Raw genomic sequence first — 140167 nt, forward strand, 5'->3', positions numbered from 1 at the left:
AGCCGTATGACCCAGATGCATGCAGGTAAATGCAGCTCTACGATTTTCGAATCAAAAATTTAAGTGCTGTGTTAGTTATGAGTAGTTCATTGGAAAGCATTGGACGTTGTGTCGACACTCGACAAAGTGATATAAAATTAAATTTAAATTTAAAAAGAAGAAAAAACTGTAAAAGAGATCGAAGAAACAAATAGCTCACTTGCAGATAGTGGGTTGTGTGGGTGCAGTGTGTTCTGTATTGTTATGTTTCAACAGAAAGCCAAAACACTTTTAACGGTAAAATGTTTTTGCCCGGCTTTAAAAACATAAAAACTAAACAATGTTTTCTAACTCCCTAAAATAGAATTTGATGGACTATAGCCGTTATTTTACCGTTCAGAATTCCATCGAATTTTATCACGGTCTTCTACATAAAACAAAATCCAGATCAAAACTTAATTGTCTTTTTATGACGCGGCAATTAGAAAAGCTGTTCACGGAGAGAAATTTCGTAATTTTGTTGATAATTTGCAGATTTTTTTTGACACACACACAGTTGTGACGTTACTCAGCACATTCGATATAGACACCACGAATCTCGATACCAACTCAATTAAATCATATAAATTTTCCTTTAGAAGCTTGATTAAACTATTGCCTCTCTGAGGTGTGGTTTTCAAAAATCACTTACATAACAAGGCTCAAAACAGTGTGGGTAACAGGAGAATGTTCTTGTTAAAAAAAACTGCATTTACGACCCTAGGGTTGTAATAGAATGTTTGGAATTTATATTCCTCATTCGAGATGCTTTGAATACTTTTATTCGAACATGTGTAACGATGCAGTTTCGATGAAATAGAAACCAAACTATACTTTGATTTTGCCTTAGCGAGATGGAAACGTTGCTCGAGATGGAGAGGCTGCACGAGATGCAAAGGTTGCTCGAGATGGAAAGGCTGCACGAGATGGAAAGGTTGCTCTTAGAGCTGAAGCAGAAGGATCATAAAAAATCTGTAAACTTCAAACACTTCATTTTATATGCAAGTGCAATGAGGTACTCCATTCGAAAAACATACGAAATTTGTCTCTGTGTAGTGTGCCTTCGACGAACGAATTCCTTTGGTTTGAAGCTATAAATTTGTTATGATAAGACTTAAGCGACGCATTGATACACTCTCTCTCTCAGATTGTAAAATGATTTTTCCATGGTGCTATTTACATGAATATGGTACCCAGCGAAAAGAAGAAACAAAAAAAAAAGAAACGAAATATTTTTGTCACCAAAATAAACTCCGATTATATTTGTTCACATCAACACATAATGTAAGAAAAATGAAACCGGCGCCTTAAGTCGTGAATATATTTACAATAAAAGAGCACGATCTCTGGCTGAACATCGGGATTAACGGAAAAATGCACCAAGAAAAGTGAATTTACACCAAAATCAACAAAATATTTCTGTTTTGTGTGTCGTGTATACATTTTATTGATGATCACAAGTTTTAGGAAGTGTTATAAAATGATGTTTAGTTTTGTGTAACAGGGGCTTAAGAGCCTTTGCTTTGTCCAAAAATATTTCATTTCAGTTTCTTTGAAGTGATGGAGTTAAACCTATTTATCATTTTGCAAAAGTGACGAGACTTTAACTCTGTTTACAAAATCTAATTCGCTTTTGATGACATGAAATATTTTTGATAGACACAGGAACGGCGACGACACATTTCTGATTTGAATCTAATTTCGATTGAGAATTTCGGTTTTACGATTTCAATAAATTTCGACAGAACGATAAAAATTCAGTCGATTAAGTCACAATTAAAGTTACTCCTGTTCCATTAGAAAATGTAAACTTTTCCGAACCAAATATGTTGAACATGGAACGAAAGAAACAAATTGACTGCAATGCAGAGGATTTTCGCATGATTCATTTAAATTACCTCTGTAAACTATCCAGAGTTCAATTTTAAATGAACTTCCTCGAACGGTAAAATGTTGAAATGGTTTTTGCAATTTAATTTCCGCTCACTAGAATGAAATTAAATTGAGAAACGAGAAAATGGAATGGAAAATAATGTCAATGGAGGATGTAACTTTTCATAGAGAAAACAGGTAGACTTAATTGTCGTTCGGTTTATTTATTTAATCTATTTATTAAGCGTATATGGCTGTGATACTAGTAAATTTCCTTTAATACATTTATATATACAAATCGATGTAAATTTACATAATACACAAGCTAATGTTGACGTAAATCAATTAAATATTTCGGCTCAAATTTTGTCCTACAAGAAGAAACCCCATCGATCGGCATAAAGTGTTGCATAATGTAATTTCGTAACTGTCAAACAATTACTTTTGATTGTCTGTATACTTTAAGTAAAATTCGTATTCTAGTTTCAACCGTTTATAATGGTTACGTAAGTTTTTATATTGGAAAATTCTCTATTGAATGTTAAATTATACGAGCAAGAAACAAAACAAAAAACTTTATTGTAAGCCTCGGCATATTGTTAAGAATAATTTTTGTAATATTGGCATTAATGGTAGCTACTAGAGACTTTTAGAACTGAAAATAAAAATAATTGAAAATAAAATGAACACAAAGGATATTTCTTTTCAATGCTAGTGAAGGAACTGCTTCCGGGTATAATCATTTTCACTATAACAACGTAAGTAATCTGTGAAACAAATCAATCAGGTAAAAGAAACAGCCAAAAACAATCATAACATCATAGCTGGAGTGCTGTGGGGTAGTGATGGTCCATTGGGACTGGCAAAGCAATTACTTTTAGAGGGCACGTAGACCTAACATTTAAAAAGTCACTGCGACTTTTCGGATTCATTTACCCATGGCACTGAATTTGCAGATCGAAACATACATAATACAGCGCTAAAAATACTTTGTTCTCAGCTAAACATTTTTCTTTTTCAATTTCGTTTCCTCTGATAATCAATGGAAAGTTTCCTAAGAAAAAAGAAATTATTAAGCCAAGGGACAGTGAATAAAGAAACATCAACAAAATCGTGGCAAAGACCTTTGTACTGTACATGTGGTCGGTCTCTACATTACGCATCTAAGCATACAAAAAATTTGGTTTTCTACGAGCGTGAACGTGCTGAGCCGAAGGCTCTGCAGTGGTATCTACCATACAGGGAACGTCAGCTATATTCAGACATGGATTTCTCATACAACCAAAGTATTTTCACTTGCACGCAGATGGTAGTCGTAAAATTGTATAAAGACTTATAATCAGTGTTGTTTGAATGAGTGGATCAGCTGAAAAATTCATGTTTAAGTTGACTGATAAAAGGATGTGAAAATCTGATTGTCATCTGTTATCGACAACGACGACAATAGTAAACAATGTATGTCTGGTTATTGCGGTTTTTTATGGTAAAGTGTATGTTAAAACTAATGAAGTAGCAGATTTTGAGAAAACGGCAAATGAATCACGGTGGGGCTGACACCACCGTGTTCTTATTGAGTGACTTGAGTACTATAATGAACCACATTCAGTTCGCGGATCCATCCAGCCGTGTTGGAGAAGCGGCACTCATGGCCGTGTGGGACCGACGAGTCAATTTGAATACAGATTGTTATCGCAACGGATAGAGGGACTAATTCTAAGCTAATTAGTGTCAAAATGGCTTCCCTCGACAACCTGACCACGTAGCGACAGCCAGCTGAAGTCGAAATTTCGACATTTTCAAATCGTGATATGTCCAAGATAAAGAGAGTTTGAAACTCTTTGAATGAGGATATTGGTAGAGAATTCCATGCTCTATTAAACGCCGAGAATGGATTTTACAAAGTTTGTCTGAATTGTACAATATTTGAAAAATTTTATTTTCACCCTCCTCGGCAAAACTTGGACTTCTCTGTAATAAAGGTTGACCCTGTCTGCAACAAAAAACAATAATGCCTGATCAGCGTGCAGTCTAAGCTTTACAACGATACCACACTTGCCATACCAGCCTGACAACAAGTATCTGTTACGACATTTTGTTTGCAGCAAGGTCACTCTACTACGAAATTTTCAATTTATCATCTATCTTCAAGTGCCTGTTCCTCTAGGATTAGTGAAATTGTTTTCCATTCTTCATAAATAAGTGATTTAAGATATTTAAAGCAAGTCTTACATTAATTACGTGTATCAGGAGTCGGTTAAAGCTGATTTTCACATATTTTTAGGGTATATTTCCACTAACTTTCGTACACTAAATCAATTAGAAAGACGAATTCTTTGCCTGCCAATTTAAGTCACGGAAGATCTAGCGTTAACGATAAGGATTCGGCGTGTAATTTGTTTGCACGATTCTTCGATTCAGTCTACCAGGATAGTGGAGATACTAGCGACATTTTTGACGATTTGTCGATTGACCGCCTACGTTTGAATGATGTCACAATCAGTGAATCGGATGTGAATTCTATTTTGAGCAGTTTCGATTGTAATAAGATGAGTAGTCCTGATAACATTCCGATAATTTTCTATGTTCGACTCAAAGATTCGCTGTCATTACCATTGTCAATTATTTTTAATAAATCGCTTTCTGAGGGTGTCTTTCCAGGTCTGTGGAAACTCAGCTTTATTTCACCAATCTACAAATCCGGAAAAAAATGTGACGTCACTAATTACCGTCCCGTTAGCATCATTTGCGCTAGCGCTAAGATTTTTGAGAAATTGGTCTTCCGTATGGTATTTGACTTCGTGAAATCATCAATCAGTTCATGTCAACATGGGTTCTTCTATGGGCGTTCAGTGCAGACTAATTTGGTACATCACATGACGTTTCTATGCCATAATGTTATGAATGGTGGGCAGGTAGACACGATATACACGGACTTCTCTAAGGCATTCGATATGGTGGACCATAGGCTATTGATCATGAAATTGCGCTCGTTTGGCATTGGTGGTACATTATTGGAATGGTTTAAGTCCTACTTGTCAAATCGCTCTCAATATGTGGTACTGGGTGACTCGAGATCTTTTCTAATGCGTCCGAAATCAGGAGTGCCGCAGGGATCAGTTTTGGGCCCGTTGCTGTTTTTGATTTTCGTCAATGACTTAGTGGAACAACTGAAAAGTAGCAGCCTTCAGTTAGCGGACGATCTGAAGATTTCCCGTAAAATCGAGTCCATTGAGGACTGCATTGCGCTTCAGGAAGACATCAATGCGTTGTGCCGCTGGTGCTGTTTCAACAAAATTCATTTGAACGTGAAAAAATGCTCAGTTCTTACGATGACTTTCAAACCGGTAAAAATGATCTACGATTATGTTGTCTCTGGCGATGTGTTGGAAAGAGTCTCAGTGAAGAAAGACTTGGGCGTCACCTTTGACGAGAAATTGAATTTCAACGAACACATTGACAGAGTTACAAGGAAAGCGTATCAGATGTTGGGATTCATCTTCCGTTCTTGCAAACGGTTCCGTAAACCTGAGAGTATCATTACTTTGTACAAGGCATATGTTCGTAGTCAGGTGGAGTATTGCACCGTGGTATGGTCACCGATTTACCAGAATTCCATTGAGAAAATCGAGAGAGTTCAGAGAAAGTTTACGCGAATGCTTTATCGAAAGTTCAATTGGAATTACGTCGATTATCCACAACGACTTGCGCGACTCAAGCTTCCAATGCTTGAATCCAGGCGGTTCATTTCTGACGAAATTTTTCTCTACAAAGTGGTCAATGGTCGTTTTACAGTTGCCTTGGATAATGATGTGGTCTTGTACAATTCACGTCGTCCGAGTAGACACGAAGCTCCAACATTTTATCCGGCAACGTATGTATCGAACATCGAGAGTAATGCGCCGATTATAAGAATGCAATCTAATCACAATGGTCTTTTTAATAGCTTAGACATTTTTCATACGTCGCTTAGTTCGTTCAAGGCTAAAGTTAAGAATAAGTATGTCATGTGACCCATTCTCGGTTGTTGTTTTTTTTTCTTGTTGTCGAACTTGTATGTTACCATTGATTCTGATTTCCTTTTGATTATGTTCTTGTTATTTGTAATTTCTTTTTTAATGTTAATTCTGTTATTGGCTGTAACAGGCTGTTGAATTGATTCAATAAATAAATAAATAAATAAATAAATAACGGCTAGCGAAATCAGCTTTAACCGAGGACATTAAAGGGTCGTTGAAATAATGGTTGTACTGAGCTGTTGTAATTAAATTTATTTTTTATGGTACACTAGATTCAAAGAGTTCTACTTCGTGAGAACGATGTTTTTTATTTGAGATTATTGTCGAAATAATCTCCGATTTATCATGTATTTTTATGGTTCATAGATAATGCGACAGAAATCACCTTACATCTCCAAATCTCCAATAAAATTAATTGTTACGTTTTTCATCGTGCATACTCTCAACTAAATTATCTTGTATACATAGTAATTACACCAAAAATATTTGGTTGGTATGTATCAGGTTACCTGAATTATTAGGTGAGCCATTATTTTGTTCATCAGCGACTTTTCCCTATCAAGCGATTATAAATCTGAACAAGCTTTGAGTGTACTGAAAGACAAGTTTGTACAACAGTAGACGAAACAGTGATTTGATGTACATACATTCCTGTGTATAACACTAAAATATTTGCCAATAAACAGATTTGCATATCTACACACAGTTTAAAATCGATAATTTCCACAACATTGATTTCATGACTTCTTTAATAGTTCTTCTTTTGATACGAGTAAACGCTTTCCAAACGAGTAAACGCTTTCCAAACGAGTAAACGCTTTCCAAACGAGTAAACGCTTTACAAACTAGAAAACGCTTCCCAAACGAGCAACGCTTTTAACCTTTTGTAGACAACAGACACCACGCCTATCACCATCAATGAAAGTCTAGAACAGGTATGGTCGATCGGCGAATTCGTCTTAAACGCACTCACATTTTATGTCAAAATAATAAGAAAATTAGTGCGTTTAAGTACGAAAATCAAATTTTTATGTCCTCCGGGCGGACAATAGACCATACCTGTTTTACACTTTCATTGATCACCATCGAGTTTTGATCCAAATTATTTCAACAGATCGACTTAAAATCTTTTACTTCAATAGTTTTGTCGTTTATTTTGCAATATAAGGTTACATTAATCGGAACTTACGGTCTATTTTTGTTGGAGCTGTCGATAACAGATGACATATCCGTCCTTATAAGATAATCCGTTTCATTCGCGTTGTTCAATTTAATGTGGATGATTGTTCACATACAAAAACTGGAATTGCAAACGCCAGTGTAAATATATTCTCAATAATAAATTTATTTTTACATTTTGGAGAGCACACATAATGACTATTCGAATTCTTAAGCCACCTAATCCCTTCCTAATATGTCTCAACTTGAACATTTCAATAAACATTCTTAATCCAACCGAAGCTAGAAAAGCATCTCTCTATTAAAATCATTTTAAATAAAAAATAATTTTGTAAAAAACACATAAATTCTTCGAAATTACGAAACAATTTCGGATCAATGCTCAAGCAGCTTAGCAATTCAAGGAATTTGATCGTTTCATTGAAAAATAATTCGTTATTTTTTACCCACTTCGAAGAACAAAACCGTAAAGAAATTAAGTGAAATTCTTGATTCAAATGTCGCCAATCCATTGAATGTCACCGAATTAACAAAATTCCCGAAAACACCAAAAACCAAAAATCAACAATCTTTTATTGGCGCCGGTTCCGCCTTCATTACAATTCGATGTGACGAAATTGTAACAATCTAAAACTCTACGTAGACCACGACTCGGATGAAAAGAAATAATCGTCAGAGGAAAGTGTCTCCAGCGCTTTTTTTGTCGTCGTAGTTGTTGTGTTGTGTCGCTATTAAGACAACAAAGTCAACACAGTGTAAGTGGACGACACATTATTTATAAACTCGAAAAACGTTAAATAATAAATCTAAAATTATAAATTATTTTTTTTTACATTTTAATTGCGTATTATTTGATAAGTTAATAATATCCCGGTTGATGGTATTTTTGGCGCCCGGCTATTTTTAACATTTCTGAAGTGACAAAAAAATTATTTGCTGAATGGGATGCTACACAACATTTTTGTTAGTGGTTTTTGATTTCGAGTAAGAGCTGACTCCAACGCAATGCACTTAAAAATGGGTGGGGTTAAAGATCGTAGACGAACTTTAAATGAATTTTATGCGGATCACTTTGGATGCTCTAAGAAGAAGGACAGAAGAAACCCCTACCAAATTGGTACTACGAGTATACCCAAAGCACCTAGCAGGGCAATAGAGGTTTTACCACGTTAAATACGTAATTTTACGGTTACGAAAATTCATAGGGATTTGGGTAAAAATGTAACTTCTTCAGATTTTCGTGGGCGTAAAATGGATCTCAAAATTTGGTAGAAAATGTATTTGGAGTCTACTAATCACATACAATATCACGGTGGGGTTGAACAAACCTTAAATAGACTCTCGACACCACCTCTGATTTTTTTTATGTTCTTAGTGATGGATTTGTTGCAAAAAGAGTCTACCTGGGTATTACAGAGGAGTTCAAGTTTCGCCGAGGATGATAAAAATAGACTTTTTCAAATATTGTACAATTCAGACAAATCCATTCTCGGTTAATAGAGCATGAAATCCTCTACCAATATTGCCATTCAAAGAGTTTCAAACTCTCTTCATCTTGGACATATCACCATTTAAAAATGTCGAATTTTCGACTTTAGCTGGCTGTAGCTATGTGGTCAGGTTGTCGAGGGTCGCCATTTTAACACAAATTAGCTTAGAATTAGTCCCTCTATCCGTTGTGATAACAATCTGTATTCAAATTGACTCGTCGGTCCCGCACGGCCATGAGTGCCAGTTCTCTGAAACCGCTGGATGGATCGATTGCGGTTCCTTATAGTACTCGAGTCCCTCACTAAGAACATGAAAAAAAAATCAGAGGTTGTGTCGCGACTAGGCCTGTTCATTTTAGAGAAATAGTCTCAAATTCATCTGGCATGGTTTTTATCTGGTCCGGAAGGCTAAAATATTGGACTCGTATTTTTTTTGGAATTTTAAAAAATAGTTTAGATCTGGGGAGCGAAGCATTTGTTCAAATGTACGAATGCGTTGGTTAGAAGAGTAAAAAAGATATACACCATCATTCTCCTCTCTTCTAACAGCCATCGCAGTAGAGAATATTTAGCATTAAAACACCATGCTGGTCATTGCGGGCTGCGATAATTTTATAATAGGCAAATGTTTGTTAAAAATAATGAGGTAGAGGACCTTCAACATTCCAATGAGATTATTTCAGTAGAAATAAATGGTTTGATAATTACACTGGTGATATGCTTGTCCGTTAAAGGTCAAAAGAGACGAGATTTCTGGCTTCCATTTCACATAATCTTGTTACGCCAAACGATAAGCTCGCCAAAAATCCTTCATTCATTTTCATATAACGTAACACTCGACATTTTGGTAATCCAATATGCTAAATCGACGGAAACCTCTCATATACGTTGTACATACACACTCCGCTTATATAGATAATTAGCTTATAAGAACGTTTCACAGCGGTAGTTTCGGTGAATTCCATATTCCACAGACGCGTGAATGTGTGTCATATGAAACGTATTTTCCAGTGGCAATAAAATGATAAAAGAGTACATCGGTAATGATGATAAAAGCGTATGTACGACAATATTCATGTCATATTCACAATTTGCAGTGGATATTGGATATACAAACAACACGATTTCAATTGCCAATTAACGAAGGCACGTGAAATAGTATAGACCTTTTTTTGTGTGTTCAAAATATATTGTCGCATATATACAATTTTATGAATACACGAGGCATTATAATTGATTTAGTTGATGAATTTGTGGCATAGAAGGATTATTAGTCAATTAAAGTGTATCAGTTGCACATGAAAACTATTTGTGATTGTTTTATGAACGTGAAATCACAAGCCAGAGCTCATTTTTTCACAACACAAGCGAGAAAATAGTCGTTTTCTCACTTCAGTGGAACTTCAGGATCCTTTGTTGGAAAAAAAGTTCTGTTGACCTCAGGAAAAAATAGTAGTCGCTGCTATCTGGCAACAAAATACATGCTCGAAATGAAATTCCCAACTATTTTTTCCCCTTGGTGTACAAATAACTAATTCATCCGTACGGCGTGAATGACCATATTTTCTCCATTCAAATACAGTGAGAATCAGTTCCTGATTATCAAATGGGCAAAGTGGACCGGGCTCAGACGCTGGAGAAGTATAGCGCACTCTCTGTACATATGGGTCTATCTAAACCTATCTCGCCCGTTTCTCTTCTATATACTCATTGAAGAGTATACATGAAGTGAATCATAACTCACCAATCAACACAACAATCGCCTTTTCTTCCACATAGTGCACAGATGGGCACAGGATCACGTGAGTCATTGTTTCATTCTATAGCCTTTTCAGCGTCGGATTTCACAAAGCTCAACGTTGTTTGGAAATTCGCTTTACTTGCAAACATCGTTCCACAGATTCTGACACATTCCCAGCATTTTAAACGTTAGACACTTCTAACTTCTGACTCATATGATCCTGTGCCCATCTAAGCCCCTATGTTGTAGAAAAGACGACAATTGTGTTGATTGACGAGTTATGATTCACTTGAGGTATACTCTTCATCTTCAATAAGTGTATAGAAGAGAAACGGGCGAGATAGGCTTAGTCCCATATGTACCAAAATCAGGTCAAGTCAAGGAAATCACAAAACGTAACACAGCCTGAGAAGATGGCGTTTTGTTAGCTTTCTCTCTCTCTCTGTGTCTCTCTCTATCTATCTCTCTGTCTCTCTCTCTGTCTCTATCTCTGTCTCTCTCTCTCCAAGAGGAGAAAATAGAAAATTCCACCAATAGCGAAAGTTTGACGCCAGAGCGAAGCGATGGCTGCAATTCGCTCTAGTTGGAATTTCCTATTTCTCCCCGAGGTGAATACAACGTTTTTTATGGCAGCGTTTTGCGAAAATTCTAATCAGAATACGATTTTCTATGTTTATCCGCTCATCAGTTCTAACTGCACTTTCATGTAATTTTATACAATCTTTTACTTCTTCTGAATGGAATGGTTGCAGGACATGGACGTAGAATCTATTACTTCATTGGCTTTAAAATTACACATTTGCTACATTCCTAAATTGGCCAGAGTGTATCACTTCCTTGTATCACTTTGTGTCACAGACGGCAAGCATATTAACAGTTTTACAATCTGATGTATTACTTCATTGATCGCAGATTTTCAAAGACTGATTTAGGGAATCTTTTACTTCATTTGTTTTGACCACACTTTTTCCTTAAAATATTTCATTTGTCGGAGCTTGTCGTTTATTAATGCTGTCGTTGTCGATAGCAGATGACAGCCGATGACAGGTTAAAGTTTTGAGTTTTAGTAAATATTGACACGAAACATTGCTGTGAAGAACTCAAGAAGAAGATGGTGTCCTTAACAAACATAAAATTGTTTGATAAAAACAATTTAGGGAACTTTATCAGCAACAACCACCTCAGTTTATAATCATTTCGTTGGGCGTGCAATCAGTCCGACACACTTCTTCAATAAATAAGTTGGCAAATGAGAGTTAATCAAAAAAAATGATTATCTTAATATTATGATGAAAAAAAATCCCACATAACCGTACATCATACATAAAACATCTAGTCGTCGACACGCTCACAACATGCAAATGATTTCCTTAAGCACGATCTTTTTGTTATTTTTAGACATTTTCATTCGATTTATTTATCAATCAAATCCCATCTATAAGTTACCATCAAGTTGTGCATGCTCAATTCATACCGAATACCAATTTTCCAACCATATTTTCACCAAGGCTATTCATAGATCCAATTTATGTCCCGTGTAGATTGTTTGTTGTGTGTAACTTATAGTAAATTCAATGTGATTTCGAGCATGTGAATCAAGAAATTATACGGTATATGCATGGGAAGAATGCTGGGTCGTGGATAAGAAAAAAAAGAAGTTTTTCTATGGAAAAGAAGAAAATATTATAATCCACGTGCCGACACTAATGTGTTTCTTTTTTACATTCTTGCATTCGCGTGGAAAAAATAGAAACAAGCAACAAGGAGAACGTGCCGCAGAAGGCAGATTTTTTTTTTGATGTTTTGGGAATAATTACAATTTACTGAGGAGTGTTACGACACTTAAGGGAATTTACGAATTCATTTACGAGGTACGCCGTAATTTTTGAGACAATGTTCATTAGCGAATCAGCGTTATGAGAATGTTCAGTGATTTCGCTCAATATTTGATAAAGATATATTCTGTAGCGGCAGTAAGGTCTACTTATATTTAGAGAAAACGGATAGGAAACGTACACGAGTTGACGTCTTTCGCCAGTGTGCTGATAGGAGTTGATCTTTGCGAATTGAGTGTTGGCAGGTCATTCTTTGCAAATAGAGTTTCAACGATACGTTTTTGCTATGAATTTCATTTAAGATTTACTGGCTGCTTTGTGTAAGAGGCTAGTGGAAACAACTGAAGATAGTCAGTCCACTCAGCCTTTTGGATCGCCGGTAGTTCTAGAGGTCGAAACAGCCTTCTTTTCCTCAAATTATTCACTTAACGTGAACCATGAGCAAGGGAAGAGTGATTAAACTCTGTTTGTTCCTATTTTTATTTGATTTTGAGTTTCATTTTAATAGGCATGTCAAGTGTGGTTATACTCTTCACTGAGTATATGGAAGTAAAAACGGACAAATTAGGTTTACTACTGTTCTTACAAATCTCTTCTATTTCTATTTAACCCTTCCTCCTAGATTACTTAGTATCTCGGTCCATTGAGTAACATTTTACGAGCTTACGGCGATCCATCTGGACATCGACAAAGATGACGATATTAAATGCAAATCTTTAGCTAATTCTGCCTAATATAGCCAAATGTGTGAAAAGACAAACTAAGGAAAAGCTTTTGTTTCAATCGTTAGATTAGATGATATACCTTCAACAAAAGAAGCAACATCGCACTTCAGAGCTAAAAATGAATTTGAAAAGAATGTCCTTAACCTCATCTCTATGCTCAAATGTAATCCAACTGCTCATGATAGGTTTATTGACTCTTACACTCTTCAATATCCGAATCAAAATTGTATTAATAAACAAAGTTATTGATGGAAAACTTAAACTTGCAAAATCGATGATATTGAATCGAATGTTTCGTTGAGGCCATCAAAGTAAAAACATTTCATGGTCGTGTGTCGTCGCTCTAATTAGTCAATCAACACATAAGGTTTTATGCGTTTGGTAAACATTATACCCGTTTTCATATTGCCAAACCAATCATGGAAAATGTTCAATTTAAAACAAATTGCTTGGGTCGGACGGACAGAAAACGATGCGATCCATCTCCGGAACTGTAATTTTTCTCGACGGATTTTCTTTGAAGGTTGAGTTTATTTATTTTGATTTACTTTTTATTTATTGACTGTTGAATAATGAATTTATTAGCATACCGGCGAACGGATGCACTTTTTCTGGAATTTATGATTGAAAGCGCATACATTCGATGCATTAAATAAGTGCTTCTTGGGAAAATGTTCTCTTTTTTATTGTTTTGCAGGGAAAAAAAGTCCTTGTCCTTTTTTGGCGATTATTCATGGAACATCATGTAGAACACATAATCTAATCAGTGTAGATAAGTTAAGGGCCCTGGCGCAAGGTAATATTACACAAAATTGGGAAATTTATACGGATTGCCCCTTAAAAAATCTGGAATTAACCGAATAGGGTAACATTGCAGTTCGTTTCTCTATTGAAACTTGAAGTTTGAACTTAGATTGCAATGCAAGGGACAAATATTTGTAAATTTAGTTGATAACGGATTTTCAAAAAGACCTAAACCATTTTATTGTAAGTCCTAGAATCATTTTCTATTTACGAAATGGAAGTTTCAATTTGTTGTATGAAAAGCCTACCAATTTTTGATTGAAACTTCACTGTAATGTTGTGTTTTACTACATTTATTTAGTATCTGTGGAACCTAGTCATGATTTTTATCGTAATAAAAAGTTAAAAAGTAATTATTAAATGCAAAGCATCGAAAGATACTCATAACATGTCACAGATCGAAACAGTGGTGCAGACCCTTCGCTATTAAAAAGTAATTTTCGTAAAACTTACCGTTGTCTGTTATCAGGAAAACTGTTTAATATAAGGAAGCATCTACAACATTTTACTCCTTTCCACACATCAGCAGTCATTTTTAAAGTGGGTTTTGTATTTGCGAAATATCATCAACTTGCTTCCATGAGGGAAAATTGGGTTAACATAGTGCATGAAGAAGTACCTGTTGTCTACTATCACAGAAACCCATAAAAAAATCGACACGAACATTATCATAGTCGAATCACCCGGTTGTTGCGTATGGACCGTCATTTTAACATTTACACTTGGACTAGCTTAGTGAGAAAAAATTCGAAGAAACTGTTAGCAACAACTGGAACTGAAAGTGGTGGTTGCCGTAAATTGATCGAACTACTATTAAATTATCGTGCAGGAGAAGTGCGATATAATTAGAGTTCAACTGCAATCAGATGAACGAATTGTGTAACTGATGGTGTTCGGAGTACTTTCGGAATTTTTTAGACCCGTACGAAGTACTGGGGTCTTATAGGTTTACGCATACGTTTGTAACACGTCGAATTGGACTCCCTGAGTAAGGGGAAACCTATTGTGGTTGTCTAGAGATGCCAAATCAGTGAAAAAAAAATGTCCGTCTGTCCGTCTGTCTGTCTGCACGATAACTTGAGTAAAACGCATCCGATTTTGAAAATTCTTTTAAGTTCGAAGATGAGTGATTTTGGATCGACCCCTCCCGAGCTGTGGCCCAATAAGTGCTTTACGGTTTTTCAAAGATATCTCCGGACATTTAAACGTTAAACTTGTAAGTGATACGTCAAATAAAAGGTATTTACAATACCGATCGACAAAAAAAAAGTTTATGGAAATCGGATGACCGACTCGTGAGTTAGACCCCTTGGTGTGAAACAGGCACAGGGCTGCAAGCAGTTTTTGCTTGTAGGTCGGCCACATTTGAACATATTTCGTCTGTTTTAGCTTTATTAGATAGGTATTGACCGTGCCAATCAGGGAAAAAAAAGGTTTTGAAATTATGTTCTCCGGAGCGTGAGCTAGGTTTCTTGGAGTGAGCTCTTATCTGGCTACTCGACCGTACAGTGAACGTGGAGTATTTTGTCAATATCTCGAGTACATTTTGACCGAATTTCATGATTTTTTTTTGTTTGAAAGGTATTAACGAATGTAAAGCGTCGGTAAAATTTCTGGTCTCCTAACAAAATGGCTGCCGGTGGCCTTATTGGATTTTAATAAAAGTGATATATCTTGGGAAAAATGGTACTTAGAGAGTTTCTGTTAACATGGAAATAATTTGTTATGTGTGTTGGGTGTTTCAGGCATTCCATATATGGACATCTATATATATCTATATTCACCTATATTGAGCTATATACAGGCATATAGAGCTATATAATAGCATATTCATCTGTGAATTGTTTATTTATAGAAAAATATAGGTAAAAATAGCGGTATATAGTTGTTTAAATAGGAATTTATGAAAGTTGACTTCGTATGGGGCTGTCTATATTGCCTCCGGCAATTTATTTGTATATGCTAACAAGGCAAAGAAAGATAATGTAAGTCATTTTAAAGGGCGAATAGCTTTTCAGTAGAGAATGAAGTAAAAGAAATGAAGAGTTTCACAGTAATGGCTTTTGATACGAATAGGTGTTTCGTACGGGTCGGCGTTAGCTATGTTTTTACCTAAGTCCTTGTTACGAAAAATTTTGAGCTGTTTGTGCGATCCCTCAAAATTTCCTAGAGGCTTTCATTTCGTTTTAAGATATCAATTTTTCTTTTTTGCAAAATAACAAAAGATATTTCTTCGTAACTCTTAAATGTCGCCGATGGTATCAGCAATAAATCTAGATTGTGTCCAATACGAATTGAGTTTCACGATTTTTGGCCTTTGAAAAATATATTTTTTTAACTCAACTCAAAATAAGTCTTTACTTTTCGTGGGTTTTGTTTGCTTCCATCGTTTTAATCGTACCACATAACAATAGCGCCTCTCTTTTCATTTCTTCCATTCTACATGTACGAGTGAGTGCAACTATTCTCTTTCCGTTTCTCTTGATGAAAGCATAGAAAACGATGTGGAAACAATAAAATTGCAGAATGATAAGCACGTAAAAACTTCAGCTTCGTTAAGTCTACTTCAATTTCAATTCAAACTTTTAATTCAATCTTTTCAAAATTTCATACTGTCCAGGTCCACTGCCGACCTGGTCGTAACCATATTCTAGGCCACCATATGAAATGTAGCAACGACCGCTATCGTATTTACCAGGAATATCATATGCTACTGGATATACTTGGCCAGGATTTGTGACATGAAAAACACTGCAAATATAGATATCACTTCCAGACGCTGTTTTTCCACCAGGTATCCATAAATTTTGATTGTTTTTGTTACCTTCCCATACGTAGTTGGTATGGCGCAGTATCTAGATTTCATTTTGAAAAAAATGTCAATTCCCGCTGGATTTACATTGAAAATAAATTCTATTTTACCTCGAAACTAGCAAAGCCACCATGCTCGTAACCGCCATAAGGAATCCAGGCTCCCTTGACTTCGGGCGAATACTTTCCAACAATCAGCCCGTTATTGTTAAATTGCACTCTCATCACATACAATCCACCGCAATAAACTGCATTATCAGGTCTCGATCCTCTTTTATCGTCCCAGCTGGTCCAGATACCATTCGAACGTAAAGTATTTGAACCGGAACAGGAACATACTGACGAGACGTCGTAGTTGAATGATGTCAAAAACGAATTGGATGGGTTTAGTCTGGGAGCAATTATGTGTGCCGAAGCATTGAATGGAATGGAATTCACTTTGGTTGTTATCAATAGAACCGAGACAAAAATCAAAATGTGAAACATTTCGTGCTCAACCACCAAACGATTAAACTACTGACTGAGAAATAATTCGTTGTCGCGACGTCGCTCAAACTTAAATATGGGTCCGTTTTCACCTAAAATAACGTGAACATTCAAGGGCATTGCAGATTTATTACGATCTGTTTGCGATTTGCGCAAAAAATTTTGAGAAAAGATTAACTTTATTAACGAACAAATTTGCTTCGTTAGGTTATTGCATTACATTCCGCAGGCTTAATAAACTTTTCGCCTAATTCTAATTTTGGTTTTCTTCGAATTGAAGATGTTATCAATAAACCACCTTGTGGAATAGGCAATAAACGATCTCTTCTGTTTGAACAATTTCGTATATAAAACTGCATCACGATTCCGTACACATTTTCAGTTTCACATTTCGCTTGGTCGGATCCGAAAATGAAAATTTTAATTTTCTCTCTGTCCACTTTCATTCTGTCGACGGTGTCACTGGATAACAATGTAACAGTTTCATTGCGTGCATTATCCACGTCTTGTGATGCAACGGTACTGAATAACTACTGTTACGGATCATTGAATCTTAACGCTGAAGGAATTTGGGTGAGTTGGGATACTTCAAAGACATCGCCACCAGAGAATGCAGTCGAAGGTGGTGCCGATACTGGTGGAACATATTACGTGAGTAGATCGCAATATGGTAGCAATGGCATTATACCTGGTAAATATTCACCGAGTCGAAAGTATGCATGGTTCTCGTACGGTGGCGTTGAACTGGGCTCGACCCAGTTTGATGTTCTTCGTCACACCAATGTCTGGTGGGGTGAAATGACTGACGATGCTACGAAGTGGATACCAGCCGGTATTGATGCAGCGGGAAACGTGATTTACATATGCCAGGCGCAAGTGCCAGCTTCAATCAATGCGAATCAGTATACGGTACCCGGAAAGTATCACCTGGGACGGTGTTACATTCCATTCAATGGACAAGAGATTGGCCTCAACAGCGGGTTTAAAGTTTTAAGACAATCTCTTCGATAAAAATTTATGATTCGAAAATTGAAAGAATAAAAGTTTTGAAAACGTTCGTTCTTTATATTACATGCATCACATTCGATAGTAAAACAGCTGAGCGACTCATAGGTCATATAATCATCAAGCCAAACCCTTGACACAGAAACAAATTTTACAATAACTCAAATTCCAGTGAATGAGCAGATTAGGTCTCTGAACAGACACTGAACTCAGAACCCACAGAAATTCTGGGCTAGAACAAGTCCGTCCTATTGATCATTCCGATAGTTTTGGACTTGATCTATTCACTAGAATGAATGAACTGAATATTCTGTATCCAGAATCGATATCTCTACACCTACATTCAATATGCAAATTCAAGGAGCGGTTACTCTGTTACAGCACACAAGTTTGTAGTTTTCTTTGACACGCTTGTAAATCACTTGTGAGAATGTTAGAATGGATACATGGAGTCTGATCTGATCTAGTTTTCGCCCAAAATACACTGAAAGTGTTTACTGATCTAGTGTTCGCCCAAAGTACACTGAAAGTGTTCACTGATCTAGTTTTCGCCCAAAAATACACTGAAAGTGTTTACTGATCTAGTGTTCGCCCAAAGTACACTGAAAGTGTTTACTGATCTAGTGTTCGCCCAAAGTCAGGCCCGGACTGGCCATATGGTGAATTCGGACGATTCCCGATGGGCCTTTTGTCCTGATCGGGCAACGTCCCGAATGGGCCTTTTGGGTCTTTCAAACATTTGTAGTCAAACCGTTCATTATGAAACCCCTAAAGCATTATAGCAAGGCCCACGTATAAGTAGTTTTAGTAATAATTAAATATACTTAATCAATTTTCTGAAAAAGTTTTAACTCAAAATTGAGAAAAATTCTTGCATTTTTTTTCGCTCGCTCCGCTCGCGTTTTAACATAGGCGTCATTCAAAAAAGACGTCCGCTTTTTTTCGTCTTTTTTCACAGTGGGTGGGTCCATAGTCACAAACTGTCCGTTTTTCTCGTTTTAGGGTCCGTCCCTGGACGTCCGAGCAAAAAGAAAACAAATTTAATTAAAATATCGAAAAATATATTCATTTCATCAACGACATTGATTTTGAGAGAAAAATTTCAAAAATGTTCTTACCAAGAAATTTGAAAAGTTTTTGCAGGCCAAATATGGGTCAAATATGGGTCCCTACGGACGTCTTTTTTGAATGATCCCATACAAAATCCACAATTTTAGAGTAAGCCTTAGTTCTTGAATTGTTGCCGAATAACAGTACAAACTGAGCTAATTTTTTAAATCATTAGGGCCTTCAGCTCCAATTGATAAAGAAAATTAGATGTTGACGGTATCTTTAGTGAGAGTGTCGAGAATGTGAGAATTCAAGTTCATTGAATTATTACCGTTGGGTAGCGGGAATTGTCAATGACATGAAAGTAAGAAAAAGTGTAAACTTTAACGCCTTTGGGAATTGTAGCTCAGCGAGATGCATAGGTCAGGGGTAAGCATAAATCAGTGTAGCTTATCAGGAAGTATGACTCAGTGAATGCTTGGCTTATCAAAAAGTATCCAATATACTTGCTTTTCTTCGAGGTGTAAAACCCTCTGGCTGATCGAATACGTCCCCGTATATCTTGCCGCGAAACGCATCTCAAAGTTAAGTACAATTTAAAGGGAAGTGTAGAAAGATTGTGAAATACAATTTGGCAAGAAGCATGTTTCAAAAACGTGATGGTATGTTTCCCGGGTAATCATTAGAATTTTAAAAATCTGTTTAAACTAAAAGCTTCGAGAATGGGAACATAGTTCCCGAAACTCGGTTAGCTAAATAAAATAAATTTGGTACAAATTAAAAGCGCGTTTTTACTCAGAAAAGTTGTTTTCCTCGTCTTGTGAAAGAACCTAATGACTTAGAAATTTCTGTTAACCGTAAGTTTTTTTTTTCTATATATAAGAAAACGATAACGAGTTAAATAGTAGGTTTAAAAAAAATTGTGGAGCAAGCGCTTCCACTACTCTTAAATTCTGAAATTAAAGATATTGGTGGTAAATATTATAAAGCGAAGCTACTACTCGAAGAAAGTTTGCTCCGCTCGCGTTATATCGCGTTTTATAATAAATAAAATAATTCTGTTTTGTGTTAAAGTCTTTTCTTGGACTTAGCGGCGATGAAAGCATATCTATTCTCTGTTTCACATTGACCAATTACTTTCAACATAATTTGATTAAAAATTTCTCTTTGATTCCTTTTTTTATTGGGGATAAAGAACTTTTCAATTTAGGATCTAGAAAATTAGAAAATTAAAAGATTAAAAAGTTATGCTAAGATGAAACCGCACACGGAATGTGCACACGTTGAAAACAAATTAAATTTTTCTCATACACACCTAAAATAAATATTTCCACACTACAGCAGAGTACACCTCGTGTCATAATTGCATATCTAGGGCATAATGAAGCATTATTTACACAAGGAAACGTGAAACGATCTGACAATAGCATGGGTTGAAACAACTTATCAGTCAATCTAACTGTTTTCATTGAGCTGCTAAAAGAATTCCGAAATTTATGCCCAATGAATGATAAGAATATTAACAATCTTACTGCTCTTCTCTTTTTCCTTTTCTTAATATCCTTTATTTTGGCAATATACTTTCAAAAATATTCATGGTATCACCTGCAACACATAATATCCATTCATTCTAAAACACATATTTGTGATGCAACCATTGTATGACACGGAAATATTCTACTATATTGATTAATCAAAATGAAAATCGTTTTTATTTAACAAATAAAAATGTTGCTCTCTGTGACCCATTAAACTGCATTCTCGTTTTGTTTGTTTTATTTATCTTAATTCGAAAAGAACATTCTGTTCCATCGTTTATCATCACTGAATCAACAATAATAATTGATGCAATATGGAACGATAGACATTGTTGCAGTGTTGTAATGACACCAAATGACCCAAAACAAAGTGGAATGATAAAATGAATCAGGTGTCGCATCTGAAACCATTAGGCGAAAAAAAAACATTTTTCCTAAACAAAAATCGGAATGAAAAATTTGTTTGAGTGATGTTCATCTGTGCATTTAAATAAACCGTTGATGCACCAATATATCGGATAGAAGGAAAATATTTGTCAGCCAAATTTTGTGTATAGGGTATGAGCCAAAAGAATGCGCCAGCCAAAACAGTCATCATTTCGACGTTTCTGTAACATATTAACAGATATTCGGAATAAATAATTCGAAATAAAATTTTATTTTGTTGTTTCTATGAGGAGGAGAGTGTTAAGTTAAGAGTTTTGACATCCATTTTAACACTTCGGATTTATAGCCCATCATATTATTTAAGCTACAATAACTCTGGAATAGCAGAAAATTTGTATATACAATGGCGGTGACCCAAATTTATGGCAATTCAATTTTTTGGACAAAAATATGTAAACAATAAAACGAGCGAGAGAAAAACATAAACAAATAAATGCAGTTTTTAAAACCCATATTGCTCAATCCGCTTCGTCCGACACGCATTTTCATTTTTTTAAACAATTATTTTTTTTCGTTAAAAATTTTATTGACAAAATAATAAACGAAAATTTTTGGTTAAGTGTTGTGCAATAAAGTCGGTTAATTTATATATCGAAGGAGTCGGAATTCAGTTAAAATGCGTGCTATAAAAATGCATTTTAATCTCGATTTTAATTAAATTTTCGTGTTCGGAAAATTCAATAAAAGAACAACAATGTTTGCGAAAGAACAGAACGATTCAACAGTGGATTTGAATTCGAATTCGTGAAAAATAGTCTCGAGCATAGCATACAACATTTGAAACGAAGAGAGTCCTGAAACTATAAATTCGTCAAACCAATCCGGGATAATGCAATCACGGGGTAAGATTTCAAATTCCTCTGAATTCGGGTCGTTATGAAATTCCTGTATACGGGCAAAGTGATCCAGTATACAGTACAAATTGGAACAAAAGTTATACGATTACAAACTAGCTTTAATTCCACATTTCGTAGAACAAATTTTTGTTAAAAAGACTTATCAACCAACTTTTACTAACAAATTTGTTTTAGATGTTGTGTTGCTGGCACTATGTAGATATTACGTTTCTACAAGACAACTTTTACAAGAAATTTACTAACAATGGCTTTCGTTTTGAGCTATTTTTCCGGAGAGATTAGAATATTGAGCTGTTTGTCCAAGAGTCAAAATAGAGGAGTCGCATTTCTTCTTAAAAATTAAAAATAAAAATGTTTGGGTCAGGAACGCGTTGGTTAGTTAAATCGGTAAAAAAGATATGCACCATATATCCGAGTTGCACTCTAAGAGTAATTATACCTCGAGAGGAAACGAAATGTGGTCCCGACATCAGTTTGTATAAGATGCACATTTCGCTTTTGATAGTACAATTCCCCCTCTAAATTAAGAGGGCAAACACATACCAATAAACATTTCGTATTTAATGTTGGGACCCTCTATTTTACGTAATTTTACATGCTACATGCGTCGAAAACCGTACTTTTCATGTTTTAAGCACTTCTTTCGACGCCCTCAGCATGTAAAATCCATTACATAACTCGGGATAAAAATGAAAAGTCTCGTTTTGGTGTGTTTGTTGACATCGGCTTCGCCTCGGATCAACAAAATTCACACGAAAACTCTACTTTTCATCTTTTTATCCCTAGTCATGTAAAATACTATTGTTCAAAATTTCCTCTCTAGGTATGATTACTCTTAGGTTGCACTAACCAATTTCATTTTACATTTCATTTATTTTCGAAAAAATTAAGTTTTACACATTTGTATGTACCGTGAAGCAGTTTTTTTTAACAATTCGCAAGGATAAAATTTGCAACAACTCTAAGAAAAAGTATGAGTCCGCTATTTTGACCATATAAACAACTTTTTCGCAACGAGTGACGAAAAGTGGAACTGTCCGTTGCCTTTATTGCGAAAAACTCGATGATAAATGCTTTTTTAGGCACACGATGTGTATTGTCACATTCTACGGCCTATGGCCTCGGGTGACAATCTTCACATCTAGTGCCTAAAAAAGCACTAGTCACTCGGTTGTACAAATAGGTATCTCAGCTCAATATCCTACTCTTCCCGGGAAATGAATATACCTGACGTACATATCACTGATATGATATGAGTTTATTAAACGATTTCGAAAAATGTTGGTTCTGACACGAATTGTTCAGAAAATTAAGACTTTTTGTAGAAATGTCACCTCTGCATGAGGTGAAGTCGTGGATGAAGTTCACATTTCAGAATCATTTGTTATCGACTGAAGCGAAAGAAGTAGACGATGACCTACGGGTAATGTGGCCTCATATAGAAACATTATTGTTAAAACAAATGAAGTACAGGATTCTTCATCAAAAACAAGGTAATACTTTCACCGAAAGAAGTAACAGAGTCAATTATAGAGGAATTATGGCGGAGTCAATATTATTCCACGAAACGCTTTCCGTTTCTGTAAGGTTTAAGATGTGCATTTGCGTTCTGAACGATTAAAAATCCTCGAAAACGTAGGAACGATAAATAAAAGGACGTCAATTCAGCACAATTTGAGTACTTGAACAATGTGCATTCAATTAAAACACTTGTAATGCTTTAACGCATCTCACAAGTGTTTGCAGCATTTTCACACTTCATCAACCACTTAAAAAATTTCTAACGATCACAATCGTTCGACGAACAATTCGTTTTGTAGGTAAATTTGAATTTTTGGAACTGGAGCGATTTATTGTTCAGGTTTCTAATAATTTCTGTGTTCAGACCAATTTACTCGGAAAAACATTTTGCTTCAGCTGTCGTGTGTTATACAATTATCGGTTAAAAAAGAAAAGTGTAAGAGAAAAGAAAGGAAAAGTACACGGGCAAGCGAACTGTTTGTAGTAAAAATGTAAGAAATTCATTCATGTTTATTTGGTCTGGTGTCATAAATATTAATGAAATTCAAATATAAATAAATTCTGGCAGCTTTTCCACATTATTAATTCTGAATTTCTTGGTACAATATGTCATTAATGCGAATTTTGATGTGAGAGTGGAAACGATTAAAAATTGGCTGGAAAATTGATTTAATAATTAGAATTCGTTCCATTTGGATCTAGTCATTTTTGCATGAATTTAGCGATATTTTTGCTGATTCAGATCAGATCTTCATTTAAGTGAATATTTCTACTGGATTTTACTGTAGTATGGTGCAAGGCCTAATAATTCCGGCTTATTCTATTGAAAATCTACAGAAATTCTAAAATTATTTCTAGAATTTTTTGAACATTTTTCTATAAAATAGGCCCTGCCTGGTATAGTGAATCAAATTGAAAATGCATCTAAGTTCTTTGGTCTCATTTCTGAATATTTTTTGAAGGACAGTAGTTAAAATTACAACGCTTAAACAAAACTAAAATTTCCAAGAATCTGTTACTTCTTTTGCTCAAAGTATCTCCGAGTGTTTGAAACATAATCTTGTACTTCATTTGTTTTAACATTTATGTTTCCATTTTCTATATGAAATTGCAAGACAATTGAATCACTACGGTTCGATGTTCTGTTTCTGTTAATGCGGACCGCAGATGGTCATTGTTTCAAACTCAAAATCAAAGTATTGAAATCGTAGAATACTTCGACTTGTCCTTGTTCCCTCTGTGTCTAAACTCCGAACGAGATTACGTGTTGAATATAGAACAAAGAAACAGATTCGGTTACTATTAATGACATTATTGCCGTTGGTAAGAGGTTATCGGCTTCAACTGAAAATCAAATTAGCAAAACTTTATTGCAAACGGACATTGCATTTAATGCAAACGGAACACTTTGTATGCAGGGTTAAAGAAATCATATAAAATGCTAACCATTCTCATGTGACCACAAATCACGTCACGATGGAGCTATTTTCAATTCGGCGAACTTGTCTGAGACATTTCAGTTCAACGGAATTTTTTTCTCTCTCTGACCGTAATCTTCGAAATATATCCAAACATTTATGTTACAGCAAAGCCCACCGATATCAAAAATTTCTGCTCAGGTATTTAGATCAATGAAACGTCCCCAAACACATGAACTTGTACACATTAGCGAGACTACGAAATAGTGACAGTGAAATAAATGTGTTAACGTAAACGGCGCCCATTAAACATTTTCCACTAACGAAAAAAGAATCTTTAGCAGAAATAAAATTTTATTAATTTTTTATAGGCGAAAATATTGTTGATCTCCAATTTCTCGTATACATCCATACACTATATGGTTCGTTTATACATATCATAATGCCATACAGCGATATCTTGTTTTATTGTCGCAAGTCGCAAGCTTATAATTATTTATTAAGCGAATAAATTTATAATAAAATGTACAGCACACTCGTCTGGTTATTAATAATGAATTCATTTAAATTAAAAGAAAAATAAAAAATCTTGGCATAAGTTTCGCCTTCATAATTACTGTGCCGAAAGATAAGAATACATTTTACAATAATTATTATTATGTGTAGATCACCAGCCGGTTGAGTGACAATTTAATTATTTTATAGAAATGTAGGTAGAAGGTGTTCGCAGTTCTGTATTACGCTTACACATTTTATTGAACAATCACAACAACGGCATGTACACAATTTGTACGGTAGGCAGTATATGACTTATAAAAAAAGGGTTCTGGAATTTCAAATGTAAACATTCAGGACACAATATTTCAAACAAATGCAGTAATAATTCAGCATTCTTGTTCATGTGTGGATTTGGATGATGATTTTATTTATACTGACAACAAATAAATAAATAAATAAACAAAGTTTCGCGTTGCGACTGGTTGACTTATTTATACTGCCTATTCTTATCTGGGTTGGTATGCAAAGAATGCAATTCGACGGAATTATTACAATTATCTGAATAAATCTTGTTGACACGGTATGTATAGAATAAGTACATATTGAAATTGAAATGGGGAATCCCTGGTTGATTTATTCAATAATTTCCATCGAAATCATTTCCCATATTGTGAAAGTCTTAGATTAGGAGCTGGTACCCAATGATATCAATCAAATTTAGGCAACAATGAAACCTATGGAATGTACACCAATAATGGCACAGTTCGTTGGATGGGTCTGAGCACTAACCAAGCATCGGTTGGTCCCAATGACGTCTGTTGTTCCGCTTCAAGCGCTTCACAAAAAAATTTAAAAAATAATGGGAATGGGACAGTTATTGGTGAAGCAGGTATCCAGAGTACCGAGAGTTGAAATAGACCAATCCATAGGGTCTCCTAGACATGTATGAATAATTTTCCAATAACTGTCCCATTTCCTTTTAGATTTTTGTGTGAAGTGGCTGAAGTGAAACCCAAGGCGAAACCACAGATGTCATTGGAACCAACAGATGCGTGTTTCGTACTCGGGAGCCGAGTACCCACATCCGGAATGACTGTTTGTTGATTGAATAAATTGAAGGAGATTTCTGTCCCGTTTGTATCTCATGATATGATAATAGGGAACGTCTTATTGTCGAACTTATCCTTGCTCTTTTCGTTTCCGTTTTTGTTTGGATTTTCTGTTTAGAAAATCTGACGTTTCCTAATTTTATTAATAGTCATTAATTCTATATATAGTGAGAATCTGATGCTTTGGGATTCCGATCACAAATTTCTAAGGCTAAAGCCACTTCGGATATGGAAAAGTTGAGAAAAGAGATGACTTTGGCACTGTGTCGTTTGACTTAATAGTTTCTTTAGTTCCTTCAGACCGACGCTTTTGATTGAAGTGTTTTCTAATGTTAGACATGTCCCAACTCTTTTTGTAATTTACCACATACGGTTTCTTACAAAGAGGACACATAAACTGACACGAATATAGATGGCCATCAACAGAAGAACGGTCGAAACCAATTATATTTTGTTCGCCGATGTCATTATCTTCTACTTTCACGCCTGTCTCCCGTGCACATCTCTTCACTTTGCTTATTAAGACCACTTTTAACGAATGGATTGTTGTCGTACCTACACATTTGCTTCCCCCTGATATTTTTTCACCAAAGGAAATCTTCTTTTTTTCTAGAGCCGAAGACGATTTCACCGGATTCAATCCACGAGAGGAAACTTTCTTTTTCTTTGGAGCCGAAGACGATTTCACCAGGCTCGATTCATGTGAGGAAGTCCTCTTTTTCTTTGGAGCCGAAGACGATTTCGACGACAACTTATCCATCTCCTCTTTCAAGTCTTCGCAAATTCCAGGAATGGACAGAATAATATCTCTATGAGCCGGCTTGAACTTGAAGGAATCTTGTTTGACTTTGTATTTGTCGCAGTATCTTTGCGTAGCTCTTGGATTATTACTCAAATCCTGTTCCATTGGACGTATTGATCCACTGACAATGTTGAATAACGATTGGAATGAATCGTAAGCACATTCTGTTAACAAGTCCTTCAGATATAGCGAGAATATTTCGCCATACGTAGATTCCAATTTTGCCCAAACTGAAGATATCGGCACAGATTCGTACAACGACTATATGGAGTGAATTACACATAATTGCGGGATTTAGTAACACTTTAAAATGAACTAAGTTCTTACCATTGTTTTTTCCAGAGAAAATTTGAGCAAAGTTTTGACGAACTTGTCACTCTTGAACGTAAATTTTGAATACTTGTGATCGATTTAATATTCGTATCAGAATGAAGTCACTTCCACAAAAGATAAAACTTATCTGAGAAAATTAGAGGTGTGCGGGTCGTCGATGTTTTAAATGCCTTTGGCGGTTTGATCTGTTTAAAGGTGGACGTTTTAAAAAGCCAACCTAACCTAATCTCTGTGAAGAGTGAACTCGACTCAACTCAAAAAAAAAACTTCTAAAAACCAGACGCAACCTAGTTAAACATCTTGACTGTGTTAAATCTACTTTAGAATGTCCACAAATAACGCTTGTTTCTTTCGTCCCTCCTCCACGTGAATACTATCATCTGTCTTTAAAACAGAATAAAAAAAGCTGAACCCAGTCCGGGCGGTCAGGGTGTTTTTTTATTGACCTGCACATCTCTACAGCCAATCAAAATGGTCGATTGTTAATGCGAAAATTCTTTATCTGCTAGCACACCTCTGGAGCTAATCAAAATGTTCGATTATATATATACAGAAATCGTTATCTGCTAGCCTGATTTCCGTTTTGGTTAATTGGTTAGTTTCGTACTTGGTTGACGATGAATTGAGATTAACCTATCACATACGACTATTCATCTGTTATCGATAACGACGACGAAAATAATAGCAAGCTCTGGGTAACATGGTCCTTCATAAAGTAAAATGCATGTTAAAAACATTGAAGTACAAGATTTGAAATCAACAGATTGAAAATACTTTGATCGATTGAAGTAATAGACCAGAAAATAATAATGGTCATATGCTTGCCGTCTGTAACAGGTTAACGGTTTAAGACTTATAGCCGTCAAATCAAATAATGTTTTTCAGAAACGGCTAATCATCTGTTATCGATAACAATGATACAAGTAAGTAATGGCCTCTGAGTGATTTGGCTTTATGTAGTGAAATTAGTGGTACAACAAATGAAGAGTAAAAGATTTCGTATCAAACACGATACTGATTGAAATTTTAAAGAAAGGCTAGACGTTACACTCAGAAAGGTCTGGTCACCTTACGACCATTCCAAATTTACATACAACCTGAAAATACTAAGAGAACATTTTGTTTTTTTTAAATTTCAAAATAGTCAAAATTGGGAATCAGCAATACCACAGCACTGCTCCTAGCATGAACACTGAGTTGAGTCAAATTTGGAGGCTTTAGTGATAAGAGCTACCGCTTCTGATTGATTGTATTGTATAGTATGTTTTAACTGATTTCGATGAAAACAAATTCATCTATCTTTACAAAAGAAACGCAGTGTGTACTGTGATTTCATCAGTCTCCAAAAAATTTCTTTGTTCATGCTAGAAGCAGTGCTGTGGTACTACTGATGTGCTATTTCACCTAAATATTCTATTCATTTATCTTGGCTGGTTTGATGAAGAAATTAAAAAAAAAGAAAGAAATCTTATGTTTGGAGCATCATCCGAGTATGACTCACTCCCCAATCCACTGAAAATGATTTTATAAAATTTTCATTATTTCCCGTATACTACAGAATTTAAGCTAAAATACATCCGAATTCTGAATATTTATTTAGTAGCGCTGTCCTGGAAGCGTTCACATAACACGTTAGCAAGCATACACAAAAAATAGCAATAGCAAAAGCCAAGCGAGTTCTCAAGTTCTTATGTAATAAGTGAACGATGCTTGGTGACTTATAATAATCTCGACATCTACACCAGTGTATGATGGTTTTATTAACACACAAGATTTCCATCGTGATATTTGGGTATACAGAGAATTCGGGGAATGTCGGAGATTGATTGACGTGAGGAGTTTGAGAGAGAGATTTTTTATCCCACCACGGGGTCCTCTATCTTAGACCACAAGATCATTTAAAAACTCATCAGTCACTAAATTTTCGACATTCCACTGGATACAGATCTCCATCGAATGAATTCAATATTTGAGCTAAGAAAAATTCGAATCCGAATCATATTGCAGCGTTTCAGTAATTTTTCGACAATCGATTAATAAATTATTATTGTTAAACACTACTAATCTAACCGATAACTGGTCAGATAAAAAATTATTTAATGAAATACTTCACTCTATCGCTAAAGCTCTAAATCGCTAATTGATAATTCGGAAAAATTGATTCCATATTCTTGCTACAAATAACGATTATGAAGCTCAATTGTTTATTACTGTTGCGCCGGCCATGGAGCAGGTTTCCAAGCAATCATTTGAGGATATAAATTTGGGAGAATTAGGAGTTAATCAGGCCTTTCTAAATATAACCTCGTATCATTCCGCTAAATTATGGATGTACACGTTGTCAGAAGATTGTGTGCGAGTAAGTTACCGGATTTTCGATAAGAAATTCGTCTGAGATCAATGGATATTGAGTCAAATTGTGTTTAGTGTCCATTTACAAAATTTCGAGAAATCGCAGCGTCGAGTCAAGAGTTAGTGAAATTTGGTGCCTCTCGTTCTTTGGAGTGGAAATTCCTTGATGAGGACCATGGACGGTATGCATTTGGTAATGAGTAAGTGTTTCCTAAAAGAGACTTCGTAATTAGACTAAAGGCAATATTAGAGGGTGCTTTGTCAGCGATCGAACTTTACAAAAATGTTTTTCTTAAATACATTTTTGCAGAACAATATTTTGTGCAATAAAACCGACAAATATTGGACCACGTGGAGTTTACAATATAGACATACATGCAGGCCATTGCAGTTATGACGTCAGGCTGAATCCCGTAAACTATAATTTGTGTAATGCCTCAAATCACTTGGAGGCTGTGCCTAATTTTTATCATTTTTGTTTCGTTCATGTTTTCAGCTGTTCTCTACGCATTGTTAATCCTAGCTGCTGTACTTGCTGCTGTATACACTAGCAATTACATTTACAGGCGATACAAACGGACAAGACAATCGGTATTGACTGAATCAGATGAATCGGAAAAGCCTAAACCGACGAAGGCTCGAGTTCGTAGTTTAGATGTCTTCAGAGGGTAAACGGATTAGAAAATTAGGTTTTGATCTTTGGTTAAAAGTTGTTTTTTACAATAGGGTAGCCATCGTAGTAATGATCTTTGTTAACAGTGGCGGCGGATCGGTCTGGTGGATGGAGGTATGATATAAGACGAGGAGCAGATAAAAAAACAAAATCCTTTTGCACTCAAAAGGAAATCCTCTGCGCCTCGATTAAGAGAATAATTCTTTTCGGGAACGAGAAGTGTATCCGTGACTAGATTGAGGGCACATAGGGCAGTAATATTTATTTTGAGAGCGTAAATAATTATTTTATGAAGTAATGACAGAAAAAGATAGATAAAACGTTAATCCCTCGCTTCGCTCGTTTGAAAACTTCACATCTAGTGACAATAAACAACATCGTTTCGCAACTTGATGCATAAATAACTACTACGCGATAGGTCTAATGGGTCTAAAACCTATTACGATAATTCTCTCTATGTGAGAAGAGATAGAAATCGTCATATAATTGAACTTTTCTAATCATAGACTCTAAACTTAAAATTAACTGCGATGCCACTCTCCGAATTATTTTGGAAAGAAATGTTAAAATAAGATTAGCAAAATGTTATCACGCAACGTTATCAACATAAACAAGGATGTTTTAATAAACTGAACGCCGAAAACAGTAATGTAGTGATAAAGCATGAAACAGCAATTAAGGTAGATGAAATGATATCTTCGATTTTGTTCTCTTCTAATGACGATAGACCTTTCAATCTTTTACATACTGTAACCGTATCACCATCTAATTATTGAATATGTTGTACCTGAAGGTATTTTTTCGCACTAGATGTCGATTGTCGACCCGAGGCGAAGCCGAGGTCGACAAGACGTCGTGTGCGAAAAAATACCGGCATACCTACCGTGGTAGATACAACGTTTTTCGCAATTTCGGGCCATAATCACCTTTCCAATGCAAAACATGTCCTACATTTTTTTCTAAAATTATTGTGTATACAGAAATTCATTTGAACGATCAAGAAGGCTGCATTATAATACACATTGCAATATGATGTAAAGAGACGCGTAGAATGAAATCGAGTAGTCAATGCTTAGTATATACGCTTCAACAATACGTTCGGTATAATTGTGTGACTCTATAGCCGAATGGCTAAAGTCGCTGCTTTGTGCTCAAAAGCCTTTTGGTGTCGGGGGTTCGATTTCTGGTCAATGCAAGATTTTTATTTATAAAAATTTAGCCTTCGTTGCAGGTAATAGGTTCATTAGCGTGCGAAAAAAAAGTTGATAACGCACTGCGTGCGAAAAAAAAGTTTATATTGCGCTGTGTCCGGGAATACAGTGAAATAAATACCTTCAAAACGACATTAAATGGATGCATGGAAAGGTGATGATTATGGACCAGAATTGCGAAAAAAATCTATTACTTCATTGCATTCAACATATAATTTTTTACATAAGAAAACCTCGAAGAGAACATTAGTAGCTTGTCGCTTATTTATTGTCTTTATTTTTGACGACGGATGATTATAAATAGCCAAATGAGGTGAGGGTTACTCACTGAAGAATTAGGTATTTACAGCCCATACTTTGCTAATGACAATGGCAACACAGCGGTTTAGTTATTTGACTCTCAATTTCACCATATTTTCTTATTTCACTTTAAGCACGCCACATGGAATGGGTTATATGTTGCTGATTTGGTATTCCCGTGGTTCTTATGGATAATGGGCGTGTGTATTCCCATTTCGATTAAGTCACAGATGTCTCGAAAAACGAGTAAAGCAAGAATTTTGTACACCATACTGATTGTACGTACTCTGTGTTTATTTTACGAACAATTTCTGTCTAAACTTTACATTATTACAGAGATCCATAAAATTGTTCTTTATCGGATTTTGTTTGAACACTAGAGGTGGTTCGTTTGAGGAAGTCCGGATAATGGGAGTGCTTCAGCGTTTCGGAATTTCTTATTTCATTGTGGCTTCGATACATGTTTTAGTATATGTTGAACCGAAGGATATTTTACCCGAAGTACGATCTCTGCATATCCTTTATCAACCATCAAAAATTCAACTCATGATCTTCGTTTTCTCAATTTTTAGGGAAAATTGAAACGAGCCCTGTATGACATTCAGATATTGGCATTCCAATGGTTCTTAATATTATGCATAACTGCAATGCATGTAGTAATAACGTTTGGTTTAATAGTACCTGACTGTCCTCGGTAGGATGAGATCCTCTTCTTAGATTAAAAGCTTACTAACCGTTCGCTTAATAGGGGTTATCTCGGACCGGGTGGCAAGCAAGACAATGCAACAAATCCAAATTGCATAGGCGGTGCAACCGGATATGTGGATGAGCTAATATTGGGTCCAAAACACATATACAGATGGCCAACAGCTGGATCTGTGTACGATGCATCAGCATTCGATCCCGAGGGTATGGTTGGCTGTTTAACGACATTTCTTCAAGTTTTCATCGGACTTCAATGCGGAGTCACTCTGTTGGTGTACACCGGTTGGAAAGATCGCGTAGCAAGATTACTAATTTGGGGCATAGTTTTGGGAATAATTGGTGGCGCACTTTGTCTGTTCTCACAAGACGGCGGTGTTATTCCAATCAATAAGAATCTGTGGTCCTTGTCGTTTGTATTTGTGACATGTGCTCTGGCCTACCTACTACTGACTTTGTTCTACGTGCTAGTCGATGTGCTGAACTGGTGGTCAGGTACGCCTCTGGTATATGCTGGCATGAATGCGATTCTTCTCTATGTGGGGCATTCGGTAATTGGTTCGATGTTTCCATGGCGATGGAGCATCGGACCTATGAATACGCATCTGGTTTTGTTGGTCGAAAATATGTGGCACGCCGGAATGTGGGTCGTTGTCTCTTATTATTTTTATTGTAAAAAGGTTTTCATCAGTGTCTAATAAAATGGATTTTTGAAGTCCTCGGCGAGTTTTACCCGCTTTACAACTCAAATGATAAAAAGTTACCCAGGGCCTGTAACTGTTACAATCCAAAGGTAAAAACATTTCACGTTAGGTTTCAACGATAAAGGTTTTGCAGACAGATATGTCTTTTGTTGTCGACAACGATGAAGAAAATAAAAGATGAGCTGCTACTGAAGAGATCGTATGTTGCAACATCAATATACAAATTAATGAAGTAATAGATTTTGAATATCTTGAATCTCTTGAAAATGCTTCCAGAAATAAAATTATTTGAGGAGAATGCCCGTCATCAATATTTTAGATGAAGGACTTACTTGGTCAGACCATAATGAGCCGTTTATAAAGTGCGCCCGCAAAAAATGACGAAATTAAAACCTCTGCGTGCGATAGAACTTTTTTAAAAAATTTCGAAAATGTATGAAGCGTACGCCTTTGTCTGACATGCAATTTGTCACATTTCTCTTATAATTACAAGTTGACGTAGAACTTAAAAGTGTCCCTACACACTTTGCATGTGAAGACGTTACCTGTAACTTTCCTTTTTATTTAGGTCCACCTTTTGCGTGGATCAGGTTCATTGACTGACTGATTTTCTCAATAGATTTTTGTAATTGTAACAAAAATATCATAAAATGGTCTTGCTCAAGGCAGCTCTTTGCCTTGTCATAAATTGTTCATTCAATTTGGCGAGACAAAAATTCTTTTGGGAATATCTCCAAGATACCCGTCCGTTATAGCTCATCTTCGACCTAACATCAGGAATTTGATTTTCCATCGAATAAAAAAAAAATTGGAAATCCGTTGAGGATTACACAAGTTATCGTGTTATCAAAGAATGAACGAAGTTTGACAAACATTTTCTGTATTTAAGGTTTTTGGTCAAACATTTTAGTGTTGATCATCCGTAAAACCCATGACTTTCAGGCAAGGGAATTAACCAAACTTTACACAAAACAACAAATTTCCTCACGGAGAACTCGCCCGTATATCAATAACATTTGTGGTAAAATACGATATCACTTTCTTATCGTCGACTTCCTCTAAAGTTTTCGGAATCCAATTCGGCTTGTGCGTTTTATCGATTATCGCCGATCGCACTCCCTCGCTAAAATCGTTGCTATCAGTGTCGCCGTAAAAATTTTTGTACAACGAAAAGTCAGCCGAAAGCGCTTCATTTTTGCTGTACTGTTTCAGTTGAAACTCCCGGATTATGTGAAAGGCCAGTTTAAGTGCCGTTGGCGATACATTTGATAATGTTTTCAGGATTTTCGACGAGAACTCCGTTCTATCTTCTTTCAAATTTTCCACAATCTCCTCCACAGAACTGCCATTGAACAGCTGTTTCACTTTTTCGGGTTCGATCGACCATTTATCACTTTTCTGTTGGAATTGAGCGATTGTCTGCGAAACGGTTTCGAAATCCGTCTTTTTGAGATTGATGAGCTCATCCTCGAGTCTATCCAGGTCTGTAGAATTCACATAATTTTTCGATAGGCCCAGATTGACGATATCCGATCCAATAAACCTTGTACCTGTTAAACCGATCCACATGCCAAAGTTGTTTGGAAGTCGCGCCAAGCGATAACTTGATCCAACGTTATAAAGTCCGACAAAAACTTCTGGCATAGTGAAAAGTGTACGCTCCGTGACAATTGGATGGCTCGATAAGAATGTTACAGCTGCTCCTTGACCAATACACAGTTTATCTGCCAGTACAATCACAGGCTTCTTATATTCAGCTAACCGTAACAATCCACGGTAAAATCCGATGCCGCAATCGAAGAAGAACTTCTTATCAGACTTTATGATTTGGGTGAATTGAACGACATCACCGCCAGCGCAGAAGCCCGCTTCATTTCCCTTTATTATCACCGCAGACACACCCGTATCATTTTCGAAGTCACGTAACAGCGTATTAAGTGTACATTGCATTTCAATCGTCAAAGCGTTCCGCTTTTCGGGACGGTTAAATTGAATGACGGCTTTGTCTTTGCGTCGAGACACAGTAATACACTCATTACTCAAAGACGAATAGGCTCTTCGACTAAAGTTGTAAAGCTGGAGGTACCGGTTTATTCTCATTGTCACACTTAAGCACTGCCTGAATGAACTGGCTTTGTCGTTTCTACTACTTAATGTCTGCAACAATTGAGGTTGTCACATTTACGCAACGTCTTGAAACCGTGTTTTGCTTTTATTATCAGACATTTTTCGAGAATAGTTTAATGAACCGACTAAAGTTGAGTGTAAAAGTAGATTCGACTTTTACTAAAGATTTTCTCAATTTTCGTACTTCTAATTGCCCTTTCCCCCCTATAAAACTCCCTACAAAAATACATCATCCGGTAATCATCACCGGGCAATCCACTCGCAACCATTGAGTGTACAATAGACAATACAAATTGCTCGCAACACCTTTCACACAAATGGTGAACCGACGTTAGGCAATCATTTTTTGTCCGCGGAGGGTCTATAGATAAACACCAAACTTTTGACAGTTGTTTCAGTTCAGAAAACATCAAGTCAGTGTACAAAGTGCGAGAATGATATTAAAGCGGTGCCACCAACTAGTCAATCTTAGCCGAAGAGCCTATTCGTCTTTGGGGGATGAATGGATCAATGTGTCTCGACGGAATGGCAAAGTCATTATTCAATTTGATCGTCCCAAAAAGCTGAACGCGATGACGATCGAAATGCAGTACAGATTTGGTGTGTTGATGCGTGACTTCGAAAGTGATTCGAGTGTGTCAGCTGTAATAATAAAGGGGAATGAAGCTGGCTTTAGCGCTGGAGGCGATGTTGTCCAATTCGTGCTATCACTGCAGAATGATAAGAAGTTCTTCTACGAATGCGGAATTGGATTTTACCGCGGACTGTTACGGTTATCCGAATATAAGAAACCTGTGATTTCACTCGCAGATAAATTATGTATGGGTGGAGGAGCAGCAGTAACATTCTTATCGAGCCACCCGGTTGTCACTGAGCGTACAATGTTCGCTATGCCGGAAGTCTTCATCGGATTTTTTCCAAACGTCGGAGCAAATTATTTTCTGATGCAACTGCCGAACAACTTCGGAATGTGGGTCGGTTTAACAGGTGCAAGGTTTATTGGATCGGATATTATCAATCTCGGTCTGTCGAAAAATTATGTGAGATCGACCGACATGGATACACTAGAGGATGCACTCATCAATCTCGAACAGGCGAATTTCGAAACCGTCTCGCAGACAATCGCTCAATTCCAACAGAAATGTGATAAATGGTCGATCGAACCCAATAACGTGAAGCAGCTGTTCGGTGGCAGTTCTGTGGAGGAGATTGTGGAAAATTTGAAAGGAGATGGCACCGAGTTCTCGTCGAAAATTCTGAAAACATTTTCAAATCTATCGCCAACTGCACTCAAATTCACATTTAATTTGTTACGGGAATCACATCTAAGACAGTACAGCAAGAATGAGGCGTTTTCTGCTGACTTTTCCTTGTACAAAAATTTTTACGGCGACACGGATGGCAACGATTTCAGCGAAGGAGTACGGTCGGTGTTAATCGATAAAAAGCATAAACCGAATTGGATTCCGAAAACGTTGGAGGAGGTCGACGACAAAAAACTGATATCGTATTTTACCACAAATGTTATTGATATTCGGGCGAGTAGTCCATGAGCTTTAGGAAATTTCTTCTTCATTTTGTTAACTTTTTTTTATTGTTAATAAAAACAGGAAGTTATGTAACTCACTCTGCAATTTTCAGATACTTGACAATTTTGGTAAACAACAAAAAACAAAACAGAAGTCGCTTGACAATATCAAGTTACCATTTGCACTGACGTTTTTCTGGTAAGGTCTCAAATCGTAGCTTGGGTAACCTCAAGATTTTTCTTAACTCAAGATTCTTCTTCCTTCTACCTTCTCTCTCTATTTACTGAGAGGAAGTTACTGTCAGCGATACCTACGATATTAAAAACCCACTAAATTCTCAAAAATAATATCTTCGGTCGGTTGTGATAAGATCAATAAAATTGCAGCCGATACTCCAACCCAACTCTTTGAGTGCCTTAGTTCCCATCCTTTTGTGATGCATATCGACTCCTTCCTTCAACATTGATTCTATTGAGCTATTCCTTTGCTCAACGGCAGACGAATGGAAAAGAAGACAGTTTTTGTTGCGGATGAGGGCTCTTTAATTTTAATTAGGAGAAGATGGCCTAAGACTATGAATTCCTCTTAACTCCGTACCATGAAACATTTTTTTACACTGCATAAATGTTTGTCCTGAGACGTAGGAGTGCTAACCTATGTAGACAATGTGTATTAGACATATTGTATATCTCAGTCAGGTGACACTATGGAAAAGTTCAATCGTTGTCAAAGTTAATGTGTTGTCACGACATTAGAAATAAAATTTTTCTGATTTTTCTTGTTACCGACTGAACAGGCACGTCTGACCTATAAATACAAATTTTATTTTAAAATTTCATTCTTCATATGGTACTTAAACTATCACTTTGGTTTCCCAACCCAGAGCCGAATTATGGTTTTCAGCGCTAATAGTAAACTATCTATAGTGTCGCTGTTGACTGTTTCCAGACTACTACACGAAGCAAATATTGGTCCAATTAAAAAACAGATTACTTTTCCGGAGTCCTGAGATCATGAACTTTACACTTTATTTAAATAAAATCCGACGATACAAATTTTCCCCTTGATATTAGTAACAGTGGATCTGTTGTAACGATATATTCGCTACATAGCGAAGCGTCTTTCTGTTGATGAGGTAAAAGAACAGTAGACGATAAAAAATCACTGCCGTTTAGAACCGTTCCAGACGCTGTTCAGAACTGTTCCAGTCTCCAGAAAGAAGAAAAAAATCTGCATTTTGGCATCAACTTTCCAAGACTTCTGTTGCCTTGCAACACAAAAGTACTGGGTTCATTTATATGTGAAACGATAGTGGGTGAGACCAGCTACAACGCCGCACACTCAGTTCCGCGGAACATCCATGTTGCAGAGAAGGCGGACTCTCCAAACATTTGCTATAGTTTCGGTCATATCTCTCGTGGATGTACTCGCACCAGCCAGTGCCTGTAGGTCTTTCCAAAGCCTTTACAATAATTTAAAAAAGTTATTTAAGTTATTGCCGAAAACCTGTTTTCGGGGCCATCACTTTTGAATGCTTTTCACCGAAAATAAAAAATCTTTTGAAAAAATGAAAGATACGTGTTCGCTAGAATTGAAAGACGAATCTAACGAGCTATTACTTATTAAAATTGGAGACCGCTTTTTCCCCCTTTCACCTGAGGTTTTGGCGATATGACTCTTAACATTTGTCAGTCATATGTTGTGGGTCCTTATCCTAATCCTTATCCTTTTAAGAAACAATATACCTTGACGCGCCGGTGAAACAAGTTCATTGTAAGCGAAATATTGATAGGAACCACTGTAACGGTTCATTGCTGATTTTTGTCCAGTACCAGAGGACTCAAGTTTAAAATTATTAAACAATTTTCGTTGTTTAATTCTCAGTGGAATTTTAATTATGTACAAACTTCCGTTACATACAAACAGTTTTCTGTGAATACACAATAATTACATCGAAAATTTTAATTTAAATCTCAAAAAAAAAAGAAACAGCAAAACAAAATTGAATTAATTTTCTCTCCCTCATCTAAATCTTCCACTTCTACTTAAAGTGTCTTTCAATTTTCTCCGGAATTCGTTTGCCAGTCTTTTCAAAATTTCTATCGAATTTAAATATTTTTTTTTTGCTTGTTTGTTTGTTTGTTGACACTAAATTGTTATAATTAGAAAAAAAATCCAAAATTTGGGCACACTAATTCATAAATCGATTTTTTTTTGCTCATTTTGCTCTCGGTTTATATAAAGAAAAATTAAATTAGAAAAAAATGATCGAAAATGTGTGCTTCAAATTTATCACAAACTTTTTGTTGTTGTTGTTGTTAGTTTCTCATCAATTAATTTATTTCCAGGATTTTCTCTATAATTTAATTTGACTTTCTCCTCTTTCTATAATATAATTTGTGTACCAAACACTTTTCCGACTAATAAAAAACAATTGAAAAAAAATGAGAATGTTTCGCGAGAATGTATTAAATTTGTCTGACGATGGCAAATGGACTGAAGATTTTTTTTTTTAAATTTTTGTTTGTTTCCGTCGGTAAAATTTATCATTGAATTTTCGCGTACGCATCGACCTTTTTATGGAACCAACTATAATATTCAGCAGCAGCGATTTGCGTTTGATTTAGAGCTTTGCTTAGGTTTTCCGGCGATAGATTACCTCTGAAAGATCAAAAAATTCAATTAATTGCCAGTTAATTACACAACCGTTTGACGAGCAACTTACACAAAGACTTTCGTTTTAAAGAAATCACAGCTGCTATGGTAGACGTACGCAGATGAACTGCACAGACCTTTCCAGAGAGATATGGAAAATTCTTGAATTTTCAATGGAAAACCGGGAGCGTACTGATCAATCTGTAAAGGAAATATTGATTTAAATGCGCACATGATTACTGTTCGAAACATTATAACGGATGGATGGATGAGTGCAGGCGGATAGGTTTCCATATAAATCGCGAAACCGATAGAAACAACATACACGCTGTGAACTCCACTGACAGAATTAACTACTGTCAGAACCATGGCAACTAGCCTCTGATCCGCTGGTGGAAAAAATTGTTTTTCAATATGAAAAATACTATTCGTACCATGGACTAAAAGACTTTTTTAGCGTATTCGATGTTCGGTGTCTGGAAACTTTTCACACGCTAAAAAAGACTTTTTGTCCTATGTACGAAATGTACTATTCTTCCCGGAAGCAAAAAAAGTGAAAAATTTCCCATTTTGCAAGTAAAAACTTCCGAGTTTTGAGTCATCAAATAAATCGACAACAGTGAGGGCTTCCCGGGAGTGTCACTCCCGTGATCCCACACGTTTTCCACCAGCGTCTGATCCTGTTAAAAAGTGATGTGAGCAAGAAATGACCTTCCACGCATCAATTCTTCCAACAAGTTCAAACTTCGACACCGACGTTTAACAACGTCTTTGTTGCATTTCCACGGACGATCCGAGGCTTTCTGTAATAACCGACCACACCAAAGTGTCCACTCGCATCGTTTGGTCAGTTATTCTATTCAGTTTAGTCCGTAGCGTATGTGCTGTGTGCTAATATCCATCACAAAAGTTCGAGTACTTCAAGGCCTCGACAAAAGTTTCAGTTGAATGTATTGTCACATTCAACTACGTCTTAAGCTCAACCGCTCAACCCAACCCATATATTCCCATCAACAATCTATCGATTTATCAAGAAACTTACAAAGTTGACCACGATTGGTGTCTTCTCCAAAACAACTAATTTGACCGCCTCGCATCGATCCAGTACGAAATTCCATCCGACAATGCCAGCATCGCGTAAAAATGCTGTGTACGGTTGCACGGCCGTACACGTCTGATTCACATAAACGGGAACATTCTTTTCCGCCCATTGATAGCCACGTGCACTCGTCGACATAGTTTTCGTCCAGGCAACCTCAACGTACGGCAGTGTGCCAGTTTGTTGTAGGAATTTTCCGGTAGCCGATTTGGCGAACACACCGCCGTGAATGTGAGTGTCGTATGCCAGCAACGAGGAAATGATGCCAATCAAAAGAAACGATCCGAATAACCATGGACATATCGACGATGAGGATTTGGTTTTCTTTTGCGATTTTTCCTGTAAACCCTGTGGAAATGTGGGAGAGAAAATTAGATTAGAAAAATCGTCATAGCTGGGTGGACTCTCAAGTTGATTTATTGGTTCAGGTAGTTGACGGTCATTATTACCTTTGGCTTCGCTTGAGCTTTATTTTGTTTTGGTTTGCCCATTTTTTTTGTCTACTCTGTGAGATGAGTTGTATGTGAAAGCTAAAGGAACCGTTTCGATTAATCGTTTTAGAAAATCGTGAATGTCTAGTGTCAATCGCAGAAAAAAAATCGTTTTTCAAATACAACAAAGAGCAGAGCAATCGCAGTCAATTTATCTGATGAGGTGGACACTTTCAATGTGAGAGGTTAATCATTTTCGCGATATTAGCGAATTAATCAACTCAACTGTTGAAAATATCCACGTCAGGCGTGTCGACGATTTAAAGAGAGTTACATCATCGCAGTAACGTTTTTCCCACACGCCGCGTGAATTTTCTTTGTCTGATTTCAATTGAAAAGAAAACTATTTAATTCAAGGCCGCAAGAAATTCCACTGACCTCACATCAGCTGTTACTTTATAGCTTTATACAGTCAATGCTGTCGACGAATTTATTTATTCATTTTGAAAGTCAAGGATTTTCTTATCATTCAGTATCGGTATTAGTACAGACAGTGATGTGTGTCGTGTATAGAGTCTATGTGGCATAAATTATAGCACACTTAACGAACAATCGAATGTATTGATTGAATAATATGAGATACCACGAATGCAGATGCATAGCAGTGCATAGATGTCTGATGGTTTAGTAACAGTTTTCATTAGTTTCTGTTTTTTTCTGTTGAAATATTATTCTATACCAAGACCGGTTGGATCTACCTACGACGATGACGACTAATGCAGCATAAAAATGCATTCAGATTGCAATGGATATAATATTCCAAAAAGAAGGAATTATGGTTGGAACTGTTGGGCGGTTACCCGATTTTATTTATATATTTTTTGTAGTTCGTTGAACTAAAAAACGTGTGGTATTGGCACAGAGTGATTATACAAATTACAAAAAAAAGCAGTCGAAACTAAAATCGAATTCTACGAATTATCGCGGTCCGAGTTGCATAATTGAGTTTGAACTTTATTACTGAAAAAGTCATAAACCGAACGAAAGTTTATCAAATCAAATTTGGAATGAGAAAGTGTTTCTCAAACGAAATTTTTTTTTTGGGAGCACACACCGAAAAATGTCCACGTCAAATTGTTGTGGAAGATTGATTTTTTTTTTGTGTGTAAGACACCGCGTCATCAACAATTTCATACGGTCGTACGGAAAAGCATTTTTTCGTCGATGCTCCGTTATCTTAGTCGTTAAATTTAACACATCAACCAGTTAATTATTGTTCAATTTTAACACGTACAAATTGCATTTCATTTTGCGGTTTATGTTGGCATATTCCATTTGTACAGCGAAAAATCAATAGAATCGGCGTTACTTTATACAGAGAGCAGGGCTTGGAAACGGATTTTTTTTTGCGATTTCAACTATTCCATTCATTTCCACTTCACTTACTAATTCCAAACGTTTTCCTTTTAAAGAATTATTTTGTCAAAACTGGCCTAAATTTATTTGTTTAGTCAGACAAACTAAAAAACTCAATTTAAGTTATGTGCAACGACACACCACAGTGAATTTGGTGGAATCAAATTTTAATTAAATTTTCTACTGAGAATGAAACGAACACGACTTCAATTCGATATGTTTCTACATTAAAATATGCGTTCTGCGAGAGAGTGAGAGCGTAGTGGTTACACACATTTGCGTGTGGGTATGTGTGCATGGAATGAAATGGTTAAGATGCATGTACATACTCTCTCTTTTGACTTTGCAAGTTGGTTATACTGCAGTGATATGTGACATGTGTTGCGTTTTGGAGGTTTTCAAGTGATTCGGAATATGTTCAAATGTTAGCTATTCAAACAAGAGCGCACGAAACCTCGTACTGTTTACGCGAACTAAGCTTGAGTCATTAGATCAAAAATGTTTTCCGGTTGTTTATGAAGCAAAAAATTAAGAACGCGAAGCCAAAACAAACGATTTTTAGACCACGTAAAAAGAGAACTCGCACACAGTTTCTACTTTCAATCGATATTTTTCATATAAATTTTACTACACAGAAAATTCTTTTTTAAGTGAGGGTGTCATTGACTTCGTAACCTTCATAACCTTTGAATTTCATATAAGCTGGACAAAGTTTTTGTGAAATGACTCTGAACGATGAGTAAGAAAAAATTCTAGGAGACTAGGTATTCTCTATTCACCCCATAACACTTTGTAAAGTTTTGCTGTACACATCAGATTTTTGGGCCCTAGAATCTGAAAAATTGGGCCTGACTGAAAACCAGCTACACCGAAAAAAATCCTTATTTTAGTCCCTGGCTCAGACCATTTTTTTACTATTTCAAGCGTAAAAACGGAGTTACTTCGAGGAATTTTTTGTTGCAAATGACTTCTTCCTTCCTCCCCTGAATCAATTGCTGTATACATTCAAAAATCACTGATGGCTTCTTTTTAAGTTGTTCGAAGTTTTCGCAAATTGAGTGGCATAATTAGAGATTTTGTTTGAAATAATTGAAATGTTAACCTTTTACAAACGGTGAGTGAATCGCCATATAATCTTTAAATCTGTTACTTCATTTGTTTAAAAAATTCGGCTTGACGGTTAGCACTAGATAATTCTGTATAAAGGAGTACTAAGCAGGAGGACAACGCTTATGTACGTTTCTAGAAGATTTGTCTTGTACCTTTACAGGTTGTGGAATTCCAATTGTTTCGGAAGTAGTTCGATATTGGAGGTGAAAACTGTTGAAAACTTTTAAAACGCTAAGGAATCGAAGAGTCACCGATATAGGATCGGGCTTATATGAAAATTTGTTCAAATTGTTCAAGCGGATTGACACAAGGGCCTGGACATGTGAGTTTCGTTATATTAGTCGGTTAGTCCCATACAAAATAGAGTTTAATGTGTCAATTGTAACACTTGGAATCCCGAATGGGGAGTGAGGGTAAATCGTTAATTATATCAATATCTAACGATCTAACAAATCCACTGAGAATGAAAGGTCTTGGCGATGCCAATACTTTTGGATAGTTATAAGAAACCGGCATATGCGTCGCACTTGGCTTACGTATGCACAACGATGTGCTATAATCTCAACTAGCTTTGTTCACCAATGTCATATTAGAACTCCAATAGTATGATCCTTTAATGGGGCACATCTGTCGAACTTATGAACTGAGAAATAAAGGAATATTTTCCCCTTGAAACCATCGAATGTCGAAGATAAATTCGCCAATTTTCTCAAAACAAATAAATTTGCAAAATAAACTTACTTGAATACTCTGAACTGACTCAATGATTTCCTCATGAACTTGCTGGTCTTGAGGTTTAAACGAACCGTTTTGTAATTGAATGTAGCCTAAGAAGTCTTTTAAATTAGGATTTTGCTTGATCGACGACGGTAGATTCGTCCAATTTCTGCCTGAAAAGTAAAACGACGACTGTAAGTGACATGACTATCGAAAAAACTCTTTCTTGTTGTACCTAGGTAAGACAATAGTTGCTTGCTTTCGACAATATTCTTCCTATAATGCATTTTCCACACCTTAAAGCATTCACTCTCTTCCACTAAACATTCGATCAGTGCTGGCTCCAGTGCTATCGTTTTCGGAGCATTCAGTCTTTTAAACAATGTCAAGAAGACATTATGCAGTTTCGAGGCGCTCTTTATGTACTTCGACTGAAACAATCCGGAAAATAAATGTGTAACGAGACAAGACAAAGAAACAAAATTTGGGTCTCACCAGAAACACACTAGCACTGCTGGTCAACAACTTTTGGCAGTCTTTCGGTAAACCATTCCGTTGCAACAGCAATTCATCGAAAATGGTAAAGAATTCACTTTGCACCAGATTGATAGAATCATTGGCCGCATTCAGCATTCGATAAACATACTCGCACACCCATTTGCTGTACGATTTCATCTCGAGCACAGGCACCATAATATTTTGCCAGACGCGACAGCCAACCGTTGCGTCCTTGTATCCACCTTGTCCCAGCGCCCACAACAAACTCAGTCCGATGGAACTGCGATTCTGGTACGAGTTGCGTAGGATCGCATTCTTAGCCAAATTCTGAACGCAAACCGTTGGCCATTCGTGGGCGATCAATTGCAGCAGAATGCTATGACCGATACAGTTCACATTGTTGGACAGATCCATAGCCAACGAAGTCAGCGTTTGATCGAAAAAGTATTGAACGTTTGCGTGTCCAGCCTCATTCAAGAGATTGTAGATTATTGCTTTTACGTTTTCAGGTACAATGTTACTGGGATAATTGGCTGGCTTATCGGTCAGTGACGGCTGGTTCTTTACGTTCAGCTTCGAGTTCAAGTAAGCGCATAACTGAAATATCAGTTAATGTAGTTAACAGACAACACTCAACACGAATTGAAAGAGAAACTTACGCCCTTCAGCCAAACCAAATGATTATTCGGAAAGTTCGCTTTCATCACTTCAATATCAGCATCCAGGTCGGCGGTGTTAAATTGCTCGAAAGCAGCCTCAATGTTTGCTGGCTTACGAGGTACCGAAACACCTTTGACTTTCGCCGGCTGCGGTTGATTGACCTTTTCTACCTTCTTGGCGCTTTTGACCGTACCATTGTTGGGCTTTTTATTTTCCTTGTTGACGTTGTCGATACGAATGTTTTTCAGAGCGTACTTTGGGACTGCAATGGACACGCTATCATTAAACGAAATCGCTCAAAAAGCTTTCATCGAGTAAATTTGCTTACGAATTTCTTCATAAGTCGGCTTTTTGCCCAAACCGCTTGAGCCTTTCTTATCCGGACTGTCTTTCATTGCCACTGATGATTTGGATTTTTTGGCTTTGCCAACTATTTCCCATTTTTCGGACATTTTATTTACAAAAATCGACAAAGCAAAGAATAAATAAAAACGGCGGAAAGCGAGCTATTCTGTTGATGGAAAGAATTTTTAAAAAAATCACAAAATAAACGGTGAGTTGATTAATGCGGTGTCACAGAAAAAATATGTAAAACAACAACAAAAAAGCGCAAGTGACACGTTTAGCATTTTGACATTTCTGACACAAAAGAAATAAAAATGAGGACATGAGAGAGACACCGGCAAAGAGAATGCGTTCTTTCGTTTCAGCGCGAAAGTAAATCTTTTAAGTTTTAGATTTTAAATCGTACTACGTGAACGTATGTCTCTTGCGATTGATTTTAAACAATTTCTTGAATGAGCGAAGTGAGTGAAATCCCGAGTAAAATTCCGAAATTCACCCCAAGGCATTGATCATTGTCAATGTCGTTTGATATGCCTCAATTATTAATGTATCTGTGGTGTGGATGGTAGACTTTACGCAATTTAACGAGTTGTAGCCCGAACGAGGTGATGGCGACAAGTGAAAGGGCCTAAAGCCAACAAGGTGCCAAAGCCTTGTTCCACTTGCCAAGGGTCTACATTACAAGAAGATTCTGAAATTTAAGCCCAAGACATGAAAAATTATTTGTCAATTTCACCCAGCTCCAGTTAATGCTTGGTTTCCATTTACCAAAAAGTACTCCGTGTAAGAGACAAAATCGAATTTTTCAATTTTTGCTTTGTTTACTTGACAGCTTGCTCTCTCACGGAGTACTTTTTGTTGAGTGGAAATCATACTTAAGTTCATTTTTGTCTCTCACACGGAGTACCTTTTTGGTAAGAGGAAATTAAGCATTAACATTGAGGCTAGTCAAAACCCTATCAGAGAGTGGATATTGACTAAACTCAATGTTTGAAAAATTTATGTGAAACTTTACATTTTTTGAGGTTAGCTCGATAAATTTGACAACTAATTTAAGAAACTACTATTGCCAATGATCTATTCAAAATTTAGTTAAGATAATCCAGCCTTCCGTCCTATTGCTTAGCGCCACCATGTCACCTCTCGAGTAGAACTCTATGGTTCCACGTTCCACATGAATGAACAATGTAATCTATCTGTGAAATTTACTCATTCGCTACTCAGATTCAGACTTATCAACTCGCGCTGGAGGCTAGGTCCAATCCACGTCAAAACACTCTGAGGGATTCTTTTGAATTTCGATTGACCGAAATCGGCGCTATTTATTCCGGGACTTTTTTATACATGCCTAGTTAGGCCTTGGTGCCTAGGCCCCAAAACCAGTCTCAGATAATTTTGATCTTCCACACCTGGCTGGTGGTCAACGGTGCGAAGTCGAAAAATGGGGTTTCGTAATCCGGATTTCATTTCCGTAAGGTTTCGAGGACACTGGCGTGTATGGGTTCGTTGGAAAGCTGAGGTCGAGTACTCCTGGATAAACGGCCGAAAATATGACTTCCGGAAAATTTCTGAAAATCGATGTAACCTCGGTGAACTTTGGTTAGTGCTGTTACCTAACTAATGCAATTATTTGATTAAATTATTACTTATTATGAATGTGTAGGACCTCAGCTTTACAGCGATACGCATATTTAGTAGTTTGGCGGAGTGAAACACACAGTTTTCATCTGTTACGTAGTCGCGTGCCAAACTACTAAATATGGGTATCGCTGTAAAGCTGAGGTCCTACACATTCATAATAAGTAATAATTTAATAAAATAATTGCATTAGTGAGGTCACAGCACTCATCAAAGTTCACCGAGGTTACATCGATTTTCAGAAATTTTCCGGAAGTCATATTTTCGGCCGTTTATCATCAAATTCTATGAAGTTATTATTTGCCCCAGGAGTACTCGACCTCAGCTTTCCAACGAACCCATACACGCCAGTGTCCTCGAAACCTTACGGAAATGAAATCCGGATTAAGAAACCCCATTTTTCGACTTCGCACCGTTGACCACCAGCCAGGTGTGGAAGATAAAAATTATCTGAGACTGATTTTGGGGCCTAGGCACCAAGGCCTAACTAGGCATATATAAAAAAGTCCCGGAATAAATAGCGCCGATTTCGGTCAGTCGAAATTCAAAAGAATCCCTCTCTATGTGATATGTTCGAAAGTCCATTGCGCTATCCAGTTAGACTTTGGTTATCCCATCGCGCTTTCAGATCTCCTATGAGTTCACTCGCACATAAGACCTGAGAGTCATGGGCAAGAAGGGCATGGCGGTCACTTAGTATTCTTCACTTTCCACATGAAATATAGTTTCTCACTAAAATCTCTGCTCCTAACATTAAAGGCCTGATGAGAGGTCCTTATGGTATTACGATGATGAGTTTGGAATATTTATCGTCATCAATGAATAAAACAAATTTGTTCAGCCACTTAACGGTTTAATTCAAAAAGTCATACAAATTATCATTAGCATGTCCCGTGTCGATAAAGCCCACTTTCAATTGTTGAAATGAGGAATGTCATCAAACTTCTGATCACAAATATTTAAAAATGCACAAACTATCACTTTCATATAAAATGCTCCCGGAATGAACATTATCCATCCCAAAATAAATGCTGGCCAGGCTCTGTCATCATATTTTGAGTCCCAATAGCCAGTAAAGATAACAAAGCTAATGACAAGGCAACACTAGAAAGAGTTAAATGTTACCGCAACAATCCGAAAGATTTTTATCTTCAATCGTACCGTTCCGCCCAAAAAGAAAAAGAAGACGAAACAAATGGTTGCCCACGGAATGCTCTGGGGCTTTGTTTGAAATCGCAAGTCTTCGACGTTGTCTGTTTCCACTTTGCCTTCATCTTGCGGTATTGTTGTGTAATCACGATGATGAACATTTCTTCGCTGCATTATGGCTTCGTTGAAACTGTAAACACAGAATTCGTGTTACTGTTAAAATGTCCCAAACGACTGTTAATAACTCGCTCCTGACATATAAGTAATTGATTTAATTTTACTTTGATAGAAATACGATACTAGCTCTAGCTAATGTAGTCTTGAAGCAAACACATGTTAAAACTAATGAATAGAAGTACAAGATTCAGATCAAAAGAATTATGTAGAATTGATGATTATACAGATGGCTTATTTGCTAAATCACAGGACTTCTACTGAAGCTGTGCTGTGGATAAATACTTAATCAGTCAAAAAACCCTTAAATGTGACGCAAGTCCTTTATCTTACTTACAAAATAACTGATATAGCTGAGGGTGACGCATTGTGCGTTGTACGCAAAAGTTTTATCAACAAAAAATTGGCTTAAAAAATTTGTGAAAGAAAATTTTATAACAAGAAAGCGTCACAAGTGGCAGATGATTCGGTTTTCTTTCGTTTAAATTCTTTCATTACATTTTCCAACCATTTTCCTAACAATACGTTCCTCAACTTCTGGAAGTTAGGAAGTGTTAGAGGAATCATCGGTCATCCCAAAATTTAGGAACCAACCTTGGAACACCTTACTCATGTCGAAAATAACCCAGATCCATCAAAAAATCCGATGGTAGTTAGGTAGTGCCGGAGGAAACATCTGTCATCCCAAAATTTAGGAACCAACCTTGGAACATCTCACTCATGTCGAAAATAACCCAAATCCATCAAAAAATCCGATGGAAGTTAGGAAGTGCCAGAGGAATCATCTGTCATCCCAAAATTTGGGAACCAACCTTGGAACATCTCACTCATGTCGAAAATAACCTAAATCCATCAAAAAATCCGATGTAAGTTAGGAAGTGCCAGAGGAATCATCTGTCATCCCAAAATTTAGGAACCAACCTTGGAACACCTCGCTCATGTCGAAAATAATCCAAATCCATCAAAAAATCCGATGGAAGTTAGTTACGTTATCCCAAAATTTAGGAACCGACCTAGTGGAAGTTAATACTTAATGATCTCAACGATTCCCTACAAGAAATACATCACAAAACAACACACACCAATCACCACATTACCATCCATATCATGCAACAAAATATACAACTCACACAAACATACAAATTGGATTTTTTTTTGCATTTGTATGGAGACTTTGTGGAGCTCCAGCTCCAGCAACTTTTGAAAATTCCATTCTGATTTTTGGGCCAATATTAGCCTATGACCAAAATTTCAGGAAAATCTACAAAAACGTTTAGGAGTTGCTGGATCCACTTTTCCATAGGAACTTACTAACTAACTAACTAACCAACTAACGTGGGCGATTTCAGTTATCTGAAAAAACGAAATTTTGCTCATTTTCATACAAACTTCAATATTTCGAAGTTCAATATCTCATCTCGGCCAATTTTGAAGCTGCAGTAACGTGTGATAGCTCGTTAAACTCGTATGGATTCCTAGATTCCAGATATCCTAGTTTGGGGGTCATTGGAGTTAAGGGGGAGAAGTCAAAAAGTTGCTATAAATATGCTCCGCCGTCCTCAAAAATGTTTTGTTAAAACATTTGTGGCAGTGGACTTTCGTCACGCCCGCTTACTAACGTGCGGGCATGATCTACAGGAAAAGAATTTCAGCGAAGTAGACCAATCGTGGAATTCGTGTTAGAGCTCAGTCACAATTGTAAGCAAGACAATTCGAAAAATTTGGAATTTCGTGAAATATTCGGACTTATCGGTACAAATTCTGGCTAATACCCCTCCTTTTGAACTATTTTCGAATGACGTTAAAAAGTTTCCAATGAAAAGCTACTTAACAAGCCGATAGCTTTAATAAAACACTGTTTGCGTGACATCGTCGTAATTATGTATCGTCTACGTATTTTAACATTGCTACAGTGTCATGAAAAATGAAATTTTCTATTAAATGAACAACAGGAAACCGTGTAAGGATTTATGAAAATATTGCCATTAGTTTGTATATGATTTATGGCTGAGCCTATAATGTCGTTTTTATTGTGTAAAAAAAGTGCTAATTATATCTATTCATGCTTCAGTTGCGACTATTAAATATATTCCCATTTATTAGTAGAAACTGTGCATGACTGACTCTTAGTCATGACTCACGAGAGACTTGTGTGTGTTGAAAAGCTACAGTAAAAAACATCGTTGATAAAGTCAGTGTTTTATGCAAATGCATAAGCTCGTACAAAGTATGATGAATGTGCTCACTTATGTTACTGGAACTTTTTAACACCTAACAAGGTGAGTCTCAAAGTCACGCTCTTTATTTTGTTGTATGGGATGAAAGGCGACTATCTTCTGTTAAATGGTAAAGGTCGTGGAAGACATAACTTGGGTGCGTTGCTAATTCGATGCAGTGACCTTACTCCCGATTTCCCTTATTTTTACGAAATCATAAATTTCAATGGGTCACAATTATCCAGAATAGTTAACGTAACAACGAGAAAGAAGGAAAGTAAATTCATTGTCAACCGGTAATTTCAGAACGATTAAACCGAAAACAGAAAACTATTCTATGCCACGAAAATGTAATTTATTCGTAATATTTAAGGAGAAAATGAAAGTCAAATTTACTGTACATGTAACTTTGACACGAACGTTGCTAACTAGAAAACAAATCCATAAATATTTACACTTTAATCCAAAGCTTTTAATCGACGACGTTTTGAACTGCAGGCCTAAACACATTATGAAGAGTTACCAAAGAGTTGATTGCGGCACTAACCTTATATAGTTGCTGTATATATAAATAATAAAATTGCACTGACAAAACAGATGATGTTCAGAATCTGCAACGAGTTGATAGTCCAACAAATATAAGAGAGAATGGTATATATAACAAAGAGTATGCGCGAAAATCGGGACTGGGTAAATATACCTTACCAGAAGTTCAGGAAAAGCACTTTCTGCATGTGGTTGTGTTTTTCGATGGTATGCGAAGTATTTTTGAAATTTTCTTTGTTTGTTTCGAATGTAGATTTTTGCGCCGTTGTCAAGTTGCAAATCAACAAAAAAATGGATTTACCGAATGGGGCCAGTCGATAACTGACGCTAGAATCGAAATAGCAGCGAATAGACTTTGCTTTAGCGAAAGTGAGGCTAATATGAACCGGAGTATATGGGAGTTAGAACCGAAAAGCGACTTCTTTCTTTTGCGTTTTTCGTTACGAACTGTCTTGGACGGAGGAGGGTCATACGAAAACGTGCGCTTCACACACATTTTTTAAATTTTTCCTGTGTTTTTTTAGCGTGTTTAAGGGAGGGATCTAAAAATCGTCCTTTTTAGCGTGCGCACTATTTGAATGACTCCTTACAACATACTAATCTTAATGTAACACGAAAATGTTTCTGCGTTGTAGCGAAGCGTTTTTTTGCTGTAACGTTACCTACAAAGTTAGATGGCAAAATTCTGCTGTTCGGATTTCTTGATTTTATAGAGCTTTTCACCGTAAAGACATGTTAACGCATCGTTTTTTGAGTCGTTTAGGATCGCAGCGGAACATCTGCGGTCGAAAATATTTGAACCTTTTTGGCGAGAATAATATTGCTTGAACTTGAACCTTAATTCAGAATTAGGCTGGGAGCCAGTCTGATCATCCAAAACTAAATATCAACCTGTTTCTCCCTCAATTTTCAATTTTTTTGTAAATATTTCTGTACCGGTAAGTCTGAAGGGTACGACTTGACGGGTTTTGTTTCAAAATTAGGGAGGTTCAGGACTGCAAGAACTTTCTAGTGTATTAAAAATATGCTCTAAGACCAAAAGACTAACGAAAAACTTATATGAACGCAGTACTACGGTACGTACAAATTGAATGATCGTTTTGAACTTGAAGCGCATTCACTGTCCTAATTGTCTTTCATAATTCACTCCTATTACTAATTGTTTGCTGCAATGTAGTCACGAATATACTCTACAAGAATATTGCATAGTTTAATTTACTTAAGTTCGTGTCTAACATTCAGCTCAAATGGTGTAAAAAGCAACGACCATTGATTAAAGTAAGTTTTCCACGCAACAATGTTTTATTGAATTAAAACTTGAATGCAGCAATGGTTGTCAGCAGGACATTGCGGATTTTTATTTAAAAAAAACGTGTAAATAGTTAAACAATGATATTCTATAATTAAATTGCCCAAATAACTGGCCTTGAATATTATAACTACACAAATAAAAATTCGTTCTGCACATATATCGTTTGCAAGGATATATTCGATATTAACACTCATACATGTGCCGCTCTTTGGTTCCGAATTCACAAAACCTCCTCTAAAGTTGTATAGTTTCTGAAATTTGAATGTATGAACATAAATAGTACGAGTACACGTTACAAGAGTACACAGGCTGGTCTGATGGTTATTAAATAGTTGGGGAATCGAGTGTAAAGGTGGACGTTAAGCTCAAAACACACGAGTTATCGAAAACGGGTTTCGACCAAAATTTTCTTTGTTCTTTGATGCTCAATGAAAGAAATGAAACAAAGAGAATTTTGATCAAAACAAGTTTTCTATGCTTTCACTTTAAATAATTTTAAAAATGCTTATCGACTGAGTCTTTAACATTTTTACAGGCAAGTTTGTCTCCCCACAATCATTGAATCTATACCTTCTTTTGTTCAAACTATAGCTATGTTTGATACCAGATCTTTTACTTCATTCGTTTTAACAAGTGATATATTATAAAAGAACCCAATGGTGGATGATTAACAGTCAAAGCTCCAATTTCCAACAGTATCATTTTACTGTTTATTACAAATTAAATCTTTTTTACATATTTTTTAGCCACAAAGTTGCAAATTATTTAAACCTACGTAATTGACTCGCTTGAAACTTGCTAGCATAAAGGCATCGCTGTGAAAATAACCACAAAACATATGCTCAGGTCTCAAAAGCAACAGATTTTCAGAAACTTTTATAAATACTAAACATGATAGATATCTGTTATCGACAACGATGATGCAAATGAACGCTGAACTCTGACTATCGTTGTCTTATGTAAAAATATCTGTTACAACTGTGAAGTAATAGATTTTGTGTCAAACGTGAGTTTTCTTTAAACAAACGAAGTACCAGATTTATTGCTTTTATTGTGTTTGTTAATGGCTAAGCAAGGAACTCAGTGGTAACGAACTGTCCTTCCACCAAGAAGATCCGGGTTCAATATCTCGATGAGGGTAAATTCTGTATAGGATTTTTCTTCAATGTTAAAGTAACGTTCCTAAGTGGACCAAAGCTTCATAATGTGGTTAGTTGAGGTGTTTGGTGCTCTCAACGAAATGTACATAGAAGAATGACATGAATGACGTAACCCATTCACAATGAACTCTGTGTACAAATATCTGAAGTTTAACTTTAGGCGCAGATATAATCAGCACCAGACGAAAAATCCTAAAAGCTTTGCTAACCTAAAGGCGTGGGTCGGAATTCACATAGTCCACACTCACCAACCTACACTGGCTCGTGTGGTATTTCATGGGTAAATAATCCTCATTGGGAGGCTTACATCCAGTAGTGAATAATAAAGGCTACAAATATGTAAGCATGAACGGAGTGTAATCTTAACACATATATGCATGATTAGATCAAGTTGGACCGAGCAATTCGGTGGGTGGTGAGATCATCAGGTTCTTATTTAAATCAAAATCTAGTTTACCCGTGTAGGAAAACTAAAGAAGGTTACGATTTAAATTGAGAATTCCATCCTTCCCTAACTACAAACTAGTTAACCAGTTGTATTACATACTCAATTCACAGACACATATTGCCGTAATTGAGCCTAAAAAGCAAAGAAAACATTTTCCCATTGTATACACCGCTCATGCACATGTGTATACCATATTCACAAAAAATTTTCCATCCGCTGGCGAAAATCGTTTCGAATAACCCTTATTTTCCGTTCAAACAAACGTGACAACATAGCATCGATTTAGTCTTGGCGGCGACGACGCACCACCCGTGCAAATTTCTCACCCTCCGATGCAGTAATCTCAAAAAAGAGCACGTATGTACATATAGCATAGAAGACGGTTGTTTAGTACGAAACCAGTCGTACACACACTGACACTGGGTTGAATGTTTATTATACAATTTTTCCCCCCTATAAAGCAAAATATACATTCATTCTGCTCAGTCCACGCTAGTCAACGAGTCAGTCAATACCGTACAGAACGAAATAGTTTGCCACCGCCCAACCAGCATTATTTAGTTGTGTATATTTTTGCCAATATAGTGTAAAAGTGTGGAAATAAAGTTAGTTAAAAGAAACGGGCTCTTGATATCGACAAGCAAAAAAATTTAAAATCAAAAAAATTAGAAAAACGCGAAAATTCGGAGATTACTCACAAATTTTCAATCCAATTTCCCGTGACTCCAAGTTCGTCTTCGCCTTCGTGTAATTTAATTTAACAAAAAAAAATCACTTTTAATTACTAACATCTCAGACACCTCTATGTGGGGGTTAATGCAATAAAAAAAATTGTCAATTGAAGTTTGTCGAAACTGATTTTCCATTAAATTAATTGAAAGTTAAACGGAAACCATACCGAACATTTCCATCTCGACTGGGTCGAGATTTGTGCCGGAATAGTTATCAAATTAATTAACCAGAAATAATTGGCTGGGGACGGGCCTGTGGAGGCATTGGGAGGCATATAGCACCTTGATCTTGGAAGAGTAGCGTGTAGCAGCCTCCCGTCTCCTCCGAAAGGCCTATACCCTGTGCGATTGAGACGATAACGAATTATTGTGTTGTAGAACGTTCTTCTTGCAAGAATAGTAACGAGAGAAAAAAGTGGTGCTGTGATCTATAGTTGTTTTTCTGCTTCGTTTTCGGTTTATTTTTTTCTTCGTTTAATCAAAGGTTCGAGTGTGCGACAAATTCATCTACGATTTAAGTAAGTTTTTACTACGTAAGGTATAATAATTTTGAGCGAGAGTTTCTTCAGCCCCACAAAGCTATTTCGGGTGAATGTGTGCGTGTTTGTGTGGGTGGTCCATTCCATCCATTCATAATTGCATGTGGCTGGCTTCTATCATTTGTTAGTTTAGTAAAATTTCAACCGAAGAAAGAGGAAAATTTTGTATTTTCAAGCAATCGTCTATTCAGTTTCCATATTAGCATAAAATTTCATTAACAATTAAGCAAGTTGCGAAAAAAACAAATCACAAAATGAAAGGGGTTGGAGTACGAATTAGACAAAGAAATTTATTTTTTTTAAATGTTTTTCTGTCCATAAGAGAAACGAGAACTTTTAATTGATTCCAGTTAATTAGTTTTATGTTTTTCGGGTTACACCGAAGCACAGCCAATATCGTACGAAATCTCTTTGCAGGCAGACAATCGTAGCCAACCTTTATGTATGTATATTACATACATATCATCTGCATGTATCGATTTTGTTGCAACAGATTTTGATAGCTCTGCAAACTTGGTACGTCATTCAGGAGTTACTTTAGAATATTTTTTTTGTGTATGCCAACATTTTATTCACACAATTACACAAAAGAGTGAAATGACTGCAAAGTTCAATTTTTTTTCTATTATAAGGTCGACGTAGCTTGAACAAAGGGGTCTTCTGTAAAAAGAAGGGAACAAATAGGAATAAGGTGAAACGATTTTTATATATTTCAGTGTTGATAGCTGCAGCTTATGTATTGATCTCGAAAATATAATATTTTATGCGAAGGTTCGGTCACCAAAGATGTCAAGAGAGAGAAAGATTTTGAGCGACCCAATAGATCAGACTAATACGTCCGAAAAGGAATCTAACAAGGATATCTCAATCTCACGTGTCCCTCATTGCTTATACCTTGTTGTAAAGTCAAACTTTCTGAATCGATCGGCTCACAGTAATTCAACTAAGCAAAGTGGGTCGCTGCTTGAAAATGATGTGCGAAACGTGACTGTCTTTGTAGATAAATTAACAAATTTGCTGACGGCAAAAATGACGCTTTTAGGTTTCTTTTTTAGTTTCGGGTTACGACAATTGGATCTGTAATTGTTTTTCGTTAATCTTAGAATGTGATAAACCGTCTGATTTGAATTGATTTTTTTAGCTGTTTTCTATTCTATCGAGTATCAGATTTCAATATTTTGAGATTATATATAAAACAGTGGACAAATACAAATACAGAACATAAAACCGACTATGACTATACAATCTCAGCAAAATATAATCTTCTGAATTATAATCAAGAACTGAAAAATTCGTCTTCCAATCGAGACAGACAAACAAACAAGACTGGGCTATGGTGTGTTAACACGAAGAGACTCATCAATAAAGACATCATTCATATAATTGAACAGCATGTCAAATTTTAGAAGGAATGACAGATTCTCTTTTGCCACAGTCATCAATTTTTAAAATGGGAAGAAATTATTCATCGTGTGTGATAGGATAGGCTGCATCAACCATAATTCATTTTGCATATATCATTTAGAGAAAACATGTTTGCACAGACCACCGAATATGTCAGTGGTTGCATTTATTGTATGGAGAGAAACATCGATTTCCATAATTGTGCATCGACAGTTGCGTTTAATTGAGCATTAACACATGTGGTGAATTCACTTGAATATAAACATGATTTAAGAAAAGAACCATCGTTCGTCCTATACTTTGGAAAAAGAACTTTAAATACGAAGAAACGTCAAGAAAATCCATTTAAATTCAGGAAGCTTTTCTTAGGATAATCCATTGGGTTCCATTTCATCAAAAATTATAGAAAATTCTCTAACTTCATTTTTAGCCAATTCTTTACCAGAAACATTCGTTGATGAGAATATCATGCAGAAACAGGAACTGTTAATGCTTAACATGCACAACTCTAGTGAATCATAAACTAATTGATTTATGTGTGACGCGATTCTCTCAGTCATAAAATTTTGCTGACGAACAGAAGTTCAACCTTGTGGTGTAAATAACTATTTTCGGGCCCTCTATCAATATTACACAATTTCTCTTATCTTTTATCGTTATTCATATCATACTCAGAGCCCACATAAATTTATCTTTCGATATCTCAATAATGAAATGGGATATTAAATAATATTAAGCACCACAACAATACTTAATTGCATTTCAAATCAGTGCAACGAAGAGCTACGAAAAACACATTAAATTCAAGTGTAATCACGTTCACTTCATTATGTATTTTTATGTCGTTAATCAAACGGATCCCAGGTACCTCAATATGGTCGATTTTTATTTAAAAAAAAACATTTAAATTTAGGATACGAATCTTTTCCTTTTTTCTCTATCCGTTTTTTTCTACGAAGGATTATTAGTATTGCGTGATGGAATGGTTCGTACAAGAAAACACAATGCCAAATGCTGATGTTACCTATATTATAATAGCAGAATGTTCGTTTTTATCGGGAAAAATGTAGCCAGCTGCCGCTACCACTTATATGCAAACCGTATACCCAATCTTGGATATTTATTTTTCTTAGGTAATATTGTACCTTTTACAATAGCAACAATAATTATACATTTATACACCCCTAACGGATGTGTTCCCTAATGTTTTTCGTTCTGCCTGCACTCTTCTGAAATATATATATTTGCAGCATGCGAAACTCTGGCATTCAATGAAGTAGAATAATGTATTCGACACGGAAGAAGGGGGTTGGTTATTTTATGCATTGGCGTTACTTCCAGGAATTTCATAATTCTCGAGCGAATAAATGTACGTGTGATGGCTTAAAGCATAGAGGCTTAAAGTCGTACAGAGTACTGGAGGTTATACAATTTTTGAGTTGATGTTCATCTGCGTGTTAGATTAAACAATTTGGAGAATTGAATAGATTTCAGAAAATCGTTTTTTGTCATTGCTTTAAGCGAGTATACTGCCAGTTAAACACAATAGAATTATCTGGAAAGATTATCAAAATCAGTGCAACAAGTAATTGCGTTTTGCATTTCTGAATGTCTGTCATAATGTTTCCAAAAACGTTTTAGAATATTTAATGCACCAGCCAGACGGAAAAACTTAGCTACAGCGAAAGTAATTCATTACATGAGGTAACATTTTTGTGAAAAAAGCAAGCTCGCAAGTGAGTTTTCGAATAAAAAGCTTCGGTAACTGTCTTTTCGACAATTATAGAGTTTGTACATCCGAGCCGAAGGCGACAACAACTACACTTGTCGAAAAACAGTTACCGAAGCAAGTCGGTCAAAAACACAAGAGTGAGTTTGTGAGTGGTCCCAAAGTGGTTTCCGAAGTAATGAATTACATGGCAGCATCCAAAGTATTCTGATTTACTTCCTGTCACATGCGAAAGTTGATTTCCACATAAGAAAATGAAAAAATTAACCGAAGCTAGTCCACATGTAATGGTTCCTTTTCGCAGGGGTAACTTGCTATGTAATGGTCAACTTTCGCATGGGGAAGGTAGTAAAATAACTTCTAATTTTTGGTTGTAAACCATAATTTTCAGTTGATTTTCTGGCTTAACTCGAATTTCATGCAGCTTGTCTGCTGCACATCTGGCCTGATTACAATGATGTTAAAAATTAATTACATGCTCAATGTTTTACATTTGTGATCGACAAATTGAGTAATTTTATCTACAAATTACATTATGAAAGTTTGTTGATTGTAACTATCAGAGTTAAACAACTATATCTGATAAGATAGAACCAATAGTCAATTGAAAGGCTCCTCAGCTTTCAATTTTTGCGTTCATGTTTAACTTTTCACAGACGGCAAGCATATTAACGATATGTGTGTGCCAGTGTCTCTAGTCACTAGCTAAATCTTCTGGTTTGTATGTCGAAAGAAGTCACTGCTTTTGGTTTTATTTGGGGTTCAGATTCAGATTTATTTCGATACGCCATCGACAAAACACTTTCACATCCTGAATCATAATCATTTTTTCATTATTCCATCACTGGGATGATTATTATGCCACATTACAACATTAATGTTGCGGACGTAAACGTCTAATGATATCGATAATTTTTATAGAAAAATAATTCATAAACTCCGAAATTTGCCGTTTATTGTATGCGCCCAAAGATAGAATTCAAATTTATGCAAATGTGATTGATGTCGGGCACGCGAAATTTCATTCCCATATTATAGGAAATTTATCGATTTTTTAGTCATTTTGACGAAGGTAAAATGTTTATATCTGAAAAAAAAAACTATCTTATGATAATGTGATGTTACTCACATGGTAGCGTGCATGCTTAACGCTCTATATGCCATATCTACATTTATACGTATCAAATTTCGATTGAGGGCTTACCGAGTCGAATGTGCTAGGGAAATATTATGTTCTGTTGCTATGTTGTTTCACCGATATTAATGTGTCCTGTCCTAGATAGGTTTCCCACTTTAAGGAAAATTGTAGGAGAAACGTTTACCAGGGACCTCTTAAGGAAAGCAAGTAAAATTTTGGGTGGAAGCTATTTCAAACAACTGATTTTCATTAGGATAGGTCGTCAGCTTCTTCAAGGTACTACTGACAGCTTCAATAAGATTGCAGTGGTGATGTTACACGTGATTAAGAGCCTATCACGATTTGAGGACTTCAGATGTAGTTTTTACGCTATATCTGATCTGTTTCTAGGTTTGGTTGTCAAGTCGATGAAAGTTTCACGTCTTCTTTTGGGTGGTTCTAATGGTCGGAGATTACAAATTAAGACTTCTGACAAAAATGGGCTGGATCTTATGTTTTTTTTTCGGTAATTATACCATTGTATATCACAAACAGTGTATTTGATATTCATTAATCAAGTTTGGATACGCAGAGGGCTACGGAAAATCTTTCAAAGACAAAATAATACCATAGAGGATTCTTCTGTTCTGTGAAGGCTTTGAGCTTTGAGATTTTGAGTTTTAGGACTTTAAGTTTAGAACTTTGAGCTTCGAGACTTTGAGTTTTAGGACCTTAAGTTTAGGACTTTGGGCTTTAGGACTTTGAGCTTTAGGACTTTGAGCTTAGGACTTTGAGCTTTAGGATTTTTGGCTTAATGACTTCGAGCTTTTTGACTTTGAGCTTTAGGATTTTTGGCTTTAGGGCTTTGAGCTTTAGGACTTTAAACTTAAGTACTTTGAGACTTACAACTTTGATCTTTACGACTTTGGGTTTTAGGACTTTGAGACTTAGGACTCATTACCTACAAAATACATTATTTGTCCATGACTCTGTCGATGCAAATTAGTGGTCAGTTCGCAACAAATTCCAATTAATCATGGAGAAATGGTGATGATTGTATTATGAGACTTTTCCTATTTTTTGATAGATGTTTGACATGGTGTTTGAACTGACATGCTACTATGCTAAGATAGGTACATTTTAATATGCGTCAAATGTAATTACAGCATACAACTAAAGTGGCTTTTAAACTTTGTAGCTGAAGGGTGTAATACAAATGTGTGGAAATGGCTTTTGACATGGGTACACGAGCAACGATTCTGCATGAATGTATAATAACGATATTTGATATAAAAGTGATGGTAAATGATTGAAATTGTGTGAAAGAGTTTCTGTTGCAAAGAATTTATTTCTGAAATTTTGCTGGTTTAATGTAAATATTGATTTATTGATGGATGATGGTGAAGGGAAAATGCTTTTCACGATTCATTTTTCTTTCATGAATATTTATCTCATATACGCGGTTCATACACTGTATAGTATAGCGTATTTCTTTAACAGGAAAGAAACGAATAAAAAAAACAGGAACATGATATGTGAAACACCAAAGGTATATACATCGATACCGACATAGTAAATTACAATTTAGGAATAATAATATCCCAGAGTTACTGTGATTTATTAGAGGATTTCCGAATGTCACGTTGCCGTATTTCTCAATAAGACAATTTTTTTTCTGCTGTGTATTTCATTGATTTTCCGGTGTAATTTAATTAAGACCGTTCGACAAATAAATGAAAATCACTTTCATGGAATGAGCATCAACACCCCCAAACATTGATTATATAATGTTATCATTTGTATACCACCTATATGTACCGTTTTGATGTGCTACATTTGCCAATGGAAAACGATCATGTGAAATTGATGTCTGTCTATTTAAATTAATTATTTCATTAAAATTACATAACTTACTAAGGATTCATTTCACTAAATGGATAAAAGACATTGCCCTGTGTGTCGACATTACGGATCGCTTCCGATTTTAAATGGTATCTATCTTGTGCAGAACTGCTTTATTGCTTCAGAGTTAATGGAGTTGATGTAAATAAAGGAAATTGACACAGAAAGACTATATTGCATTTGAAATGCAATTTGAATTTGTTTATCTTCAAGTTTAGTTTATAGAAAAGAAAATTTCGTTTTAAATTTGCCTTTCTGTTCGGTTTGTTTTTGTGAAGATGATATAGCTATATGTTTATTCAACACACTGCGGAGATGATTTTGTAAAGTTTGCAAAAGTAAAATTTTTGATTTGACTGAATTATTGATAATCCAATGATAGCTCACACTTTTAAAAATTGAACTCCGAGTACATAGCGTAAGCCAAGTCAAAGACGAGACCTGCAACTAGAACAGGAAATACAATTACAGAAAGTTTTCCATGAGTTTCACATTACCTTTATTAATGGAACTGTTGATGGAAAGAAATACATTTTTTTTCTTCTCAAATTCAATCAGTAAATTAATACTTTTCCTCACAAATATATTAGTGATGTGGGTATAAGATACAGCCAATCAAGGAGATATGTATTACCTAGATGAATGTGGTTCCTCATTCGTTGTTCATTATGAAACACGAAATTTAGGCAAAGTCTAAGAAAATTAAGTAAAAGTGAAGGAAAAGGCGCTCCAATAAAAAGGAGCTAAATTTATGTAAATTTAAAGGACACACATTTCAGTCAGAAGAGGCTCACCAATGCAGTTATCTTAGGTAAAAATAATGATTCCCTCAGCAAAAATTAGCAATGAGGTCAGTTATCTAACGTAATCGACGTTAGACGTTATTGATGTTATAGATGTAAATTGAGTTTTGGACAGCTGAGGTGAGGAATTTTTGATTTTCTACCATTGAAAATTTGCATTTTTTTCAACAATGGATGGGGTTGAAAATCCATTAATTTAACGAAATTGGTTTTCTATTCTTCTAATCTTTCTTAAAGGAAAAACGAAAAATTATTATCTAAACATTCCTAAATCAATAAGGCACGTCAGTCCATCCACTCTTCCTTACATTAGGGTAAAATACCTTTTGATGATGAAACCGACTGAAACGACGCGTGCAAGAACAATTTTATCCCAATGTAAATACTTATTCACAGCAGAGAAAGGGATTTTTTTGTTATTATTGTTGAACATGCTGGAGAACATTCTCCTCCACGAATTTTGTAACTTAATAATCAACCTTGACCATAAATTTGTATACACACACACGTTTACCCATATAGCCCATAGCCCATATACACACAACGAAACTAAATATTTCATTCTTTTGTTTCAGAAATGGAAATCATTCCCGAGGGTAAACATTTTAGATTGGTGCAAGACAATGAGCTTCCAGAAATATTGAAGTATTTGGAACGATATTTGCCAGAAGCGTTAAAGGTTTGTGAATTATAATTTTTTTGGGTGTTGGGTTGTACTCGATATAAAAATTGTGCCATATACGGAACGGGTTCGTGAATTACGTGCTTTACTGACTCATCTATTATGTTGTTGAAATGTAAAAAAAAAACCTTATCTTGAATATAAAAGAGCGGATTGGATTTTCCACCCAGTTCTGACTTACAGCTGCGGAACTATATTTCAAAAGCTTAGTCAAGTCTACAAAGGTTTTGTTATCTAACATTAAACATATATAATAATCAATTCTCCTCACATATCCTGAAAATTTACTGATTTATTTGGAAGACATATCTATTGTCTATCAGAGCTTCTCTCTTGTATCTAAAATTTGTGTAGCTTAGACAGCTGCTTCGAAAATTTGACTGAGAGGCTTGCCACTAAAGCAAACTCTTGCAATGAGTAATTAATATAAATAGAAACCATATCAAATCGAGACCCAGGCACGGCATTACATCGATCTGTTATCGACCACTACGACGAAAATAGGCCATGAGCTTTCTCTTTTGACCCTTGTGAGGTCTTCAACAGCTTTATATTAAAACAATTGTTGGTAACACATTTTGCATCGATCTATGGAAAATGCATGGATCATTATAATGTGTGATTATGGTTGCCGTCTGTGACAGGTTAATTTAAAAATTACAAATCATGCACGTTAGTGAGCGGGCGTGATGCAAGTCCACTACCAAAAAAGTTTTAAATTTTCTTTTGGACAGCGGAGCATGCATACAGCACCTTTATGACTTCTACCCCTTGGTTGAATCTACGTTATTTTCTCATTACAGCAGCGATTTTCATACATTTATTTTGTCTATTGAAATCGAGTTTTGCAAAACGCGTTGTTTGCAATTCTCTGAGGGAAGAAACATTTTCGGTACGCAATTCAGTAAACTCGCGACGGGTTCTCCTAATTAGCGTTTTTGTTATTTCCTTACAAAAATCACAATTTTGGCATGTTCTGGCAATCGAAACACATTTTAGTTGAAATAGTATTCACTTCACACAAACAAAAAATTATTGGACGTTTCTCATAACCAGCTTTTTCTCGCCGTTGACGATAAAAAACAAAACGAAAAATGAAAAACAATTCCCCTTAATAGTCAAACTTTTATCTTAATTTATTATTGGCACCGATAAATTGTTTATTTACGTGATAACTTCGCCAATAAATTGGATAATGCAATAAATTACTGGTTTCTACAAATAATCAGAATTTAGATACATAACGTCAGCATATAGGCATTTAATATGCAAATAATTTGATAATAAAAAGATTGGTAGGTCAATTTATGTGATGTACAATATGATATCCCGTGTCAGACAATTCCACATGGAATTTTTATAGCGATAATGTCGCATTGGTAACGTCCTAAAGTTCACTCAAATTTCATAATTTGGGTAGTTGCAGTATGTTTAGTGGCTGCAACGATGTACACATTGAATGACTCGTATGTCGTAACCCAATACGATGAATTTGTGCCCATTATGTCCAGCCTTCATTTAGGCGAGATATCAATTAAGCACCTAACTTTCCTCACAGAGTATTTGCATACTTCGAAGCGTGGTTCCGGTGGTTCATGTGTACGGGGCAACAGATGAAGCACCAACCTTTCAGAAACGACTTGTCATCTGCTAACGACAACCACGACGAAAATAAGCTATTGACACTGGCGAGTGTTCTCTTTTATGGAAAAAATATGTTAAAACTAATGAAGTACAAGATTTTACATCGATAGAATTAGCAAAGAGAAGTAACTGATTTAATGATTTTATACAAGCGATATGCCGGTTGTGAATGGGTAAACGTTGCTCTGGATTCTAGCTACGCAATTGATGCATATAACAGCTATGCAGTTATTACATAGGTATTCTCTTAATTATTCCCAATGGCACAGCACCCGCTAATTTGTCTGTTTCTACTAAACAACAGTAATAATTAGCGTCAAATCTACACATCTTTCTTGAGTTTACCAGCAACAGTTATTTTCTTGCATAATTAATACATATTAAGTCTGTCGTGAGTAAACTATCGAAGTGAATTTGAATGAGTCTGACAAAAGGAAAAAGAAAAAGGCAAAAAATCCAAATAAATTCGAAGTTCCAGTTGCTATACACAAATATTTCTTTTTTGCCATTTAACGTGCTTTCGACAACTATAAATGTCAATTTACAAATATCAGAGCCCTAAAATAAATAAAGAAAAAATATTTCGAAAAAATACACCCCCATGCCCACAAAAATTGCCAGTTAACATTTCCCTATTTAGCATAACAAAGGTTTTTCGATTAATTTCTTTTGAAATGAAACGTGTTTTTAAGAAGGAAAAACGGAGCCAACTATTTTAACCTTGACATGGAAGTCTATTGTATACTGGACGGCCAGCCGTGATATAGCCACACACATCGACCGTTGTTTACGGTGGATATGGCTTCCTAGCACGAAACATTGCTGTAATAACATGCACACGATAGGCTATGCGACATATTGCGTACATCGTATGCTAGAAAATTCGTTGTTTTCCATTTATTTATTATTTATTTTAAATAATTAACTTTTCCATATTGTATTATTAAAGCCAGCCCTGGTCACTCTGTATGTACTGTTGCGTCATCTTGGCGCAATGTTAGCCAAGGGTAAGGTCGTGTTCTATGGACATTTTATAGAATGTTATCGTTACACCGGTCCATATTAAGCTTGATTAATAGAACTTTGTTGAGAACTTATGTAAAGTCTTCAGATATGGCTTTTATTTAACAGCCTTTTATAGACGGAAAACATTTTCAAATTGATACAAAATCTTGTCCTTCATTTGTTTCAATAGAAAACTTTTGAAAATAATTATTGTTCTCCGAATTAGGTGCAATGTCACAACATGCCCAACGGAGGATTTATCCCACCCACTTCTACTCTAGGTGCAAAGTTTATTGAGTACTTTGTCAACCATTCTACAAATCGCAACCAAACTATATTTCGTTTTTCTTAAACTCAGATCATTGAATAGAAATAACAACAGTGTATTACTGTCTACCATAACTAAGAGCAATCTTATGCCGTTACTCTTCGAGTTCAGAGTTTCTGTGTCAAATATTTAACTCTGGACTGAGTGAGTCGACTAAATTGTTATTTAAATTGAATTTTCTCATAGAATGTGGAATCCCATTGAAATTTAGACATTACTTGCTTCAGCTGTTTTTAAGTTCGTCCACTCAAGCAAACAAAGCTGTTCATACGTCCTTATACGGTTTTACCACTACCACGCTCGTTTAACTATGTCCTATGATCAGTCATACAAAGAGTACCAGCTGAAGCCAATTCATGTCTAATTTTCATTGACGTCCCCTGTATTTCGTTTGAAGGCCATACCGAGTATGCCATAGTGTCGTTAGTAGTATATTAATGTACCAATTGAGTTTGAATTTTTTTACTTCTATTTCAGTTCCATCAAACAATTAAAACGTACCTGAATGACGGTGTCTGGCAGTTCTATTTTTATGTATCGAAAAATTGGCCGGAAGATCCAATTTGCTTGCACTTTCCCGGATGTACTCTAACGGTAAGACGATATAATCAAAAGACGGGCGGACCACTAAATTAACAACCAAAACCTTTCAGCCCAAAAACAATATTTATGGAAGTTTTGGAATATTCTGTCCAAGCGAACGAATCGAATGCGTAGACTTGCTGGAAACAGAGGATATACTCATTGACTGGAGAGAGCCAATGTACCTGAATTTTACGCACATAGCTATTATGAATCGGTTGGATGCATTCTACGGAAGGAAATTTGGCATTATGGAACGACTTGCGGGTGATATTTATATAAGCAAGGGACCAATAGACGAAGTGGAATTGGAAAGGTACAAACAGAATCGCTCGGCTCAATAATTCGAATCTTAAGATTAATGGAAAACATTTTTCGTACAGCCTACCGTCCGAAGAAGTTGAAATGAGAGAACTGACCATTGATAATGTAAATACCATCCATGACCTCTATCCAGCAAATGAGATCGAATGCGTAGAAGCATTTGAAAAGTTAGTTAAAACTCTTCCAGGTTTCGGTATTTTTACGAAAGGAAACGGCCAACTAGCTGCATGGATGATGCATTCATATTATGGTGCCATGTTTTCGATGCAAACGCGACCCGAATACCGCAGAAAAGGGTTAGTTTCGAACGGAAAATCGGAGAGAAATTGTTAAACTAATTTTGATCCTTCTAAATACAGGTACGGAATCCATCTGGCGCAGGCCTTAACGCTACGAGTGAAAAGTCGAGGTTACACACCATTTGTAGTGATTCGTCCAGAGAACGATGCGTCCCGTAATTTGTATACAAAATTAGGTTTTGTTCGGGCATTTGCGACCGTACGGGTTACATTAAGTCCGAATAAAATTCAGATGAAAGCCAACGGTGATGTTATTGCTGACAATGACAATATTCCATATGAGAATGAGAATGGTCATGGAGCTCCCAATGGCAATGACAACCACCACCATAACAACGACGACGATGATGCTCAACAAGACGAAGGGATAGAAGATATGCGCAATGAGACGGTTGATAATGTATCTGTTTTATCGAACGATGACCGAGACGAAGGCATTGACGAAGAGGATGGGAGAGACGATTAGGTGATTATGATAAATTAGAAATTTTATTATTTTTTTATGAACTAGCGTAACATATTATTCCGCGTTGGCTATAACAAAACAAAAAGAGATCCAATCGAACAACACACTGACACACACGAGTTAGCTTCAATCTTTGATCCATTTTCTCTTTCTCTTGTCGGGTTGGTTAAAAAACGAACTGACGATAACGTGAAACTCAATTGTTTTTAAAAAATCTTTTAACAGCACCAAAATGGAATATTTAAGTAATTCAATGACCGTATTAAGATCCACAAGTTAGCGTTTTTGGCCAAAGCATTTATATGTTTCTGGGAAACAGAAAGATGCGGGAAGATGGTGAGGAGAAACCGGATTTTATTCGCACAAATTCGGCATCATTCTCTGGCCTAAATCTTTCCATATAAATGCTTTGAAATGACGCACATTTTAGGGGCCGTTCATAAATTACGTAACGCAAATACCCGGGGGGGGGGGTGTTGACCTGGCGTTACGGTCCATACATTTTTTTTAAAGTTCCATACATTTTAGCGTTACAGACCCGGGGGGGGGGGTCTGAAAATTATCAATTTTTGCGTTACGTAATTTATGAACGGCCCCTTACTCAATAAAAATATTTACATTTTTTATCTCGGCTAAGTTTTTACACGGACTGAAAGTGCAAAAGAAAAGTTCTGTTCAACAACTTCTATCATTTTCAATTAATGAGGTGGCCGTGGTGGTAGTTTTAGGTCGGAAGTGCTACGTGATTTATCAGAAAACACTTAAAAATAACAGAAGAACTTTTTTATGAAAAAGAATGTCGCAACAGTATGCAAATGAACACAAACGTCGATGTATTTATTCAGCTGCGAGACGAAAGACATTTTAACTCGAATTATCATCTGAAAACTTAGAAATGTTTAAGTTACGTCGTTCAACATTATAGGGTTGGCGTGTGCAACGCACAATATGCAATTTTTCTATCTAAAAGCATTTAAATCAAACTAAAAAATAGGAACGAATTTCTTATGTAAAGTGGATGAAGTGAAGAACCACAAATTCAATACGGGATAGTGTACGAACTAAAGATACATTTTCGTTTAAGAGGCACCGGTACTGAGCTAAAATTGTAGCCTACATTTGTGTGTCTCCTATTTCATTTTTGATAATATCTTTTCATCAGAATAATGACCACGAACGTGTTCGCTTTAAATGGAAATTAGTTTTGGTTGTAGTCGTTTGACCAGCTCTGAGAAAAGTCAGGAGCTTAACGAGATTTTCATAAACTTATCAGTTTTCTCAGACTGGTCAAACTGCTACAACCAAATATATTTTCCGTTGAATGCTAACACATTCGTGGCCGTCATTACGGTCTTATATTTATTTTTCAATAATTCTTCTGGAACGATATTATCAAAGGTAAACTAAAATCCAGTATTCAAAAAACGTCTAAATGTATGCCTCTTAAGAGGTACCGATGCTTTGTTGAAAGATCTAGATTAGGGCAATTTTTAAATCCTGTGTTTGAATTATTTTCGATATCTTTTTAGAAATATTCTTTTCTAAGAAGGTAGGACGGCAATAACTACAACCAATGTGTTGACTTTCAAGAAAAATCGATTTTTTTTGTGGTTGTTTCACTAGTTATGAGAGAGCTGTTCAGTTCCTTTCGCTCGTCTACATGTTTCTTAAATTATTTAGCATGGTGATAAAACGCCGTGGTTGTGGTACCGATATCATTACAAATTCTGAAATACTGATGTCCCCATTTTAAAATGTGTTTAAATACACTTTTCCTTTTGATTTTATACGACGATGGGTTGTTACTCGACCCTCGACCGATGCCATCTTTTAGCTTTAGGAATGTAGTAAAATTTTTGAAATTGTAGAGTGGTCGAACTCATTTTTTGCAATTCAAACTTGGCAGACCTTACCCTACAGTATTGTAACTCTATTATCACTTTGTCTGCTAATACATCGAATCGTTTGCGATAATATTTATAAGAGATTGAAAATGGAGTGATTGAAACGGAGAAACTGGTGCACGAAAATGTGAAGTAAAAGATTTTTTTTATTCATTTAAAATCCCAGCTATCCAGCTATATCTATAAAAAAAAGAATTTAATAAAAAAAGAATTACCACTTCAAAGCTAACGTGTGAAGCATTTTTAATAAATTCGTACTTACTAAAATTGTAGATATTTAACAAACCAAAACAAGAAACCTATATATTTTATATACATTGAACTACTTTCTAGCTTAAGCCTTAGTTATTTTGTATATGAAAAAAATTAAAATTGAACAAAAAAAGTAAAAAAAAAATGAATAAAATTGTACATTAACTAGGCAACCACACAATTACTTATTGAAATTAAAAAAGAAAAAGAAAAATGTCTCAAATATAGAAAAAAAAAACGTGAAAAAAAAATTGATAAATTGAGTTTAGTTTAAGCTTTCCACGAATTTAACGATAATTTAGAAGTTTGTTTTGTGACTCGGTTCTTTTCTTCATCAAAATTAATTTTTTATTTGATTTTTTTAAATAGATTATTTATAGTCGTAGAAGAGACTAAATACTAGCTGTTCATGATGCTGCACAATAACTGTGAAAAGGTATCTCAAATCGTAGTGTCGGAGTGTATGTCACACAGAGATAGGGATCATCCATAAATTCCGTCCTCCTTTTTTTCGAGATTTTTTACCACACTATCTCCAAACAAAAAAAGAAGAATAAATTTTTTATGTGGAGATTCAGACCTTTATGATATATCCACATCTTTTCACTTGGACAGTAATACAAAACTAGCCAGCATGGTGTTTCAATGGCTACATATCCCCTAAGTGTGAGGCCTATATATCCAGCAGTGGATACAGTAAAGGCTGCGAGAGAATAAGAAAGAGTAATGCAAAAATTCGTCTATCTTTACGTTGCCTCGCGTTGCACCATTCAAACAACCAAAGTCTGCTTTCGAAAAAATATTTTCTTGAAATTTATTGACTTTCTCGAATTTTCCTGAAATTGCTTTTAGAGAAATTCGAGAAAGTTTTCAAGAAACTTCCAGAAAACCAAGAAAATTCGATAGAAAATATTTTCTCAAAAATCGGCCCTGTAAATAACGAATGTTTTATGAGTAACACAGCAGCTATAAATAGCAGTTACAAGTGTGATATTTGTAGCCTGATTTAAGTCCTTGATCGGACCCATCTGCGTTGAAGGTCGGAGATTGATGGATGATCCTATAATATTTTCACGATTAATGTGGCGAGCATAGTTTTATATACCGGGATGTTTGAGTATTGCATACCGCTACTATTGTATGTAACAATTGCACAGACGGAAGGTATAATAAAATCTAAATCATTACCAACAAAAAATCAGAATCAACACAGATCAATGATCAGTCATAAAATTGAAAGTAAATTTACGTCGCTTCATCTTGTCAATTTACTCAATTTTGATTTAAAAGAAAATTAGTGAAAAAGAGTTAAATTTAACAAAACTAAAAAAAAAACTAAAAATGAAGTTAATATTGTGCTTTATACTTAGTCATATCTTTGAATTTCTTCAAAATTATTTAAAAAAAAACAAAAAAAAATTGATGTACTAATGGAACAAGAAGTTTAATGCGAAAACTAATGAATTTATAAAATATTTAGGATACTATTAATAAATTGAAGTTTGTGTTATACACGCGGCTGGATGTAAAGCTACGAAACGACGAAAATTAGGATTACCATTATTTTACAGCATTTTGATAGCATTACATGTATATGGGAAATGGACTGGATAAAAATGAAAATTACTTCCATGAAAGAAGCCTCTGTGATCAAGTTTAAATTTTAAAATGGAAAATGGAAAATAAAAGTCGATTCACATGCTTTCCACTCGAAGAAATGTCTTAAGTTTGTAAGGAATATAATAAAAGTCTCGTCGCAATAACGACGTGATCCCAATTTCGATGCTGCATAGAAGGAAAAGCTCAATGGATAACTTTTCCATTCAAAACTCATATCATCATCATAAAGTTATTGGGCAATAATTTATTCTATAATTATTGAGTCAAGAATCTTGACATTATAGATCATCTGAGATGTTTCGGATTGTACAGGTCTTCTTATACGTTCAAACAGAAAAAAAAATACCATCCCTATTGAAGATTTCTTAAATTTAAAAGTTTTATCTTTCTGAACACAATTTGCAGTGGCATGTTCTCATAGAATTCTGAATTGCAAAAACTTCCTAAGTTGTAAAGTGATCTGGCGTTCAATACGTAAATTCGAATTCAAAAAAGAATTTAAAAAAAATACAAAATGCTTCGACAAACGATTATATAAATTGAAGAAAAAAAGGCCTTTCCGACCTTTTAATAACCTAGCGAAAATTGGGAAAATATCTTTTTCAAATGAATTACAAACAAAGAGTCGTGGGTGGATAGCCTGTACTTTGCATTTTTTCTTTGACGAGTTGCAATTATTTTTTAGCGGAAAATTTTTTAGAAATAGAAACAGTGAATTACACACACAAAATATTTGTATTTAAAAAAAATGAAACGCAAAATAGAATTGTCCATTTTCATGTTACTACATATTCTAGCAAAATCAGCTGTTGAAATAATGTAATAAACCAAAATTAAATTGAAAATGTGAGATGAAAGAGATAATTTTTCTAAAATTATAGTACAAAAGGCAAAATGTCACTATAATTCTTAGTTTCGCTTTCTCAATTCAATTTACTTCTAGTTAGAATTGGAAAAAAAATTTACTGAAACTTTAATAAAAAGGTAGAGTTATGAAATCGTTAATTTGTTTCATTTATCATCGTCGCTGCCTGGATTACAATACTGTGACCTTAATCTATACTACTCCAGGAACTACATTCAAAGACGACAAGCATATCAATTAGGTTAGTTACTGAATCTATTACTTCATTTGATCTTAATCCATCGAGAGCCATGTAGTACATTTTGTAATAAGTGATAAAAACTGCAATTTTAGAGTACAAGTCAAGATAGAGTGTTATGATGAAAGAGAAAGAAATATTTTGACAAGTACCCCAAGGTAAGTTATAATTAACTAGTCTTCGGTTCTCTCGCTCTGATCATAACAGTCTATGGTTTGATCTGCGAATATGCATCAAATATGCATGAACCAGTTAATTTAACTGAGCTCGATGGGTGAATATTTTTTTTGACATTCTCTTTTAGCCCTTTATACAACCTAAAAAGAGAGACATTTTGCCATATCACCCATCGAGCTCAGTTAAATTAAGTGGTTTTATACCCTGTTTTTACGCTCTTCCAACACTGTAGAGGGATTTTTCACGAAATAATGGCATATGTTGAAAGTTTTCAAAGAAAGTTATAAGAGTGTTAAAGAGCAAAAAAAAACAGGAGAAAAAACCAAGTAGTTTAACTGAGCTCGATAGGTGATACATTAAAATTTCTACTCTCTTTTAACACTCTATTGTCACAAACAGCGAGGATTTACTGTGCAGTTAGAGATCGACGTATAGGCCAAGGTTCTGAAAGAACAGGTTAAGACACATCTGAGTTGATCACGAAGGCAGTGACACACAAATTTTGACAAATAGATGCTATTTATTGAACATACTCAATACAGATTGTTTGAAATGTCAACCTGATAAAAACTATTCTTTTTCTTCAATAAATAGCATCTCTTTGTCAAAATTTGTGGGCCAGCCGCCCTCGTGGGTGTCTTAACCTGTTCTTTCAGAACCTTGGTATAGGCAACGTATAGTGTCAAAATTGACATTAGAACAAAAGAATTCTGTCAATTTTGACACTATACATCGCCCATACTTCGTTCTCTAAATGACCAGTTACTCTCATATAGAAATCTCTCTATTTTAAATAGAGCCCGCCGTTGAATCACCCAGCAAATGTAAATGTGCCATCTAAACATAAATCTGTGAACTACGTGACGTCCCGTATCATTTTGACAAAACAAAAAGTAAAAATTTGAGTCAGATAAAAAAACAGAAGATTCATTCAGGGCGTTCATTTCACATTAGTCAAGAGCGGTATTGACAGCACACACGAAAACATCGAACAGTTAACTAAACTTTTATTTTCATTTCATTTCGTTAACGTTGAAAAATCGGTTCGTTTTTGAAATGAGCACTGGCGATTGCAGTTCCGATGAGGATTTGGCTCCAGACCACGTCCCATATTCGGAACGCAAAGAATGGGCTGATGTCATACCCATCGAACAAGATGATGGCCAAAATCCAGTTGTTTTGATTGCGTATAGTGAAAAATGTAAGTGAGAGAAAAAATGAAACCGTCGAATAGGAAGTGAAGTGACCTTCTGTGCCTTCTGTCGATTGTTATCCGACTTTTTCTTCTTATTTTTCGTTAGTCAAAGACGTTTACGATTACTTCCGTGCAATTCTGTCCAAACAAGAGAAATCGTTGCGAGCATTAGATTTGACCAAAGATGCATTACGATTGAATGCTGCCAATTACACGGTGTGGCAGTATCGGCGAGACATTATCAAGGCATTGAATTTGGATTTAGAAAATGAATTGGATTATTCGGAGGAGGTCATTCTGGACAATCCAAAGAACTATCAGGTGTGGCATCACAGACGCGTTATTGTCGAATGGCTGAGCAATCCGGATAAGGAACTTCGGCTCACCGAAGACGTTCTCAATATGGACGCTAAAAATTATCATGCATGGCAACACAGACAATGGGCTATTAAGACTTACAGGTAAAAAATTGAATTTGATTTTCGTATCTGGCATGCAGAACTTACCCCGACTTTGGTTTTTCTTTGGATTGTTAGCTTGTTCGATGATGAGCTGACCTACGTTGACCGCCTGATCTCGGAGGATGTTCGAAATAATTCCGCTTGGAACCAACGGTTTTTCGTACTTAAACACACCGGATTTACGACGGATGTGCTGCAACGCGAGATAAACTATGTAAAAATGCGGATCCATTTTGTGAAGAACAATGAGAGCACATGGAATTTCCTGCGAGGATTACTTCAACAAGGAGATGGTACAATGGATCAATTTCCGGAGGTAATGACACATATCGACCTAAGCGATACCGAGAGAATAACTCAAAAAATTGATGTCACTTCCAGGTAGTCGATTTCTGTGAAGAATTATACACAGCTGGTGTCCGATCTCCGCATCTCATCGCTTTCCTAATCGACTTGTACGAAGAGAAGTGCATTCGGGGCAACACCGACGAGGATAACGTCGAAGAATTGTCAAAGAAAGTTTTCGATTACTGTAAGATGATGGCGACCGATGTGGATAAGATTCGTGAAAAATATTGGGAATATGTGGCCGGAAATTTTAAAATTCAAATGGACAGACGTACGGCAAACAATAAGAAATCGCCGGTCGTAGACAGTGAAAACGAACCGTTTGTGGTATAATGGGGTCGTTTACAATGATTTTGCCATTTTCGTTTCATTTTAGTTTCACACAAAATAAAGTTTGAATTCCAATCTCATCACAATCTGTGACGAGGCCAACCCTCATTCATTTGAATAATAAAAAGAAGTCCAACCAAACAACAAAACGTTCTCTCTTATTATCAATTCCTGTTCGTTCTTATCTTTGTTACTCACTCATTGTTTGTTTGATGGCAGAACGATATCAATTTAATTAAAAGAAACGTCTTCGTATTATCACGTCCACAAAATTAATATTTGTATAGTGTATTTGCTGTGTCAAGCAAATATGCAATCGTATAAAGCCTTACCTTTTGCCTAATTATGTATTTGTTGTTTTACTTGGATGTGTTCTTGAATGATTTGTTTGTGCACTGCGAAATGTCAAAACAGCAGTGAGATATGAGTATGTATGTGTGTGTGTGTGTACAACGGTATGTATCTCTTTATTTTCGATGATTCATTCATTTTCTTCAAACTCTCTTTAAAATATCGGTGTGGAACATGGATGGAATGTACATTTCGTTCATGGGATAGTTGAGGATCTTCTAGTTTATTTTTTGTGTACGTTCGATTGATCTTGATTGGCGTAGAGGAATTATTGAAGATGAAGACTTACGTCATTCTTTAGCCGGGCATTTTATAGACAATAACACTCTAATGTGAACATAGAACCAGACCTGTATGTACCAGAAAATGAAGTTACGAAGCTAAAATCAAGGCGGAGGTAATTCAGACGTGCGGCCTAGCACAATAGTTCGATGCTAATGACACCTTTTTTTAAAGAATGGTTGACTATGATTTACGTGTGTTTCTCAAAATCTTGTGCCTATCACAAAGCCGATGGCTCCAATGAACGTCAACACAAGGTATGGTCGAATGTCAAACTTTGTATGGAGCGGAGGACATAGCGATTTCATATAAACAAACTTACCTCTCATGGCACTTGAGTTTGTTTATATGAAATCGCTATGTTCTCCGGTTTGCAAGGACAGACCATACCTGGTTTGTACATTCATTGGATGGCTCAGGTTTCTAAGCAATTTTGTGATTTTAAAGAAAGGGAGATATGACGTTTATAGCAAACTTTCGTGCCACTGCACATCTGATTCGGTTATGTATGGAATTACCTCCGCCCCTATAGTTACCTCGGCTAAAATTAAATAATAGGGAAATGATGTTTGAAAACTAAAGCTCAAATGCAATAGATTTTCGTAAATTTCTAACATTTACACCATTTACACTAATGTCAGCGATCTATTTTTTATGAACTAACTTCACTGCTATGACATTTCATGGATATTATGTACCAGAGTGAAGTTATTTCACGTGAAAATAGTCCGCTCTGTTTGAATAATGAATTACTGACGAAAACTGACAGTCTCGAGGTGGCAGGAATCCACACGCCAAGCCAGTAGCTGCATAAATCTAAGACACAAAATGCGTCACAACAGCCAAAAACTATAGAATTTAGGGCTCCTACCAAATCAGGAGTTCAGCGCGAAACTAATGCACATCATAGGATCAAATTCCTTTTATAAATGGATTGGGACCTACTTTGTAATTTGTATGGACTGCTCGAAGGGTAGCGAGTAGTACGGTTCTGATTTGAACGACTTGGTTCTCGTTTGGTGATGGTGATTGCTACCTGATGTTACGAGTTACACATTCCGCAAGTATAAATCCGTTCGCAGTATTTTAAGTTAGCAACAAAATATAGGTGTCTCTGTCTCTTATCTGGTCGATTGGAGGCGAGTTGTCATAATTCGAATAATCATATGACACGAGACTCGACTTTTCTCCCAAATTATTTGATGAATTGACTGTGGATGGAATTCTAGACGAGCAGGTTGTATAGACTTTCATAAATGCCAAACTTTATTTTTAAAATACAGCCGAGTAAAATTACTAAACGGAAAATATACCGACTCAGCTAACAAGACGTACGCAGATTTACCTGTCACTCCTACCCAAATATTCAGAGCAAGCGTCGAAAACTCTTCGCAAACGGTTGGAATGCATCGTCGGATCAATTTTTTGCGCAAATACATTGAACAGTTCAATAGCAACCAGAGCATCAAGAGCCGCATACTCAATCTGTTTATCAGTCAACGCATATGCTTCCCAATCGCTGCATCGAACAGCGAATTCCTTTCCCAGAGGATGCCCGAGATATTTTTCCGACAAAAAATCTAGACTTTTCTTAATACCTTCGCACTTGGCCACATCCGCCATGTAGCCCAACTCAAGTGTATATAATACCGATAGGCCATAATCTTGCGACAAATACTGTGCGTCACGCGTTATTCCTACTCCAACTTTCAAGATATCGTCATCCTTCAAGATGTCCTAGGTTATACGAAGCATCAAGAAAATATACTTCGAACTGTATCAAAATCAATACCTTCAGTGGCGACGGAATTGTTTCCAAATCACACAATCGGATAAGGACGCATAAGCCACGATATGATGCCAATTGTAACAGTGCAATCTTTCGACGGCCACCAGTCTCCGACACCCACTCACAGTCGAAGCCAAGTACAGGATATTCGTTGCAATGCCTAATACAATTAATGGCCGAAAAACCGTTACAACACTTGAATGGAAGGATGAAATTTATCAACACTTACGATTGCAGCAAATTTATTGCGTCACGACATTCATTTTGTGTTTCAGCGACGACAATTTTGCAATTTAACGGGAATTGGTGATGGGTAGATCTGATTGGGAGAGGCCTTGCAGTAAGACTGTGCCGTGAACTTGTATGGGCGGCTTCATATTGAACTGGGCCATCATCAGATCCGAAAACGGAATTAAACAGTTTGTAAGCACCGAATGCTACGGCAGCACCAGCTGCCACTCCCACAAGTGTTCTGGCGATGTCTTCACTTTCATTCGCTTGATTTCGACGAGCCATATTTGGACGAACAAAAAACAATTGGCTCACCGCTTTAAATATAGACTGCCACGTACAAAGTGACTTGCAGTGGAAAATATTCAACACTTAACGAACAGAAAAAAGACGACGAATATCACGACTATTCAAATCAACTATGCCTTTCTCTCTCACTCAATCAATATCTTATCACTGCCAAACGTAATCGCCAATAAATTGTTCGTTAAAATTCGATGATAAATTTTCTAACAGTTATAACCGGTCTACCCATATAGACAGCTCTCACTTGACTGAATTAGCAAACTTTTAATCGAACAACGATCCACAAGATGATTATATTCAAAAATGAGGGGATTCACGGAATGGACTCTTGAGCGCACATGAGCCCCGTGTCAGCTCATTGTTCTCTTTTCGTATGCTTTCGACATACACACACACATACATATGCTACACGTGTTGCACTCGGAGCTAACGTCATAACGGACGACTTGACATTCAGCTTTGTTTATATGGTTTATATTTACGATTTTGTTATTCGAGTATACCACAACGATTGATCGTGAATTTTGGCTAGCCAAATTTTATCTAAATTTTACGTAAACATTAAAATGGTTGTGCCGTGTGTTGTACGAGGATGCGAAACAGTGGGAACAAGTGGATTGCATCGTTTCCCGAAAGACAAATCGGCAGCGGAGAAGTGGATTTTTGCCATTAAGGCGCTCCATTTGGTTGACCGTCTAAATTCAAACAAATTATCAGGATCGTTCTACAAAGTTTGTAGAAAACATTTCGCGCAGTCCGACCTAATCGTAAATGGAAAAGGTCAGGTTATTGTGAAGCAGGGCTCCACACCAAGCCTATTCTTGCCAGCTGATTTCGATGTAAGTTACATTGAATCACCATTTTTGTATGGCAAGTGGAACAACTTTCAATTCATTTCAGATTCCGTCCGATGTTCATCACATCCAACGATCGCCATCAAAGCCTGCGAATCCCGTCAAGCAGGGCTCCACACCAAGCCTATTTCGGCCAGCTGATATCGACGTAAGTTACATTGAATCACCATTTTTGTATGGCAAGTGGAACAACTTTCAATTCATTTCAGATTCCGTCCGATGTTCATCACATCCAACGATCGTCATCAAAGCCTGCGAATCCCGTCAAGCGGTTGCAGCACCATCGTTCAGTAAGAATATTTCTTCGATTTTATTCAAAATCAAATCATGCAATGTAACGTTGTTGACATGTTCTAGAAAAAATCTACGGAACCGTTGGACAAGAACGAGGTGGAAATCGGAGTCGAGAGTGGCTGTATACCGAAAAGCACCAAACTGATGGTTCGTGGATATACTTGATTCCAACTACTGTGATGTACTGTGTCGTCCTGTGTTGTCCTATTATATGTAATAAATGTTTTTGTACTATATGTGTTCGTTACGTATCATCCAATAAAACCCCAGACATGATGAGTGCACAGAAGTTACTCTTAGCCATGCGAATTTTCGCGAAAAGATTAGTCGTGTAACTAGCTCTATTTGAACCTATAGCTAGACTTACATCTTCATGGATTTTGTATTTAAGATGCAAGAGACGGTCGCCTACACATAGGGTTCATAAATACAATATTATTGGCGCTTATGTTCGTTTCCTCATCTAGCCCGAAGGCTAGTACAGGAACAGTGGGAGTTATGCTGGATTTTCCTCAATCACACGCTGCAACGTTCAGTGCGTTCAACTTCACCCAGTCCTCAATGCCCTTACACATTGCGAGCAGTTACGGAATCGGAACAAAGGGTTTGGGTCCACAGCAACTGGCCGCTGAGCTACCTGGGTTGTCGGCTCTCTCGTTGCCTTTCACTTGTGGGTGCCCTGGGACCCCAAGACCGCGTGATCTGATTATTCAGAACCAACAGGTCTAGATGGTCTCTGCATTCTTTCACAAGTTTGCAAGTAGTCATAGGCGAAATCGTCGACTAACTATCTAATCAGATGATAACTAGCCTCCCTCGCGTGTCCCTATACCTAACCTAGTTTATCGGTTTTGGAACCGTCCGGAAACTTAATGCTGTCGCAAGCAGGCAAAGTGAGGGAGTTAGTCCAATCGTTTAAGTATCGTTACGCGTAGATACCGCTGTCATTCAACTACCTTATTTGTGAGCCTACTATCCCACATTGAAGTGTCGCGACGATGTTCCTCCTTGAGAGCATCCTTTATTAACCCTTCTTTAGGCTACAATAACTTTAGGTATTTTCCTCATCCACCTCACCACTACAGTTGCTAACTTTATTTCAAACAAAGCTTGATCAACGACTCTAAATCCCGTGTTCCCGAAAATGCTTTCGATGTACATACATTAGAGCGACACTTCTTGAACTGGGGACCATTTTTCTACTCTAGCCACTAAGGTGTGCAGAGTTGAGTCAGTGGAAATCTGACCAGAATTTCTACCTTAACAAACAGTTCCATCAGTTCTAAGATGAAGGACGCTAGACTGATAAGCCTGAAATTTGTTAAGTAATACGAAGGCGAGGTAGCTCAGGTATGAATGACAATTAACCTTTTACTATTTGGTCGGAATTTAATTTAATGTCAAAGATATACCCAACAGTATACAGAAGTGTCTCTCCACCTTCTTTTGAAAGGCCTGGAAAAATACCATCATCGCCGGCAGATTTGAAGGGTTTAAATCTTTCAATGTCTAAACTCAATCTTTCCTGAGTAATAATTCACATGGCGAATAACCATCCTCCGACGAAGGATTGACAATTGACACCGAAGCACTGTATTTTTCGTCATCGTGGTTTTTTTCAGTTTAACTGAAATCTACGTTTCAGTAGAATGTAATTGATGATGGAATGCACTTTTTATGTTTCTAGAGATTATTTATTAGCTCGCAGTTTTGAATAAAGTTCCACGAGTTTCTCTGCCGTGTCCATTGAGACATCTTAAAATAAGACAACCAAGGAAATAGAGGACAGTGGCAAAGTGGTTTAAATTGTACTCGATAGAGGAAGCAAGTATATTAACTAACGATGGTTTAAGAAAACTGCTTCCATGAATGTAGACTCACTTGGACTTTAGAGATAAGAGCGTTTACTCATAAATGAACCGATATACTCTTAGATAGATGATCCGGTACTAACCACAAAAGAGCCAAATTTTTGTTAACCCATTCGACCTGATTAAGAAGTATCCAAGCTGCATTTCAACGTCAATTAAATTCACTTTTTGAAAAAGCTAAAATAATACCGATGCTCTCGTTGGGTTACATAGATCTTTCATCTTTAATTCTAGAACGATTCTCGCCGATCGAACCAACTTTCTTACTACAAAAGACGGACGAAGGACTTGCAGGCCAAAGTCAAGGAAACGAAGTTATCCGACAAAAATGTGCTGAGCTATTTAAAATCGAAATTCAACGAAAACTTGTTCGAGTTTTTCAAAATGCAGCTAAAGAACTGCGGTCGTTCAAATCATGGTCGACGGTACACCGACAGGCAAAAGAGCCTGTGCCTGGCGATGTACAAAAAAGGGCCGAAGAGCTATCGGTTTAATGCAACTTGGAGCTGCCTACCGACCAAGCGGACGTTAGGCCGATACAGTGCCGGGCTCATTTTCCAATCTGAAGTCGATACCAAAGCATTGGCCGCTATAAAGAATATCATTGCGGACTGGCCCAGGAAGGACAAATTTTGCACATTTGGGTGGGACGAGGTCTCGCTGAACGAGCACCTGGATTACTGCCAGCCGTTAGACAAAATCGAAGGATTTGTCGAGATGGGCCGACCGACCATGCCTATTTTCGCCACTCACGCCTTGACTTTCATGGTCAGAGGAATAGAAGTTCGATTCAAACAGTCGACCGGGTACTTTTATACAAGCGGACTGAAATCGTTCGAACTGGCTGAGCTCATTAAGCTGATGATTGGCAAAGTGCAGGGTACAGGTAATTATTATTTTGATATTCAGATGAGGGAGATAGGTAAAGTACTTCATTGGTTTTCTCGCTACACTTTCACCTGACCATATTTACCATTTCTGTAACACAAAATTTGAATATCTCCTCCCTATGTGCGACGTACTTATGAACTGTCTCTCAGCAAATGTGTTGTTTTGACCTTGTCTTCATTTTATTCAAAGGACTAATGCCGATCTTGTCCGTATGCGATACGTACAGTACCAATGCAAGTGCTGTCAACGATTTGGTGCATCCCAATGCTGGCCAATCCAAACAAACCGGGCAGTTGCTACAGTTCGTAGTAAACGGACAAGTCATCACACATACGTTTGATCCATCGCACCTGATAAAGGTGGTACGGAACAATTTACAAACTAAGAATTTGGCACACTACGTCACTGATCGATGGACACCTGGCTTCAAACAAGTGAACGAGTCACTGCAAATCGCAACGTGGGGCGACATCAGAGAATTGTACCAGAAGGACTTGAAATCCATGCGGCGGACGGTCCCTAAACTCACTCCAGAGCATCTGGACCCGAACAAATATAAGATGACTGTTTCGAAGGCGACTCAAGTATTCAGTAATACATGTGGAACGGCTATGTTGCAATACATAGAACGTGGAATTCTTGAACCACACGTTGCTAGCACGGCGAATTTATTGCTATTCGTAAACGACCTCTTCGACAGCATCAACGGATCCTCGAGTAAGCCTGCCAATTCACTAAAGGGAGCCGTTGCACCGAGTTCTTTGCACTTCGAATTTTGGGAACATGCGCTTGAAATGCTGGGAAACATGTTCTTTGTCGATAAAGGTGATGCCGCGAGGAACAATCGTTCATCCGTGTTGCTGAAGTTTGAATCTACGATTCGAGGGTACCAGAGCGTTGCGAAGACTTGTTTCAAGGAAAACATCCCGAGTTTGAACATTAGGTATCATTTCATTAATCGTAATTTTTAATCAAATATTTGCTTGAACGACACAAATCGAGGGTGTCACGACTTATGGACATTCGTGTGTGCAAGTAATGTGTATCCTTAGTATCCAGAATACCGGAAAATTTGATCGACAAAAACTTAAATACCGGGATGCAAAAACACAAAACTTTCTCGCTCGTGAATATTTTTCCTTTCAGAAAACTTAACTGATAAAAAAACATTTGCCTGTCGCGCACTGGGGCATCTTTTAACACATCAGACCAAACTAATTTTCTTAAATTTTTCCCCGCACAAAATGTGTTCAACAAATGAGGACCTAGATTTTTATTTTTTTGCAATTTCATTGCAGGTCGCGATTGACGAAATTCGTTTTTCTTCTACTGTACGAAGTTTCCTTCGGAAAACCGAACCGCGAAAAAACCGTGAGAGAAATAATTCCAGTGAGACCGGGAAATTAGAACTTTATTTTACAGCAAAATCAGAATTGTTTATCGGGGAAATCTATCTAAATTTTAAGGATACCAGCAAATCAATTTTGTATACCGAGAAAAACATAATTTGCACACGCGTGGACATAACTTCAGTATCTCAATCACTACTGAACATAAATATCAGCACTCGTTTTTCTCCGAAAAGTTACGTGAAATGTAGCTTAAAATAAATTATGCCAGTTTTCGGGGAGAAAAGTTTGTCAAATTTTGTTAAGCAGTTTCTCAGACACTGGAGTTACTATCATGAGCCACTACACCACCGAAATGCTAAACACCAAAAAATATTTTCAAATGATAATCTCGAAGCAATTCTGAAAATTTATTCAAGTCCTCAAACACTACTTCTCAAAAACCTTAAATGTTAACAGCTATTCATTACATCGAGTGCGATGTACTTTACTAAACTCTAGATATGTAATTGAAATGACCGCAGGTCGAGAGTTACAATACACATCGTGAGGATATGAAAGTACTTTGCACCGAGATTATTACAACATTTTACGCGACTTGTAGTTTTCATCATGTAAATGACATCTCATGATTTGGTTTCCTTCTAGCAAATAAACCATCCATTCCATTTTCCTCTCCCCTCCCCTATTCCTTAAATTTTGTTCCTTTTGGTTTTAGAGATACGACGCAAGACGGATTAGAGAATTTTTTCGGCTGTGTTAAATCATGCACCTATAGTAACACAACAACAGCTAATCAGTACCGAACTGGGTACACTACCATGGTGATAAACAACATCACTGGTACAAATTCATTGTACTCAAACTGTCAGCCGGATAATTCCGAGTCGATCTTCAAGAACATTCATGATTATATTTCGGTGTGCCAAGGGCAGTCACATGAACCAGTAATAATAACTTACCCTGAACCGGAATCATCATACAATGCCGATGAGATTGTGGAAAGTGACTGGGAAACGGACGAGCTTGATCCAATGATTTCTTTTGATCCACATACCGAAGACGATAATTTCTCTATCGAAAATCTCTATCAAACTAACGACGGAACATTGGATCAAGGTCTTGAAATAAATTCACAAGTGTCTCAGGTCAGCGTCATTTCCAGTGAGACTCATCGTGTTTGCCAAAAATTATTTAAATCCATGAGCTGCGAAGGATGTAAAGAAAACTTTGAATTGACCGATTCCGAAACCACTTTTTCAAGTGTCGAAAAATTGCTAATGAATTTGGAAAAAATAATTGTTCGCATTTGCCATCAAAACGAATTAAAAAAAAAGCTTCTCCTCGGTATCAAAGAGGTGAAAGTTCATGTAATTGGTTGCACCGAGCACTTCGACGTATTGGAGAGAAAACTTAAGACATTGGCAATCGATCAGACTGTTATGTCTTTCTGTAATAGTATCAACAAGATATTGTCAGCAAATGGAAAGGCACTCACTTTACCTGATAGACCCAACCGCATCGAAAAGTTGGCCTTCGAACACCGAAATAAAAAAAAAGGAATCGGTAAATTTACTGAAAAATTTATTCAATGATGTGTACTTGTACTTGCTGACTCTCTAAACTATCCTATATTTTTATCCTCCTCCTCCTCACGCCATTTCATTTTTATTGTTCTGTTTTCTTATTCAAATTTAAATTTTAGAGAACTCCTCTCTATAACATTTTAGTTTAAATTTAGAATTTTAGTTTTAGTTTTAGTTTTAGTTTTTTAGAAATAAGTTTTGCTATATAAAGAATCATTTTGGATGTAAAATTCAATAGTAATGAATAATGTACTGAATTAAATAAATCTAAAAATCCGAATTTTATTTTTTATTTTTGAACGTCCAAATTCAAACAAATTATCGGGATTGCTCTACACAACCTTTCCATATGGTGGCGGCTGTCAAAATAAATCATTTGCGCTGTTCGATGTTCCTTATATAGCGAGATTCATGATTGATACAAACACAAACTTACGAATCTACATGCAAATGTTCATCAAGTTTAAATAAACCGATATCTTTCACTCACAAAATACTTCACTCAGGCCTGGTGGATACGACGTCCCCACTTCTGGACATCACTTGGAACTCCGCAGGGTATAATTGGTAATTTGTTCTCGATGAAGCCCTTATCTTTTTCACGCGGCTAAATGCTGCCGAGGATGACGACGACGGATTTCATTCGGAAATTTCGATGTTTTTTAGGACGTTAACAGACGTAAAGCTTCTGGCTCTTGACCAACACCTGAAACATCATCGAAATCGGGTTGACACGATCCATTAACCCAACCCACCCTAGACAATAATGACTTACGATTGTTACTGTGCAAAAACTTGCTTCGTGCCACGAATTCCGTGGATGCACCATGGAAATGGGTCCGTCTATAGGTCGTTTGATTTCGTTAATTGGTTTCAACGACAAATTCGACGCCCGTTCTGTTCACCAATCGCTGACTTTCCATGTGAATGTCACGGCGGTGATGTAAATCTGGTGATGAAATGGTTCTTGGGGAGTTCATCGTTCGGGATGAGTACGTGGGAGAGTATGCAATTCGTATCGACCAAATTTTTCTTTTGGTGTAGTTGTCAATGACTAGAATACGTATCGGAATGTGTTCTTAGAGGCATGGGACTCGTTATTGAAGTAAAATGTTTCTCGGCAGGATGCATTACTTGATGATATTTTAGCATGAATAACATTGTTAGTGAAGTCCGAAATGATGTCAAGATTTATATTCTCACTGTAAGTTCACTGGTCACTTTTTTGTCATTGCAACGATAATGAAAACTTAAAAACCACCAATCTTTCCGTTCGATATAAAATTGTTTTGGAAGTTCTAACACTGGTAATATCACTGTGAAATAATATAATTCTTCTACAGTATCGCGTATCTTAACACAAATGCTATCTTTCCTAAAGTTTTCTTATAAATATTGACGGGACCACGCCGAGGAACGTTGTTTACTAATTTATTTCCTAATATTTTTTCAATGGACAGATTGGCTATGATTGACACTTTAGCTTTCATGTGTGTATGTGTGAATATCAGCCAACTTCAAGTTGAGGATTCCTCCAAAAGTTGTATGAATTTTCGAACAAAGAGGTGGCACGGCGGTGGCGCACATCGTTTAATGGCTTGTAGATACATTTCATTCCATAGAGCTGTCAATCTTGCGACTATGAAAAATTACGACGGCTAAGAAAATGAGCTGTCAAACCGGTACAGAGCGCGCACCCTGTACTATAAAAAGTTTTTTTTTTCACAAAAAAGTCGAGAAGGTTTTTTCTAACAATTTCCAGAAATTGCATTCAATTAAACTCAAGTTCCGCCGGTGAATCGATTCTTTTAAAATTTAAAGAATTCACCAGTTGCCGATAGATTCTTAGTGTCTGAAAATAAGGTAATTGAACGAAAAAATGTACAATTCAAATCTACAAACAAAGAAAACATGATTTTCACATCGGCTTATTCCAGCCAAGTGCATCGAAACACTCATACAATATGCCTGAACAAGAAGTACCCGGCCAAATTGATTTGTCTGGCGATGGGGGAGTTTTAAAGACTATGATCCAGGAGGGAAATGGTGACGAAAAGCCGCACGATGGTAATTTGTCGATGATCAATCGCAAATTTATTCGTTTTCAGACTCTAAATTTGTTCTAAAGGTTGCACGGTGTCATTGCATTACACTGGCACGCTGGTCGATGGAACTGTATTCGACTCGTCCGTTGAACGGAATGAGCCGTTTGAGTTTGAATTGGGCAAAGGTAGAGTCATTAAGGGATTCGAGATGTTCATACCGACGATGCGAAAGGGAGAAAAATCGGTTCTTACATGTGCGCCTGAGTATGGTTATGGGCCAGCTGGCAGTCCGCCAAAAATACCCGCAAATTCAACGTTGCGATTCGAGGTTTGTGCAGGAAACATGTCAACTGTTTTGGTGTCTGAGCAATTCCAAATCTCTGTCGTTTCAGCTGGAACTACTAGGATGGAAGCCAGAAGATTTGAGCCCTAAATCAGACGGTGGAATCATTCGTTACATCATCACACCCACAACGAAGAAAGGAAAAACTCCCAATGAAGGTGGCTTGGTTGAAGGTAATTCGAAATCGATCTGATCCAACGCTTGACGCCTTGTTCATTTCCACAAACAAAATTTCTCGATTCCCTTTTTACAGCTCATTTGATCGGCAAATTTGAAGATCGAATTTTCGATGAACGCGACGTTTCATTCGTAATCGGCGAGGTGTCCGACGATGAAATCATCACCGGTGTACAAACTGCGCTCCAAAAGTTCGGCAAAGACGAGACTTCGCGACTGGTCATCAAACCGGAGTATGCGTTTGGTGTAAAGGGTCACAAGGAATGGAACATTCCATCGAATGCAACGGTTGAGTACACATGTACGTTGAAGAATTTCGAAAAGGAAGTGAAAGCGTGGAAATTGAATGAAGAGGAAAGCATCGAGCAAGCCAAGATCTACAAGGAAAAGGGGACGAAATTCTTGAAAGATGAGAAATTCACATTGGCCATCAAGATGTATGAGAAGAGCAACAGCTTTCTGTCGAATTGCAGTAATGATGAATCGAAGATCCTGAAAGCTGCCGTGTTTTTGAACATTGCCTTGTGCTACAGTAAATTGGAAGATCATTTTGAAGTCAAGAAAGCGGTGAGTGATCAACGGGTTCGGTTAATTTAGCATTCGGTTGCTTATGACACTGATATTTCTTGCAGTGCAACACCGTCCTAGAGATCGATTCGAAGAATGTCAAGGCATTGTATCGGCGAGGAACGTCCTGTCTGAAATCTGGTGAGACGGAAACTGCGCTAGCTGATTTCAACAAGGTACGTGAAAATTTTGCTTCCCTATCGGTGCAGACAACATGGAATTGAGGATTTTCGTTTTTGTGTCAGGTTCTCGAAATTGAGCCGCAAAACAAGGCTGCCATGAATCAAGTTACGCTATGTAAGAGAGTGGTGAAAGAGTCACACGAGAAGGAGAAGAAGCTGTACGCAAACATGTTCACCAAATTTGCCAACGTCGATAACGAGGTAAAACCATGAATTCTTAACAACAACAAAAATTAGTGTTTAGCTCACCGGAACTGGTTACTTAACCTTATTCTAAGCGGCAAGCATATAGCCATTGAATCTGATACTGCCCAGTGTTTGACGCAAAATCTTTTACTTCATAATTTTTAACATGAGTTTTGATAAGAACGAAAACACTGCCCACGGCGAATATAGAAGAATAGCCGCTTCTAACAGGTCTAGAGGGTAGTAGTTTGGATGACATTACCTTTTACAATAAGCGGTTGAATGACTGACTTAACTAAACGAATTTGTCTTTTTGGCAAAATTGTCAGCTGAGTTGAGGTTTCATGCTCAACACTTGCAAATATGTAAACGATAAAGACAGGAGATATGATCGCGTAGCAAGCTCTATCCATGTATACTAATCAAACTTCGATCTACTTTTTCATACCACCGACCGTGCTCAAGAAATAGTACCTGAACTACTTATACCTCAAGGTCTTCCAAGAACCATTCCGGTTGAGCTAATTTATTTTTTATTTTTTGTTCTTGCATTTTATTCAAATTAAAATAATTCGTATAACGCCAGTAATACCCATTCTTCCCAAAATAATCAACCAACAACCCAACATCATTGCCAACAAATTTATACACACCAATAAACACGGATACACTACATGCCTTCACTCGAATAACAGAAAGAAATAAAAGATCGTAACAAAGACGACGTTTTGACATCATGCGGCGAATGGAATATGGACGATGAAGCGCGCAACGAAGCTTCCAAAGCTTTCGAAGAGGTCGATCAAAATGTTGTCATGATTTAAATTTGAACTAAATTGATTGTAATTGATTCCAATTTGGGGGCAAAATTTAATTGCATTCGTAGCCGAAGAGGGAGGGGGGATTGGATTGCTTAATTTTACGTTGTATAATCAAAACTAGTGTTTGGGATTTGCATTTTTCAATTTTTTGTATTATACGAGTGTACCACGAAAAAGTGTTTGTTTCAATTTGATACCCTAAGTCCGCTTAGTGTTACAATCGACCTTTCACCAACGATACCACGTTCCAGTTTTCAGTTCTACGCAATTTATATCTCACTGAACGTCTCCACTCTTCATCTACAGTTGAAACTTTTTGGGATTATCAACCTTTCTTGAAACTCAACTATTCCTGTCATTAGAATATGAAGACGAGTATGAAGACTTGAGACAATTATGCATCGATTGAGTAAATACAACGGACATAAAAAATTACAATTAATCGGTTTGAAATGTTGAAGCATCGAAAATGATTATCTATAGGTACAGCAGGGATGAACTGATTAAAATCAAGTGACAGTATCTTCAGTTCTTGTGTGAAGCTGGAGGCGCATATTGTGGAAAAAGTTAATGGTGTTGAACGATTGATTTAAAAAAAAGTCGTAAAGCACTCGCTCTGCTGTTGCTACAACAAGCTAAATTACCTAAAGTCGAAAGTCAATCATCATCATCATCATAATCATCAAAAACAGTGTGCTACATTAGAAGTAGAATCTGGAATGCTTCTCATTCAGCCATGAGGTAAGTACAGGTAAACTGCGAATAGAAATGTAATATTTACAGTTCCTTAAAGGACCTTAATTATTCGAGGATCTCTACACTGACTGTGTCGAAATTGTAAGCGATTATTTTTTATCTAGAAATAAAAGGCGCTAAACCATATTATCATATACGAAGCCTCGGTCAGCATGTAGAGGCGCCTCAATATTTTTGTAGTACTTCATTCTTTGCGCTCTATTTTCTGGTGATACAACTTCACTCTGGTAAAATATGTATGAAATGTCATAGCTCAATGAGCACGAAAAATTTTTATGACAAAATGTACTACAAATGTAATGGAATCATACAAAAATCTATTACATTTCAGCTTTAGTTTCCAAACAGCAATTTCCTATACATTGCTGTTAAGATTTTCAATGTTGTGATGTTCTGCACTCACTTCAAAAACATTCACTACAAGTGAATTCACTACTACGGCCTCGAGTGACAATCTTCACATCTAGTACCTAAAAAAGCATTTATCACTTGGTTGTATAATAGTTATTTATGACATCCAGTGTAAAGTACTTTATTATGATCTAGATGCGTAATGTGACTTGAGACCGCAGGTCGAGTCACAATATACATCATGAGCCTTTTAAAGTACTTTGCACCGTGATTCATACAACGTCTTATGCCACAGAGGCATCTAAAGTTTGAAAATTTTGCATATTATGATGCTGAGTGTATAATAGTATTTTGTGATTTGCACGATTGATTTTAGGCAATTTCGTGAGTTGTAGACCGAAAGGAGTGAGGCATACAAGCGAAAGTGCCTAAAATCAATCGTCCAAAGCATGTACACATGTGATTTTTCATGCAAAGGCCACAAAACTCGAGAAAAAAATCAAAAGTTGCCGTCATTTTCGGCCCGAAGCATGAAAATAACCACTGTGCACCGGTAACTGAAATGTCAGTTTTTCTCGATTGATCAAATTTAATATTGAATGTGAAGTGTGTATGTTTTCAAGTAAATTGATATGTTTTGTTCGTAACTCGACAGGAAATGGATTTTTTCAGCACACGTCCTAATTTTGTGTGCACCGAACAACTGAAATACGACTTCTTGCTTAATCGCAGATAGCATTGAAATGGATACTTCTGTCGATGTAAGGCTAGAGTGAAATTTCATATTTATTTTCCCGCAGGAGTTGTAATATTTTTCAATTAATGAAATAGAAAAGAACAGTTATTTGTGTATCTGTTTTGGACGACTGATTTTAGGCAATTTCGGCAGTTGAAAAAAACCAGAGAAAAATCTCAAAACTCCCTCATTTTCGGTCCCCACACATGAAATAGTTATTTGGGTCAATGAAAGTGGAAAGAGGGCTACATGCGAAAGTGCCTAAAAACAATCGTCCAAAATAGATACTCAAAAAAATTTTCATGTAAGGGGTCGAAAACCAGAGAAAAATCTCAAAACTCCCTCATTTTCGGCCTCGACACATGAAAATATATTTCGGCGCGGGCTGCAAACTTCCCACATTTAATTTTTTTTCCTTTCGCCCCCTTGTTGTGCAAAATACTATTATACAATCAATAGTCATTTGTGTATCTGATTTGCACGATTGATTTTAGGCAATTTCGCGGATTGTAGGCCGAACGGAGTGAGGCTTACAAGCGAAAGTGCCTAAAATCAATCGTCCAAAGCAGGTGCACATGTGAGTTTTCATGCAAAGGGCCTAAAACTCAAGAAAAAATCAAAAATTACCCTCATTTTTGGCCCGAAGCATGAAAAAACGATTTTCATCCAAACATAAAACGTGAGAAATTACCTTATGTAGATAGGGAAAAACAACGTTTTTCTAAAAAAGAGAACCGAAATAACTTTTTCCAAACACGTATCAGACTTAATATTACTCGGTGTCGCCTCGGCATGACCATCTGCTAAACGACTTCTCTTTTAAAACTACATTATATCATTGTCTCACTCTTAACACTTACCACAACACACTATTCTGAGTCATTGTTTAATGTGATGAAAGTGGGAAAAACTGTCATGCAGTTCTTTTTATCAGTCGGTCGTTACAATTCGAAGGAAGTAGACGATATTTGAGTTTCGAGATTAAATTCGCGGTAAGAATTTCGATTCTGTTTTTTTTTATTTGTTTACGTTCCCAAATCGGGTCGATAATTTACATCCTTTTTGGTTTGGTAACATGGTATATATTCGATCGTTTCACTAAATGGTGAAATTGCAATATAATTGCATTCTTCATTGAACGATGGTCTTTGTTTATATGGGTCCAGCCACTCAACTGTCTAACGTTTGTGGCACGCTCTTTGTGAATATATGTCTTTGTGTTGTCTGTGAGGTTATCTCTATCTCACGGCCAAAAGTTCGTGCAAATCGAATCGCTTGATTTGGCTTAGTGAAAACCAATTCATTGAAACTTATCGAATGCATTGCCGACAAAAGACTGCCCCTTTTTTCATTTCCTTGTTCCAATCAAGCGAGACAACATTTTGAATAAACTTCATCATTTTTATACTAGCACCAGAATTACCTATCTTCTTCCACGCGATGTCCGGCAAAGGCATTTCATCTTCAAAAAAACCTTCAACAACTGATAGCCGCCGGAGGCATGATTCACGCCATTCGCACAAGAAGTCAAAATCAAGTACTTCAAATAACACTTCGAGCTCACGATACATTGCCTATCTTGGCGACAAACCGACAGTAAGTTAATTAATTCACACCCCGTCTCTGAACTCAATCATTGGAAACCGTTAAATTGGCAGAAAATCACGATAAAACGCTATGCGCGAAAATCACACAGTCAGCATTCATCTTCGAAACATAAAACCAAAAGTTCCACTTCGAATAGCGATGTAAAACATCGAAATATTGCGAAAAAGTCATTGAGTACACCTGCACCTACAGCACCGACGGAACCAAAGTCAAAGGTGAGAACTATTTCTGGAATGTCTGTTTGTGCACGTCGGACAAATTTTTATCTCTTTCCGGCCCAACTGACTATACTTTCTCCGAAAATCTTCAGGAACCTTCCACCAATAACAATGTCCAACAAGCTGATCTTGTACGACCGACATCAATTGGTAAGAAAATTACGAAAGCAAATGGTGATGAGCCTCTTGACTTGGCGACCAACGGAGCAGGTAAAGGTAAATGAGTTAACTCTTTCCATTTTCCAGTTTTAATGCCATTTGTTCTTAGCCAACGAAAAGAAAAGAGCCGCAGAGTCTGAGGAGAAGAACGGTGCCAAAAAGCCACGATTAACGACAGATTCACAAACCCAAACCGTTGTTGTGAAACCACCGGTCGCTGCACCAGTCAATCCAAGAAAAGCCCATCCGTCGAAACATCAAATAGCATCGTCGATCATGTCGTTTTCGTATAAGAGTGCCAATGCACTGCATCAGATGCAACAGTACAACAACAAATTCAAAGAACACGTTGTCTCGTTGCCTCCCACCTTAATTTCACCAGCGATGGTCACGGCAATACCACCAATACCTCCGAACTGGATAAACAACTACGAGGAAACCATTATGTCGCTCCTTACATTCAAAAAGTATGACATTAATCGTTCAACGAAGGAATACCAAACCGTGGAGGACATGCTGCATCCGTTAGAAGTAATTCGAGTCGAACAAATTGTAAATCCTGATCTTTGGAAACGTTTCGTTAACAACCGAAAAGAAATGTTGCGCTCGAAGACCGACGATTTGAATATATTGTCCGAACTGGGCCTGGATGAACGGGACGTGATGCGATGTACTCATTTGGTTCTGAATCAAGCGACCGATCCGTTACGGCCACCATACTCGGACAACATGGCCATGCTGTTCCATTGTACCAAGAGTGAAACGAGCCTCAACAGCATCTTGTCACAAGGTCTTGATGAACGGCTGAGCAATGTGTTTGGTGGTCGTTTGGGTAAGGGGATTTACTTTGCCGATGATCCTCAAAAGGCACTGCAATACGATGGTACCGGACGAATTTTGATCTTTGCCGTGCTGCTGGGTGACTGCATTTCAGTGGATCATTATCCGTTTAAGAATGCTCTGGTCAGAGAACCGGAGAAACATGAGAAAGAAATGAGAAATTTGAAGGATCTCTTCTACGATTCGATCGTTGGAAGACCGGCTGGGTACAACGAATATGTGATATATAACAGGTAGCGATCACATGTTCAGCCCTATTTCACTTCAATGTGTTTACAGTTCAATTTACATTTTACAGACACCAATGCTGTCCATTGTACGAGGTGGAATTCAAGCGGCCTGTGTCGGAAACTGTACCAGTGAATGCAACGTATGCGGTAAAGAATCTACCGCCGTTTGCTTGGCTTCCGGATGATCCGAATTGTCCTGCGCCGAAAGTATGTGAAAGCTGGCCCTTTATGGCAAATGAATTATTCAAGAAAATGGAATCGCAGCCTATGCAACCGGATGAGTATGTCTATAGCGAAATATCACCGCTAACAGACACTAGCGCCGATCAAATGGTGATGGATAAGAAGTTAGCAACGTTAGTTACCTTTGGATTCAATGATGCAGTCAGGAACATCGAAATCTTATCCAAATTCAATAACGACCTCTATCTAACGCTAAACTATTTACTGGATGAAAACGTTCAGAATATTATGACATCAACCCAACCGGTATCATCTGTGGTGGCATCTAGTCCAAATGATCAACTGATGCCATTAGTGGGAATTACAGACATTGTTCCAATGTCTAACTCACAGACTTCATCGAGCGCAGCCAACCAATTACCAAGTGAGGTCGCCGATTTTCTATTGGAATTCGAGTCAACCAAACCGGTACCGACAGATCTAATGCAACCCGAAATGGTTGAATGTACAATTTGCTATAACGAATACAAGTCCTTTAACTCGGCTCCCGAATTGTGGAAAGAACTCAAATGTGGCCATAGATTATGCGGTGAATGTCACTCTCGGATTCAAACAACACGGACGACAATGGCTGGTGTGGAGCACACCTTTCTCAAATGTCCATTCTGTCACGATACCGCTGGCATTCAAATCGGTACATGTCCCGATATTCAGATGAATGTTACAACAATACCGCACTCGTGCAAAGGCTATGAAGACGCGGATACCATTTCCATTAATTATTTCGTTGATGCTGCCTATCGACTGAATCGAACAGCGTATTTACCGAACAACGATGAAGGGCGAGAAGTTCTAAAGCTGCTGAAAATTGCTTATGATCGAAGACTCTCTTTTGCGATTGGCGAAAGCGCAACGACAGGACGGAAAAATGTACTCATCTGGGTTATACATCATAAGACGTCAATGTGTGACGGAATGTATGGCTATCCGGATCCGGAATACATGAGTAGAGTAAAGTCTGAGTTGAAGTCCTTTGGCATTCAGTAGCAAAATGGAAATTATTGAAACGAAAAATTGTTTCTTTTATTGGAAAAATTTGTTAAACTGAATTTTTCCTTATTTATGAAATTTTTGTTTATTTTATTTTTTGGAAATAAACTTCATATAACAAACAATAATAAAACCGTGCTAACAATATTTTTGAGTCTCAGAGATCAGAGTATGGTGATATCCCGAGCGAAAAAAAAATCACCGAAAAAGTATATAAAAGTATCAGTAACATACCCTATTTTCGACTTTATTCCATACAAAATACGTCGCTTCGCTCGTGCAGCAAATTTCACTCTCATTGCAATTTTTTCTTCTCGTTCCACAAATTTCATGTCATTGCAATACACTACTTGGTCTTGGTGCTCAAAATATCGCAGCGATTCGCTAGTGTAATCACTTACTTCCGCGGGGGCTATGTAATATACTAATATGAGAGTATTTCTTATGGAGAAAATGCAAGTATATGCATATACGTATTGTGCGTTTTTTTTTTCGCTCGGAGAGTAAGTCACCACTGAAAATTTGCGTAAGGCTGCGAGCGCACTTACGCCGTTTAGCACTCCGTTTACGAGTGAACAATGGAAGCTCCTCACACTTTCCATTGTTAAAACGTAAACGGAGAGCTAAACGGTGTAAGTGCGCTCGCAGCTTAAGTCGAAAGGTTCGAAAAAGTATATGAGGAAATTCAAAAATTTGAACTCGCCGGCCACATTGGTCGTGACTAATTGAAAACTAATACTTAACTAAAGCAAACAAAAAAAAACTCACGAAATTTTAAAGAAGTTCATTGGATCGGTTCAACCAACGCACTTCAATCAAAAGTGCTTCGAGTGACAGCTGCCAAATAGAGTACTATTTTGTATGAAATTTTTTTTCCAGATTTCTTTAGCGTGCCAAAATTTGTTCGATCACTGTTCCATTTCAGTAAACTCATGATGACATTTCACTGCTTCTGACTGTAAATCAAGGCAATATCGGCAAATAGTGTCATTCGATTTTAATTAGTCATATTATCGAGGGGTCACCAACTTCAAATTTATCCCCAAATAGTCCCAAGGGTGTCGTTAGAAGGTAGGCATGGTGCGAAGTGTTCATGTTTCAGTGCTGCTCTTTGGGAAAAATCCAAAAGACCCGTCTTTTCGGGCGAAAGTTTCGAAAAGGGCCCACTGGCTCATAAGCCTGCTTCTAGTCATAATTTAGGTGCTATACGAAAATGTAAACGTCCCTTGCACCGGGACAAACAGTGTCATTACTATTGTACATATAGTTCGTACATCGCGAGCGGAGCGAGTAAACAAAATTTCTTTAAAAAAAAAACGAAAAAACGTGAATTGAATTTTCTGGTTCACGAATTGAATTAAAAAACGTTTTGATTAATTAAAGATTTCTTTGCTAAATTGGCGAAAGACAATCTGTGCGTCATACAATGCTTAAAATGGCGATCCAACTGACTTCGTCCTACCTTATATCTGATTTTCTTAACTAGTTTCATTGAGTTTGTAGACTATAGTTCTAATATTCCCACCACGTCATCGATTGTTGACGAGAACAGGCAGATCATTAGGAACGTGCACTCGTCCTAAGTTTTTTACATTAAATTGGGTGAATAAGTGAGTTCGATGAATTAGGTCAGTAAATTTGCTTACTACATGAAATCAACGAATTTATATTTTTGCTACGAATAAAGGTGTACAGTACATATATTCCACCATGCCAGCTCCAGAGGCAGAATGCCCAATGAAACATTTTATTGGTGAGGACATTCTACATTTAGTTCGGTACAAATAAAATCCGAAATTGGTCAGTCTTACGAATATATTCTCCAATTTAAGACAGACTTTTTACAACATCCAACAAAATCGAAAGATTTCAACTTTTCAAATCCTCATCACCGCCATCATCTTTTAATGTCATTGAAGTTAGCTTTGTTATAAGAATGTCTTTATCTTGTCCATCATCCCGTTCCTGACGCTTGTGTGGCAGCAATTTGATATCGGGCAAAGTTTCTTGATCGCGCAGCCACAGCGGACTCGTCAGTAGTTGTTCTTTCAGATAATTGGACGATTTAAAGCATGAATTGCTGCAGAATTTCTTTCGTTCAGTAATGTCGTACACTTTGTTCGTTGTCGTAGAGATGTGGAACTGTTTTGATGGTATGCTGGAGAAAGAATAAATTAAAACAGAAAATCTCAGCCTATGAAGATACTGAGGACAAAAATGTTTGAACGAGATCTGCCGCCCCTTCTGGGCGGCTCAAATTAACGAAATATTGAAGAAGAATTCACTTACTCAGTCAAGACCTCTTCACACAAAGGATAACCACAAATTTTCGTGATCGATCGCTCTTCAACAATGTCATCGTAGTGACTTTGGTTGATGTTCTGCAGCTGGAAATTAAATAAAATTTGGTTAACCGTTCGGTCTCTTCAAAATTAAAATTGTTCAGGATTCATTGTCGATTCATTGTCGATAAACCCGATGTAAAGAGAGAGGAGAGAGCGGTTTACCTTTTCTATGAATGAATTGTGATCGATATGATGCTCAATTAATTCCTCGACGATTTTCAACGCTTTTGAATTGCATTCCCGTTTCTTTCGTAGTGCAAGTTCTAGCTGTTCTTTGCTATAAATGAATGCAAGAAATTTGATACGGACTGATAGAGGACTCGCGATTTATATTACCTAAGTTTTGAAATTCGTTTCTGTTTGCGAACTGGTCTGGGACTTTTTTTGGGAGTGGCAGAAGATGATTTGTTTTCAACACTAGTCATTATTATGAAACGGTTAGCTATCTTTATTATCAACTCGTATTGATGGCCTACACATTTACTGAAACCGATTTTTACGAGGATACTGTTTTTTGTTGTTGGTCGAGGTCGAGGTAAAATATGTAAACATGGCAAGAACGTGAATGACAGATGTGACAGTTTCGTGTGTAAAAGTGAACCATTGATTTTGTGAAAGACTGTCACAGCTGTGTTCACTTTAAATATGTATTTTGAAGTCGCAAAAATTTCCTACTTTGAAAAATAGTCAGTTACAGCATATGCACATCCTTCTTTAACGGTAGGTAGCCAAGAATAGCTGCTGCCAATTGCCAAAATTTGATTTGTTAAAGGTAAACGAATGATTTATATTCAGTGGGGCATGGATCTTGTTGACGTTTTTACCACTTGTCAGATAATTTTCTTTAGCTGAATATGGCATTTTTGTAGTTTTTGGGGTAAAACTTCACGAAACAGCCGAATTCAGCTATGATAACAAGGATAGCGCGTTTGTAGTTTTCAGGGAAAACTAGTACGTCATCCCATGTCCTATTCGCGTCATAGCATAAGTGCACTTCAGAATTAAAAGATCACATTTAATTGTCAGAGTACTTACAAAACGATTAGATTAAATTATATTTATCGCATACAGAGTGTGATATGCAACGCACAAAATGCCTTGTTTGGGCAAATTTAGATTACGCATCTATGGGAGAAATGATGAAAAATGAATACGAGAGTTTGATTTTTCCCACAGATACGAAATCTACTAAAAAAGTTTTACTGTGAAAATAGAACTGCACAATAAACCCTTCTCTTATCAAACTATCGAAATTTCAGTTGTTATCATACCAAAATTTGGGTGCGTCCACTTCATTGAATCAAATCAATTTTAATCGCAAATGATGTTATCGTCGTCACTTAGCTAATTATTGATAAAATTTGAACAGCCCTAATATAAACTCGGCTACATTTTGAAGGATCCAACCACATCTTAGCAACATCCAATATGGGACAAGTGGGTTGGCCTGTAGAGGCGCCACATTTTTTGCATAGTACTTTCATTATCTGCGGCTTATTTTCATGTGAACAAACTTCACATTTGTCATTACAGAACAAATGTCACCATATGAAGTTGGTTCACATGAAAATAAGCATAGTGACAGCAGTAATTTTATGACAGAATGTACTAAAATATGGGAAAACTCTATTACATTTCTTCGTAGTTTCTTAATATCATTCTCCTATACCCTCTCTAGCAACCTAACTACATTTGGCGAAAATGCAACGTAGCCTTTGCTATTTACATGTAAAGTATAAACAAAGGAATAAGATGGTATTTGAATAGAAGTTTGATTGCTAGAGAGGGTATTGCAGCATCAATAGACATGTTGCATAATCGTGAAATCACATTGAACCATTTTTAAATGAATTTTGATGTTAAAATAAGCATAATTTACCACTACACCTAATCAAAATATTCTTTAGGTTTTTTTTAAATTAATGAAGAACATTAATTTCAGAGGAAAGTGTGACGTCAGACTAGTGCGGTCGTGCATATGTAAGACATACACTAACACACTCGCAAATCTGCGCTTACGTCATTAGATGTTCGTCTATTTACGTACCAACATAAAAAAACGAAAATATTCGCAAATGAGAATGATGACGTAGACGAATTAGGAAAATTTAAATTGCTGATTTAAAATACTAATTCACTCAAGAGATGTGTAACCCGAATAACAATAATAAAATATTTTCAGAAGACCATGCAAGTTGTCTATTTGCAGAGAAGCTTAGTAAGATTGAAAAGATTATTTTTTAATTTTTTAAAAAGTTTTTTTCAATATAAAAAACTTAAATTCCTAAAATAAACGTATATTTTTGTAAGCTCGTAGCACACTCTAATCAAAACCAAAACTTTGAATTGCATTCTCTAAAACTAGTTTCACATAAAAGTTTCGGTTACGTTAATGTCTCACAACAATAATTAGATTAATTTTGCTATATAATGAAAGATTCGAGAACACACAGCCATTTATCAGCAATACGAATTCGTTGATCACCTCAATCAAATAATTAGAAAACTTTACGATCCTTGACTATTGATCGAAATCGGTAAAATGTACTAGCAAAATAAGACATTGCAGGAATGGCGCAGCCATCCATCTCCACTTTGTACCGACAGCACTGTTCTTCATAAAATCATTAAGTCGGTGTACCGGACTACAGGTTTCGTTTTCGTAAAAAGTTTCGTATTTATCCATCACTGGATAACGATTATTAGTGTCGTTTTCGTAATAGAAAGTTTCGTTTCTATACACCACTGGACGACCACTATGAGTCTCGTTTTCGTAGACAGTTACGTTTCTATCCATCACTGGATGGCGAATATTAGTTTCGTTTTTATCCACGACCGGATGACGAATATTAGTCTCGCTTACGTAAAGGGTTTCGTTTTTATCCACCACCGGATGACGAATATTAGTGTCGTTTTCGTAATAGAATGTTTTGTTTCTATACACCACCGGATGACAACTATGAATGTCGTTTTCGTAGACAGTTTCGTTTTTACCCACCACCGGATGGCGAATATTAGTCTCGTTTTTATCCACGACCGGATGACGACTATAGGTCTCGTTTTTGTAAAATATTTCGTTTTTATCCACCACCGGATGACGAATATTAGTCTCGCTTACGTAAACGGTTTCGTTTTTATCCACCACCGGATGACGAAGATTAGTCTCGCTTACGTAAAGGGTTTCGTTTTTATCCACCACCGGATGACGAAGATTAGTCTCGTTTAGGTAAAAAAGATCGTTTTCTTTCAGCGGTGGATACCTGCTGCAGTTGTATAATCGATTCAACAAAATCTTATCGTTCTTCGACAATTGACGTTGAAACCTTGGAAGTTTTTTATCTTTAATTTTAGCACTCATGGTATATGTATCATATAACATGACAGAATCAAAGTCGAACGGTGTTAAAAACTTTACCCGCGGATCGGGCCACATAGTTTTTGCATAATTGTCAGTAATATCTGAGTCACTTAAATTTGCATTTTCTAAATGAAATTCAATGTACTGGTCTCGGTCTGAACGCTGATGATGATGATCAAATCCAATTGTATGAAGCAGTTCATGTAGAATCGTCGCATGTGTATCACGATCCTGTCGGGATAAATTTTTGGTACACATTATTCCAAGAAGCTAACTGACGAATGTAAAACATCGTCTACAATGGACCGAGAAACCGAATTTTTTTATATTTTTTTCGACGTAAAATTTGTCGCTTTTGTCATATGTAAAAAGAGCAGTAACGTTTTAAGAACTGCCGCAGAACAATTTTTGCTCGGACTTAAATTTTATATCGATAAAAAAATAGCAAACGTTGAAAATTCGAAGATTTTAATTTTGAAGGACTAGACTTTGAACAGCGATATAAAATAAACCTTACAACACTGGTCCTAGCATCAACACTGAATAGACCAGTGTCAAATTGGGAGGCTTAGGAGCGGTATGACATCAATTAAAAATAGAAAAGCACAAAGGGAAAATTTCGGTCGCCATGGCCCATTGCTGTTATTTAACAGAATATACCACCTAATAAACGTTGTAGGACCGGTCAACAAAGAAAAAAGATTCGCAAAACCTTCTATACAGTTGTGAATCAAGTCGAAAAATAGATTTTGTCGTAGAACTGTTCTACAACGTTGATGGTTTTATGATTTTGTTCAAGCTATACCTAACAGTTGAGACAAATTGATGATAATATCGTCAAAATGATGTGATATTTAAGATACAAATACAACTTACGTAAAGCATTTGAACGCCAAGCCAAAGAAACTGTTTTCCCTGATGACGACAGCCAAGCTGAGCTGAAGATTCAAATCTAAATGAGAGTATCACATTCTTTCATCAACCTAATTGACACATCTCGATTTAATCACAAGAATTACCTGTCTTCGTAATCTTTTATTATCATCACATAATCAGACCCGTACTTGCTTGGATCGTGTCTCACAAAGCGTACACAACTAGACAGTCCAATCTCCGCCATCGCCAAATATATTTTGTGCTTCTCACGGTCTGCGATCGTTAAAAGGAGCGTCAAATTGAACTTTGTTTATCTTGCGTAAAGGCTTCTACTACTAACCGTGAAACTTGTCGTCAATTTCATAACCGATTCGACCATTTTTCCATTTATTGTCTTCAACGACAAACGCATGATGGAGATTGAATCTGTCCCTTGGACTCAATTTGCTGATGACACTCTCGTTATAATAGGACAGACCGTCTAATAGGGTAGTATTCGCGGTAAACACATTGCAAACATTAATTACATTGATGACAAAACAAACAAAAATTCGGATGAATTTTGAATTCATTTTTCCGATAAATATTGTGCGCTCTGCGCAATATCCTAAACACTCAGCAAAGTGGACGGTCAATTAAACTGACTGGTCTGATTGAAAGAAGTATTGCGTTACGCTAAACATTGACAGAAATCAATGCGGCAGGTCTTTGGATCAGAGCTCAAATAGTTATTTATGCAACTAAGCATCATAATGTTCAAAAACTGCGAACTTTAAATCGCTCTGTTGCATAAAACGTTGTATGAATCTCGGTGCCTGCGGCCTCGTGTCATAATTACACATTTAGAGCCTAATAAAGTACTTCGCACTCGATGTCATAAATAACTATTATTCAACTCAGCATCAGAATGTTCAAAATAATATCGTATACAACGAACGCACTTTAATCTAAAAAGGATCATAGTCGACAGCTGTATGAAATTGTTTTTTTTACAGTGTTTTACAGTTGTGTGACACACTGTCAAGTTTCAGTACCCTATTTAGGCGTGCTTGTAGTGCGTTGATACAACACATGACATCGACATCCCTTGAGTTTCTTCATTGCATAAAACACGTTACATGCATGCATTTTATTTCACACGATGTCCTGTCAACCAATGACATAATAGTGGGATAGACAGGAATTACGTAGACGAAATCGTGAAGCAAAAGTAAACTTTGTGTAATATACATTTGAGACACACACACTTACACATTCCACTTAATTTTGACAAGTTGGTGAAACTGTTTCAGACTTTTCGAAATTAAGTTGAACCACTTTAAACAAAAATTCTTTTATTATCTGCTACTATCAATTACGCAGAAACTGGTCACTACCTCATTACACAATTTTAAATTTTTAAAAAGAAATGTCCCGAAATCTTAATACTGACGATGCTTACACTTTTATTGTGCGTGACTACTGATTGAATTCTCCGATCGTCAATTTTTAGCCGGAAAAGGAATTTCAATGAAAACCTTTAAAGTAAAAGATTTCCTTCCAAAACTACAATGTCTTCTTGAAAACCTTCTTCTATTCTGGAAGGAATAGGTCATTGCCGATGTTTCATGGAAGATCTTTTTTTAGTGGACTTTGAGGCCCTCTATCAAAAAATTACCCAATTCATCAACTTAAAAGGTCTTTTCCCTAGTCATTTCCAATCCGATGAAATCCTAGATGAAATCACTTTTGTAACTCTCTAAGGTCGTTATCCAAAATAATGTCTAATCATGAAGTTCCTTCTCCTTTTTTGTTCTAGACACTAGACCTTTCCAAGGCTGTATACTTTGGGGATGTCACGCAGATCGCCATTTTATTAGATACGCGGGAACACACCTTTTCCATACAAACAAATTCACCAAAATTGAATTTGTATGGCGTGGTGAGTTTTTTTGTATGAAACGTGGTGTGTAACCCGCGTATCTGCATCTGCGTGACCTCCCCAAAGTATGCAGCCTTGGACCTTTCTCTTGTTTTTGCCCATTTTTATTTGGCTAATAGTCAGATTTTTAACAAGTTTGAAGTCATCGAAGGCCAGTTCCTGAAAGGAAGTGACATCATCATGATCCACAATCTTCCCTATTCTAGAACTATTCAACTATTGAACTACAGAAGGACCAAAAAAACCATTTACAACGGCAGAAACAAAGGTTATGTTCTTAGCTAATGATGACTTAGTGAAACTAATGAAGTAGAAGATTGGTATGGTTGAAATTATTTTGGTCAACAGAAGTAAAAGATACGGCTTGTGATATCCGTGCCACCTGTGAAAAGGAATAAAATTTCATCTGAATTGAACAGAATGATTTTAGAAAAATTATTTCTTTAACTATGGAAGAAAAAGGTAAATTTACTTTCTAATGTTTCCGATGATGATTTCTTTTGGTCAATAGCAATTTTGTCCTTTCCCATTTACTCGCTAGAGCGTGGCGAAAATATAAAATTAACCATTTGCGTGCATGAACCCTTGCGATCCCTTGAATTTCATTAAATTTTCTAAACGTCACCAAAATTACTGAAATTCTGAACCTCTGAAGAAAGAGAAGTTCGGGGGAAGATATTACCTTCCCAAAATAGTCTGATCAAAACTGGTAATGACGCTATCACTTACCTAAAACATTTTGAAGAATCCAAGGATATCATAAGATGATCAGTTCATGCTTGACAAAGAAACCGATGAAGAGTAAAAAGACTTTTCTCATATTTCACATTTTTTTTAATATAAAAAAATCTACATTCCCAAAATAATCGAATGTGTAGGTAAGGACTCCAGTCAAAACTTTGAATTTTTTTCTTAAAACTATAGTTTCACATAAATATTTCGTTGTCGACAAGTCTTCATTGTCATAATAATTCGATTAAGGATGCTTCTTAAAGGAAAACTTGAACGACAACGAACTCAGCTATGTAACAACAATAATTCGTTGTACATACAGTCTGATGTGTATCGTTTGCCGATAGCACTACCTCAAATATTCATTTCTGAATTTGCAAAATATATACTAGCAATATGACACATTGTATGAATGGCGCCGCCATCCTCCTCACATCTACAGGCCCCATTCTTCTTTAATTAGACTAGACATTCGGTAGTTGTGCATGTCCTTATAACTTATCATCCTCGGATGACGACTATCAGTTCCGTCACATTCATAAAATCGATTCAACAGAATCTTATCGTTCTTCGACAGGCCCTGTTCTCGATATACCGGCACTTTTTTACCGTTAATTTTCGAAGTTATGACCGCCTTATCGTTAACACTGTCCGAATATGCTTCATACAACATGACCGAATCAAAGTCGAAGGGAGTTACATATTTCAACCATGGATTGAACTTGATGTGTTTCGCGTAGTCAGCTAAAATGTCGGCATCGCTTAAGTTTGTATTTTCTAAATGAATTGCGATGTATGTGTCTCGGTCGGAACGCTGATGATGATGATCAAATCCAATTGTATGAAGGAGTTCATGGAGTATTGTATCATGGATGTCGACATCCTGTTGGAATTAATTTTTCAGAGTGTGAACATCTGACTTAAACACGGTTAAAGATACTTTGATGTGAAACATTGTCTCCAACTGTTAGATTCATTTGCATTGATGTGATAATGTACGAAACTACCTTAACCATAGCACTGCTCCTAGCATTAACATAGAAAATATTCGAAGGTTGATGCAATGAAAATAGGTTCTACGATAGAGACAGATTTTCTTGGTGTCAACTAATCTAGTTGTCACGTACACGAATTTTGACGTCTGAAATACGAGTGTTAATGCTAGTAGCAGTGCTATGTGTTAAAAAATAATTTCTGCAACATCTAGTAGTAAAACCCAAGGCTGGCAGTTTTGCTCATAAAAAATATGAGCGACACCAACGCACCTCAAGCAAAAGTGCTTCGATTGACACCTGCCAAATAGAGTTCTATTTTGTATGCAATTTTGTCCCCACTCTTTTTACAGTGTCAAATTTTGTATGGAGCACTGTCAAGTTTCAGTACCCTATTTAAAGTACCACTTTTGCTTGAAGTGCGTTGGCGGCACTCATTAAGGCCTTGGTAAAATCACATCGTCTTTATCAACTTTTTGTTGTAGAACCGGTTCTGCAATGTTCTTCAAAGATTTGTGATTTTGTAAAATGATAGCTCTGACAAAGCGGCTCATTTTCTTTCACAACGGTTGAGACACTATCAAATTGATAAAAAAATCAACGGAAAAGTGCCGATATGAGAGTACAACTTACATAAAGCATGTCAACGCCAAGCCATAGAAACTGTTTTTCCAGATGGAGACAACCAAGATCCGACGAAGAAGACGATCTACGGAGAGTATCGCGTCCATCCATCATAATTTCACATAATCGCGTTATTTCATCAAAACAATTACCTGTCTGTGTAATCTTTCATTATCATCACATAATCGGAAAAGTTATGGCTTGGATCATGACGTACGAAGCGTATACAACTGGACACTTCAATCTCTGTCATCGCTAAAAATATTTTGCGCTTCTCATCGTCTGCAATTGTTAAAAGGTGTGTCGAATTGAGCTTTGTGTTTTATCTTACAAAAAGGCTTCAACCACTAACCGTTAAAATTTTCGTCAATTTGATAACCGATTCGACCATTTTTCCATTTATTGTCTTCAACAACAAAAGCATGATGGAGATTGAATCTGTCCCTTGGACTCAATTTGCTTATGCTACTCTCGTTATAATAAGCCAGACTGTCTAATAGCTTAGTATTCACCGTAGACACAATGCAAACATTAATCAAATTAATGAGAAAACAAACAAAAATTAGATTGAATTTGGAATTCATGTTTCCGATTAATATTGTGCGCTCTGCGCTCTTCTAAACACTCAGAGAAGGTGGACGGTCACAATTAAACTGATTGCAAGTAGTAGGTACGGCTGGAGATTATTTCAAAATGTACAATAGTTATTTGGGTCACGAGTGGTGAAAATGAACCTTGGGCGAACTTGAGATGGATTTTTTACTTTCGCACCATTTGGTCCAAATGACTTTTTGTTTGTACACCGAAAAATGTATTTCGCAAGAAAAAGAAAAAATAGCAGAATTATCGATGACACAGGAAATAAATATATTGGAAATAAATAATGAGAGAATCGTTCCAGCAACGTATTTCAAGCATGAATATGAATACTCTAAATCCGAACCGCGGTAAACCTTCCCAGAGCTCAAGGCCATTTTATCTGAGCGCCTTCTTGGAGTACATGGCAAAAATATAAATTTATTTAGAAATCGGTTAACTTATCTTACTCACGACTTTCTAGAGCCACTGTTTTTCCAGCGCCTTGGTTGGGCGCTTCTCCTCCTAAAACTCCTTAAAATCCTTTCAAAGGTGATCCTAAACCTTATTAAAAGAAGCTGGAGGCTTAAAAAATAATTGATGTGAACCGACGCATTATAAACAGGCTCCAGAACATAATTTTTAAACGGTCAAAAAGCCCCTTATTTTGGTCTTTGCCTTTGTTCTAGTGCCTGTTTATAGTTACATTGTATGAACATAACTCAGAGATTCTTCTTAACTTCTGAAACCAAACAATGATCTCCTAAAATCCTCCTTATCGGTATTGGGCATCAATAGGGAATGCCTAAAATACAGTGTTAAAAGAGAGTCGAAATGTTGACATATCACCCATCGAGCTCAGTTAAATTAAAGTAGTGACTATTCGCAGGCGCCTGCCAATAGCCAAATTATTACTAAATATGCTATTGGCTTGGCAGGCACCTGTCAATAGCATCTCCCTTATATAAAATGCTATTGGCAGGCGAACTTGCCTGCGAATAGTGTTTTCCATTTTACAGAGGGATTGGCGCCTGCCAATAGCATTTTTCCTTTTACAAAGACTATATGCAGGTGAAATGGCCTGCCAATAGCAACTACGACATCACGTAAAAATTTACGTCAGAAATCTTCATTTTATTAAGTATTTCAAAGTATTTCACAGTTTAAACTGTCCTCAAATTCAGCAACAGCTTGAGCTAGCTCTAGAATATATAATTTTAGTTTACAGGTCAGCCAATTGTTGTAGGTCAGATTTGTCAGATTTCAAATATACCACTTTGAAACTACCTCTCTTGTCTCTCATTCTATTGAATTTGGGAGTCTTTTCCAAAAAGTAGGCTAGTCATTGCGCTTCGAATCATTTAATAAAAAGATTAGTGATTCGTAAACTTCAACCGTCAACTCAAGCCTGGATTTACTTTTCACAGACAGACTGCTATCTCACTCAGCTGTCGACAAAAGCGGAAAAATAGGTCATGTACCTATAAGGCTAATGTTATATCCTTTATTACGACAATTATATCGTCGATATGCTAGTCATTTGTGAATGAAATTGCTTTCGGAGTGCAGCAGAGACCCTTTTCGATTAATTAATTTTCTTCCTCAAATTATGATGTCAGCACAGAACGATTTTTCCAAAAAGTAGGAGAAATTATGTGGAAATTATTCAGGCTAACAAATTGCACAAAAATTAGCTTCCAATGATATGACGACAGTGGAAATTACGAAGTGCAGAGCGAAATATAGAGTTGATAGAGATGAAATAGAGGAAACATTAAAACAATTTACATCGCGTCACATATTGCTTTTATTGTAAAAATACCAAAAATTCGCAAATTAAAGAATTTGCAGCACACAAAATTTAAAACTTAACTTAACACTCAGAACTTAAAATCTAGATTTTATAAATAGTAAATATTACTAAGGCTCACGATTCGATTACAATGACGTCACTACTTGTGGCGCCACAACTTTCCGTATAACGGCGGTATGTATGGCCGATATTCTGACAATCTGGAAGTACCAGGGTTTGCGTGTTGATATTTGATTGGTTGTTCCTCTTTATTTTTGGCCAAAATAGTATCATTCTCATCGACCAAATTCTCTTCTATCCGCCTGTCAACATGCAGTCTGTCCACTACACTGCTAGTCAAATTTATATTCTGCCCATCTTGCAGTCGTCCGTCAGTTTGACTTTCTTCGTCGATGTAATCCTCTTCATTGTCGCGAAATTCATCTTCATCTTCATTCTCATCTTTATCCGCTTCGTCGGTGACGTTGGTGACCAGATTGTTGGCATCGTCCGACTTCTCCACTATTTGAGTTAGTTCAACATCTTGTGGTACGTTCAGCTCGATATAATCTTTAGCTCGTTGTATTTCGTGAAAATTGACGATCTTTGGATATAGGATACCCAGGGCGGTTTCATAAAAAATTTTACTTTTTCTTTTGTCGACAGTATTACAGTCGTAGAATCGATTCAACAAAATTACGTCATATGGTGACAAACCACGATCGCGGTCTGATGACGGTATTCTTGACCCTTCAATTTTAGAAGTTATGACTGACTTATTGTTGGCACTGAAACCATCCTCATTGTACAGCATGACAGAATTGAAGTCGAATGGTGTCAAATACGTCATCCGCGAATCGAAACTAACTTTTGGTGCAAAATTCATCAAAATGTCCAATTCACTCAAATCTGTGTTTTCGTAGTGAATTTCGATGTAATTGTCTCGGTCGGAACGCTGATGATGATGGCCAAATCCAATTGTGTGAAATAATTCGTGAAGAATCGTTTGGTGGTCCTGTCGGAATTAACCTTTAGTTATAAAGTAGAAATGGTAAAATGTGTCAAGGCACACTGACAAAAAAGTTTCGAAAAACTCAGCTGTTACAGGTAACTTTGTCTCCAGGTAATCTACAATAGCTGCCACAGCTGTAGAGCCCCATACAAAAAACACAGCTGCGGCAGATAATGTAGATTACCTGGAGACAAAGTTACCTGCGACAGGTGAGTTTAGTTTGAGTAGTCTATTTAGATGCTTGAAGTGCGTTGCTCAAGATTTTGAAATTTGGTTATCGTTTCACGATACTTCAAAACGTTTTTCAACCGTTCTCTCATAAAACCGTTAGAGAAGAGAATATCCTTTCGACATTTTAGTTGTTCTGAACGTTGAACGTTTTGTGATATTGTAAAACATAGTCACTTTTGGCTTGGAAAAAACTAATCAACATGCTGACATACTCTCCGTTGAAAGACTTACATTAATCATGTCAATGCTAAGCGACAAAGCCTGTTCTCCCTTGTGTACGCAACCAAGTTCAGCTGAAGATGTAAATCTGCATGGGGGTGTATCGTTTTTCTTTTGTCATAATTGGGACACAGTCATGTAATGAAACACAAGTTTACCTATTAACATAATCTTTCGTTATCATCACATAATCCGGACCGTAGCTTGGATGATGAGCAGCAAACCGTACACAACTGAATAGTTCAATGTTATACATCGCTTCCAATATTTTATCGATTTCATCATCTGAAGTTTCGAAAAGAGAATTTGAATTTCCATTTATTTTCTGTTGGAGTGTTGGTGTGGTTTTACCGTTAAATTTTTTGTCAATTTTAAAATTGATTTGACCATCTTTCCATTTCGATCGTTCAATGACAAAGGAATGGTGAAGATTGAATATATCCTTATAGCTCAAGCCATATCTTTGTATTGCACTATCTGTATAATAGACAATGCTGTCTAAGAGATTAGCATTCACAGTGGACACATTGAAAATGTTAATTAAATTAATGACAACGCAAACAGAAATTAAGTTAAATTTGGAATTCATTTTTCCGCTTTATATTATGCGATCTACGCTATCCCAAACACTCGAATAAAGTGGATAGGTCACCTTCAAAATAATTGCGAGAGTGACGGTGAAAATTGGAGACTTTTCGTGACAAAAAAGTCTACAAACAAAAAATGCCTAGAGCCAATGCAGCTATGCGTTTTAGATTAGGATACAAATATACGAAAACGTAGTAGACAATTGAATCGTCGTTGGGCCGAAATTGAAAGAATAGTTTGGGACAAAATTCGTAATTTGGCCCCTCGGCATGGAAATTCGTATTTCTGTTCATTCAGGCTACAACTCGCGAAATTACCTAAAAGCTACCGTCCACTACAGATATATAATAGCACAGCACTGCTCCTAGCATCTCAAGTGTCAAATTTAGAGGCTTTAGTAATAAGAGCTAGCGCTTCATAACAAATCCGAAATTGTTTCAACATTTGATTTTGATTTCGTTCAATAAATAACGAATCACGTTCCCGTAATAAAATTGACACAGCTAGAAACGAAAAGTGACATCAACGCACAACTGGGAATGAAAAGTGACTGGAAACGTGATTCGCATCGTGAGAGAATCCTGAAATGACATAATGAAAAGTTGAGATTTCGAAATCGAAGTGCAACAATTACAGCGGCAATCCCATTGGTTCGTCATTTTTTCATATATTTTTGTGTGTGTGATACACTCACACTCGACATGAACTAGACACAAGCCACATTCAGTCCGTAATGGATGCCTATCGACAATAGTTGTAATCAAAGTTACAAATAAACCGTAATTTATGCCTATGAGAGGTAGTTGCATCAAGTAACTCGTAATATTGAATTAAATCTTAGAAAAACGCGGACCGAGAACACATAGAATAAGGATGTTCCCCAAATTGTGAGGAGATATCTGTAAGTTTAAATGATTTTAATTTACATTTGAGACACACATTTGTCATTCTCTCGCAATTTTCTCATTCTATTCAAATAATGCCGGCAATTGTGTTAAGGAAAATGGAGCCATCACATTGCAATTTCTGCATTTTCATTACTTTTTCAAACGAAATCAACATTTCCATGAAATTGATGGCCTCAAAGTGTTCAACTCTTCCGATTTTCTTTTTTCCAGTTGACACCGACAATATGCAATCGGATAATAAATATTCAATGCATCAACACCGTTCAGTTCATCCGTCAATTTCGAATGACTTACCGTCAACGTCCTCATCAAATGAGCAACAGGATGACCAACCACTGGATCCTCTAGATGAAGCAACCGCTATTCGACATTTATCGACCATTGACAAATTTATACGAAAGGTTAAGGGACAATCGATGCTGGATCGTTTGCCGGCTAACGGTCCCTTGAACGAACGTGCAGCTCAAACAAATTTAACCAGACCCGATCCATTGTACCAGACATACGAAGAATTTCTCATTAAAAATTTTGACGCGATAAAACATCTGAAATCGAGTAGCTCCATCGACTATCAGCAGATCGCCCAGCTTCGATAGCTCGAAATCGTCTGGTAGCCATGAAGAAGGCCGAACTGCTATATTAGAACGCTATTTCGATGAGATGAAGCGTGACATTCCCGCTAAATGGGAAATCACAAATGATGAATTGTCTGGATTGAGATATAGGTCAAGTAGTGGAATAAAAAGATAGAGTGCAAGCTGAGAGCTGTAAAAAATACGAAGCTAATGGTACGGATGCCATTCAGTGTCGGTGTATTTACTCAATGTTCAAAATATTTTCAATTGCCTGTAAGAGGCTGTACAGAAAATTTGTAGAATTAATTTCAAACCGAAGCTTTGGTTAGATTTGTAATTTTATTTGTTTTTATGGATCATTGAATACACCAATTAAACAACCAGAAATTGAAGCCAACTTATTTCTCGATCGAATATAATATATGGTCTTCAAGTCATTAGATGCAGCTGATGCACAGCACATTGGTCAATTAAGGAGAATTGTCTCTAATTTTGTGCAGAAATGAAAACCCTGAGTTAGGACGGTATTATTGATAGTCCATCATCTGTCTTACGGTCTTACCTACACTTAAAATGTAGTGAACGTGAATTTATCATTCAACCACGAATAGATGATTTGTGTAACATCAACACACTTCAAGCATAAGTGGTACTCTAAATAGAGTACTGAAAGTGTCAAGCACTGAAGCTTTCACATCGCTCAAACAGATAGTGCTATGGTCATACCAAATATAGTACTCTATTTGTTACCTGCCAATTAGGACTTGAAGAGCGTTGGTTTGCATGCATTTGGAGGTTTTATCTTCCAGATTGATATTAAATTGAAGCTTGGTCTCGTAACGTAACGAGTTACAATCAATGAAATAATAAAAGCAGGTATGGTCTACTGTCGGCCCAGAGATAAGATAGCCCACTTTCATAAGTTATTTTGACATAAACTGTGAATGCGTTGAAAACGAAACGACTGATCGGCCATACCCTAGCACTGCTTCTAGCATGAACATGGAAAATATTCAGAGGCGTTTCATTTGTAAAGGTAGATGAATTGTTTTGGTTGTATGAGTATTTGCAATACAAATAATCCTTAACTGTGAGGGTGACTCTTATCACTACAGCCCACAATGGGTCCACAAGAGGCCTACGTGCATATCTGTTTAAGCAATTGAACAGATGCCCTGTTTAATAAATAAAAAATATCACTACAGCCTCCAAATTTGACGCTTGTCATTTCAGTGTTCATGCTAGGAGCAGTGCTGTGGTCATACCTGATTTATACTTTCAGTGGATAGTTATTTGGAAAGAGGAAAGAGGAAAGAAACTTGGAAATTTTAACATGGAAAAGTATGCAGCCAGAGCGAAACAAGGAATCGAGTTATTTGTTAACGAGGAAATTTTAACAGAGGGTAAAGAATGCAGCTAGAGCGCAACAAGAAATTTTCTATTTTTTCCTTTGGTACATAAAGTACTTTGCATGATAAAGACGTCAAAGTAAGTGTTGTAAACTTTATAAGTAAACTGTTCGTGGCAACAGGAAATGCTCTTTCTAGCACTAACCGTGACTTAAGTCAAATAAAGACGCTACTTTTGGCAATGTAATTTAATTTCTGTTAAACTTTCAAATAACGATCCACAGAAAATCCTCAGAATTGATCATTTTAGTTTGATTTGATTTTACTCTTATTCTTGGCTACTTACTTAAATTGACTCTAATCTAGAAGCTAGAAAATTGACAGTTAAGGAATATTAAAACACGTCCACTGATTCACTGTTCTCTTTAATGGAAAAAATAATTGGAAAAATTACAAATTAAAATAATTTACAAAATTCAACTATTCTAATCGAATCGTTAAAATTTTTCTAACGGTTTCAGATCAAAAATATTTATGGTCGTGATTCGATTACGATTACATGTGTGTGACGTCAAAGATATCAGTAATTGCTGCAATGGTGAATGTTTCATGTTAGAATTTCTATAGTTCTGATGTGTTTTCTGTGTACAATCCTTTTACCATCCATTTCATGTCTCCCACCAGCACGATCCATTCCTATTGTTAGTCAAATTTGCATCCTTCGCACCGTGTAACTGTCCGTCTATTTGATTATCTTCTTGGTGCAACTGTTTCTTCGTTTGAATTGGTATTCTGCACATGTTGCAATTGTCTGTTTGTTGGCTTTCCTCTTTATATCCGTGCTTACTGTCGATTTCATCGACTTCGTTGATGGTAAAATTTGGATCGTGCACACCATCCGACAGTTCGTATATTTGATTTTCTTCAACATCTTGCGGTTCGTTCTTCTCGATATATTCTTTAGCTAGTTGTATTTCATGATAATTAACGACCCACGGGTAGAGGATCTCAATATCGTTTTCATAAAAAATTTTACTTTTTGCTCTGTCGACATTTTGGCAGTCATAGAATCGATTCAACAAAATAACGTCATAATTCGACAAGCCGCGATTGCGGTCTACGGGTGACGGTATTCTTGCCCCTTTCTTTTTGGAAGTTATGACTGGCTCACTGTTGATACTAAAATCGTGTTCACTAAACAACAACACAGAATCGAAGTCGAACGGTGTCAAATACTTCACCAGCGGATCGAACCTAATTAGTTGCACATAGTTCGCTAAAATACTGGATTCACTTAAATTTGTATTTTCTAAATGAATCGTAATGTAAATGTCACGGTCGGAACGCCTATGATGGTGATCGAATCCAATTGTGTGAAGTAGTTGACGAAGAATCGTTGTGTGTTCCTGGGAATTTAGAATTAATTTAGAGATTAACTTCGAGAACTGTTGAAATAACCAATGGTTGAATCGGCAATCATTTAATTGTTCTCGCTATAGATTCGAGATTGAAAAGCTGTTTGCTGTTTTGTGAAACGACAACTGTGAGCAGTGATTTTCGTTCTAATTATAGACAGTGTTGAACAGCCATCACACAATTACACCAATACAGAGCTCGGAATAGGTCAACAACCGTGGTCGATTGCGGTTAAAAATGACTCAACCTGAAAGTTCAGGTCAGGTAATATCATTAAGACAAACGTGACATAAACCTGATTTATCCCAACCTGAACATGCCAAATTAACCTGAAATTTTCGAACAAATTTTCTGCTAAATTCAGAGAAATGATAACAGATGGCGTTGCTACCTACCGCGTCACCAGCTGGGCCATCTGTTATCGTTTCTCTGGGTAAACCGGGAACCTAATCAACCTATTGACAAAGGCAAAATTAATCACATGACGTTAAGATCAAAACAGGTACGAGTATTTGGTCGGATTTAGGTTCCGAGCCAGTTCCGAGCTACTGAATGGTGATAATTTTGTAGATTTGTAAAATAGCACTTTTTGACTACTCGAAACAATTTTGTGACCTCAACAAACCACAATTAATCGCAACATAATTTGTGAAAGACTTACGTCTAAACTGCCAGGTGTAAGCTCTATAAGCTGTTCTCCCCAATGACAATAACCGAGGTCAGATGAAGCTGAAAATCTACATGAAGATAGAACGTTTTTTTTCCCATCATAATTAACATAGGAATGCAACACAAGTTTACCTGTTAGTATAATCTTTCTTTATCATCACATAATCAGGACCGTCGCTTGAATCATGAGCCGTAAACCGTATACAACTGGACCTTTCAATTTCATACATCGCTGCCAATATTTTATCAATTTCATAATCTGTCCGTAATTAAAGAGACATGCTAAATTGCAGTTTATGTTTGTGTGGCGCAAATTAATGGTCGTTGGTGTGTTATACCGTTAAAATTTTTGTCAATTTTAAAATTGATTTGACCATCCTTCCATTTGAACACTTCTTCGACGAATCCATGGTGAAGGTTATATATGTCCTTGGAACTCATTTTGCTTACATCATTCTCGTGATAATAAACAGAGTTATCTAATACATTAGCATCCACGGTAGACACATTGCAAACAATAATTGAGTTGACAATAAAACACACAAAAATTACTTTCAGTTGGGAATCCATTTTTCAATGTTCACCGCACAATAGTGAAGAATCAACTAAAACACTAAAATAGAATCTCAAGGTCTGCATATGGAACAGCCACAATCATACAAAGAATTTCTTGAAAGTTGACAGGAACTCTACACAAAATTTGTCATTGTGTGTTCCCTGTTTGTGTTGACTCACTGTTCTCTATTCTCGATCTTACTATCAATTACAAATACATTATAGTCATTTGTATAGCAAGGGATAAAAAGTTGAGTTCTCATGTGAATGTTGTGTTGATATGAGACACAGTCGAGGTAAATAAGCACACGAAAAAGTGACTTTTGACAATGGATTTTAGATGCTAGCGTCGAAAACCGTACTTTTCACGTTTCCAACACTACTTTCGACGCCCGCAGCATGTAAAATCCATTACATAGCTCGGGATAAAAATAAAAAATTCTAATTTCTTTGTGTTTATTGACCTCGGATCATCAAAATTCATTAGAAAAATGAATTTTTCAACTTCTTATTACTAGAAAATGGAGAAAAATGTCATTATTGCCGATGGTAAAGTCCAAGGTAAATATAGTGAGGAGGCGGTGTAGCACATAACTTTGATGCCACTGACATCTTTTTTTTAAAATGTTTGACTATGATTTAATTGTCTTTTCACAAAATATTTTTGCTATCTCACAACAGATGACTCGAGTTTCTATTCCATTTTTTGCTTTTAACGAAGGGAGGAGATGGCGTTTGTATCGAACTTTCGTGCCACCGCACATCTGATTCGGTTATATATGGCATTACCTCCACACTATATTTACCTTGGGTAAAGTTACCAATTATGTAGCAAGTAGCAAGCATTCAGACGCGCGGCCTAGCACATAAGTTCGATGCCACTGACATCTTTTTTTTTTAAATGGTTGACTTGGTATTTCACAAAACTATTTTCATTATCTGACAACAGATGGCCGCGACTTTCTATTCCATTTTTTGCTTTTAACGAAAGATGAGATGGCATTTGTATCGAACTTTCGTGCCACCGCACATCTTGATTCGGTTATATATGGCATTACCTCCTTACTATATTTACCTTGAATATAATTTACTGTTACAGTCTTTAACATTTAAAAGGTCTCACTGTCATATTTTTATGGGAATTTCATTGTGTTATTGCAAATTAACACGACATTCTACAAAAAAATGACAGTGAGACTTTTTAAATGTCTGCAAAGTTCGAATGACGTGGAATGACTTTACCATTAAAAATTCCAGGTTTTGGAAATTGTTCCCTATTTTACCTTTGCCTTCCAATACTACATTTGGTCTCTAATTAACTATTATATAAATGTCGTTGATTTTATTAGCTACGTAGCGAACTGACATTGCTGCTGGTTTAAGATGGGATTCCAGAGCCGGATTAAGGTTTTCAGCGCCACGGGGCTATTAGTTTTCGAGCGCCAATTACAAAAACATGGCTTTTATTTTTCGTGAACGTATTAAACGTATTAAAAATAATATTATTGTCGATATCCTGACAATATCCTAACGATCGGTTCGGAGGAATGGTAATAAGAACGTAAACTGGGTTGTAACATTCTGTAGCCTAGCTAAGTTTTACTTCGGTCGTAAATAAATATCTTGACTGAAAGTCATGGGTCTGACGGATAATAAACACTCTAAAATGATTGTCATACTTTGTTCATTCCTATAAAACGATAACTTAAGTAATTTGCCACGGATTTCCAATTTTTTTTAAAAATAAAATTAAAATTAATTAAATTTTTGAGGGTAATTTTCGAAGATAGGTTAAGACGGATGGGCGATGCGATCTCTATGATACTCCCAAAAGAATTTTTGTCTCGTCTATTGATAAGAAGATAACTTGAGAATTTCCATTTTTTTATCGTCAGGTTAAGTTTGAAGATAAGCTAAAAAGGAACGGGTGATCTCTATGATATTCTCAAAAGAATTTTCGTCTCGAGTAATTCTGAATGTATTTCCAAAAAAGTTTTTGAATCGAGAGGACTGAAATTTCTGAGGCTAGGTTCGTTAATGGAAAGTATTGGAGTAATAATCCAGAATTCATTTCGAAAAGATTTTTTTTGAGTGATTTCGTGGTAAGCTGTTTGTAAAAAAAATTGAACGAGTTTCATTTTTGTTCAAAACATAAGCAAGAAATCTTCTTCGTATTTTCGTTACTTTAAGAATTCGTGACTTGAACTTATCATCTTATGGGATTTTATACACGCAGCTCTCAAGTTACGAATATTTATGGTTACGATAACATGAGAATCGATGGACAGTTTTATGATACAACAATCGATATAACGATATAACAGCCGCAAAAATTGATTGAAAAATTCAGTCAGTGAAAGGACCTGACCTACCCGTAAGGTGGGCCTAGTTTTTTTCATTTTGCTGATATTCGTTTAAAACTAACTGAAAGGAAGGAGAAAGTAACCGCGAGCGAAGCGAGCAAAGAATTTGTAGATTCTTTACATCAAGAAACTTTCAAGACTATACACGGTGAGCTTGAAAAAAGTCTAAATAAAAAAGTCGTTGTATACGAAATTTTTTTGTGGATAATTATTTAGGACCATGCGACGAGTTAATATCAATTATTAACAAAAAAAGTTAACGGTACTTTTTTGAGAAAAGTCAATTTGAAAATATTGTCAACCCTACTGAAACTTTTTGACTTGTGAAAGTCAATATATTTTGATGCCACATTCACCACTCGATAGCCTCACGTCTTACCTTTGCAACGACACCTCATTTGCTATGACCCGAACTGCATAGACCATGCTATTAGAGCTGACCCACCAATAACTGGTCCTACTCAAAATGTTATTTAATTGATCAAGAAAGTAACTTTTCTTTGGATTTGCGTTTTTTTTTTGTACAATACGTTAAATATGTTTGATTATATATCCATTACTGTTGCTTGCCCGTTTACGATTGAGCAATTCTCAGTGGAAGTTCCCAAGTGCCTAAAACATTTTGTCGAATATTGTGACGCCAATGTGTTTTTAAACCGTTAGTGTGGGCACGTAGTTGATGTGAGCCTTTACAATCACATTAGTGCGCAAAAAACAGTGTTCAGAACGAGCGTGGTAAATTTCTGCCATTTTTTTCAAATATCGGTAAAAGTAGTTCATTTTAATGAAACCAGTAAACTAAACACGATTCATTATTAATTTTCCAGCGCCACTTTTATCCAGCGCCAAGGGGCTAAGCCCCTAAAGCCCATCGTGTTAATCCGGATCTGTGGGATTCACTTCAAACTACAGATGCGCTAAATCTAGATATACGCTAATAAATATTCACGTCACCAGAGCCGGATTAACCCATGGGCAAAGTGGGCCCGGCCCAGGGCGCTGGGAAAATAGGGGCGCTTAGAAATTAAATTTTCTCGACAATGTAATCATTTCACGTTCAACATAAGTCATGCACAAATCAACGTCGATTAAAAAAAATTCGCGCTCGCTTCGCTTGCGTCTGTACATTACATTCTTGGGGTAAATGTGAGCTACAAGAAATGCATATATACATCTAACTTTATATTTTTGAATAATACACGCACATCGACTAACCCAAGGTTGTTCGTATTTGGTTATTTAGAGCGTTTTTATGATGGTCCTGCTTTAGAAAAGTTGAACTTTGAGGCTTCTGGCTGAAGACACTATAAATAATTTTCAATAACCATTCCATTGCTTCATTTTTGTCAGCTGCCGGTGATAGTCGGATGATGGAAAGCTTTTAGCTCATGAGGAATTTTCGAAAATTTTGTAAATTCCTCATGATCTGAAACCTGCTCATGATCGCCGGACAACGGGAGTTTGGAACAAATAAAGCAGCTGGAAAAGCTGCAGAACAAATCCGTTTCCGCCCATTGAAAATTGTTCATGGCATATATTCGCGATTTTTTTTTGTCGAAATCCAAGGCCAATTACCTAAATTTCAAGATCTAACACTTTCAGAGTAAAGACAAAGGATCATTCTAGAGTGCCCTAAACTTCAATACTTTTGGGATCCCGAGTCCTAGATCCTTGAAATTGCTTCAACGCAAGTCGTTTTTTCCGAATCATGACCTTACCCAACGCACTGCTCCGTTAGGAGCAGTATCACAAATATTGTGTCAAAAATTCACGTTTTTTCTCTAACGATCTTCCAAGGGAAGTGAAAAGTGAGAATAATGAGAGGACATTCGAGTGTAAATCGAAAGAACACCTGAATGAAACTATAGAATTGTGATGTAAATTTGAATTGTAGTGTTCATTTTTCAATGTCTGTGATTATGGAACTTTGTATTTGAAAATAGCTATTTGCTAAATAAATTTGTTTGATTTGATTTGTTCTTCAAAAAAATTGTTTCGGATTCATTCTACAAACTTCAAACTTAAAATCCCGAAAAATACGAGCGAAACCTTTTTATAACTTTACTTGATTTTTGTTTGTGGGAAAGTTTTGCGAATTAATCACGAAAACTCTGGTTATATCATATATCTCTCATTCATATATGGTTATTTGTTATCATAATCTTGCCACCTCGCCTCGCTCGCCGTTTCTAACTACACATTACTTAGAAAATAATATTCTTGAGGAAATGTTGAAAACATTTTATTTGATTTGGTTGACAATGTAGGAAACAATTTCTTTAATAAATTTTTCATGCGGCGCTGCAAGGCTCGTTGCCCCGCTGTAAATGCTAATCCGGCCCTGCACGTCACTACAAGTAGCGCAATGTAAATGAGTTCTTCTTATCTAGATTGTAAAATGTTAAGCACCGCCGACATGACACAAGGTAAATATATTTCACCTCGATTTCGTTCTTTCCCCGATTAATATTCGAAACAGGTCAGACTTTCCTTCATCTGTACCTGCAGTTGTTCATTATTCATAAACCTGAACTGAAATGAGAGAACCTTAACCGATCTAAAATTGAGTGTTTTCCAGAAAAAAACCACAAATTTCAGGTATACCTTACAAATTGTCACGTTAGGTCGGATCAATTCAAAAAAAAAAAAAATGATAATGAGGTTGGCTTGATTTATTCTAAGCTTTATAATTGGTATAAACAATGAAGAAGTCTGAATGGAGTGTCAAATCAAACGAATGTTTTAAAAATCGCAGAAATTATTTGTTTAATAAAATCATTTGAATAAAATCACCTGAATTTGCATTCAGAATTGGTGCATTGGTATAGATGACATTTTTGTCAATGGCGTGAGTGAGTTAATTTTTCATTGAGTTTTGCTGTATATTGATATATTGATATTGCTCTTTAATTTTCCATTTCTTGTACATACCATTTACCTAGCAGTTGGTGGGAGGTTTCATTCAACAGTGTCACCGATTTTTTTTAGCTCTCCGTTTACCTTTTAGCAATGAAAAGTGGGAGGAGCTTCCATTGTTCACTTTGCACTTACTGGTGTTTTAACAATGAGAAGTGGGAGGAGCTTCCATCGTTCGTAAACGGATACATAAACAGCTTAAGCGCGTTAAACATTCAGTTATAAGTTAGAAGTCAGTCGAGATAGTTAATTTGCAGCGAATAAAATTCAAAATTCGAATCGACTACCATGAATCCCAACTTCTATGTGGAGCTCAGTGATGATGTGAAAAATAATGTTAACAGTGTCAATGCTAACTTCTATACGGAAACCAGATCGAATCCCAATTTCTATGTGGAAGATAATGCTTACGGTAAGTTCTCATTGTTTTAAAACTACAATTTTATGCCGACTTATCTAATCGCATTTCGTTGTTTGGATCAATTAATTCGAGATTCGAAAAAGGGCTTAATATTTGATACAAATTTCACAAATTATCACACTAAATTACACCAATTTCCAATAATGTTCACGGATTTTCATTTTTTATTAAACCGTTAAATTTCACTTTTTCACTTTTTTTTCGGGGCTTATTCGAAATGATGAAAACACAGTGGAGCTACCAATTCGTTTGTCAGAATAGTATTAGACCACTAACTGTCAAGTCACGAATCTTAAATTCACGAGAATCCTCGTACTGAGCTCCTAATTTAACTTGAAAGGGAATTTCACATAAAAAAGTAAAGTAAATAAGTCTTAGCGAATGATGTACTTACCACGAAAAGAAAAATGTACAGTCCAACATACAGGCAAATTTATTTCATGTTTCAACGGATTGCCTTTCTTCTTACGTAGACGATTCAATAACTTTTTCCTGTGGTGACCGATGCAGCATACTCGGAAAATTCAAATTCAAACTAGTCGCGGAATCGTCTAAGAATCGTCGAATCGTCTGGAGAATAACATTATAGACGCTTTCATGAGAACTGTGTTTAGAATTTTCTATATTCGACTAGCAATAAACTGTAGCGGAGAATGAGCCCTGACTGATATTTTTCATTCGTGTTTTCCTATTTTTAATCAATGAATCTCTCCATTTTGACATGCCCTTAGTGCATATTTTCTATGACTTTTAAAAGTCTAGTCCTTCAAAATAAAAATCTTCGAATTTTCAATGTTTTCTATTTTTACCAATATAAAATTTAAATCTGAGTAAAAAATGTTTAAAAGTGATTAAACCGTTACCGGTTTTTTACATCTGACAAAAAAGGCAACTATCTGCAGGAGGATTAATTCACTTTATAAAAAACGCTTCATTTTCAACGTGAAAATTGGAATTGAAATTGAAATTGAAGTATATCGTGGAATAAATTTTATTGCTTGCCCCAAGCGAAAATTGATTCTTACATATCAATTTGGCCCCTGCGAAAATGGTCGATTACATGAGGGATATTTGTGTGACACTATCGTCAAGGAATCTCTATTTTCGCGGGGTGCACAGTCATTCACGTAAAACGAGTTTTCGCGGGGTGCAGCCAGATGAAGCAGAATGCATCATCTGAAATATTTAATGCCTTCCAACAGAAAAAAAGAAAATAATTATTGATGTTTTGTGTTTTTGAACACAAATTTTCCAGTGGCGTGAGTTGAATGTCGCAAAAGCATTTGAATTATTTCGAAAAGAAAATCACAAAACTGAAAGTGTCAGCCATTTTTTGCTCCAGCAATAAATTCAATGTTTGTAATGAACACATGGCAAACACTTTTAGTTGCGTATTTTTCACTTATATTCGAGAACACTAAACACTTTGCTTATGTTAGACATTATTCACTTCACTTCACTGCAAAATTTTTATTCTAAATAACGAAAACAACAAAATTAATGCATTATCCTGAAACGGAAAAACAATTCAGTGACAAGCCGACTGTTGTGACCGTTGTGACGTGTATTGAGATTACTGCTGTAACAATACCAACATAACATTAGTGTTGTTTTCGGGATTTTTTTCTTCGTAGACGTGTGAGCCAATTTCGGAGGGTTCGGCGGTATACTAGATTCGTTGTTACTGCGTTAAGGAATTGATATGTAAGAATCAATTTTCGCTTGGACAAGCAATAAAATAGAATACAGTGCAAGCTGCTGCCATGATTCATTACTTGGGGAAACAATTTTGAAACTCGCAACTCACGCGTGTGTGTTTAAGCGGCTCGGTTTGAAAACTGTTACTTTGACGCGGGTAGTTACATACCTCGCCTTCGGCTCGGATATGCAAACTCTACCCTTGTCAAAATAACAGTTTTCAAACCTTGGCGCTTAAACACACACTTGTGAGTTGCTCGTATCTCAAAATTGTTCCCCCATGTAATGAATCATTTTCGCAGCATGCACTGTAACCTACTATTACTCAGATTTACGTTTTACATCGAATAAAGAGATAAAACAAAATTCGGTTTCTCAGTCGATTCAACGGCGTAACGTTCGTACTCGAACTACTTGATAAGGTACAGGGAGAATGATTGAAAAGAAGTTAGGAAATATAAAAGTACCATCTTCAAAGATCCCTTTGTTGTCATTCGTGCAGCTCGTCAATCATCTTTTTAATGAATACATCGCGATCGAATCGAACACTAAATTCACGTGAAAAACGAGAATATAGAGGTAGTTATTTCCTTATTACATCGTTTCTTTCACATACAACAAGACAACTAAAACATATTTTAAAGATTTGCTCGATCAGTTCAAGAGCAGTGGTAGCTCCTCACTTTCTTCTGAAGCTCTGAGGCATTGCGAAACTGACGGTCCAAAATCTAAAGACACACTCAAAGACGCGTGTGGAAATTTTGTTTTCTTCCCGGTATCCGAGTCAAATTTCCCGGTATCTAAAATGGTAAATTTGATTTTTCGCCACATATTTTTCAAGTTTTTTTCGATTTCCCGGTATCTAAAGAATTTTTCTGAAAACTTCCCGGTATCCAGGATACCGCGGATAGCGTGAATTTCCACACGCGCTCAAAGAATGAGAGTTGTTCAATTATCACACTCAAGGTTTTTAGCATTTTTTTAGCTAAAAAAAAGTTTTCTAATATTAGGCCCAACATTACGCTATAAATCACTTACTTTGCAAAATTCTCGCCGGAAATGTAACTAATTTTGTCCCAATTTCTTTTGTTCTTTCAGATCATCACTTCACGCCGGATTCTTCGCCATCGTGCTCGACGAAAACATCAATGCATGAAAATGTTGGACAGTCAACATCAGTGACTGAGGCACGAAATGGGATCACACATTCGATGAAAGAAAAATCTTCCTCTTCGAAACCGGAACGGGAACCGGAAGTATCGCGTCGTAATTTGATTAAAATCAGGCCCATCAAATACAATTGCGAGTCTCCACCCTTGATGAGACCAGTACAAGTGTTAGTCAAAGCCAAGAACGCACAATCGAATAACAACCATCAAGATATGGGACATCGTCAGTCAACATTAATGACTGATGCATCAGTTATCGCACAATGGGGGAGAGATAATTCTACGTCATCGCCATTGATGAAACCTGCACAACAACCGCATCGTAATGTAGTTACAGCCAAGAACGCCAAATCGAATAGCATTCATTCAATGCACCACAATATGGGATTTAAACTTAATTCAGCAACAATAAGTGAGGCACTAAATGGGATCACACATTCGGTGAGACATATTTCCACGTCTTCGCCACTGGAAGCGGAACAAGTATCGCATCGCAATTTGGTTGAAACAAAGTCCGACGAATCCAATAGCTCGTCTTTACGTTTGGCGAATGTGGTACATCGATTGCAGAGTAGTTTAGGTAAAGCCAAGCACAGCAAATCGAATCGCACTCATACTATGCATCACACTATGGCGCATAAGCTTCAATCCTCATTAATGTCTGAGGCATTAAATGGGATCACCCATTCGGTGAGACATAATTCCACGTCTTCGCCACTGGAAGCGGAACAAGTATCGCATCGCAATTTGGTTGAAACAAAGTCCGACGAATCCAATAGCTCGTCTTTACGTTTGACGAAATTGGTACATCGATTGCAGAGTAGTTTAGTTAAAGCCAAGCACAGCAAATCGAATAGCACTCATACTATGCATCACACTATGGCGCATAAGCTTCAATCCTCATTAATGTTTGAGGCATTAAATGGGCTCACACATTCGGTGAGACATAATTCCACGTCTTCACCATTGATGAAAGTGGTATCGCATCGTAATTTAATTATAGCCAAAAACGAACGCCAAGAAGAAGGTCATCAAGCTATTGGATATGACCTTCAAAATTATTCGTCGAACAACGATTTGTCGGTCGGACATGGTGTTAAAGAAGAGTTTAATGAGTTCGTGAATTATCGGCCTGCGAGTTCGAATTCTTTGAATAATAAGTCCTACGAGTTAAAGAGGCTCGAAAATAATGTTGCAAGCAGAAAAGCCAGAATTAATCGTAAAAAGAGGGAAGATGAACTTTCAAGAAAAGCAACAGAAGCGAAAGAGCTAAATGATCAAATTCACGCTGAATTGGATGGAAAATATGAAGAATTGTCGGAATTGATGTATTTAATAGCATTGCTTGATGGTAAAGTGGAACCAGCAGAAGATGATTTGTCGGATGAGTCAAAAAGTTGTGTCCGTTGTGACTCATTGAATTTTTTGTAAAAAATTCCAATACAAAGAATTAATTTTCAATTTCTTCGAAATAAAATACAAAACTCTTTTGTTTACTTAATTAACATACATTTTATTAATTAAGTCAACTCTCCATCATTTACCTTATAAAAAAATTTGTAAAACACCGATAAAGCTACAGAAATTGACACCAACTTGGTCGAATGACTTTTATTGATCAAATGTATTTTTCAATTTATTTATTTATTTATTCCGATGAATTCAAATAACAATTTACAAGTATATAAATAAGTTCGTTGTTTCATTTTATAAATCAATTCAACTAAACCGAAGTATTTTTAGATATTGACCGCTAGATTTTCTAGCCAGTTTATTGCTCGGCCGCTGATGTGGCTTAATTCGTCTATTGAACCCTCGAACCGATGAATTACACAGTGACGTACGATCAATTGTTTGGGGTTGACCACATTCGCATAATGGTGACGAAACCAGTCCCCATTTGTGCATCATATAAGCACAACAGCCATGGCCTGTTCTGACACGATTTAGACGGGACCAAAGTCTTCGTGGCTATTCGGCTCCTTCTATTTCGGTAGTAGGGTCGTCTATGAGATCTCGATTCGACACATCCGAAGCAGTCCACCACTGTTTCCATCTCGTTTTCAGGTTTTCAAGTTCTTGGAAGTTTCGATAGAAATTCCAAAACGGTTTGCGAGACTTGAGTCTTGGTATGGCTGGAGCCGATTGGATGTCGTTGTTGATGGGTAGCCTTGGGTGGTCGCGAATTTTTATGCATTCTCTTATTGCCGATTGTTCCCTCATAATTGCTGCCGGGGTGATGTTGCTCAGCGCATATATCCATGGTATTGGTGTTGAGTGGACGGTTCCAGTGATGATTCGCATTGCAACGTTGATCTGTGTGTCGATGAGTTTGGCGTGTGCACTTCGCATCCAGATCGGTGAGCAATAATCGGCGATGGGCAAGATCATTGCTTTTGTAGTTATGCGGAGTGTTTTAGCTGAGCAGCCCCATGATGTTCCTGTGAGCTTTTGAACGACATTGATACGAGATCTTAATCTGCTTCGGATACTTTCAATGTTTCGGCGGTAAGTCAGCGAACGGTCCAGATATACTCCGAGATATTTTGGGAATTTTAATTTATAAAAATTTAAAGTGTCGTTTTCGTAAGTTTATTTACTTCGGCTTCGCAGAGCAAAATTCACACGAAAATTCTAATATGAGAAAAGCCCTCGGACCTTTTACCAGAGATATAAAATTGCTTCACTGGTACAGTAATCTACTGTTAAATGCGTCGAAAAATTTGCTTTTCACGTTTAGATCACTACTCTCGACGTCCTCAGCATGTAGCATGATTCAAGCAATAAGTAAAGGTTGATATTGTTCCTGTTTGTAGACTGAAACGCAAAAAATAGGGCAAATTTCTTATGTGGTTTGAATAGTGTATATCGATGAGGCGACATAACGACACGGTCAATATCGTCAGTAACGATATTATCGTTTTTTAGACGATAGTATCGTCCAAAAAACGATAGTATCGTTTTTTAGACGATACTATCGTCTAAAAAACGATATTATCGTCCAAAAAAATTTCATCCAGGACGATAATATCGTCTACAATTATAAATTTTAAAATATTTTCAGGACGATATTATCGTTTTCTTGACGATATTATCGTTTTCTTGACGATATTATCGTTTAAAAAAACGATAATATCGTTTTTAAACGATAATATCGTTTTTTTGACGATAATATCGTCCTGGATGAAAATATCCGCTGGACGATATTATCGTTATTTTCTTTTTCTGAACAAATTTATCGTTATTTTGGACGATATTATCGTCCTGGGCGATAATTTTTGAGACGATAATATCGTTCTGGACGATAGTATCATCCAGAACGATAATATCGTTTTTAATTAATTTATTTTTTTAAATTTGAGACGATAATATCGTCCAGGACGATAATATCGTTTTTAATTTATTTAAAATAAAAATTCTAGACGATAATATCGTCCTGGGCGATATTATCGTTCTGGATGGTTGTTGAAGACGAAACACAAAATCTTGTAGATAAACACCTTTTTATAGACGGCAAATATATATTAAAAATTGGTTCATTTGGTTCGGTAAATTTAAATTTTATATAGAAAAATTACACAGACTAATTATGAGACGATGCGAGAAAAAAAAATTAACTCCTAAGTTCCGACACCGTTCCGGCGCCCGGCTCGCATTGCGTCCGATGGGCCGGATCGGCGTGTTAAAACGCTTTTATGTACAATCAAAGTTGGTATTCATTTCGTAAAAAGATGAATTATTTAGGGACGAACTAAACGCCTTTTTTAAACACTAATGTGTAGGTGATTTCCTCTGACAATTGTTTTTCGATATTTTGGAAGAGAATTTGGGTCTTGCTGCACCTCTGAGTAAAATTGAGATCTGGACAATATTACCACCCAAAACTAAACGATAATATCGTTCTGGGCGATATTATCGTTTTTTTAAACGATAGTATCGTCCTGGACGATATTATCGGTTAAAAAAACGATAATATCGCCCAGGACGATATTATCGTTTTGGACGATATTATCGTACAGAAAACGAAAATATCCATTAGATTTTCTAGAACGGTAATGTCGTCCAGAAAATGATAATATCGTTTTTTGAACGATAATATCGACAAGAAAACGATACTATCGTCCAGACAATATTTTAGAATTTTTCAATTTAGACGATATTATCGTCCTGGATGAAAATTTTTTGGACGATAATATCGTTTTTTTGGACGATAGTATCGTCTAAAAAACGATAATATCGATTTTGAGACGATACTATCGTCCAAAAAACGATATTATCGTTTTTTTGGACGATACTATCGTCTAAAAAACGATAATATATTATCGTTTTTTAGACGATAGTATCGTTTTTTAGACGATAGTATCGTTTTTTAGACGATAGTATCGTTTTTTAGACGATAGTATCGTTTTTTAGACGATAGTATCGTCCAAAAAAACAATAATATCGTTCCTGACGGTGTGGAAATGTCCCGCCACCTGTATATCGTCCGATACACTACACCGTCTTAGTCGGTGACGGGACATAACTACACGATCATTATCCACTCGGATAACAGCACGACAGAGTAAATGCCGTGATAACAGCATTTTCTTATATTACACAACTCAGCGTCATAATGTGCCGAATTTGCAAACTTCGGATGCATATGTCGGATAAATCGGTGTATGAATCTCAGTGCTAAGTAATACTCACGACGTTTATCACATCTAGATTCTAATAAAGTACGTTGCACTCGATGTCATAATGGTTACTTAAGCCATTGAGTGCGCTCTAGATGTGTAGACCGTGTGTCATAATGCACATCCTGAGCCTAATAAAGTACATACGTTGCTCTGAGATTCATAAATATTGTTTGTATGTATTGAAGTTTGTATGTAAAATGACACTTAACAAAAACAAAATTCTTAATTTTCACACTATATGTTTATCAATGAAAGTAGATACATTTAATTTCATTGATGTTTATAACATTTGGTGTCACCCGCCTTTGTGGTTGTCTCAACCTGTTCTTTCAGAACTTTGGTTTTTACTGCACACGAATGCGTCATACCATTTCACCTAATGATGTTTTAATAACCGATGACAACATCATAGCTCTTTTGAATTGTTAAAAATGCAAACTAGAGTTACGCAGGTCATGTTAGATAGAAAATTTTTAGGGATGTTACTCGTGGCAGATTAGGCAAATTGAAATTTATTATGCACAAGAATGCAAGTTAAAATGTGGGATACTTAGACAGATTATACCTACACTCGTAGGCTCATATGAGCGTAATAAACACCTTGGCACCGAGATTCATACAACGATTTATGCGACAAAGTCCCCTAAAAATTTTGTATTTTATGATGCTGCGTTGCATAAATAACTATTTCCCCTCTCTCTTGCGCGGTTTTTTATTCATCAATAATACCGCGGTTTTTCGGAGATTGACATTTAGGTATAAATCAAAATTCATTCGAGATAGTTGCACTAAGTAATTCGTAGCTGTGAATAAAAAGAAATCAGACGACTGAGAAAAATGATGAATCCCAACTTTTGTGTGGAGGCTAATGCAGACGGTACGTTGTATTGATTTTAAGTTAAGGAGTTTTGAAACCACAATTTGATGCCGGTAAATGTAATTGCATGGTTTCTTTGTTTAGTATCTACAATTTAGTTGAAATACTGCTTCAATGAAGCAGCTTCATTTGACGTTACACTATGCCTAACATCTCTTCATCTCATTATCAGATTATACCGCAATGTCGAATCATTCGTCTTCGTCCTTGGCGAAACCGGCAGATCCACAATGTCACAGTAAAACCGAGAACACGCAATCGTTCAGTTACCTAGCCAAGCAATACCATTCATCGCTATTACAATCGCTTCCGAGCGGATCAAAATTATTACTTTCGCATGAACAGCGCGCCACTAAGTCACATCAAAATATGCCTCCTGCAGATATCGAAGGTGAACTTCAATTAACAGCAACGATTGAGTCATTTGGCCTTATCAGACATTCGATGATACATTATTCGTCGAGCACTGATTCTTCTTCAGACGAAGAGGAAGAGGACGATCCTTCGTCAGACGAAGAGGACGAAGATGATGCTGTGGAAGATTTCTTAAAATTTTACGATAAATTGAATGGCAACTGCGAACAATTGTCTGAATTGACAGTAAAATTAGGGTTACGTGAAGTGGAAGATGCTGATGCGGATGAATTTACGGATACAGAGGACCAGACGGATTCGGAGGACTGGACGGATTTGGAGGAATAGGCGAATGTGGAGTATTTGTGAGACTGTGAGAGTCGTTTATTGTCAGTACGACTCAGTGTTATGTCCATTTTTGCTCATGTTAATTTCTTGTAAAGATCCCTCCAGAATTTTTGTTAAATTAATTTCGAACCGAATCTTTGGTTAGATTTGTAATTTCAATTGTTTCTAAGATCACACACCAATAAAGCTACAGAAATTGTCAACAATTTATTCCTTGATCAAACGACCTTATGATTTCGACGGGTTTCATTGAAAGCATTTATGGAGTTTAATTTGATAAATGGAAAGATGTGACAATGGAAAATCTAGAAAATAGGAATTGAAAACGAATTACGTGTCCGTAATAGATTTCACCGAAGGGAAAAAAGTTGGTAATTATTCGGTGTTGTTTGTGGCCAGAGCGTTGCAAGTATAAATAATTTGGAAGTTAGCGGTATCAGAATAGAATAGGCTTTGTAAATTCATACCTAAGCATCGCAAACACTTTAAAGTCATAGAGGAGTTCCTATATTGCAGACGTCAAGGGTGTCATTACCCCTTCAGAAAATTAATAAATGTAGTTTCATTAAAAGAATATTAATTAATCACAGGGCATTCAGAGTTGGATCGGTCATCCGAAAAACCGAAAATTTCGGTTCGGATTAAACCGAACCGAGAATTTCGGTTCGGATTGAACCGAACCGAGAATTTCGGTTCGGATTGAACCGAACCGAAAACTTTGGTTTTGTCGAAAAACAATATGAAATGAAGGCAGACTCGTCAAAATTGATTGATTTCATTATGAACTAACCAAAAAGAAGTAAATGGAGCAATTGCATGATACTTTTATTGAGAATTGAAAATCTCATAAGTTCTTGTCAAATTCGTTTTCTCACAAAAATCGCATGCAATTGCTCCATTTACTTCTTTTTGTTTAGTTCATAATGAAATCAATCAATTTTGACAAGTCTGCCTTCATTTCATATTGTTTTACGACAAAACCAAAGTATTCGGTTCGGTTCTATCCGAACCGAAATTTTCGGTTTTTCGGATAACCGATCCAACTCTGAGGGCATTCGATATTTTTAACGTTACGCTTTGGCAACGGGCCACCGGAGGATCATATAAGTTATGGTATGTAGTGTGCTTGTGAACATTACATTTCGAGAAGTCAGAAATAATTTTGAAGGCGAAATTTTAAATACCTAAAAAAATTGCTGTAAACTCCAAAATACACAAATTTTGGAAAGTACTTATACAAGTAATTACATTAGCAACTAATTACTCATGTAGCACGTACCCATACCAGGGCCTATTTTACGGAAACATGTTTCTCAAGTTTTTGAAAGTTTCCAAAATGTTTCTTAAAGTTTCTTAAAGTTTCTTAAGGAAACTTTTCTAGAAACTTTAAGAAACTTTAAGAAACTTTAAGAAACTTTGAGAAACTTTTCAGAAACATTTTGGAAACTTTCAAAAACTAGAGAAACATGTTTCCGTAAAATAGGCCCTGACCCATACCCAGTACCTACTATAAAGGTGTCGGGAAATATGAAAGTCTGGGTTTTTTTTAATGTTAAATGATTTTATTGCACCTTGAGTTAAGTAAAATCTGACACCCATGAAAAGGATTTAACCATAAAACTAACTGTGAAAACAATTACCCTAATTTGCTCAACCAAGTGTTTTATATACAGAAACCATTTGTTGAAACCCGCTGTTTTTGTTAATGTTTTTGCATAAAGACTTTAACTTTAACAAATCACACAATAACGACAAAACCAATAATTCCCAACAACTAGGTCCCACCTGATGGGTGGGTCAGATCCCTTGACTGTCTGAACCTGAACTTCTTAATAGATGTTGTATTGGTGATGATTTATTGGTTGATTAAGAAGAACTACTAGAACGGTCTAAATCTGTCATTAATAATTTAATTCTGTATTGTTTTACTGAGGCGACATAACTACACGGTCAATATCGTCAGGAACCATATTATCGTTTTTTAGACGATAGTATCGTTTAAAAAAACGATAGTATCGTTTTTTGGACGATAGTATCGTTTTTTGGACGATAGTATCGTTTTTTGGACGATAGTATCGTTTTTTGGACGATAGTATCGTTTTTTAGACTATCGTCTAAAAAACGATATTATCGTTCAAAAAATTTTATCCAGGACGATAATATCGTCTAAAATTATAAATTTTAAAATATTTTCAGGACGATATTATCGTTTTATTGACGATATTATCGTTTAATATCGTCCTGGATGAAAATATCCGCTGGACGTTATTATCGTTATTTTCTTTTTCTGAACAAATTTATCGTTATTTTGGACGATATTATCGTCCTGGTCGATAATTTTTGGGACGATAATATCGTCCAGAACGATAATATCGTTTTTAATTAATTTATTTTTTTTTAATTTGAGACGATAGTATCGTCCAGGACGATAATATCGTTTTTAATTTATTTAAAATAAAAATTCTAGACGATAATATCGTCCTGGGCGATATTATCGTTCTAGATGGTTGTTGAAGACGAAACACAAAATTTTGTAGATAAACACCTTTTTATAGACGGCAAAGATATATTAAAAATTGGTTCATTTGGCTCCGTAAATTTAAATTTTATATAGAAAAATTACACAGACTAATTATGAGACCATGCGAGAAAAAAAAAATAACTCCTAAGTTCCGACACCGTTCCGGCGCCCGGCTCGCATTGCGGCTCTCCGCTTCGCTCCGGGGCAATGGACCGGATCGCTCGGCGTGTTAAAACGCTTTTTATGTACAATCAAAGTTGGTATTCATTTCGTAAAAAGATTAATTATTTAGGGACGAACTAAACGCCTTTTTTAAACACTGATGTGTAGGTGATTTCCTCTGACAATTGTTTTTCGATATTTTGGGAGAGAATTCGGTTCTTGCTGCACCTCTGAGTAAAATTGAGTCCTGGACAATATTACCACCCAAAACTAAACGATAATATCGTCCTGGGCGATATTATCGTTTTTTAAACGATGGTATCGTCCTGGACGATATTATCGTTTAAGAAAACGATAATATCGCCCAGGACGATATTATCGTTTTGGACGATATTATCGTACAGAAAACGAAAATATCCATTAGATTTTCTAGAACGGTAATATCGTCCAGAAAACGATAATATCGTTTTTTGAACGATAATATCGACAATAAAACGATACTATCGTCCAGACAATATTTTAGAATTTTTCAATTTAGACGATATTATCGTCCTGGATGAAAATTTTTTGGGCGATAATATCGCTTTTTTGGACGATAGTATCGTCCAAAAAAACGATAATATCGTTCCTGACGATATTGACGGAGTGGAAATGTCCCGCCACCGCCTGGTTTTATGCTCATATTAGACCGTTATTGTCTACAAAATGATGAATGCCTTCAATAAAAATGAAACTCGTTAATTTTTTGTGATTTATTCGCTTTTGTTAACAAGACAAAATAAAATATCAAGAAATAGATCAAAAAATTCGTTTAGCAACAGCAGCTACGATAGATGCTATTCGCAGGCGCCTGCGAATAGTTAAAGTATTACTGAAAATGCTATTCGCAGGCGCCGGCGAATAGACAAAGTATTATTGAAAATGCTATTCGCAGGCGCCGGCGAATAGCTCCATTATTGTTGAAAATGCTATTCGCAGGCGGCGCCGGATTGGGCGCGTCATCACATCTAGTATTCTCGGCCATTCGATACTTGTGTGCCTGCGAATAGCGTCTTTATAATAATGGAGCTATTCTCACATAATCGTTTATGGCAAGAATACAGTAATATAAGCAGTTCTTTTGTGATCGGTTGTAAGTGCAAATGATACATGGTCGGGAGCTGAAATCATTGTTGAACGAAACAGCCCGCGGGTCACCTTCCTTGACCACGCCTGACCGATTAATTAAAAATATTTTTTCATATGAGTCTAAATGTGATGTACATGTGCTCACGTCTCATCTGGCTTGAATTGATAGGACTTGAAACAGATTGTTTCTGGATTGATCTGATCTGAAAAAAGTGGATATTAAATCAGTCAACTGAATTTGTTCCGAATCTGATAATTTTAGATCGGATTTTTCAGATTCAGTTTGAGCTAAAATCTGAAGTGATCTGTTTAACTAAAAATTTTACTTGAAACTTTCCTAAAAATGTCAGATCAATCTGAACCTGAAACTGATCTGATCATTTCAGATTGAATATATATTCAGATTTTAAGATTTCAGTAAATTCAGTTTAGGCTAAAAAAGTTCACATCAGGTCAGACTTTGTGGTCACAAGGAAATTGAAGCCATTTTGATAGCTACAATACTTTGTAGTAATTCTGTCTGTATAAGGAAATCCAGTTGTTTTATTTGCCATAGTGCCGTGAGGTCTGTTCAAGGAAAATCCATTTCTTTTAATAGCCACTTTGTGGAAATTCTGTATCAGGAAAATCCAATCGCTTCAACAGCTACAGTGCTTTGTGACCATTATGTCCAAGTAAATCCAGTTGTTTTAGTAGCCGCATTGTGGCTATTTTGTACAAGGAAAATACAATAGACCGTGTGCGATTTTGAGAAAAAAGTTTCATATTTCAATAAAAAGAAGATTTACCATGAAAACCATTAAAAAAATGTTAAACATTTTTTATAGAAATTATTGAAAAATATTATTGCCATCCCACTTATTAGAATCTTAGTAAGATTTCAATAAGAATGAATTAGAATGTATCGAGATATCATTTTAGGCTTATTCAGATTACAGATTTTAAAGTGAAATATAAAATCAAGAAGACATCTTTCAGATTTTCTGTTCACACTTTCGTTCTACAGAATAATAATCTACATCAATTAAAAATAAGTTATTTTCATGCTTCGGGCCGAAAATGGAGGAAATTTTTCAATTTTTTTTGGATTTTCGGCCCTTTGCATGAAAATTCACATGTGTTCCTGTTTGGGACGGTTGATATAAGGCACTTTCGCTTGTAGACCTCACTTCGTTCGGCCTACAATCCGCGAAATTGCCTAAAATCAATCGTCCAAAACAGTTACACAAATGACTATTATACTTCACACGGTCTGTTGTTAGAATTTTTTAGAAACCCTGGCACTAATTTTTCATTTCAAATTTCACCTTCAAAATCACTCTACATTCCAAATTTACATCTTAACACTCAGAATTTCGCACATTAGAAGACTTTCCTCATACGTACTGCTATAGTCCGTTGCTAAAGCGCAACGATAAAAATACCGAAAATTCTAATTCATCCCAATATGTACATTTATATTAAAAATATTTGTTTTAGATCAGTCAAAGTTGCCTGCTGGCTCGTTTGTTCACCAATGAGTTGCACCCACGTACGGTCGTTCGAAAAGTGGTCAATGGGCATTTCTACGAAAAATATTTTTTTAAATAGTTTGTCATAGCTTGCTAGGGAAGGTGGTCCGCGTCGGCTGATTGGTTCTATAATGACATCAGTTCACCACCCCCTATCATTTGCGCTCATAACCAATCTCACATCAATTGTTTCTATGAACTACGATGTGATGGTGCCTGCGAATAGCATTTTCAATAATACTTTGACTATTCGCCAGCGCCTGCGAATAGTATTTTCAATAATACTTTGACTATTCGCCAGCGCCTGCGAATAGTATTTTCAATACTAATTTGACTATTCGCCAGCGCCTACGAATAGCAGTTTCTAGAATGTAAAGACTATTCGCAGGCGCCTGTAAATAGTCACTTCGTAAAAAAAACTTTAAAAATCACAGAAAGTACCTCTGTAAATCAACTTTGAAGAGGTGAAAAAGAGGGTAAGAGGGGTGGAAATTTTTGGCTCCCTCCCCAGAAATTTTTTATTTCACTAACATAACAACCTCCAATCATCAGATCGTCTCTACCCAAAATGTAAACGTTCGGCCCCTTTTTGGTCCTAATCAACTCCACCATAATGCTTAAACCTATTGCAGTTTGTTTTTTAACATTTAAAGATTTTTTTTTTAATATTGTGACCGCAAATCCAACCGAATCAGTGGCAGTTTTTCATATAGTACGCTACGCTCTTGTGTTGTGATATTTTTGGTGTTGTCAGGAAAGTGGGCAGTTTTGTGAAATTTGTAGCTCAAAACAGAGGTACTTTAATTTCATTATTTAATTAAAATTTTACTAATTTCTGGAAAATGTAAGACCGCAATTCCAACGGTGAAAGTCCAAATTACCTTTCTGAAGCATATTCGAATCATTTCATATGACTTCCTAAGAGATTCATCGACAGTTTTCAGGTCGTTTTTTCGGGTTTTGTGGTATGAAAAAGTGCCGATGCCTCTCAACAAAGTACCTTAACTAAGTACGTTGAGTCTTCAACTTCAATTTAGTAAAGACTGAACGAAAACAACGAAATTATCTAGAGCAGCATCATCAAATTGTAATTGTAAAAGTAACATAATTTCAGAAAGCTTTTATTTTGCCTTTTCACTTTCTACACGGCAGAGTAAAATAAACCAGGCAGGAGCGGTTCATTTCCGAAACGTCAAATAAGGGACCTAATACACTGGATGAAAATGAACTGAAATGAACACTGACATAAATTGAAAAATTTTATTCGCAAAAAATATAGGGCTACTAGATTATTCAGGTCCCTAGTCAAATCAGCGCTCCTGCCTGGTTAACTTTAATCTGTCGTGCTTTCTACAATGAGTGTTAGAATCGTCACAAAAACTTTCAAAATCCTTTTTCAATATTTTGTATGAAATGATTTTTTACAATGTATAAAGTTGTGTGACACACTGTCAAGTTTCAGTACCCTATTTAGAGTACCGCTTGAATTGCGTACTTCAAGTGTGTCTTGTCATAGCCACGGCTTCTGACATTTAGTACGATAATATAACTCCATCGAGGGGTGACTCACTTCTAGATTAAATGGAAATGGTATTAAATGGATTTAATGGATTAAATGGATTAAATGGATTTAATGGATTAAATGGAATAAAAATTGGATTAAATGGATTAAATAGGAAAAAAGTTCATTTTACCAAATACTGTAAAAGTCTTAAAAATTGTTGATTTTGATCGAACCACGTACTACAACCAGGGCCTATTATTCCCAAAATTTGGGAATTTTGGGAATATTTGGGAATATTGGTGAATTTTGGGAATATTTGGGAATTTTTGAGAATATTTGGGAATTTTGGGAATATTTGGGAATATTTGTGAATATTTGTGAATTTTGGGAATATTTGGGAAGTAGACGATGTGTAAAAGTTTTAACGATAGAAAATACCTGCTGTAATGCCACTGGTTATTTCTAAGTCATTTGTGAACATCGAAAATAAACTTCTGATGGATGAGATTAAATGTCAATGGTATTTAAACACGATTTATAAAGCTTTATTGATAACAGTACAAAATAGAAACCAAACATTTTGGGATAATATATTCAAAAGAAGTAATTATTTGGGAATTAATCCCCAAATATTCACAAAAATTCTCAAATATTCCCAAAATTCCCAAATATTCACAAATATTCCCAAATATTCCCAAAATTCACAACTATTCCCAAAATTCACAAATATTCCCAAATATTCCCAAATATTCTCAAATATTCTCAAATATTCCCAAATATTCCCAAAATTCACAAATATTCCCAAATATTCCCAAAATCGATTCCCAAATAATAGGCCCTGACTACTACTCATACTACAATGTTAAAAAGCGAAAAAATCCACTTTTAGGAGTTTTTGGTGTAAAGTGGATTAAATGGATTAAATAAATTTAATACCATTTTTAACAAAAAAAAAAATCCTATACCTCACGAGTCCTTAACACATTCAAAATAATTGCGGCTTGTTAACTTTCGGCACCCTGGTCTTTACTTAAATAGTCGTGCAATACCTCCAAATAAATTTCTAAAAATCTAGAATTCAGTTTTGAATTTTTAGAAATTTATTTGGAGGTATTCCTCGACTATTTAAGTAAAGTCCAGGGTGCCGAAACTTGGCAAGTCGCAATTAATTTCAATGTGTTAAACGAGCTGGGGATCGTGCAAATCTATTTTTCGCAATTACTTTACAATTTTTTCAGGTGGGTAGCCTAATTATTTCGGTAAAACTAAAAAAAAAATTCTGGATTAAATGGATTCAATGGATTTAATGGAAGTACGTCATCGAACTCCATACGATTCTTATTACATAAATAACTATTTTTCTTTTATTGGTGGCGGTTCTATTCATCATTTTTACCGATTTTTTTAGCGGTAATACGTTTGACATTTACATACAAATCATATAGACCGTTACGATCAGAGCGAGAAAACCGAAGACTAGTTATTATATATAGATTGGCCCTTCGTAGAACATTTTTTTTATTAAATTGATGCCAAAGTAACATTAACTTCTTTCAGTAATTAAGCCGAGATCAGATGTATGGTTTGTGTAGAACCACCTACATTAGGTCCATATACCCCAAATATACATTAATCAATATTCACTTCAAAAAACATCTTTGTTTATTCCTAGATATCAGTCGAGTACCATAAAAGTACCATTAATTTTACACTGAGCTTTTGCTTCACTTTTAAATGTATGAAATGCCGGTCTACTACACTTTTATGTCATTGGTCGAAGTATTTGCTTCTCTTTCAACGTGGTACGTTGAGAGCGAGAGGACAGAAGACCAGTTTATTTTAACTTG

The 140167-nt window shown here is 36.4% G+C and overlaps 19 protein-coding genes and 2 long non-coding RNA genes across 33 annotated transcripts in view; 11 read left to right on the top strand and 10 right to left on the bottom strand.

Annotated features, from left to right (window-relative positions):
- Window positions 1-1304, top strand: part of LOC119066699 (ras-related and estrogen-regulated growth inhibitor-like protein) — a 12519-nt gene extending 11215 nt beyond the window's left edge. The window contains exon 5 of the mRNA XM_037169297.1: window positions 1-1304. This exon is cut by the window's left edge and continues 240 nt beyond it. The gene's annotated coding sequence lies outside the window, so the exon portion shown is untranslated.
- A 14938-nt stretch (window positions 1305-16242) lies between these two features.
- Window positions 16243-17036, bottom strand: LOC119066704. Its single transcript, XM_037169303.1, has 2 exons — window positions 16603-17036; window positions 16243-16535 (listed from the first exon to the last, which is right to left on the bottom strand). The coding sequence occupies exons 1-2, from the start codon at window positions 16975-16977 to the stop codon at window positions 16266-16268; spliced, it is 645 nt and encodes a 214-aa protein (XP_037025198.1). The 5' UTR covers window positions 16978-17036; the 3' UTR covers window positions 16243-16265.
- A 307-nt stretch (window positions 17037-17343) lies between these two features.
- LOC119066705 lies at window positions 17344-18049 on the top strand. The gene has a single exon (XM_037169305.1). It carries the CDS (start codon window positions 17389-17391, stop codon window positions 17986-17988), a length of 600 nt encoding a protein of 199 aa, XP_037025200.1. The 5' UTR covers window positions 17344-17388; the 3' UTR covers window positions 17989-18049.
- A 7305-nt stretch (window positions 18050-25354) lies between these two features.
- On the bottom strand, window positions 25355-27687 carry LOC119066703. Of its 2 annotated transcripts, XM_037169302.1 has the most exons (3): window positions 27550-27687; window positions 26675-27483; window positions 25355-25394 (listed from the first exon to the last, which is right to left on the bottom strand). In XM_037169302.1, the coding sequence occupies exons 1-3, from the start codon at window positions 27550-27552 to the stop codon at window positions 25382-25384; spliced, it is 825 nt and encodes a 274-aa protein (XP_037025197.1). In that variant the 5' UTR covers window positions 27553-27687; the 3' UTR covers window positions 25355-25381. The 2 variants fall into 2 exon arrangements, with proteins under 2 accessions (XP_037025197.1, XP_037025196.1); XM_037169301.1 differs by lacking the exon at window positions 25355-25394 and having other exon boundaries at window positions 26590-27483.
- A 2002-nt stretch (window positions 27688-29689) lies between these two features.
- Window positions 29690-33510, top strand: LOC119066702 (heparan-alpha-glucosaminide N-acetyltransferase-like). Its single transcript, XM_037169300.1, has 9 exons — window positions 29690-29914; window positions 29983-30107; window positions 30218-30336; window positions 30404-30575; window positions 30634-30694; window positions 32226-32369; window positions 32428-32592; window positions 32664-32785; window positions 32840-33510. The coding sequence occupies exons 1-9, from the start codon at window positions 29780-29782 to the stop codon at window positions 33489-33491; spliced, it is 1695 nt and encodes a 564-aa protein (XP_037025195.1). The 5' UTR covers window positions 29690-29779; the 3' UTR covers window positions 33492-33510.
- Window positions 33511-34481: 971 nt separating this feature from the next.
- Window positions 34482-35597, bottom strand: LOC119065992 (3-hydroxyisobutyryl-CoA hydrolase, mitochondrial-like). The gene has a single exon (XM_037168199.1). It carries the CDS (start codon window positions 35595-35597, stop codon window positions 34482-34484), a length of 1116 nt encoding a protein of 371 aa, XP_037024094.1.
- Window positions 35598-36196: 599 nt separating this feature from the next.
- LOC119065993 (3-hydroxyisobutyryl-CoA hydrolase, mitochondrial-like) lies at window positions 36197-37177 on the top strand. Its single transcript, XM_037168200.1, has one exon. The coding sequence runs from the start codon at window positions 36197-36199 to the stop codon at window positions 37175-37177; it is 981 nt and encodes a 326-aa protein (XP_037024095.1).
- A 2479-nt stretch (window positions 37178-39656) lies between these two features.
- On the bottom strand, window positions 39657-46385 carry LOC119066701 (transmembrane protein 214). Its single transcript, XM_037169298.1, has 8 exons — window positions 46068-46385; window positions 45739-46001; window positions 45077-45676; window positions 44817-45012; window positions 44606-44754; window positions 40851-41255; window positions 39879-40009; window positions 39657-39814 (listed from the first exon to the last, which is right to left on the bottom strand). The coding sequence occupies exons 1-8, from the start codon at window positions 46189-46191 to the stop codon at window positions 39700-39702; spliced, it is 1983 nt and encodes a 660-aa protein (XP_037025193.1). The 5' UTR covers window positions 46192-46385; the 3' UTR covers window positions 39657-39699.
- Window positions 46386-55132: 8747 nt separating this feature from the next.
- LOC119066706 lies at window positions 55133-69306 on the top strand. 2 transcript variants are annotated; one of them, XM_037169307.1, is made up of 7 exons: window positions 55133-55976; window positions 63528-63631; window positions 67089-67205; window positions 67265-67509; window positions 67577-67813; window positions 67877-68282; window positions 68365-69306. In XM_037169307.1, exons 2-6 carry the CDS (start codon window positions 63530-63532, stop codon window positions 68280-68282), a joined length of 1107 nt encoding a protein of 368 aa, XP_037025202.1. In that variant the 5' UTR covers window positions 55133-55976; window positions 63528-63529; the 3' UTR covers window positions 68365-69306. The 2 variants fall into 2 exon arrangements, with proteins under 2 accessions (XP_037025202.1, XP_037025201.1); XM_037169306.1 differs by having other exon boundaries at window positions 67877-69306.
- Window positions 67109-76144, bottom strand: LOC119066708. 2 transcript variants are annotated; one of them, XR_005085786.1, is made up of 4 exons: window positions 76005-76144; window positions 75040-75187; window positions 67258-67333; window positions 67109-67199 (listed from the first exon to the last, which is right to left on the bottom strand). It is a non-coding gene; the product is annotated as an uncharacterized LOC119066708 (long non-coding RNA). The 2 variants fall into 2 exon arrangements; XR_005085787.1 differs by lacking the exons at window positions 67109-67199; window positions 67258-67333 and adding an exon at window positions 74629-74671.
- On the top strand, window positions 74192-75821 carry LOC119066707 (protein farnesyltransferase/geranylgeranyltransferase type-1 subunit alpha). 2 transcript variants are annotated; one of them, XM_037169310.1, is made up of 5 exons: window positions 74192-74301; window positions 74378-74539; window positions 74640-74994; window positions 75070-75310; window positions 75376-75821. In XM_037169310.1, exons 2-5 carry the CDS (start codon window positions 74395-74397, stop codon window positions 75673-75675), a joined length of 1041 nt encoding a protein of 346 aa, XP_037025205.1. In that variant the 5' UTR covers window positions 74192-74301; window positions 74378-74394; the 3' UTR covers window positions 75676-75821. The 2 variants fall into 2 exon arrangements, with proteins under 2 accessions (XP_037025205.1, XP_037025203.1); XM_037169308.1 differs by having other exon boundaries at window positions 74259-74539.
- Window positions 76145-77548: 1404 nt separating the features above from the next.
- LOC119066709 (exonuclease 3'-5' domain-containing protein 2-like) lies at window positions 77549-78879 on the bottom strand. Of its 2 annotated transcripts, XM_037169311.1 has the most exons (4): window positions 78764-78879; window positions 78324-78696; window positions 78098-78254; window positions 77549-78042 (listed from the first exon to the last, which is right to left on the bottom strand). In XM_037169311.1, coding segments are annotated over exons 1-4 (927 nt in total). In that variant the 5' UTR covers window positions 78765-78879; the 3' UTR covers window positions 77549-77646. The 2 variants fall into 2 exon arrangements, with proteins under 2 accessions (XP_037025206.1, XP_037025207.1); XM_037169312.1 differs by having other exon boundaries at window positions 78324-78876.
- A 77-nt stretch (window positions 78880-78956) lies between these two features.
- Window positions 78957-82344, top strand: LOC119066004. The gene is made up of 6 exons (XM_037168221.1): window positions 78957-79470; window positions 79532-79633; window positions 79695-79775; window positions 79843-79926; window positions 81885-82294; window positions 82338-82344. Exons 1-6 carry the CDS (start codon window positions 79198-79200, stop codon window positions 82342-82344), a joined length of 957 nt encoding a protein of 318 aa, XP_037024116.1. The 5' UTR covers window positions 78957-79197.
- A 4788-nt stretch (window positions 82345-87132) lies between these two features.
- LOC119066710 (FK506-binding protein 59) lies at window positions 87133-89973 on the top strand. 2 transcript variants are annotated; one of them, XM_037169313.1, is made up of 8 exons: window positions 87133-87339; window positions 87414-87543; window positions 87605-87849; window positions 87914-88037; window positions 88118-88608; window positions 88674-88784; window positions 88854-88991; window positions 89672-89973. In XM_037169313.1, the coding sequence occupies exons 2-8, from the start codon at window positions 87441-87443 to the stop codon at window positions 89798-89800; spliced, it is 1341 nt and encodes a 446-aa protein (XP_037025208.1). In that variant the 5' UTR covers window positions 87133-87339; window positions 87414-87440; the 3' UTR covers window positions 89801-89973. The 2 variants fall into 2 exon arrangements, with proteins under 2 accessions (XP_037025208.1, XP_037025209.1); XM_037169314.1 differs by having other exon boundaries at window positions 87142-87339; window positions 89563-89973.
- Window positions 89974-92515: 2542 nt separating this feature from the next.
- Window positions 92516-96061, top strand: LOC119066711. Of its 2 annotated transcripts, none has more exons than XM_037169316.1 (6): window positions 92516-92632; window positions 93052-93236; window positions 93299-93463; window positions 93559-93682; window positions 93735-94698; window positions 94764-96061. In XM_037169316.1, exons 2-6 carry the CDS (start codon window positions 93081-93083, stop codon window positions 95923-95925), a joined length of 2571 nt encoding a protein of 856 aa, XP_037025211.1. In that variant the 5' UTR covers window positions 92516-92632; window positions 93052-93080; the 3' UTR covers window positions 95926-96061. The 2 variants fall into 2 exon arrangements, with proteins under 2 accessions (XP_037025211.1, XP_037025212.1); XM_037169317.1 differs by having other exon boundaries at window positions 93559-93676.
- A 1666-nt stretch (window positions 96062-97727) lies between these two features.
- On the bottom strand, window positions 97728-98865 carry LOC119066712 (putative RNA polymerase II subunit B1 CTD phosphatase RPAP2 homolog). The gene is made up of 4 exons (XM_037169318.1): window positions 98610-98865; window positions 98436-98550; window positions 98218-98315; window positions 97728-98086 (listed from the first exon to the last, which is right to left on the bottom strand). Exons 1-4 carry the CDS (start codon window positions 98696-98698, stop codon window positions 97798-97800), a joined length of 591 nt encoding a protein of 196 aa, XP_037025213.1. The 5' UTR covers window positions 98699-98865; the 3' UTR covers window positions 97728-97797.
- Window positions 98866-100560: 1695 nt separating this feature from the next.
- Window positions 100561-103171, bottom strand: LOC119066713 (astacin-like metalloprotease toxin 1). Of its 3 annotated transcripts, none has more exons than XM_037169321.1 (5): window positions 102848-103171; window positions 102651-102780; window positions 102508-102583; window positions 101249-101862; window positions 100561-101131 (listed from the first exon to the last, which is right to left on the bottom strand). In XM_037169321.1, the coding sequence occupies exons 1-5, from the start codon at window positions 103077-103079 to the stop codon at window positions 100795-100797; spliced, it is 1389 nt and encodes a 462-aa protein (XP_037025216.1). In that variant the 5' UTR covers window positions 103080-103171; the 3' UTR covers window positions 100561-100794. The 3 variants fall into 3 exon arrangements, with proteins under 3 accessions (XP_037025216.1, XP_037025215.1, XP_037025214.1); XM_037169320.1 differs by having other exon boundaries at window positions 100561-101128; window positions 101246-101862; XM_037169319.1 differs by having other exon boundaries at window positions 100561-101862.
- Window positions 103172-105246: 2075 nt separating this feature from the next.
- On the bottom strand, window positions 105247-107599 carry LOC119066715 (astacin-like metalloprotease toxin 5). Its single transcript, XM_037169327.1, has 4 exons — window positions 107129-107599; window positions 106929-107058; window positions 106786-106861; window positions 105247-106043 (listed from the first exon to the last, which is right to left on the bottom strand). Exons 1-4 carry the CDS (start codon window positions 107358-107360, stop codon window positions 105597-105599), a joined length of 885 nt encoding a protein of 294 aa, XP_037025222.1. The 5' UTR covers window positions 107361-107599; the 3' UTR covers window positions 105247-105596.
- Window positions 107600-109139: 1540 nt separating this feature from the next.
- Window positions 109140-116742, bottom strand: LOC119066714 (zinc metalloproteinase nas-6-like). 4 transcript variants are annotated; one of them, XM_037169323.1, is made up of 4 exons: window positions 116450-116724; window positions 110765-110891; window positions 110619-110694; window positions 109140-110159 (listed from the first exon to the last, which is right to left on the bottom strand). In XM_037169323.1, the coding sequence occupies exons 1-4, from the start codon at window positions 116679-116681 to the stop codon at window positions 109305-109307; spliced, it is 1290 nt and encodes a 429-aa protein (XP_037025218.1). In that variant the 5' UTR covers window positions 116682-116724; the 3' UTR covers window positions 109140-109304. The 4 variants fall into 4 exon arrangements, with proteins under 4 accessions (XP_037025218.1, XP_037025219.1, XP_037025217.1 ...); XM_037169324.1 differs by lacking the exon at window positions 110765-110891 and adding an exon at window positions 116244-116370; XM_037169322.1 differs by lacking the exon at window positions 116450-116724 and adding an exon at window positions 110958-111352.
- LOC119066716 lies at window positions 111799-113064 on the top strand. The gene is made up of 2 exons (XR_005085788.1): window positions 111799-112095; window positions 112313-113064. It is a non-coding gene; the product is annotated as an uncharacterized LOC119066716 (long non-coding RNA).
- A 13918-nt stretch (window positions 116743-130660) lies between the features above and the next one.
- On the top strand, window positions 130661-131715 carry LOC119066717 (FK506-binding protein 3-like). The gene is made up of 2 exons (XM_037169328.1): window positions 130661-130792; window positions 130965-131715. The coding sequence occupies exons 1-2, from the start codon at window positions 130753-130755 to the stop codon at window positions 131492-131494; spliced, it is 570 nt and encodes a 189-aa protein (XP_037025223.1). The 5' UTR covers window positions 130661-130752; the 3' UTR covers window positions 131495-131715.
- The last annotated feature ends 8452 nt before the right edge of the window (window positions 131716-140167 follow it).

Source organism: Bradysia coprophila, chromosome IV (assembly GCF_014529535.1).
Source record: "Bradysia coprophila strain Holo2 chromosome IV, BU_Bcop_v1, whole genome shotgun sequence".
Classification (NCBI taxonomy): Eukaryota; Metazoa; Arthropoda; class Insecta; order Diptera; family Sciaridae; genus Bradysia; species Bradysia coprophila.

Bases quoted from the DNA above. Each gene is read 5' to 3' on its own strand.
- LOC119066717 (XM_037169328.1), top strand. From the start codon at position 130,753: ATGATGAATCCCAACTTTTGTGTGGAGGCTAATGCAGACG. The intron at 130,793-130,964 runs GTACGTTGTATT...TCTCATTATCAG, and splicing joins TGTGGAGGCTAATGCAGACG to ATTATACCGCAATGTCGAAT.
- LOC119065992 (XM_037168199.1), bottom strand. From the start codon at position 35,597: ATGAGAATAAACCGGTACCTCCAGCTTTACAACTTTAGTCGAAGAGCC.
- LOC119066702 (XM_037169300.1), top strand. From the start codon at position 29,780: ATGGAGCAGGTTTCCAAGCAATCATTTGAGGATATAAATTTGGGAGAA. The intron at 30,576-30,633 runs GTAAACGGATTA...TTTTTACAATAG, and splicing joins AGTTTAGATGTCTTCAGAGG to GGTAGCCATCGTAGTAATGA. The intron at 32,786-32,839 runs GTAGGATGAGAT...TTCGCTTAATAG, and splicing joins ATAGTACCTGACTGTCCTCG to GGGTTATCTCGGACCGGGTG.
- LOC119066714 (XM_037169322.1), bottom strand. From the start codon at position 111,195: ATGAATTCCAAATTTAACTTAATTTCTGTTTGCGTTGTCATTAATTTA. The intron at 110,892-110,957 runs GTAAAACCACAC...TCGAAACTTCAG, and splicing joins AATTGACAAAAAATTTAACG to ATGATGAAATCGATAAAATA. The intron at 110,160-110,618 runs GTAAGTCTTTCA...TAATTCCGACAG, and splicing joins TTAGCATTGACATGATTAAT to GACCACCAAACGATTCTTCA.
- LOC119066705 (XM_037169305.1), top strand. From the start codon at position 17,389: ATGAAAATTTTAATTTTCTCTCTGTCCACTTTCATTCTGTCGACGGTG.
- LOC119066706 (XM_037169306.1), top strand. From the start codon at position 63,530: ATGGAAATCATTCCCGAGGGTAAACATTTTAGATTGGTGCAAGACAAT. The intron at 67,206-67,264 runs GTAAGACGATAT...AAAACCTTTCAG, and splicing joins TTCCCGGATGTACTCTAACG to CCCAAAAACAATATTTATGG. The intron at 67,510-67,576 runs GTACAAACAGAA...TTTTTCGTACAG, and splicing joins GACGAAGTGGAATTGGAAAG to CCTACCGTCCGAAGAAGTTG.
- LOC119066711 (XM_037169316.1), top strand. From the start codon at position 93,081: ATGTCCGGCAAAGGCATTTCATCTTCAAAAAAACCTTCAACAACTGAT. The intron at 93,237-93,298 runs GTAAGTTAATTA...TTAAATTGGCAG, and splicing joins ATCTTGGCGACAAACCGACA to AAAATCACGATAAAACGCTA. The intron at 93,683-93,734 runs GTAAATGAGTTA...ATTTGTTCTTAG, and splicing joins GACCAACGGAGCAGGTAAAG to CCAACGAAAAGAAAAGAGCC.
- LOC119066704 (XM_037169303.1), bottom strand. From the start codon at position 16,977: ATGTTTCACATTTTGATTTTTGTCTCGGTTCTATTGATAACAACCAAA. The intron at 16,536-16,602 runs GTAAAATAGAAT...AATGAAATCTAG, and splicing joins GTGGCTTTGCTAGTTTCGAG to ATACTGCGCCATACCAACTA.
- LOC119066710 (XM_037169313.1), top strand. From the start codon at position 87,441: ATGCCTGAACAAGAAGTACCCGGCCAAATTGATTTGTCTGGCGATGGG. The intron at 87,850-87,913 runs GTTTGTGCAGGA...CTGTCGTTTCAG, and splicing joins ATTCAACGTTGCGATTCGAG to CTGGAACTACTAGGATGGAA. The intron at 88,785-88,853 runs GTACGTGAAAAT...TTTTTGTGTCAG, and splicing joins CGCTAGCTGATTTCAACAAG to GTTCTCGAAATTGAGCCGCA.
- LOC119066707 (XM_037169310.1), top strand. From the start codon at position 74,395: ATGAGCACTGGCGATTGCAGTTCCGATGAGGATTTGGCTCCAGACCAC. The intron at 74,540-74,639 runs GTAAGTGAGAGA...ATTTTTCGTTAG, and splicing joins GATTGCGTATAGTGAAAAAT to TCAAAGACGTTTACGATTAC. The intron at 74,995-75,069 runs GTAAAAAATTGA...TTGGATTGTTAG, and splicing joins TGGGCTATTAAGACTTACAG to CTTGTTCGATGATGAGCTGA.
- LOC119066715 (XM_037169327.1), bottom strand. From the start codon at position 107,360: ATGAATTCCAAATTCAATCTAATTTTTGTTTGTTTTCTCATTAATTTG. The intron at 106,862-106,928 runs GTAATTGTTTTG...TACTCTCCGTAG, and splicing joins ATGAAAGATTACACAGACAG to ATCGTCTTCTTCGTCGGATC. The intron at 106,044-106,785 runs GTAAGTTGTACT...TAATTCCAACAG, and splicing joins TTGGCGTTGACATGCTTTAT to GATGTCGACATCCATGATAC.
- LOC119066004 (XM_037168221.1), top strand. From the start codon at position 79,198: ATGGTTGTGCCGTGTGTTGTACGAGGATGCGAAACAGTGGGAACAAGT. The intron at 79,634-79,694 runs GTAAGTTACATT...AATTCATTTCAG, and splicing joins TTCGGCCAGCTGATATCGAC to ATTCCGTCCGATGTTCATCA. The intron at 79,776-79,842 runs GTAAGAATATTT...GACATGTTCTAG, and splicing joins GGTTGCAGCACCATCGTTCA to AAAAAATCTACGGAACCGTT.
- LOC119066701 (XM_037169298.1), bottom strand. From the start codon at position 46,191: ATGTCCGAAAAATGGGAAATAGTTGGCAAAGCCAAAAAATCCAAATCA. The intron at 45,677-45,738 runs GTAAGTTTCTCT...CTGATATTTCAG, and splicing joins ATTTGGTTTGGCTGAAGGGC to TTATGCGCTTACTTGAACTC. The intron at 39,815-39,878 runs GTAAGTTGCTCG...TTGATCTTTCAG, and splicing joins TTTAAAACGAAAGTCTTTGT to AGGTAATCTATCGCCGGAAA.
- LOC119065993 (XM_037168200.1), top strand. From the start codon at position 36,197: ATGACGATCGAAATGCAGTACAGATTTGGTGTGTTGATGCGTGACTTC.
- LOC119066712 (XM_037169318.1), bottom strand. From the start codon at position 98,698: ATGACTAGTGTTGAAAACAAATCATCTTCTGCCACTCCCAAAAAAAGT. The intron at 98,551-98,609 runs GTAATATAAATC...ATTCATTTATAG, and splicing joins AAACGAATTTCAAAACTTAG to CAAAGAACAGCTAGAACTTG. The intron at 98,316-98,435 runs GTAAACCGCTCT...TTTAATTTCCAG, and splicing joins ACAATTCATTCATAGAAAAG to CTGCAGAACATCAACCAAAG.
- LOC119066713 (XM_037169319.1), bottom strand. From the start codon at position 103,079: ATGAATTCAAAATTCATCCGAATTTTTGTTTGTTTTGTCATCAATGTA. The intron at 102,584-102,650 runs GTAATTCTTGTG...ACTCTCATTTAG, and splicing joins ATAAAAGATTACGAAGACAG to ATTTGAATCTTCAGCTCAGC. The intron at 101,863-102,507 runs GTAAGTTGTATT...TTATCCCGACAG, and splicing joins TTGGCGTTCAAATGCTTTAC to GATCGTGATACACATGCGAC.
- LOC119066709 (XM_037169311.1), bottom strand. The intron at 78,255-78,323 runs GTAAGTGTTGAT...TAATTGTATTAG, and splicing joins GCAATAAATTTGCTGCAATC to GCATTGCAACGAATATCCTG. The intron at 78,043-78,097 runs GTATTGATTTTG...CGTATAACCTAG, and splicing joins CAATTCCGTCGCCACTGAAG to GACATCTTGAAGGATGACGA.